The sequence below is a fragment of the Homo sapiens genome, chromosome 9, assembly GCF_000001405.40.
Source record: "Homo sapiens chromosome 9, GRCh38.p14 Primary Assembly".
NCBI classification, from domain to species: domain Eukaryota; kingdom Metazoa; phylum Chordata; class Mammalia; order Primates; family Hominidae; genus Homo; species Homo sapiens.
The window spans coordinates 63,968,485-64,112,663 of NC_000009.12; the positions used below are offsets into that span (position 1 = coordinate 63,968,485).

The following is a 144,179-nucleotide window of genomic DNA, read 5'->3' on the forward strand; positions in this document are numbered from 1 at the left end:
TTTGGATCCATTGCTGGTGAGCTAGTGTGATTTTTTGGGGGGTGTTAAAGAACCTTGTTTTGTCATACTACCAGGGTCGGTTTTCTGTTTCCTTCTCATTTGGGTAGGCTCTGTCAGAGAGAAGGTCTAGGGCTGAAGGTTGTTGTTCAGATTCTTTCATCCTATGGGGTGTTCCCTTGATGTAGTACTCTCTCCCTTTTCCTATGGATGTGGCTTCCTGAGAGCTGAGCTGTAGTGATTGCTATCTCTCTTCTGGATCTAGCCACCCAGCAGGTCTACCCGACTCCAGGCTGGTACTGGGGGGTAGTCTGCACAGAGTCGGGAGATGTGAACCATCTGTGGGTCTCTCAGCTGTGGATACCAGCACCTGTTCCAGTGGAGGTGGTAGGAGGGTGAAATGTACTCTTTGAGGGTTCTTAGCTTTGCTGGTTTAATGTACTATTTTTGTGCTGGTTGGCCTGCTGCAGGGAGGTGGCACTTTCCAGAGAGTGTCAGTTGTGGTAGTATGGAAAGGAACAGGTGATGTGTTGGGCTCTAGAACGCCCAAAAACATGAGATATTTAATCTCCACTGTTACTAGTAATAGAAAAAGCAGAAAAGTGCTTTCTTGCTTGATAAGAGAAGTGCAAGCAGACTAAAAAAAGGTTCAAATTGAACTTGCAAATGTGAGACTTTTAAAAGTACTTATTTTGTCACAGCAGTCAAGACACTAACAACCACCTAAATGTCCAGGACAGTTGAATGGATAAAATAAATGTGGTAATATACATACAACCAAATATTATGTATCCTTAAAAAAATCCTGTCATATACTACAACATGGATGAATCTTGAGGACATTACACTAAATGAAATAAGCCAGTCACAGAAGGACAAATATTGCATGAATCCACTAATATCAGGTGTCTAAAACAGTAAAACTCATCAAATCAGAAAGTAAAATGGTGGTTACCAGGGGTTAGAGGGAGACGAAAATTGGGAGGTGCTGTTCAATGGGTATAATTTTAGTCATGCAAGATGAAAAGTTCTAGAGATCTGCTATATAACAATGTACATACAGTTAACAATACTATATTGTACCCTTAAAAATTTGTGGAAGAAGGTAGGTCTCACGTTAAGTGTTTTTTACCACAATAAAAAATATACAGTCATGGATACATAAAGAGAAATGAGCTGTTGGGCAATTTTGTTGTTATACAAACATGATAGTGTACTTACACAAACCTAGATGGTATAACCTACTACACACCTAAGCTATGCTGTATAGCCTGTTGCTCCTAGGCTACAAACCTGTACAGCATATATGTTACTGTACTGAACAGTGTATGGAAATAATAACACAATGGTAAGTATTTGTGTGACAGTAATTTTTCAGCTCCATTGTAATCTTATGCAGTCTGACTAAAACGCTGTTATGCAGTGCATGACTATACTTATTTTTAAATCTTAATAAACATACTCTATTTTAAAACTATTTTTATAGCATAAGGTAATAATAATATGCATTTTTAAATGACAATTATTTTATTTCTTCATTAAAGGAATCACTACAATACCTAAAAGTCCACATAAAATATACAGCAAAAGGTTGTCAAATGAAACATAAATGTCAGTTAAAAAATTAATTTAGTCTTCAAAAATGTTTAAAATGTATTTTAATGCAAGTTGGAAAACTATATTGAGAATGTCACAAAATACGACTCAAAATTGCTTTATTGTTAAAGATTTTAACTGAATAAATTTTTTTGAGATGGGGTCTCACTCTGTTGCCCAGGCTGGAGTAGAGTGGCACAATCATGGCTTACTGTAGCTTTGAACTCCCAAGCTAAAGCAATCCTCCCACTTCAGCCTCTCGAGTAGCTGGGATTACAGGTACATGCCACCATACCTGGCTAAATTTTTGTATTTTTTTTGCAGAAATGGGGTTTCACCATGTTGCCCAGGCTGGTCTACAACTCCTGGGTTTTAAGCAATCCACCCACCTTGGCCTGTCAAAGCGCTAGGATTACAAGCATAAGCCACCACACCCAGCCTAAAGATTTTTATAATGATTTTTGCTTTTATCAGGTTAAATATGTGACTTAATATTTTTAAGGGGTACAATAAACTCCAGTATGAGACACAAAAGGCTTTAAAAATTAAGATAACGCATCATGGGGCTCAAGAAGGATGATCTATATTTTGGAACCAGATGTTTTCCTACACCAATAAACTCTTTTCACGTTAGAAAAACCCTGAAAAAATCTGTAATTCCCAGTGCAGAAGATAAGGGTCACAACTCATAGTTGGTTCTAATAATAAACTAAACATTATTTGTCACTTGGGTTTTCTCATCTACCTTCCCATTCTCCAAACCCAGGTGTTCCTTATGGGGAATAAACAAAGAATCCATGAAAAATAGATAACTACATTAAAAATTCAGGGATAGAGCCTTAATAACACATATATACTAGGTCCTAGGTATTACCCATTTCAGACTTTTTTTTTCCAGTTTTTGTTTTGAATCTAAAATTAACTCCTTTTTCCATGTATGCTGACACAGAAAGAAACAGAAAAGTGAGGCAATAATTGAGAAAACTGAAGCAAAATGAGGAATTGCCTCTAAAATAAAATTTAGGAACAACTTACTCAGGTTTGTTTATTTAGTCTGTTTCTTCTTTAACCCACTGGGTTATTTCTCCATTTTCTACTCTTTTGCAAACAATACCTAACATACAATAACTTTTATATGTTTTCTTCATCCAGAACACTAAGCCCCCTAATGTGCTTAAACTCAAAATCTGTACCTTCACACTCTATCCCTCTGTTCTTCTTTGCCTGTATAATATCTATACTATAATATCTGGCCACCAGGGACAACTGAATATATGGCATTATCATCCAAATCACTTTGCCTTCCCGATTTTTCTATGTCTAGGTTTCTCTAGTCAATCTAGGCTTGTTTCCCATCACCCCTTCTTTTCTTTCTGATCCATAATCAGTCAGACAGGATATTCAGGCAAGTCTACTGGTGAAACAGCTCTGGATTTATCCCATTTCTAGTCTCACTGTAACCAACATGTTTCAGGCCCTTATCACACAGTATCTTCCCGCATGGTCTCCTGACTCTAAAGTCCAATCTAGCTTACATAACACTCCTAGACAGCACTGCTTGAGTTCTCTTTGTCTAGCAAATTAAAACCTAATACCTTAGACCAGGATTCCAGTACCAACTCTCCACTAAGACTTCTGTACCAGAGACCTACTCATCTATAAGATTCTCACCTTCTCATTTTTAAACATCAGTATTGCTCTTTTCCTTACTTCTTCCCGTCAAAAAAAATCCTACCGTCAAAAAAAATCCTACCAGTTCAAGGTTATTTTTTGTTAAGTAAGTCAGAATAGCACTTACCCCTTCTTTGACTAGGAAGGGGCAAAAAGGAACTCTTTACAATTTTGGATATCTTTTGTATCTTGACCTGAGTGGGAGTTAGAAGGATATGTGTTTGAATGTGCATATAGACAGATATATAGGTACAAATATATGTAAAAATACATTGAGGCCGGGCACAGTGGCTCACGCCTGTAATCCCAGCACTTTGGGAGGCCGAAGCAGGTGGATCACCTGAAGTCAGGAGTTTGAGACCAGCTTGGCCAACATGGTGAAACCCCATCTCTACTAAAAAAAAAAAAAAAAAAAAATTAGCTAGGCATGGTGGTACATGCCTGTAATCCCAGCTACTCAGGAGGCTGAGGCATGAGAATCACTTGAATCTAGAAGGAGGAAGTTGCAGTGAGCCAAGGTCACACCACTGCACTCCAGCCTGGGTGAGACTCTAGCCGGAGCGAGACTCCGTCTCAAAAAAAAACAAAAAAACCAAAACAAAAACAAAACCCAAACATTGAATTGTACACTAAAATTACACATTTGCATGCTTTACTGTATGCAAATAAATAAACCAAAACCAAAAGAAACAAATGAAAAACTATCCTCATGAAGCATTTGATGGGGTTCAGGACATGCTATCCCAAAATATGGCAACTCAATATTTGAGAAAATGGCAGAATCAGGAAGGTCACTCTCACCTTCTCTCCTGAAGCAGGTCATAAAACCTAGGAAAGATTTTCTGACCTTCCGCTGATGCAGGTCATAAGACCCTCATTTAAGAGGTGCCCTCTCTATACACAGAGGAAAAGAACATCCTTAAGTCTGAATATGAAGGGTCACAGAGAAAAATCTGAGCAAACAGGCCTTGCTAAGTTCTTCCCAGTTTATTATTAGATCATACTGTTTTATCTAATTATGCTTCTCCATTACTATCCTCTTCCATATCATAACTAACAGAAAACATACACAGGTATGTTTTATGAAGGCTCCTGTGTCAAGTAAAACTTACTAAATAAATTTCTATGTTGAAATTTCTCTTGATAGTTGGTCTTCTGTTAGAGAGACCTCAGCCATGAATCTAGAGATAGGCGAGGAAAAGATAAATTTCCTCCCATACACCTCAGATCCACTAAACCAAATGAAATTGTTCATGCCTCTGAATCCCATAGCCCTTTGGCTGTGATACTATTTTTCCCTATGTTTATATTATCTAAAGCAGGACAGTGCATCAGAATCTCCTACAGAGGCTACAAAAATATAGATATGCCCTATTTAGTAGTAAAGTGACATAATGTCTGGAATTTGCTTTAATACACTACACCAAGGGCAATAGGTACATACAGGCTCATTATACTATTCTACTCTTATGCACGTTTGAAATTTCCTATTAAAATACATTTTTTTTTAAATACTCCAGGCAAAAGAAATGTTGGGAGGATAGGTGAAATAAAATCAGCTAAATGTTGACGCCATTTAAACTGGGTGATGCATACAAGGAGTTTACTTTACTATTCTGTTTATTCTTTTATATCTTTGAAATCTTCCATAATAAAATGTTAAAAATATACATTAATATACACATACCCAAGTCCCAATCTTGGAGACTGAGGGGTGAGAACTACTGAGTTATCGAATTTTTTTTAAAAAAGCTCCACATGTGATTCTGATTTATACCCCATTTGAGAAACACAGCTTTTCATTCTTTTAACAAATATTCACTGAGTATCCACCAAGCCCTGTACTAAGCAATAAAGATTTTATATTTAAGGAATTTATAGACTAATGCAAGGCAAAAGCATTTCAACCAAACTACAAGGCATCATAACTGCCACAATAGGGGTTCATTCGAGATTCTATGGATGGAGACACTGGCTGCTCCAAATGTTCATGGTAAGTGAGTACTGCGTTTTCTTCATCTTTTCATCCCTATGATTCTTGGCATCACGTTCTTTACCCAGAAGCTCAAATGTGCTTCATGTTCAACTATATGACAGATACTGACTATCATAAAGAACTGGGTTTTTTTTTTTACCATAAATTCTATCTCCAAGGACTTGTATTTCTCTCATTTATTCATTTTAAAGATAAGTGAAGAGGAATATCCTATTAACAAAAGTTTCACAGGGAAAGGTGCCACAAACATAGTAGCAAACCTGCTCATAAATATGAACCAAAATGAATACAAATGCAAGTAGCTGTTATCTTGGCCCTATTACAACCAATAGCAATTCAAAAATTGAGTGATCACTTGAGAGAGAGGAAGGAAGATTAGGCACACTGCTCACTTACACATCCCCCACTCCACCCCTCAGGGTTTTAAGAGGAACAAAGAAGTTATCCTAAAGCTCTACGATCTATGATCTGCTTAACAGAAATGCAGGTACAGTAAAATTATATTTAAATTGTTCCTAGCATCTTAGATATTTACCTTAGGGATTAGAATTTTAGAGCATGAAAAACATCTTAAGGAGTTCAAATTTATAGTGCTACCTGAAGGTGAAACTCCAAGTCAATTTTTATTTAAATAAGCCATGCTTATATCAGACCTTTCCTTAAACAATTCAACATACTTAAAAACAGACTGCCTATAGAACCCCCAGGCTGCTTTTAAGGAGTAATCCCTATCAGAACTAACCAATATGCTAAGCAATCTACAGAATGGAAAAGCTAGAAAGCATGATTTCCTCAGATTCTAAAACAAATCTGGTTTGATGAATTCCTATTATGTGTTAAGAAATAGAATTAGACTATGTCAAAAGCATTTAAGATTCCAAAAATTATCAACACAGTTCAAAAATACCATTTTAGAAAAAGTTTATAATAAAATAGTCCTAAACATAGCCTATCTAGTTAAAGAGGTCCTTTAAAAACATTGATTAGGAATTTTAGATTTAGATTTTTTTTCTTTACCTGATCAAGGTGAGGTTGTGTTCCTGGCACATGCTGAAGTTTTTTCTGCAAACTAAAAACAACTGATTAGAAATTCAGAGATGAATACACTTCTGATTTAACTTTATACGTTATTTAGTGACACAAGGATAATGAAGTGACTTTCCATAACTGACTATTCTAATATTCTGTAATTCCAATTTTACAAGTTGTTCGCAAATTCCAATAGAGAAAAGCTGGCAGATTAAGTTTTTTTAAAATTTCTTAAAAAAAACACACACATTCATATATATACATATGCACAGAATAAAGAGAAAAACTAGTCTTTTAGCAACACTATTTTGTATGGTTAAATATGTCAGTAAATTTCTTTACCATTCCAACAGGTTTAATACAAACTTAAATATATATATAACCATTCTAGTATTGCTTAGAGTTCCTTAACTTTCTCCTGCTTCCTAATATGAAAATAATGCTGGCACCTAAAGAAAGTTGAAAGGATAAATTTTCCTTTATCAATGTTTTCCCTTGAACTTATTAAAAAAGAAATAGTATCCATAAATATAAATTTTCTATATAGTCAGTTACCAATTGAGAGAAAAAGAAAGTCAGAATGTTAAAAATGCATTGTTCTGATATGAAAAGCACAAGAAGATCAACATGGCATAACAAATTACAACCATAATAACTGTAGCATACATTTCAACACTGATGGGGACAGGACGGGAGGGGGAAAGGACTTAAAACCTTGCAGATGCTTTGCCTTGAAAACAGTGAGGGATAAATTAGTAACAGCAAGTTTAGGAAAGAGAAAGAACTTGTAGGAACTATTGGAGGGAATGAGTCTCTTTGGGGGGGTCCTAGTAGGGAGAATGTCAAATTAAATCCTTCCCAGCTGGTTGCTCAGGAAAAGATTCTCCTGTTTAGCAGTTAAGCACACACAAAAAAGTCATGCAACGGCCTTCCCTATAGTGGTGAGATCACATTAAAAAGCTACTTCAAGTGTCACTAAAGCATTATAACTGCTCTTAAGTGTATGTAGAATGAGATTACTTTAGAAAAACATTTCGAAAAATCATATGCTTTTCCCATATGTTCAGTATTTAATGTTGTTGGACAATGACTGCCTAAAACTTCATATGCAGCAAAAAAAAAAAAAAAAAAAAAAAAAAAAAATCTAACAACGAACATTTAAGTTTAGTTCCCATAAGTCTCAGAATTTCATGCCCTCGATTTTTTCCCTATCATACACATTTTTAAAAGACTAATCTAGTGGATAAGGATATGCTATCAAAACCTGAAACTCATGAATCGGAAATCATCTTGCACATTAACTTGTAATCTTATAACAATTTTTGTCTCTGCACACATAAAATGTAAATTCTGCACGCATAAAATGTAAAAAATCTCAAACAGTTTAGTGTTTTGTATATTTAAATCATTATGTTCTTTTTTTTTTTTTTTTTTTTTTTTTTGAGACGGAGTCTCGCTCTGTCGCCCAGGCTGGAGTGCAGTGGCGGGATCTCGGCTCACTGCAAGCTCCGCCTCCCGGGTTCACGCCATTCTCCTGCCTCAGCCTCCCAAGTAGCTGGGACTACAGGCGCCCGCCACTACGCCCGGCTAATTTTTTTGTATTTTTAGTAGAGACGGGGTTTCAGCGTTTTAGCCGGGATGGTCTCGATCTCCTGACCTCGTGATCTGCCTGCCTCGGCCTCCCAAAGTGCTGGGATTACAGGCGTGAGCCACAGCGCCCGGCCAATCATTATGTTCTATAACAAACAATAATTTAGGTATTGTCAGTAAGATGGAATTAGCAACATTTCTATTTCTCCCAAGTAAAAATATAGAATGATATAAAGAACTGGATGACTTGATGAAAGTACCTGTATTACAGCAAATTATAGCAAAAGACAGAAGCAGAAAGGAAAAACAAAAATTGATATACTGAATATAGAGGTGGGAAATGATTGCATACTATAATTCTTATTAGTGAAATAAAGCACTAAAGGATACAATATGTAATGGGAAAAAATAAAATTTCAACTAAAAAATATTCTAGTGTTTAACATATTAAATGACAACCAACTTGTAAGCTCTTGGACCCAACAGAGATAAATTAGTTTAAGAAAGGCAAATTTTGCTGGGTTCAGTGGCTCAGGCTTATAATCCCAGCACTTTGAGAGACCAAGTAGGAGAATCACTTGAGGCCAGGAGTTCAAGATGAGCCTGAGCAACGTAGCGAGAGCCTGTCACTACAAAAAAGTAAAAATAAAAAAATTAGCCAGGCATGGGTGCAAGCCTGTAGTCCCAGCTACTCAGGAGGCTGAGATGGGAGGATCACTTGAGTCCAGGAGTTCACGACTGCAGAGAGCCATGATAGCCACTGCATTCCAGCCCAGGTGTCAGAGTGAGACTCTGTCTCAATAAAATAAAATAATTAAATAAATATAAAAAAAGAAAAAGCCAAGTGTGGTGGCTCATGCCTATAATCCCATTACTTTGGGAGGCTGAGGTGGGCAGATCACTTAAGCCCAGGAGTTTAAGATCAGCTTCGGCAACATGGCAAAACCTCATCTTCTACCAAAATAAAAAATTAGCCAGGCATGGTAGTGCGTGCCTATAGTCCCAGCTACTCATGAGTCTGAGGTGGGAAGATGGCTTAAGCCCAGGACACAGAGGTTATAGGGAGCTGACATTGCACCACTGCACTCTAGCCTGGGCAATAGACCCAGACCCTGTCTCCAAGGGGAAAAAAAAAAAAAAGAAAGGCAAATTTCATGCAGCATTGTTTCATTTGTTCCCCTTGTAAACACATTTAAATGTATCACAGGATCTGTAACTATCAAAACTGCCCACAGCATCAAATTAAAAATACAGTTCTAATCCAGACACAGAGGATGAAAGGGATCATGGCTAACTAGTGAAACAGCACTGATAGTCAAATGAAGGGCTGGAACCTTGAAGTAAAAAGAAGAAAAGGATCATCGAGAGAAAAGTTAGGATGGGCTAGACTTCTGGTTATTTCAGAAATGGGTAGCAAAAGACAAAGGCTCTTAACCTCCCAGAATTAGGTGACAACCTCAGCCAATCTATCTCCCTAGTAAAGCCAGAACTAAGATGGGAAAAAAGACCATTTTTAAATGAACAAACCAAATTTATGCTTAGGGCTGTATTCGCTTAATGGAGGAACAGTTATTTCAAAATTAGTAAAACAAAAGCTTTATATGAAAAAACATAGTATAATTCTGAATGATTTTCATACAATCATTATCAAGCATAAGTGATACTGGATACCTGAAGCTGACATGAGGGAAAAAGGCTCAGGGAGATTTCACAACTTTGTACAGCAGTGGCTTGAAAGGATATAACTATATTTACCATAAAACAAGAAGTAGTCATTTTTACCTTATACAATTTATAAGAATTTTTAGAAAAATAGAAATAACTCACATGTAATTCAGGTATACCAAACTTTCCTGCCTTCCTACTAAATGGAACTAGAAAAGCAAAATGCTGATTTTTTCCAGGTACTCCAAAAATACCTTTATAATTTTAACTGTAATTTGTTTAGTCTAAAAAGGTACTGCTCCAATACCAGAAGCTACAGGTGAAAAACATATCTCTCAACTGAAGACAACTTCTTGAATAACTGTGTCACTGACAAGTTTACTCTCTGAGCTTCAGTTTCCAAACTGAGAAGGAGGAATAACTGCCCTGCCTGTCCCACACTTCTGGCTGCTGAAATAGTCTCAATCAATTTCTTTTTTCTTTATTTTTTTTTACAAACTACATGCAAATTTAATTTTTCCAATTCATAAAGTAAAAGGGGTCCAATAAAACACTATCATGTCCTACCTCACAGGTTACTGTAGGTATTGTTTTCAAAATGTGAACAATACCACAGACTGAAGGTGGAAAAAAAAACTAGTTGAAAGTATAATTAGTTTTTAAGGGCATGGCTAAGGCAAAATTAGAAATACATATATAAGACTGGGTGTGGTGGCTTACACATGTAATCCCAGCACTTTGGGAGGCTGAGGCATGAGGATCACTTGAGCCCAGGAGTTTGAGACCAGCCTAGGCAACATAGCAAGACCCCATGCTTACAGAAAATTAAAAAAAAAATTAGTCAGGCATGGTGACACATGCCTGTGGTCCCAGCTTCTTGGGAGGCTGAGATGGGAGGATCACTTGAGCCCAGGAGGCTGAGGCTGCAGTAAGCCATGTTTGTGCCACTGCACTCCAGCCTGAGTGACAGAGAACCCCATCTCAAAAAATAAATAAATAAAAAGAAAAGAAATATATATAGGAATGGGAATTAGAACTCTCAAATGTAGAGCCACCCACTAAGCCTACCCTTAAGCAAAATTGTCCCACCAATTCAAAATACCCAGAGACATGTCCATTTTCATGATCTTGTATGGACATATACAAGACTTATGAGATATTCATTGCAGCATTATTTGCAATAGCCAAGCTGTGAGAACAAGTTAAATGTCCACTAACAGAAAAAGGGATAAAGTAAATGTGGTATATGTAGAAAATGGAATATTATTCAGATTTAAAAAGGAAACCTTGCCATATGCAAAAACATGGATGAACCTTGATGACTTTATGCTACATGAAATAAACCAGTCACAGAAAGACAAATAATGCATGATTCCACTTGTGTCAGGTAATTAAAATAGTCAACCCCATAGAAAGAGTGTAGAATGGTGGATGCCAGGGGCTATGAAGACAGGGAAATGGGAAACTGCGATTCAAGGGGTATAAAGCTTCAGTTATGAAGAGTGAAACGTTCCAGAGATCTGCTGCACATCCTCATGCCTATAGTTAGCAATACTGTATTGTACACTTAAAAAATTGTTAAGAGGGTAGATCTCATGTTAGATGTTCTTACTACAATAAAAAAAGAAAAAGATACCGATGCACAAGAATAACTAATCTTTCTTCCCTCCCTTACCAAAAGGATTCCCCACAGGAGAAGGCAGAAAACTAATCCATTATTAAAGTGAAGAGAGGAGAGAGGAGCCAAGATGGCCGAATAGGAACAGCTCCGGTATACAGCTCCCAGCGTTAGAGACGCAGAAGACAGGCGATTTCTCCATTTCCATCTGAGGTACCGGGTTCATCTCACTAGGGAGTGCCAGACAGTGGGCGCAGGTCAGTGGGTGCGTGCTCCATCCGCGAGCCGAAGCAGGGCGAGGCATTGTCTCACTTGGGAAGCACGGGGGTCAGGGAGTTCCCTTTCCTAGTCAAAGAAAGGGGTGACAGACGGCACCTGGAAGATTGGGTCACTCCCACCAGAATGCTGCGCTTTTCCGACGGGCTTGAAAAACGGCGCACCAGGAGATTGTGTCCCACACCTGGCTCGGAGGGTCCCACGCCCACGGAGTCTCGCTGATTGCTAGCAAAGCAGCCTGAGATCAAACTGCAAGGTGGCAGCGAGGCTGGGGGAGGGGTGCCCGCCATTGCCCAGGCTTGCTTAGGTAAACAAAGCAGCCAGGAAGCTCCAACTGGGTGGAGCCCACCACAGCTCAAGGAAGCCTGCCTGCCTCTGTAGGCTCCACCTCTGGGGGCAGGGCACAGACACACAAAAAGACAGCAGTAACCTCCGCAGACTTAAGTGTCCCTGTCTGACAGTTTGAAGAGAGCAGTGGTTCTCCCAGCACACAGCTGGAGATCTGAGAACGGGCAGACTGCCTCCTCAAGTGGGTCCCTGACCCCTGACCCCCTGGGAGGTCACCCCCTGGGAGGTAACTGGGAGGCACCCCCTAGCAGAGGCAGGCTGACACCTCACACGGCCGGGTAACCCAACAGACCTGCAGCTGAAGGTCCTGTCTGTTAGAAGGAAAACTAACAAACAGAAAGGACATCCACACCAAAAACCCATCTGTACATCACCATCATCAAAGACCAAAAGTAGATAAAAACTGCAAAGATGGGGAAAAAACAGAGCAGAAAACCTGGAAACTCTAAAAAGCAGAGCGCCTCTCCTCCTCCAAAGGAACGCAGTGCCTCTCCTCCTCCAAAGAAACGCAGCTCCTCACCAACAACAGAACAAAGCTGGACGGAGAATGACTTTGACGAGCTGAGAAAATAAGGCTTCAGACGATCAAATTACTCCAAGCTACGGGAGGACATTCAAACCAAAGGCAAAGAAGTTGAAAACTTTGAAAAAAATTTTGAAGAATGTATTACTAGAATAACCAATACAGAGAAGTGCTTAAAGGAGCTGATGGAGCTGAAAACCAAGGCTCGAGAACTACGTGAAGAATGCAGAAGCCTCAGGAGCCGATGCGATCAACTGGAAGAAAGGGTATCAGCGATGGAAGATGAAATGAATGAAATGAAGCAAGAAGGGAAGTTTAGAGAAAAAAGAATAAAAAGAAACAAACAAAGCCTCCAAGAAATACGGGACTATGTGAAAAGACCAAATCTACGTCTGATTGGTGTACCTGAAACTGACGGGGAGAATGGAACCAAGTTGGAAAACACTCTGCAGGATATCATCCAGGAGAACTTCCCCAATCTAGCAAGGCAGGCCAACATTCAGATTCAGGAAATACAGAGAATGCCACAAAGATACTCCTCGAGAAGAGCAACTCTAAGACACATAATTGTCAGATTCACCAAAGTTGAAATGAAGGGAAAAATGTTAAGCGCAGCCAGAGAGAAAGGTCGGGTTACCCTCAAAGGGAAGCCCATCAGACTAACAGCAGATCTCTTGGCAGAAACTCTACAAGCCAGAAGAGAGTGGGGGCCAATATTCAACATTCTTAAAGAAAAGAATTTTCGACCCAGAATTTCATATCCAGCCAAACTAAGCTTCAAAAGTGAAGGAGAAATAAAATACTTTACAGACAAGCAAATGCTGAGAGATTTTGTCACCACCAGGCTTGCCCTAAAAGAGCTCCTGAAGGAAGCGCTAAACATGGAAAGGAACAACCGGTACCAGCTGCTGCAAAATCATGCCAAAATGTAAAGACCATCGAGACTAGGAAGAAACTGCATCAACTAACGAGCAAAATAACCAGCTAACATCATAATGACAGGATCAAATTCACACATAACGATATTAACTTTAAATGTAAATGGACTAAATGCTCCAATTAAAAGACACAGACTGGCAAATTGGATAAAGAGTCAAGACCCATCAGTGTGCTGTATTCAGGAAACCCATCCACGTGCAGAGACACACATAGGCTCAAAATAAAGGGATGGAGGAAAATCTACCAAGCAAATGGAAAACAAAAAAAGGCAGGGGTTGCAATCCTAGTCTCTGATAAAACAGACTTTCAACCAACAAAGATCAAAAGAGACAAAGAAGGCCATTACATAATGGTAAAGGGATCAATTCAACAAGAAGAGCTAACTATCCTAAATATATATGCACCCAATACAGGAACACCCAGATTCATAAAGCAAGTCCTGAGTGACCTACAAAGAGACTTAGACTCCCACACAATAATAATGGGAGACTTTAACACCCCACTGTCAACATTAGACAGATCAAGGAGACAGCAAGTCAACAAGGATACCCAGGAATTGAACTCAGCTCTGCACCAAGCAGACCTAATAGACATCTACAGAACTCTCCACCCCAAATCAACAGAATATACATTTTTTTCAGCACCACACCACACCTATTCCAAAATTGACCACATACTTGGAAGTAAAGCTCTCCTCAGCAAATGTAAAAGAACAGAAATTATAACAAACTATCTCTCAGACCACAGTACAATCAAACTAGAACTCAGGATTAAGAATCTCACTCAAAACCACTCAACTACATGGAAACTGAACAACCTGCTCCTGAATGACTACTGGGTACATAACGAAATGAAGGCAGAAATAAAGACGTTCTTTGAAACCAACGAGAACAAAGACACAACATACCAGAATCTCTGGGACACATTCAAAGCAGTGTGTAGAGGGAAATTTATAGCACTAAATGCCCACAAGAGAAAGCAGGAAAGATCCAAAATTGACACCCTAACATCACAATTAAAAGAACTAGAAAAGCAAGAGCAAACACATTCAAAAGCTAGCAGAAGGCAAGAAATAACTAAAATCAGAGCAGAACTGAAGGAAATAGAGACACAAAAAACCCTTCAAAAAATTAATGAATCCAGGAGCTGGTTTTTTGAAAGGATCAACAAAATTGATAGACTGCTAGCAAGACTAATAAAGAAAAAAAGAGAGAAGAATCAAATAGACGCAATAAAAAATGATAAAGGGGATATCACCACCGATCCCACAGAAATACAAACTACCATCAGAGAATACTAAAAACACCTCTATGCAAATAAACTAGAAAATCTAGAAGAAATGGATAAATTCCTTGACACATACACCCTCCAAAGACTAAACCAGGAAGAAGTTGAATCTCTGAATAGACCAATAACAGGATCTGAAATTGTGGCAATAATCAATAGCTTACCAACCAAAAAGAGTCCAGGACCAGATAGATTCACAGCCGAATTCTACCAGAGGTACAAGGAGGAACTGGTACCATTCCTTCTGAAACTATTCCAATCAATAGAAAAAGAGGGAGTCCTCCCTAACTCATTTGATGAGGCCAGCATCATCCTGATACCAAAGCCGGGCAGAGACACAACCAAAAAAGAGAATTTTAGACCAATATCCTTGATGAACATTGATGCAAAAATCCTCAATAAAATACTGGCAAACCGAATCCAGCAGCACATCAAAAAGCTTATCCACCATGATCAAGTGGGCTTCATCCCTGGGACGCAAGGCTGGTTCAATATATGCAAATCAATACATGTAATCCAGCATATAAACAGAACCAAAGACAAAAACCACATGATTATCTCAATAGATGCAGAAAAGGCCTTTGACAAAATTCAACAACCCGTCATGCTAAAAACTCTCAATAAATTAGGTATTGATGGGACGTATTTCAAAATAATAAGAGCTATCTATGACAAACCCACAGCCAATATCATACTAAATGGGCAAAAACTGGAAGCATTCCCTTTGAAAACTGGCACAAGACAGGGATGCCCTCTCTCACCACTCCTATTCAACATAGTGTTGGAAGTTCTGGCCAGGGCAATTAGGCAGGAGAAGGAAATAAAGGGTATTCAATTAGGAAAAGAGGAAGTCAAATTGTCCCTGTTTGCAGATGACATGATTGTATATCTAGAAAACCCCATCATCTCATCCCAAAATCTCCTTAAGCTGATAAGCAACTTCAGCAAAGTCTCAGGATACAAAATCAATGTACAAAAATCACAAGCATTCTTATACACCAACAACAGACAAACAGAGAGCCAAATCATGAGTGAACTCCCATTCACAATTGCTTCAAAGAGAATAAAATACCTAGGAATCCAACTTACAAGGGATGTGAAGGACCTCTTCAAGGAGAACTACAAACCACTTCTCAAGGAAATAAAAGAGGATACAAACAAATGGAAGAACATTCCATGCTCATGGGTAGGAAGAATCAATATCGTGAAAATGGCCATACTACCCAAGGTAATTTACAGATTCAATGCCATCCCCATCAAGCTACCAATGACTTTCTTCACGCAATTGGAAAAAACTACTTTAAAGTTCATATGGAACCAAAAAAGAGCCCGCATCGCCAAGTCAATCCTAAGCCAAAAGAACAAAGCTGGAGGCATCACGCTACCTGACTTCAAACTATGCTACAAGGCTACAGTCACCAAAACAGCATGGTACTGGTACCAAAACAGAGATAGAGACCAATGGAACAGAACAGAGCCCTCAGAAATAACGCCGCATATCTACAACTATCTGATCTTTGACAAACCTGAGAAAAACAAGCAGTGGGGAAAGGATTCTGTATTTAATAAATGGTTCTGGGAAAACTGGCTAGCCATATGTAGAAAGCTGAAACCGGATCCCTTCCTTACACCTTATACAAAAATCAATTCAAGATGGATTAAAGACTTAAACGTTCGACCTAAAACCATAAAAACCCTAGAAGAAAACCTAGGCATTACCATTCAGGACATAGGCATGGGCAAGGACTTCATGTCTAAAACACCAAAAGCAATGGCAACAAAAGCCAAAATTGACAGATGGGATCTAATTAAACTAAACAGCTTCTGCACAGCAAAAGAAACTACCATCAGAGTGAACAGGCAACCTACAAAATGGGAGAAAATTTTCGCAACCTACTCATCTGACAAAGGGCTAATATCCAGAATCTACAATGAACTCAAACAAATTTACAAGAAAAAACCAAACAACCCCATCAAAAAGTGGGCGAAGGACATGAACAGACATTTCTCAAAAGAAGACATTTATGCAGCCAAAAAACACATGAAAAAATGCTCACCATCACTGGCCATCAGAGAAATGCACATCAAAACCACAATGAGATACTATCTCACACCAGTTAGAATGGCAATCATTAAAAAGTCAGGAAACAACAGGTGCTGGAGAGGATGTGGAGAAATAGGAACACTTTTACACTGTTGGCGGGACTGTAAACTAGTTCAACCATTGTGGAAGTCAGTGTGGCGATTCCTCAGGGATCTAGAACTAGAAATACCATTTGACCCAGCCATCCCATTACTGGGTATATAACCTAAAGGACTATAAATCATGCTGCTATAAAGACACATGCACACGTATGTTTATTGCGGCATTATTCACAATAGCAAAGACTTGGAACCAACCCAAATGTCCAACAATGATAGACTGGATTAAGAAAATGTGGCACATATACACCATGGAATACTATGCAGCCATAAAAAATGATGAGTTCATGTCCTTTGTAGTGACATGGATGAAATTGGAAATCATCATTCTCAGTAAACTATCGCAAGAACAAAAAACCAAACACCGCATATTCTCACTCATAGGTGGGAATTAAACAATGAGAACACATGGACACAGGAAGGGGAACATCACACTCTGGGGACTGTGGTGGGTTTGGGGGAGGGGGGAGGGATAGCATTGGGAGATATAACTAATGCTAGATGACGAGTTAGTGGGTGCAGCCCACCAGCATGGCACATGTATACATATGTAACTAACCTGCACATTGTGCACATGTACCCTAAACCTTAAAGTATAATAATAATAAATAAATAAATTAAAAAAAAAACTCAAGAAAAAATAAAAAATAAAAAAATAAAGTGAAGAGAGTTATTTGTGTGATAACGCTAAGCTAAAATTTTCCATGTATTTCATGCATTTTCTCATAGAAAGAGTATTAGACATAGTGTTTGGTGTAGAAGTGTTAACGATTAGCCTCTAAAGTTAACTATCATTTACACTATAATTTCTACAGGAAAATGCAATATGTTTTCCAAACAACCAATTAGTAAAACTTCCAAGAATATACCTCATTGAGAATGGTCTTGTATGCCAAAGGAATGGCAGGAAGCTTAAATCATGAATGCAATTGTGCAAATCATTCCTGTTAACTATGGGGAAAAAAGGTACATAACAATAAAATAACCAAATTATACAAAACATACCTTATTCCAGAGAGACTATCAAAGGCATGAAGATCTAATACATTAGAGAGATCAACTCTAAAAGGAAGAAAACTAACGTGAGCAGTTGGAAATTCTGTGAAATACATCCAATTAATCAAGAAAAAAAAACTCTGACTCTTAAAAATTTTATACATAAAATTCATAGAAGTGGGCAAATGGTGTAAGATTTGAATCACAGTTGAATCAAGATTGAAAATTATTTGGTTATTACTTCAATGAATTAGGTTTTTTTTAAACTTTCAATTATCTTTTCAATCCTGAAATTTATGAGCTTTTCAAATACATTTTTATAGCTAAAAAATCAGCTAAAGAACAGAAACTTTTCCAAGCAGCTTATTACTCAAAAGATGAAACAAAAGAAATGACAAATAGAATTAACAAATAGGTACATTCCAGATACCTCTGCAATTTTTGTATTTTTTATACCCCCTCCCTTGATATAACATGTAATATAAAAATGAGGAGTCAAATAACCAATGTACAAAATATTAGGTTACTCTAGGACCCTGATCTTCACGTGATTTGATTTCATTCATTCAGAATGGGGCTGCATGTAGAAAGAAAATTCCCACCATCCGAATAGACATTATTTCTCTTAGAATTATTTAATGATAATTAAACTCATTTAATTGAATCCAATGATTCAAATCAGGTGAGAATAAATAACATATCACAATTAGCATTAGGTTTGGTTTAAATATAAAAAAGCAAATTTATAAAGACTGGTGATTGAGTTATAATTTTAACATAAGCCCAGAAAACCACAGAGGACAGGCCGGGCACGGTGGCTCATGCCTGCAATCCCAGCACTTTGGGAGGCCGAGGCGGGCGGATCACAAGGTCAAGATCAAGACCATCCTGGCCATGGACAATGTGGTGAAACCCTGTCTCTATCAAAAATACAAAAATTAGCTGGGTGTGGTGGCATGCACCTGTAGTCCCAGCTACTCGGGAGGCTGCGGCAGGAGAATCATTTGAACCCAGGAAGTGGAGGTTGCAGTGAGCCGAGATTGCACCACTGCACTCCAGCCTGGCACAGAGTGAGACTCCGCCTCAAAAGAAAAAAAAAAAAAAGAACAGCAGAGGACAGTGATTTCTCATAATCAAAGCTAAGGTGAAGAAATATTTAAAGAAAATGACAAATGTATAATTTCAAATTTAGATTCCAGAAGCTTGCCAAACATTTGTTAAATTTTATTACAAGGAAAAAAAACATCATTGGTCAGATTCAAGATTTTTTTTTTCTTTAATGCACAAACATATAAGAAAAAACATCTCCTTTATCTTAGGACTGACCAACTGTGCCTGCTTTCTTTATTATCAACAGTCTATCACATACTCGTACTCGTGGCAACAATACTGTGTTAGATTACGAATACTTGTCTTGGCAAAAGAGAGACAAATTCCCATCTTATTACTCCAAAGTTCTATGTTAGTAGACTATAACAGCAACTCAAATTCTGGGCATTTTAGATGTACAGAATTAGAAAAATGATCAAGCAAAGAAGCAAATGTTCTATGAAGAAATTTTTGAATATCAGTTTACACTAAAAGGCCAAAGTCTTAATATTAAACATATTTCCTTTTTCACCCCCCACCCCTCCCCCCACTACTGAGCATATTTATATTGACAGGTCACAAACAAGGGGCACGGGGGCTCCACTTTGGGAGGCCAAGGTGGGCGGATCACTTTGAGGCCAGGAGTTTGACACCAACCTGGCCAATGTGGCGAAACCGTCTCTACTAAAAATACAAAAATTAGCTGGGTGTGGTGGTGCACACCTGTAATCCCAGCTACTCGGAGGGTGAAGCAGGAGAATCGCTTGAACCCAGGAGGCAGAGGTTTCAGTGAGCCGAGATCGCACCACCGCACTCCAACTTGGGGGACACAGTGAGATTCTGTCTCAAACCAGAGTGAGATTCTGTCTCAAAAAGATAAAAATAAATAAAAATAAAAATAAAAATAAACCAAATGAATGAAGTTTCCCTCCAAGTTTGTCATCTTCATCTTAGGAAATAGCTTAAAGTTTACACATGCCAATTTTGTGAATATCAAATTCAACAGTTTGGAAACACAAGCTTCTAAATAAACTGTTTCCCTATGACAGTGTCCTTGAGAATACATGCCATCCAGAGGTAATTCTGCTTTATACTCAGATTCTTTCCATACTTCCAAAAAAGGATCAATATTAGACCTGTACAACAAATTACACTCTTTTACAGAAAATAATAAAATATCCAAGTCTCTCACCAAATTTTCAAAAAAGAGGAAAAGTGTAAGCTTCCAGATGAAAGTTTCTATAGCTTTCCCCAATTTTAGTACCACCATGAAAAAGAAATTCTTCACTCATTCAAGGCATACGACTAGAAAACTAATTTCCATGGCATCAAATTAATTTCCTCCTTTGGAGATAAAAGCATGAGATCTTTTCCAAAGCATTAAAATCGCCAAGAAAAAAAAAAAAAGAAAAAAAAGACCATTACCAGCATTTTAAAACTAAGAGAATGAAGTAAACAAAAAAGGGAAAGAAAAAGCTTCAAAAGTTCATTTTTCTCCTAATTTCTTGAACTCTCTATTCCAGAAGTACCTAATGTTTTTCTTAAAAGAGAGGCTTTCAATTTTTCCCTATGTCTAAAGGCTGCTTTAAGTAGCTTAAGACCAAGGACAGGAGAGTGAAAACGAAGAGGGTTTTGGCTCTCCAAGGTGGGGGTGGAATTGCAGCTACTGCTTAGGGATATTTTCCAGTGGTCATCTCTTCAAACTCCAGTGAGTCTCACAAACAGGGTGCACCAGCCAATCCAAGTATCCAGTATCTACAATGCAAACTGTAGATACTATCCAAATTGACAGTAGATAGCTCAGTAAATAGCTGAGCAAACTGCAATGATAGCTCAGTCTTGAACTCTGGAAATAAATTTCCAAAAGCCTTCCCCAGTGGCAATTCAAACTCAAAAACGTTTACAAAACTATTCATATTTTCCAAACCTGCTTCCACCACTACCCGACCTGTTGCTCCTCCTTCCTGTATTTCCTATACCTCGGAGATTAGCCTCACATTGAATCTACCTCCCAAGAGTCATGTTGCCTTTAAAATCCTTCACTAACTCCTTGCTCCCTACAGAAGAAAATCCAAACTATGTATCATGGCATTCAAGACCCTTTGTGGTAAGTTCTCTATCTCTTCAGTCATACCACTTTTTCTGTGCTACATAATACCAAGTTTTCTAGCCATTCTAAAATATTCAAAGGTCCCTGGAATACAAAATCTTCCTTATACCTGGAAAGTTATCCCTACCCTACTCCATCTGTAAAAACCTTATTCATTCTTTAAGACTCAGGTCAATGACTGCCTTCTCGGTCAATATTTTCCTGACTCTTTTTCAAGAAAAGTTGAGCAATCATTCCCTCTATTTTCCTATTATTATAGAACTCTGTGCTTTTAAAATTCTTGTATTAATATTAATATCTATTATGTTGCCTTTTTGTTTGTTTGCTTCTGTTTCCCCCCAATGACTGATCTCCTTAAAGGCAGAGTTTTCGCCTTATCCATTGCTTATATAGTCCTTAAATTGCTATGAAATGCATAGCAGGCAGTTTGTCAAATTAATTTAACTTATTATTGACCAGCTGTGTTTTGGTTTTCCTCTGTTCAGTCCACTTACATTTCTAAAAATTAAGAAAAAGTCTAGAGAAGATTAAAATGACACATCTTCTAACCTTTTACTCCTACTTCTGAAATCTATGTGGTTCACTAGTACTTCCATTTGCTACTAAATCAACTTAAGTCTTACCACTAAGACGATGCTACACACTATTCCTTTTCCTTACTCTTAACTACTCAAGGTGAGCCTTTTTCTACACATGCTTATAGCAGTTTATTGTCAGTACTTGTCAGCTACAAAATGGTAAAAAATTTTAAAAAACAAAAAATAAAACAAAACTTCTATAAGAGAGACTTTGACTATTTTGTTAACCAAATCTCCGTTTTTTTTTTTTTTTTTTTTTGAGACAGAGTCTCGCTCTGTCACCCAGGCTGGAGTGCAGTGGTGCGATCTCAGCTCACTGCAAGCTCCGCCTCCCGGGTTCACGCCATTCTCCTGCCTCAGCCTCCTGAGTAGCTGGGACTACAGGCGCCCACCACCAGGCTCAGCTAATTTTTTGTATTTTTAGTAGAGATGGGGTTTCACAGTGTTAGCCAGGATGGTCTCCATCTCCTGACCTCGTGATCCGCCCACCTTGGCCTCCCAAAGTGCTGGGATTACAGGCGTGAGCCACCGCGCCCAGCCCAAATCTCCAGTTTCTAAACTGGTAAGCTCAAGTTGCTATGCCTCAAGGAATTTGAGAGAATATTTAATGTAAGATTCAGGACCCAATAGTAAGAATTCTACTCAGGACATCTGATCTTCATTGAAATGGATTCTAATCCAACTTCAGTCCTCATAGCAAGGAAGTACTATTTCAGAAAGTCCCTAGATTCTCAGATGCATTGGCAAGAACCATACACTGAAGAATTCACAGAAGATTTTAGTCACTTGCTCACTCATCCACTTGAAGTAAGAAAAATCAATCACTGCATGTTTATTGTTCTATAATAAAGCAAATGTTAGAAATAAAAGTTAGAAATGTCAAACACACTAAATTGTTACATAATAAACTAATCAAGACACAACTTTTATTCAGGACATGGATATTTCTGAAATGAAAACAAAAGAAGAGAATTGACTTAAAATGTTTATAAATACAAATATTATGACAGAACCAAAGCTATTTATGAGCATTATTTTTAAAAGCTTGTTTAAGTATTATGCACTTGTCTGTGTGACATTTTGTAAAGCGGAGAAAAATTAAGGAGAAAGGAATTGTAGAACACTAACAGGAAGAGGACAGATACTGAGGAATGGCTCATGGTATAAGTGAGATTATCAGAGACTTTCTACAATGGAATTTGAAATGCAGGGAGCACATTTGGTGTATGGTTGTAGAGGACTTACACTAAGGGCATTCTTCGGCTACCTCTGCCAGCAGATGAGTGGCTCCTGAGAATGCATACCAAATTAATTCCCCAGCTGTTCACATGCATATAAGCAGCTGCTGCTGTTACTGCCTAACACTTATGGCAGTCTGGCAGCACCTCTAATCTCTGCCATAGCAGACAAGCCACTCACCTAAGGCCTCTGCTGTACCTCCAAAGAAAGAATTTCTCAAGTAGAGACTGAGTGGAACTAGACTGCCAGCTGTGAGCCTCAGAGCTCCTGGCTGCCTGTTGCTGAGTCTATCAGCTGCTGAGCCTTTCTCCCCAAAAAAAAAAAAAAAAAAAAAAAAAAATGAGCTTAATAAAATAACCCTGCACAGAAATTTTCTGAAATTAAGATAACATTCAATGGAAAACAGAATTTAATCTACAGAAATACACTTCACAGATGTTTTAGGAACAGAACCTAGAGAAAATGAAAGTCAAAATTTAATAAAAGAATTTGTCAGGAACTTCAAGGTAAAGACTCCATGTATTTTTTGGCAACTATAAAACACTAAGAAGGCTTTTTAAATATTAAAAAGCCATTTAAACACTTCAAATTAAGATTCCTCAATATACTTCAGATTTCTGTACTGAGTTACCCTCTCGAGTGTTTGGAAGTCTTTTCTTCCTCATTAAGCAAACACTTACACAGTGTTACCATGGCTTTGTAATCTTAGTTTTGAAGACAGGCAAATGTACTAGTCAAATATGCCAAACTAACTTATTAAGAGCATTCCAAACAACATTTTGGATCCAATTCTTTTTAAATGCACTTAGATCTTTCTTATATCAGAATCAAGCATATTTGTCAATTACTTAATGTTTATTATTAATAACTAAAATGATTTGTTATTAATAGGAATAGCTTTTTTAAAGTACCTTGATCTTTGTGTTTCTAAGATTTGTCCTAGTCCATTTATGGATCTGAAATAAATAATAAATGAGGAAGACAAAGTTTAAAAGTAAAAATTAACTTTTTAAAAAAGTATACAAAGTATATTGTTTCTAAAACAGGAAATAAGCATACCCAAATACATCTGGAACCAGAAAAAAATTAAAAACAGAAAAACAAAACTTGCTTTAAAAAATAATTATGATTTTCCTTCAAACAATAAATCACATATATTCCACTCATACATCAATAAAACATATATGCAAAAATTCGCACAACTGTCAGATTAAGGGCTACTTTGTGGTTAATAAAAAGACGCTTCACTTTAGAAAAAATCATTCATAAATAGTCAGTTATCCTAGTGATCTTAAAAATGAGTAGATACTCAAAATTTTTACGGTGGTCACTTTTTTCCTCAGGCATACATGGTAGAAATGGCTATATACACACTAAAAATAAAAACCTAGTTGTAAGTTGCTTTGCCCCCAGCCTGTCCTTAGTATTCACAGTAATTCTAAGTCACACATCCCAGGTTCCTTTATAGAATAACCTCCTCAGTTCCCTAATTAGGCTCTCTACCTGTTATGCCTATTCTCCCTCTTTTGATACTATAGAATATGGCTTGGTATTGCACCAAAAAGTACCTGTTAAATTCTTTTCAGCACACTGTACACCTCATCTATTTATCTTTTCCATTGCCTATCATCAATCATCAATTCTCTATCATGAATTCAATTGTCTTTAGGGTTACTTACCCAAGATTCTTGCTACTTGTTCAAGGTTGTTCTCATGCGTAAGGCTTCCCACATATAATGATTCTGAGGCAAGTCTCTCCACTATTTTACAAAATTCTTAAATCTTCTTTTTTGAATACACTCTAGTCTGATGGCTAATTCCTCTCAAACATGTTTACCTTTTTTCACCTCCCCAAATATCATTCTGAGTCAGTCACAAGTCTGATATAAAGGGAGGGTAAAAGCCAAAAGGGTGTGTAATTTATCAAACTGCTTCTTCCAAATTCATTTCTAGTACTGTTAACAAGCTGGCTAATAGTCAATATTGTCAGTGTCAGAGATTTAGCTTAGGTCTCTATAAGGATATAAAAGTCAAGTAATAATTATCATTCCTTTTATGCCAAAAACGTTTGCTAAATAGATTGTGTTCTTCTTAGCAATCACAATGGTGCACAAGATTTATGAAGGAAACAAGATTAGAAGACCAGTGTCAAAAAATGTAAAAGCAATCTTCATTCATCACTTTCTCCTTTTCAAAATCAGCCATCTTTTTCTTTCTTCCCTTTTTTACTATACCTTGAACTTACTATGTAAGCTAAGAAAAAAATTACATAATAATAGCTAACAGAGCACTTAATATGTGTCAGCACTGTGCAAAGTTTACCAACATTGTCTCATGTAATACTCAAAGCAAACTTATGATAGGCATTATGCCTTTTACAGAGGAGGCTTTAAAAGGGTAAATAAGCTCCCTAAGAAGACAATGAGAAACAGACCAAGGATTAGAACCCAAGCAGATTCCAAGGTCTGTGATCTTCAACACTACGCAACAATACCTACCCTCCACATGGAGACATTATATTTTTTTATAGTAAAGTTTAAGGACATTACTATTAAAATAAGATGAAATATGTGGAAAAAATGTGAATTTCTTTCTTCCACAATCATTAATCATGGCAAATAATCTCCTAATGAGCCTTACCTTTATTGATTCAATTTATAATATATACTATAAGAACTGAGATGACAGATTCAAAATCTAATGTCAGTAGAACTTATAAATACTAAGAATAGTAATTTTGAGCCATCACACTCAAAGCATTGTACACATTAAAGATAACCAATAATAATAGCTACCGAATGTCTCTCTGTATAGGGCTTTTATTAGTTCAGGTCTTACAAAATAATTCAAAACAAAGTCCCTGAACTATAACTTCATTTGAAAAGTCCATCTTTGTTTTCAAAAGGAATGGGAGTCTCCAGAACAGTCAGCAAAATGACTGTTAGCACATATTTGAGCATCATTCATATCGTCCTGATTGTCCTATGCTGATCAGCCTTGGCTATGGACAAAGAAGATATTAAAGCAAGCTGGAAGACAAGGCATGGTTGACAGTTAAGGAAGATGAAGTCAACAAGAGTTCAGGGAAAACTGAGACCACTTGAGTCAGGGAAGACTTCACATAGGAAGGGGGGAGAGACAGAATAGGCTCTATAGAATAAATTAAAAAAAAACAGAACAAGAAAGAACTGAGGGATTGGCAGAGTGAGAATACATTATGAGTAAAGACAGGAACTGAGAGGATGCATCCATGGGAAAGTGAATTAACCATCCTGGGTAAAGTTAGGGAAGACTGACATTAGGAAAGAGTCAAAGAGAAGACAGGAAAAGAAAGATGGAGTGCGAAGACCCTGAATATCAGTCTATTAACTGTGAACTATATTCTGCAAGCACTGAGGACTAATTTTATGTATTACCATTTATATAACAATTAGCCATCAACAATATATGTGATTCTCTAATGTTCTTGAAGCAGTTCAACCTTATACCTTAAGTTTCTACAGGGCAACAATCAGAGTAAAAAATATTCTGTGTATACAATATGGATCTGTAGGCACTTAACACACTTATCATTTTGTACCTAATTGTTGTTCTTAATTTCTTTACATCTTCTTCTGGAACCAAGTCTGTTTTATTAATGAGAACGATATCTGCCAAAGCAACTTGCCTAAAATAGCAAACAAAAAGAAATGTTAAGAAATTTTAAATAATATACATGCATGCAGATTAATACATCAAAAGAGAAATGTTAACAAATTAAAAATAAATAAAAACACCTCATGTAAATCAATATATCAGTTAAGAATTATATAGTGCTCTATAGGAGTGATTCAGTTTACTCCTAATCCGCTAATTTTTCAATGTGAATGAATTGTATTCATTACTATGCAAGTTCAGATTTCACATTACCCATTTGCAAAGTATTTACTAAGTTCTGTTACTTGCTACTCTTGTGCTACAAAGATAAGTCTCAAAAAGTTTACAATCAAAAGGATGATTTTAAACTCATAATTTTCTTTGTGAAGAAAAGCATAAAATTCAGATATCCAATATGGTAAAAAGAAGAGTTTACCTACTAAAATACTGTAATATTTACCAAAATTTTCAAAGAAATAGAATAACTTCACTTAATACTAAAAACTGTATTAAACAGGGTTTTTTTAAAACTATACTTCAGAGCTGGGCATGGTAGAGCACACCTGTAGTCCTGGCTACTTAGGAGGCTGAGGAGGGAGGATCCCTTAGGCCCAGGAGTTCAAGTCCAACTTGGGCAACATAGCAAGACTCCATTTCTTAAAAAAAATAAGCTATACTTCAGAAGATATATCAGGATATTGCACAAATGTCTTCTTTATCACTATAAATATACTGTATATTATCTCTGTAAAGAATCCAGTTGACTGAATGCTAGATAACAAAGTAGATGATAATAATCAGAAGCTCTATTTTCTATTAACAGGATAGTAAAACTGGAAATTCTTTCAATTTTCCTCAATTATTCAGGGTCTTATGCTTTATCTCAAAGAATACAACTAAATTCTCAAAACTAAATTAACTTTAGTTCACTGAAAGAGCAGGTTTCAACAGTATGTACATCACAAATCCAATTTGGCTATTTTCTATTTGGCTTATTTATATTTTCTATAATAACCATATTTTCATAAGGAAAAAAGTTACAAAAATACTTAAGTTCAGCCAGACGCAGTGGATTCATGCCTGTAATCCCAGCACTTTGGGAGGCCGAGGCGGGTGGATCACCTGAGGTCAGGAGCTCGAGACCAGCCTGGCCAACATGGTGAAACCCCATCTCTACTAAAAAAAAATAAAATTAAATTAAAAAAATTAAAAAAAAATGCAAAAATTAGCTGGGCATGGTGGCAGGTGCCTGTAATCCCAGCTACTTGGGAGGCTGAGGCAGGAGAATCGCTTGAACCTGGGAGGCGGAGGTTGCAGTGAGCCTGCACTTCAGCCTGGGTGACAGAGTGAGATTCTGTCTCAAAAAATAATAATAATTATTATTATTATACATATATATATATATAAAATCTTCAATCCCAAAGAAATTGTATAACAAGAAAATATTTTTAAATGTTAATATTTCCCGAGTTCCTCAAAATTACAGAACTCCTGTGTTCAGCATTCACTTTATGCTATGACAAAAATGACTTTAAGTAAAAGTTTAGTTATGAGAACATTATAAATAGATAGCAATAATTCAACTAAGGGAAAAAAAGAAAATAAATTTTCCTTGACTATGTTTTAAAATTTCTTAGTTTGTTTTTGGTTTTCATCTTAGTGATTTTTCTCTTTACAATTAGCCAGCAATCAATATATACTTTAAATATGAATACCTAGTAGCTTCATTGATAAGGCCATCAGGTTTCTCTTCTGTTAAATGCTAAACAAAAAAAAGTTTGAATAAAGTTACTATAATACAATAAAAAATCTAATGTCAACACAAAGGATTTTACTTTAGAGACATTTTCTTGCATCTAATGAAAACTTCAACATGTTCTGTTACTGAATACACAAATCCAAAACTAACTTTTCTAGCTGAAAGCATTTTTCTTCCCCATTTGCAATTTTTTTCTACAAGTGAACCTGTGGGGTTTTATAGGGGGAGGAAGAGGGCTTAGGACTTCATACTCCTGACCTTTTCTTTTACTTAAAAGGAAAACCCCTTTGATTCACATAATGTCATAAAAACATAGAAGATTACAGTTCAGATTTTAGGTATTTTCCTTCTTACAAAACTGTTCTGGTTCTAAATATTCATTATTACTTATTTTAAAAAAAAGATAACCACTGAAATATAGTTTCTTAGAATCTAATATACTTCCCTTCACACCAAACCCTCATATTAGAATCTAAAATACTTCCCTATACCCCAGCCCACAATCATGCACCACGTGAACTCAGTACTAGGCCTTTCAAACACCCTAGAAACAAATAAGTGGTGGGAAGGCTGATTCAGCCCTGATTCTAGCCTAAAAGCAGTTTATCATTTAGAAACCCATACTTGCTAATCTGGCCTCTCAGTGCAACTATTTATTTTACTGACCTCTCCAGAGTCAGGCTAACTCCAAAAAATATTTTGACACTGACTTAGAGCCCAAGTGGTAGTTTCCATCTCTCTGGAGGCAAGTTTTGTTGTCTGTTTTTTTTTCCCCCCCTCATAATCCTGTTTACATCCCTAACGTCATCAACATCACAAGCTTCTTCTCTGGGAAATTACACTTTTACCCTCATTACCTCAAACCTCAATAGAGGTTCCCTGTCACAATAAAAAGCTGGCTACTGAGGTTTAGAGGCAACTAGATTATAGTAATACTCTATATTTGAAGCCAACTTTACAAATGAATTAAATCCTTGAATCTAACTTTATAAATTATATACATTTTTCTCATTTAGCTTTCATAATAATTATGGGAGATGGCTATTTTCATTTATAAAGGAAGAAACTAAATCTAACACCCTCATCATCACAGGATACTATATTTTATATACAATCACAGGGACTTTTTTTTTTAATTGAACACACACCCATCAAGTAAAATGAACATAATTTTAAAGTCTTTGTGAAATCTTTTATGCCACATAAAATCAGTCTGTGTACAATGCTACACAAATGTCAATAACCATATATCAGAGCCAAACCAGTTTCATAATTCATGGGGAGATGATCATTAGGGGTATCTGAAAAGTTTGGAACCTCAGAGCAAGCAGGTAATAATTTTATTTAACAAGCTTGATTAGGTCTATAGAAGAAACATTTTTTCCTTCTAAAAGTTCAGCAAATTCTATTTTGAGGAAAACAAAACTGAAATAAAATCATGGCAACGATACTTCTACTTCAGGCAAAATCTTGTTCAATTCAACTGCAGACCCACTCTGCAATTATGGAAGTCACAGAACTTGACAAGTATTGTATCAAAAATCATTCCATGCCAAAAGATCAAGTTTAATATTTTTTTCATAATTCATCTTGGCCTGAGGCTACAACAAGTCCTATTGTTATATACTCTGCCTCTAGAGAATGAGGCTGCTAACAGACCTTGGAATGGTGCCTGGCACAAAGGCTCAAGAAATATTTGTTGAATGAATTGTAATTAACACCTCCTGTTGTGGGGATACATAAAAGATGTTACATGAAAAATGCCATCTAACATGCAGCAACAAATCTCTTCCCATTAAGCAGTAAATCTACTTAACAATGATATATTTTTGGCAAGGCATCGGCCTCTGAATGATCCTATAGTACTGAAAATTCTTTTTAAACTGAAATATTTTTCAAGATATATTATTGACCTTATGAAAGCTTTTTTAACATATGAAATTGGGGTTATCTGGCTATGAGTTTGTGAGGCATAAAAATGATATGACAGAAGAATTACAGATTTGTTTTTGCATTTCCATGCCTAAATGTAACTAATACAATGTTAGTTTCACAAGGTAATGTGCAATGTTTTAAATGCATTTACCTCTCCAAAATATTAGAATTCTTCACTCAAAGCTAACAGTGGTAGACTAACGTTTTACTACTTCCAGGCAGTCAGAAAGTATCAAATATAAAAATAAATGAAAATCACCCCAAATGAGAGCCTGCCAATATTTACAGCTGTATTAAAATTATATGTAATCATATACAATTATAGCAGAAGAGATAAATGTCCTCTTCTATGCCCATAGGAAAGCTATACAAACATTTAAAAAAATAAGTGCATATTAACATTTATTTTCTTTAGACATCAGCCCTGCATTTCCCTCATGTGACTTCCTACCTTCCCAAGTCAAACTCTGCAAAAAGTATAAAATCAATGTCTTCTATTCAAAAGAACATTCTCCAATAATACATTATATACCATTTGGTCATTAAGTCAGATGACTTTCATTTATAAAATAAAACAAAATGGAAAGTTTGGCATTGTATTCCACCTGTATAAGTAAATGAAGAAAAAAAATTTGCAAAATATTTTTTAAATATTTTATATTACATAGATGTCCAAAGTATTCCTTATCTCTGCTTAACAACTATGGCTTTTGCTTATATATCAAAAAAGACAAAAATAATTTTGATACTAATTAATCCAACATATTCAAAAGGCTAAGGATCAAAACCCCAATTTAACTTACCACAAGAAACAAAGGAAATTAAAGGGGAGTGGTGTGAGATGTTGGTCAAAGAATACAAAGTTTGTTATACAAGATGCATAAGTCATGGAGAGCTAATTACAGCATGATGACTGTAGTTAATTCTATTGTATACTTGAATCTGCTAAAACATAGATCTTAATTGTTCTTACCACCCCCTCTCAAAAAAATAGCAATGTGAGGTGATGGATAGGTTAACTAGCTCGATTGTTTGATAATGTAATTCACACACTGTATACCTTAAATATATATAGTTTTTACTTGTCAATTATACCTCAATAAAGCTGGGGGGTTAGGGAGAGAAACAAAGGAACTCTCTGAAATAACACCACTGTAGACCTAACTTCATGAAGGGCTATAGGGTGTCCTTTTCTGCAGAAATAAAGAAAGAAGCCGGACCGAAAAAAGAGAAAGAAAGAAAAGAAAAAACTGTCTTAAAACCCACTGGCTATGAAAGAACACTGCTGTTGACCAGAGTGGAAATAAATCTAGTGTCAAAGATGTCTGGTGTCATTTTTAAAAAGCAGCAGCAGGAACTATTTCTTTCAAATGGATTGGTTACAGATGTAACACTATTTTAGTTTTTAAAAAATTATTGCATAATGTCAGTCTATTTATTGTTCTGGCCTTTTCCAAGCTAACTGTTTTCTGACTGAATTGTTTCAACAGATTGTGCAACATAACAGAGGAACCAAGAAGAAACCTCTCACTTGACCTTCTCTGGGTAACTTCATTCATTGCTTCTATTGCATTAAATGCTGTCACATTTGTAGAACTGAAAAGAACAATGTCAGTAGCCCGGGTGTCAAGTCCTCAGAATAGAGAGCTGTCATTTTAAGTTGTCCAATTCTTTGCCTATGATTAAAAAATGAATATTTCAGATCAATGGGTGACAATCCCATTAGAGTGATACCCCATGATATCAATTACCACTTCAGTTTCAATTTGGCTGGCTGGCCACAGGGTACCATTTCTCAGCTTTACTTGTCATGGGCTGGCTCTGTGAAGCATGACATTCTTAAATTGCTGCCCATTATCCAAGTGTCATTACTTGTACTGCCTCAGAATTCTCTGAATCACAAGCAGCTACTGAGGTCAAGCTTTGCAACCAGAGGAATTGGACAAGTTGGAAAATTCTTTATATCAAGGCAAAGTTATTTATCTGGCATCCGACTTAGAAAATTTAAAGTTTCCATTATCCTGACAGTGTGTCAGTTTTGTGTAGGTATATTGATTTAATAATTTAAGAGGTTTTATCAAGGTAGCAGAAGGTTAAACGTTTACTGTGTTTGCATTATTCAGAATGTTGCTTTGTTTTTTTGGCCTCCATCATGCTGATAATAGATTCTATTTAACTCTTCTCCATACCCAACTATACATATAAAATTTTTCCTATAATCATAAAATACATAAACAGTTTGACTTTTAGCATGGCATTTTCAGTTTATCAAAATAAAAAAAAAAACAAAATGTCTTAGCAGTTATCTGTCACATAGGTATATCAAATTTTGTAATTAATTTATGGAAGAGGTAGATTCAAACATGCCTATAATAAACATTCAAAATGAATAATTTGGGGCTTTTTTGCTACCTCCATAAGCATTTTGCAAGAAATATGATTTCCAACAGTCATTGGAATTTTTCTGCGTGAAACTGTAATACTGTATTTGGGATCATTCTTTGATTCTTAAATTATATTCATAAATTCATAAATTGAGATTTTAAACTCTAAAAAAGGAGTTTTCTTCCAAACTTTTCAAATTAGGGCACTCTATCAACGAGGGAGAGAAGGCCCAGTGAAGAGGTATTGGTAGCTATTTGACAAACCTGACATATCCCCTTAGAGCATAATTTCAGCAAAGATTTGGGAAAAAAAAGCAAACTTAAACATTAACAAGTTCAGGCCGGGCGTGGTGGCTCATGCCTGTAATCCCAGCACTTTGGGAGGCCGAGGCAAGTGGATCACTTGAGGTCAGGAGTTCATGACCAGGCTGGTCAACATGGTAAAATCCTGTCTCTACTAAAAATACAAAATTAGCTGGCCATGGTGGTGTGCACCTGTAATCCCAGATACTCAGGAGGCTGAGACAAGGGAATCGCTTGAACCTGGGAGGTGGAGGTTGCAGTGAGCCAAGATGGTGCCACTGCACTCCAGCCTGGGCAACAGAGTGAGACTCTGTCTCAAAAAAAAAAAAAAATTAACACGTTCAGATATGAGGTTGGATACAAAACAGACACTAATTTTTAAACACTGAATTTAAACTTCTAAGAACTTACTGCTTTGGGCCCTATCCATATGCTCAGATTGGGAACGGGTCAGTGGGTGGGATGATTTCATTCTCTTCTGCCTTTAGTGGTATTTCACCTGGGAAGTTGAGAAACATCATTTTACTGTATGTAACAACATACTTTTAAAGATCTTACTAAATGCATTTTATAAATTAAACCTCATTTAAATGCATTCTAGGACCTTAGAAGTTAACAAAAACATTCATAGCAGGATGTCTTTTACACTTGATCTTAGCCAAAAGACCAAGAAGTGATGCAAGATACCTTTTAATGGAGAGAGTCTTCTTACTAATCCTATGTGTATAACCTGATTTTCTTCAATATGTACTTTTTAAATTTTAAGTTCCAGGGTACATGCTCACGATGTGCAGGTTTGTTACATAGGTAAACGGGTGCCATGGTGGTTTCCTGCACCTATTAACCCATCACCTAGGTCTTCAATATTTTTTAAAAACTCATTTCCAGTGTGTGTTTAATAGTAATTTAACAAGAAAAATAAGATCTCAGATGCTTTATCAAGCTCAGCTTCTTCTATGGAACAGAAAAACTTACCAATATTGGGGTTGAATCCTTGTGAAGAGCTATACATACCAAACTCTATCCTAACCCCATATGCTTATTACAAATTATAATTCCAAATTTTATCACCAAATCAAACTCAGAGTAATAGAAAAGAAATATTTAACACAAACTAATAATTAAAACACAAATTTCACCTATTGTTCAGGATATCTTTTTGAGAAAGGTTTTTGTTAAAGAAAATTTCAGATACAAACATAAAGAAAATTAAACAATCAATCCCCATATTCCCAGCTCTCAATAATGAGCCACTCATAGCAATCTTTCAACTTACTTTTAATCCATATTTTGAATCCACAATAGTTATGATACCTACAAAGGAAAAAACATTTTAATCACTTTTTAAAAAGAATGCTTATTAATACTTGTGCAACCATACTTCAGAATGAAAATTAAAACTAACCTATTTCAGTTCACAAATACTACTCAATAAAACAATGTACTATTTTTTTCTCTTGCCAGTGCTGCCATTTAATTAAATTCCAGTAATAAGTCAATGCATTTCCTGAGTGGCTAGCACTATTTTAAGGCACTAGAGAAGATATAAAACAAATAAAAATTTTAAATTAAATAAATAAGAAAATAAGATTTCCTTGGCACTGAAAAAGCTTACAATCCAAAATATAAGTCAAATTTCATAACATAGTCAAATGTGATAAGTACATAAGACAGGTTATTTCTAGTTTATTTTCACATAATCAAAATCAAGACTTTTCTTAAGATTTAAATTATTGCCTAAAGAATGAGACATCTTAAGGTATCATTCCTAACATCTCTCACCAAATCCAAATCCAACTCATAAATGTTTTACATAACATATGCCTAAGTTTCCAAACTACCAATTCATTTTGCAATCTCTGAATATATGCTGATAACAAAAGAATGAGTTTATGCCTAAGGAATTCAACCAGTTACCCGCCACATATATTAGAGCTCAATGATGGGGCCCAGCTTAATAATTCTTAAATTTCTTAATGATTATTACTTTTGAAAAAGTAAGAAAATTTCGACTGGTTTTTAAAAAGGTGAAAAAGGGAAAGAGAAAGGGAGAAAACATAGTCGCTTAACTAAGAAAGTTTCTAATATATTTTAAATGAAGGCATATCATTGCCCAAAAGTGTTCAGGTAAATAAAGTAAGGGAGGAGTGTTTAATTCTTATCTTCAAGAGAAAATAAAAGCAAAAATATGATCCTCATATTGCCTGGAGGATTAAAATAAAAGGCTCTAACATTACATTAAGGGCATAAATCAAACAACAGAGGATACAGAATACCTACAAAGCATTTTTTTTTTTTAAAGAAAACCTTAGTGGAAGCACTAAATTGGAAGTTGAGTGACATCGAGTTCCACCACTGTCTGGGGTTTTTTAATCTATATGAACAAAGATTTCATCATTAAACTAAAGTGTGAAAAGAACCACAATGCAAGGAATTAAAGTTATAATATGAATGAACAACAATAAGCTTAACCATAAAGATTTTACTAAAAAACAAAAGAGGCAGGGTGTGGTGGCTCACGCCTGTAATCCCAGCACTTTGGGAGGCCGAGGCTGGCGGATCACCTGAAGTCAGGGGTTCAAGACCAGTCAGGCCAACATGGCGAAACCCCATCTCTACTAAAAATCCAAAAATTAGCCAGGTACGATGGTGCACGCCTGTATTCCCAGCTACTCGGGAGGCTGAGGCAGGAGAATCACTTGAACCCAGGAGGTAAAGGTTGCAGTGAGCCGAGATCTTGCCACTGCACTCCATGCACTCCAGTCTGGGCAACAAAGTGAGTCTCTGTCTCAGAAAAAAAAAAAAAAAAACAAGAAAGATAAAAGAAAACTGTTTTTTAACTTACCATCAAGGTAAATATCACTCCCTAATTCAGCATCAACCCAAAACATAGAAGCCACTGCACCTGAAAATATATAATATTCATCAAATAAAAATATTTCTTCACACTGAGAAACATGATTCTATCCATGTTTTAATTTGCCCTGATAAAATTAACAGGTAAACACATATATCTTCTTATGGAAATTATAGTGATAGAAGCTTTAACTATTTAGAGCAAAAGGGAATTATAGTGATAGAACCTTTTACTATTTATACCCATTCCATTTCCATCTCTCTTGTTATTTCCTTTAAAAAAGACCAATTCTAACCACATATAAACAAAACATCATTCTTCTACCGATGTCATAATAATTTAATTAACAGATATTATCAAACAATTTGAGCAGTATGGCTTTGTGCACATCAGACTTATTTTTATTTTCTCACCTCTTTAATATGATAATCATTCAATCATAAATAGTGAATTATCACTCTAAAGGAAAAGGAAAACAAAACATAGATAATTCCAAAATCACTTGCCCAAAAAAATTTTACTTGTAATCTGTGTAGAACTAGAAGTAAAATTATATACTCTATGACATTACTAATTATTCCTCACACTATTTATTTAGGACTGTATAAAACCTGGGTCTTAGGAAAAATTTTTCCTAAATAATAAATTAAAACTTGCTTTTGACAGAAATTGGTTCAGTACCAAACCACATACCCTGATTAGTATGCCACAACGCAAGAAAAAGAAAACTGACAGCAAGGAAAGTATTTGATTTTTGAAAGCATCACAGGCCCAGTTAGTGACAGGGCTGTCTAAAAGAATGAGTGTAGGAGAAAAACAAGGATAATCAAACTCATTCCAACGTCTAAAGCTGTCCACCTGCTCTGACAAGATGTGGTCCCCCAAGCATCACTCAGTGTCAACAATGAAATACCTGTCAGCTGTTTACAGTGATTACTCATGCAAGATATAGCAAGGGCCACAAGATCTAATGGTTTCCTGATACCTATTGATTTTTTTCCCAAAAACTTAATAGTTTTCCAATTTGACTCAAATAGCATTTGTGAGTAACAGGGGCTGAATCAATGTCCGTTCTTTTCAAGGAAATTACTTTACCATGACAATTATTTAACTTAGAACTGGAGAGTGTCAGTCTCCAAAACGGGAAACAACTGAATTGCCAATAAGAATTTTGTTCACTTTCTTGGCTAAAACATGATTTTAATTAATGAGGGGGAAAATTAAATCTACTGTATCACTACTCCAAACAATAAGTCATTTAAAAAAGCATGAATTTTTTCACTCAGTAAAATATCTAACATACATAAATCATTTTGTAATTTTTAAAAATTCATTGATTTTTAGTCTAATAAATAGTTTACAAATCCTACTGTTAATATTTGCCTCTTAAGTTGAAATGTAAGAGTATATTAATGCTTTATTCTAAAACTGGTATTTATCTTTGATATAATACTTGCCAGACTACATGAGAAAGATCTATTTAAAATTTGGATGTAGGTATTTAGGAGGAGTAAAGATGAATGAACAAAATTGATCAGTGGCTCTCAAACCAGGGTGCTTTTCTCCCCAGGGAATATTTGGCAATGTCTGAAGATGTTTTTGGTTGTCTTAACTAGGGGAATGCTACTGGCATCTAGTGGGTAGAAGCCAGGGATGTTGTTAAATATCCTACTCTGCACAGGGCAACCCCCTCACAACAAATAATTATCCAACCCAAAATGTTATTTGTGCTGACACTGAGAAAACCTGAACTACATTTTAGAATCTCCCTTCTTCAAAATCTAATAAAACAAAAAATAAAAATAAAAAATAAAACAAAAAGGCCAACATTTTACTAGCAGCAACCAAATATAAAAGGGCCTGCCATAAATTTTGAAGACTGATAGTCAAAATAAGAAACAAAGTTATATGTGATTGATGGTCATTCCCAACTCTACCCCTACCTCCAATAAGAGGTTGTAGGGAAATAGTTTACAAAATCCTAAACACTTACCAGAAATACACTCCAAAATGGCAAAAAGTAGAGCCGAGGAATGAATAAGCAACACAGGGAAAAGTCAACAAAAAAATTTCAAGAGTGAGTTTTAACCATCTCCATGCTTTGGGAAGGAGAAGGTCAGGTCACATTCTAGGGCTCAGAACAAAGAGAAATGAGAGGTCTGAGGTCGAATGATGTCCCCATACAAGGCAAAGGAATTTTATTCATAAGCAGTTGGGCAGACCCAAGAGTGAAATACTTGGTACTTCAAGAGAGCAGAGCCTAAAAGCCACATTGCCCCATTTGGCTCTCTGAATCACCACTTTTCCCTTCTCTTTCCCTCCACTCCAACAATATACAGCTTTCAAACTAGGGCTCAGGAGAAAAACAAACTTGGGTAAGGAGAGTGGAGTATTAAAAATATTTCCCATCAGCACCACATAGAAGTTCTCCCATATCAAGAAGAAACATGTATGCATATGTATTACAGCCTGACAAAAAGAAACACACACATACAGGGAATAAAAAGCAAGAAAGAACACAAAATGAAGAAATGAATAGGGCATACAAATGGCAAAGAACCAACCCATTCTGGAAGGATACATAACCCAATAAAAACTAAAGAAAATTCTCAACAACTTCATCATAATGAAGAACTTGAAAACAATACAACCTTATAATAAACAAGCTCAAAAGCAAGAAGAAGCAGAATAAGATGAAAATGCAGTTTGTAGTGCTAAAGAAACTTAGAGCCTATATGACTTAACCAATTAATTATTTTTAATTATTGACTTAACCAATTAATTAATAATTATTAATAATTTAATTATTGACTTAACCAATTAATTAATAATTAATGACTTAACCAATTAATTCATTTAAAATATCAAAAACAGGACAGACACTGGAGAAAACAGAATTACTGACAAAAAGAAAGGCTTCAGATGATCACAGTAAATGCAAAGGTAAAAGACAAATCAAAGCAATTAGAATACATACGAAGAACAAAAGAAAATTCAGTATTAAAAAAACTGGTGTCATGAAGTAGAGGATCTAATAATTTGACCAAAAAAAAGTATTCATGGTAATAAACAAGGAAAATGTTCTTAGAAGAACTAAGGGCATATTATAATTTAGGCAAAAATGATTATAAGTGACACTTAGATATACCTTGTTTATAATACTGAATTTCAAAAATAAAGAAGAAAACTCTCAGGCATTTTAGATTAAAAAAAAAAAGTGCCTTCAAGGAGGGAGGGAGAAAAATCACTTTTCTACAGTAACACTAGATGTCCCAAAATAATAAAACAGTGACTACAAAGTTCTAATGAAAGTGTTCCCAAACAAGTTATTTTTCAGGAATGAAAGCAATAGACAGACATTCTCAAGCATTAAAGAAAACAGCAAGCATTGAAACTCAGAGACTATAATACTCACAAATTCTTCCTAATAAAAGGAGAAAACATTGGACAAAGAAATCCAGCCAATCAAACACTAGGAGATTATGGAACAACATTTACAAAGTTGAGGGGGAAAAAAGTGTGACTGATAAATTTTATACCTAGCCAAGTAATCCTTCAAGTAATATAAAAACAAAAGACAAATATTTTGAATCAATGAAGTGTATAAGAACCCAAAGAATGCATGCAGTACCTGTATCTTGAAAAGACTGCCTGACAATGAAATTCAATCAGGAGATGGACTAACTCGGGAATGGAGAAGCAACAGTACTGGTAATGAGCACCAAAACTATTAAAACATAGAACTAAAAGAATTACGACAGAACCATGACAACATAAAGAATATGATCAACATGAAACTAGGCCAATTAATATCCTACAATGGCCTCTAAGTGTTCAAGTGAAAGGAACAGTCACCTGTTTCTCACTTTAAATCAAGAGCTAGAAATGATTATGCTTAGTGAGGAAGTTATGTTGAAAGCCAAGATACGCCAAAAGCTAGGTCTCTTGAGCCAGTTAGCTAAGTTGTGAATGCAAAGGAAAAGTTCTTGAAGGAAATTAAAAGTGCTACTCCAGTAAACACACAAATGATAATAAAACAGCCTTATTGCTGATACGAAGTGATCTGGATAGATGATCAAACAAGCCACAATGTTCCCTTAAGCCAAAGCCTAATTCAGAGCAACCCTAACTCTCTTCAGTTCTATGAAGGCTGAGAGAGGTGAGGAAGCTAGAGAAGAAAAGTTGGAAGGTAGCAGAGGTTGGTTCACAAGATTTAAAGAAAGAATCCATCTCCATAACATAAAAGTGCAAGGGAAAGCAGCAAATGCTGATATAGAAGCTGTAGTAAACTACCTAGAAGATGTAGCTAACATCATTCATGAAAGTAGCTACACTAAGCAACAGACTTATTTTTTATTTATTTATTTATTTATTTATTTATTTATTTATTTATTTATTTTGAGATGGAGTCTCGCTCTGTCACCCAGGCTGGAGTGCAATGTGCAATCTCAGCTCACTGCCACCTCCGCCTCCCAGGTTCAAGCCATTCTCCTGCCTCAGCCTCCCAAGTAACTGGGATTACAGGCTCCCACCACAAAGCCAGGCTAATTTTTGGTATTTTTAGTCGAGATGGGGTTTCACTATGTTGGCCAGGCTGGTCTTGAACTCCTGAACTCGTGATCTGCCCATCTCGGCCTCCCAAAGTGCTGAAATTACAGGCATGAGCCACCGAGCCCGGCCAGCAACAGATTTCTAATGGAGATGAAATGGCCTCCTTTTGGAAGAAGATGCCATTTAGGACTTTCATAGCTATAGAGAAGTCAATGCCTGGCTTCAAAGATTCAAAGGACAGGCTGACTCTCTTGTTAGAGGCTAAAGCAGCTGGTGACTTCAAGTTGAAGCCAATAATCATTTACCATCCTGAAAATTCTAGGGCCATTAAGAATTATGCTAAATCTCCTCTGCCTGTTTTCTATAAATAATAAAGCCTAGATGACAGCACATCTGTTTACAGCATGGTTTATTTTAAGCCCACCATTGAGATCTACTGCTTAGAAAAAAAAAGATTCCTTCAAAATATTATTGCTCATTGACAACGCACCTGATCACCCAAGAGCTGTGATGGAGATGTACAAGGAGATTAATGTTGTTTTCATGCCTGCTAACACAACATCCATTCTGCAGCCCACTGATCAAGGAGTAACTTTGACTTTTAAGTCTTATTTAAGAAATATATTTCATAAGGCTATAGCTACCATAGATAGTGATTCCTCTGATGGATCTAGGCAAAGTAAATTCATCATTCTAGATGTCATTAAGAACATTCGTGATTCATGGGAGATCAAAGTATCAACATGAATAGGAGTTTGAAAGATGATTCCAGCCCTCACAGATGACTTTGAGGGATTTCAGACTTCAATGGAGGAAATAACTGCAGATATGGTGGAAACAGTAAGAGAACTAGAATTAGAAGGGGAGTCTGAAGATGTGACTCAATTCCTGCAATCTCATAAGAAAACTTTAACTAATGAGAAGTTGTTTCTTATGGACGGGAAAAGAACGTGGTTTCTTGAGATGGAATCTACTCCTGGTGAAGATGCTATGAACACTGTCAAAATGACAACAAAGGATTTAAAATATGACAGAAGCTTAATTGATAAAGCAGGGTTTGAGAGGACTGACTCCAATTTTGAAAGAAGTCATACTGTGAGTAAAATGCTATCAAATAGCATCATGTGCTATAGAGACATCTTTTATGAAAGGGAGAGTCAACTAATGCAGCAAACTTCATTATTATCTTATGAAATTGCGATAGCCACCCCAACCTTCAGTAACTACTACCCTGATTGGTCAGCACCCATCAACATTGTGGCAAGACCCTCTACCAGCAAAAAGATTACGACTTGCTGAAAGCTGAGATGATCGTTAGCATTTTTAGCAATAAATAATTTTAATTAAGGTATGTATGTTTTTTAGACAATTCTATTACACATTTTATAGACTACAGTATAGTATAAACACAGCTTTTTTTTTTTTTTTTTTTTTTTTAAGAAATGGGGTCTCATGCTGTCATCCAGGCTGGAGTGCAATCATGACTCACTGCAGCCTCAAACTCCTGAGCTCAAGTGATCCTCCCAAGTAGCTGGGACTACAGGCCTGTCACATCACACCCGGCCAAAACGCATAACTTTTATATGCAATGGGAAACAAAAAAATGTGTGTGACTCACTCTATTGTGATATTCAGTTTACTGCAGTGATATGGAACTAAGCCCACAATATCCCTGCGGTATGGCTGTACAGTATAAGAATCACCTGAAGGGCTTATTAAAAACAGCTTGCTTGACCCCCTCCCTTAGAGATTCTGATTCAGTAGATCTGGGTTGGTCAAGAATTTGCATTTCTAACAAGCTCCCAGCTGAGGCTGAGGCTGCCATTCAACATACTACCAAGTAGCACTGGCATAGAGAGATCCCTGGAATAAAATTTACCTACTTGTGTGTGTGCGTGTGTGTGTGTGCGTGTGCATGTGCGTGTGTGTGTGTATACAGTCTTGCTCTGTTGCCTGGGCTGGAGTGCAGTGGTGTGATCTCGGCTCACCGCAACCTCCGCCTCCCAGCTTTCAAGCGATTCTCATGCCTTAGCCTCCTGAGTAGCTGGGATTATGGGGTGCGCCACAACGCCTGGCTAGTTTTTGAATTTTCAGTAGAGACTGGATTTCACCATGTTGGCTAGGCTGGTTTTGAACTCCTGGCCTCAAGGGATCCACCTGCCTCAGCCTCCCAAAGTGCTGGGATTACAGGCATGAGCCACCATGCCCAGCCCCTACTTGTATATCACAATAGTGAGATGATAACTTTTCAACTTTCTTCTTTGTATTTTTTAGGTATTTAAATTTTTTTACAATGAATGTTCTATCTTTACCCAAACAATAAAATCTTTATTGTAAAGAAAGTTAGAAGCAAGAAACATTAACATTTTTTATAACTACAATTTGTATAAAAGCTTTCTCTGTGATCTTTAGTTTTTCTTTCTTCCTCTGAAAAGCTGAATCGTGTTTAATTAAACTCTCAAAAGTATCAAGTTTTTGTCTATAAAATGGCAAAACTGGCTATGATGAAATAAACTGATATTTGCTATTTCTAATAAAAGCATACAATATATTTTTCTTTCTTACCAGATTCAAATAATATTTAATGCCAACATATTAGTCCAAGTCCTATCATCAGTCAGATTTATCAGAAAGGTATGAAAACCCATGCCTACTATAAGGACCCAAATAGCCTAATTCAATACTACTTTGAAAACATGGGGATGATGTTATTATGTAATTGTTTTAAGTACAATAACCACTGATCACATTTGAACTCTCAGGATACTTCAATATTTCTTTTGGACAACTATGACCTGTTTAGTAAATCACCCCCAAATACTTTAATATAGTTTTACAAATCGCCCCAATGCCAGAGACCCAGATCAAAAAGAAAATAATGGTATGGGTCAGATTCACAGAATAAGCACTAACTTTTATGCAAACTGAAAATAAAGATTTTATCTAAAAGTCATTTGGGGAAAATAAGCAGACTTTATCAAGAATTAGAGCTTGGTAAGAAGGTAACAGAAACCCATTGTTAGAAACAGGTTGACTCTGTGTAGCTTTCCATAGTAGAGTTTAGAGTTTCTTGTCATGATTACCTTATCAATGCAGTATAATAACTACTTACACAGCACTTACATTGTATTAGGTATTATAAGTAATCTACAGATGATTTAAAGTATATGGGAGGATGTACATAAGTTATAGGCACATACTACACTATTTTATGTAAGGGACTTGAACATTAATAGATTTTGGTATCCTCAGAGGTTCCGGAACTAAGTAATCTAGTAAACCTCAGATTCTAGGTTGACATTCAGGCCCCCAGTAGTCACTTGGCCCCATGTGGACACTCAGGCGCCACATTCACATGATGTCTTAACTGGACACCAAGGGGCCAGTTTGATACCCAAGTCCTGTGTGGGTGCCAGGTCCAAGGTTACACTCAAGCCCCAAGTGGACACCAGACCCTAGGTGAATAATACAACCCAGGGGGTCATTAGGACCCAGAATGACACCAGTCCCCAGGTTAACAGGAAGCCCCCAGTGGGTACCCAGGCCCCAGCTGGACATCAGGCCTAATGTGGACACCCAGGATCAAGATGGACATCAGGACTCAGGTGGACATCTGGTGACAGGTGGACATCAAGCCTGATGTGTACCTTGTCCCCGCGTGGTCATCAGGCCCCAGTTCAACACCAGTCCCTGGGTGGATTCCTCGGCTCCAGGTGGACATCCATGCTGCAGGTGGACACCAAGGGCCCAGATGGGCATCAGGCCCCATTTGGACATTGAGGCCCCAGGTGGATATCAGGCCTCAGGTGAACCCAAGGTCCAACATAGACATCAGGCCTTAGGTTGACACTCAAGCACCAGATGGACTGCTGCACCTAAGCAGAAAATAGACCCCTATCTGGATATCTAAGATACAGGTATACAACAAGCCCCAGGCTGACATCCAGACCCCAGGAGGACACCATACCCCAGGTGAACAGCAGGCAACAGTTTGGCACCAAGGACCTAAGTGAAACAAAGCCTTAGGTGATTACCAGGCCATAGGTAGTCATTAGTCTCCAGCTGGACAATAGTCCCTAGGTGGATACCTAGGCCCCAGGTGGACACTAGACCCCAAATTAACACAAAAACCAAGTAAAAAATCAAGCCCCAAGTGGACAACCAGGCCCTAGGTAAATACACAAATCTCAAGCTGACACCAGGCCCTATTTGGACACCCAAGCCCTATGTGGACTTCGGACCCCAGGTGAACACTGAACTCTAGAAGGTCTTCAGACCCCGTGTTGACTACCTGGCCCCAGGGGGACACCAGGCATAGATGAACTTCAGGCACCAGCTGTACATCAGGTTTCAGGCAAATGTCCAGGTCCCAGGTGGAAATCAAACCTCAGATGAACACCAGGCCCCAGGTAGACATCACAAACCAAGTGGACACTCAGATCCCTACTGAATATCCATCCCCAGGTGGACATCCATCCCAAGGTGGACATGAGGCCACAGATGTACACTTAAGCCTAAGGCAGACCCCAGGCCCCAGGAAAACTCCAGGCTCCATGAGGGCACTCAGACCCCAGGTGGATGCATTGGTCCTAGGTAAATACAAGGCCCCAGGTAGACATCAGGCTCCAGTGAACACCGGAGCCCAGGTGGGTACCTAGTCCCCAGGTATGCAACAAGCAGAAGGTTGACCCAGTCCCCAGCTGAACTCTGGGCCCCAGCTGAACATCATAACCCAGATGGTCACCCAGGCTCCAGGTGAACACATGGTCTTAGGTAGACATCAGGCCCCACATGAACACCCAAGCCCCAGGTAGATATCAGGCCTTAGGTGTACACCAGACCTCAGGTGGGCATCTGGCTCCAGATGGCCATAGGTGGATAACTAAGCCTCTCCTGGATATCAGGCCCCAGGTGGGCACCAGGCTCCAGGCGAACATCTAGCCCCAGGGGGACATCCAGCCCCTGGTGGACATCAGGGCTCACATGGATAAACAGTTTACAGATGGACACCTGCCACAGGTGCCTCACCTCTACTTCCTGAAACCTCACTTCCCCTCATGGGCCTTCTGTCCGACTTGGGGTACCCCTAGCCGCCCTAGGCACACACTGGACTCGAACCAAGGGTGCCAGAGTCCCTGGGGCTCAGCGCAAGGGTTCATGGGAATACACTTTCGTCCGTCGGGACCCAGTCCTCACTTCTTGGCGGCGCAGTTTTTTTTTTTCTCTGCCCCAGGTGCCTCACCTTCCCCTCATGGGCCTTCTGTCCACCTTGGGGTACCCCTAGCGGCCCGAGGCATACCCTGGGCTCGAACCAGGGATGCCAGGGTCCCCGGGGCTCAGCGCAAGGGCTGATGGGGAGACACTTTCTTCCGTGGGGGACCCAGGCCCCGTTTCTCTGAGGCGTGTTTTTTTTTTTTCTCTGCCCCAGGTGGGTCACCTTCCCCTCATGGGACTTCTGCCCGCTTTGGGGCACCCCTAGCGGCCCCAGGCACACGCTGGGCTCGAACCAGGGACGCCAGGGTCCCTGGGGCCCAGTGCAGGGGCTGATGGGAAGACACTTTCATCCGTGGGGGACCCAGGGCCCGCTTCTCGGCGGCGCGGTTTTTTTTCTCTGCCCCAGGTGCCTCACCTTCTCCTCAGGGGCCTTCTGCCTACGTTGGGATACCCTAGCAGTCCCGAGGTGCACCCTGTGTTCACACCAGGGACGCCAGTGTCCCCAGGGCCCAGCACAGGGGCTCATCGGAAGGCACTTTCTTCCGTGGGGGACCCAGGCCCCGCTTCTAGGCGGAGCGGTTTTTAATTTTTTTCTCTGCCCCAGGTGTCTCACCTTCCCGTCATGGGCCTTCTGCCCGCCTTGGGGTACCCCTAGCAAGCTGAGGCGCACCCTGGGCTCTAACCAGGGATGCCAGGTTCCACAGGGCCCAGCTCAGGGGCTGATGGGAAGACACTTTCGTCTGTGGGGGACCCAAGCTCTGCTCCTCTGCAGGGTTTTTTTTTTTCTCTTCCCCAGGTGCCTCACCTTCCCTTCATGGGCTTTCTGACCTCCTTTGGGTACCCCTAGCGGGCCCGAGGCTCACCCTGGTTTCGAGTCAGGGATGCTAGTGTCCCCGGGGCCCAGCGCAGCGCTGATGGGAAGGGACTTTTGTCCGTGGGGGACCCAGGGCCCGCTTCTCCGAGGTGAGCTTTTTTTTTTTTCTGCCGCAGGTGCCTCACCTCTCCTCCCTCAAACCTCACCTTCCCCTCATGGGCCCTCTGCCCGCCTAGAGGTACCGCTAGCGGCCCAAGGCACACCCTGTGGCTGAACCAGGGACGCCAGGGTCCGTGCGGCCCAGCACAGGCGCTGATGGGAAGACACTTTCGTTCGTGGAGGACCCAGGCCCCGTTTCTCAGTGGCGCGGTTTTTTTTCTCTGCCCGGGTGCCTCACCTTCCTCTAATAGGCCTTTTGCCCGCTTTGGGGCACCCCTAGCGGGCCCTATTCGCACCCTGGTCTCGAACCAGGGTCGCAGTGTCCACGAGGTCCAGCGCAAGCCCTGATGGGAAGGCACTTTCCTCAGTGGGGGACCCAGGCCCCGCTTCACTGCGGCGCGTTTTTTTTTTCCTGCCACAGGTGCCTCACCTTCCCCTCATGGGCTTTCTGTCCACCTTTGGGTAACCCCAGCGGCCCGAGGCGCACCCTGGGCTCAAACCAGGGATGCCAGGGTCCCTGGGGCCCAGCGCAGGGTCTGATGGGAAGACACTTTCTTCCATGGGGAACCCAGGCCTCCCTTCTCCGTGGCGAGGTTTTTTTTTCTTTTCTGCCACAAGTGCCTCACCTCTCCTCCCTCACAGCTCACTTTCCTGTCATGGGCTTTCCACCGCGTTGGGGTACCCCTAGTGGCCCGAGGCTCTCCCTGAGCTCGAACCAGGGACCCCAGGTTCCCCGGGGCCCAGCGCAGGGGCTGATGGGAAGGCACTTTCATCCGTGGGGGACCCAGGCCCCACCTCTCCACGGCGCGGGTTTTTTTTTTCTTTTTCTATGACAGTTGCCTCACCTCTCCTCCCTCAAATTTCACCTTCCCCTCATGGGCTTTGTGCGCCCAAAGCCCCCCTTGGGGTGCAATTAGCGGCCAAAGCACACCCTGAGCTCGAACCAGGGACACCAGGGTCCCTGGTCCCAGTGCAGGGACTGATGGGAACACACTTTCGTCCGTGGGGCACCCAGGCCGTGCTTCTCTGTGGCGAAGTTTTTTTTTTTTTCTCTGCCCCAGGTGCCTCACCTTCCCCTTAGGGGCTTTCTGCCCACCTTGGGGTACCCATACTGGCCCGAGGCGTACCCTGGGGTCAAACCAGGGACGCCAGGGTCCCCAGGGCCCAGCGAAGGGGCTGATGGGATGGCACTTTCATCCGTGGGGGACCCAGGCACTGCTTCTCGGTGGCGCGTTTTTTTTTCTCTGCCTCAGGTGCCTCACCTTCCCCTCATGGACCTTTTGTTCGCTTTGTGGTACCCCAAGCGGTCCCGAGGCGCACCCTGGGCTCAAACCAGGGTCGCCAGGGTCCACCGGGCACAGCATAGGGCCTGATGGGAAGGCACTTTCATCCGTGGTGGACCCAGGCCCCGCTTCTCTGAAGCGCGGTCCTCTTTTTTTTTTTTTCTGCCCATGGTGCCTCACCTCTCTTCCCACAAACTTCAACTTCCACTCATGGGGCTTCTGTCCGAGTTGGGGTACCCCTAGTCGCCCGAGGCGCACCATGGGCGCGAACCAGGGATGCCAGGGTCCCTGGGGCCCAGCGCAAGGGCTGATGGGAAAAAAACTTTCGTCCGTGGATGACCCAGACACTGCTTCGCGGCGCATTTTTTTTTTTCTTTGCCCCAGGTGTCTCACCTTCCCCTCATGGGCCTTCTGCCTCTCTGCGCCTGCGCCGGCGCTGTGGGCCTCTCTGCGCCTGCGCCGGCGCTGTGGGCCGCTCTGCGCCTGCGCCGGCGCTGTGGGCCGCTCTGCGCCTGCGCCGGCGCTGTGGGCCGCTCTGCGCCTGCGCCGGCGCTGTGGGCCGCTCTGCGCCTGCGCCGGCGCTGTGGGCCGCTCTGCGCCTGCGCCGGCGCTGTGGGCCGCTCTGCGCCTGCGCCGGCGCTCTGGGCCGCTCTGCGCCTGCGCCGGCGCTGTGGGCCTCTCTGCGCCTGCGCCGGCGCTGTGGGCCTCTCTGCGCCTGCGCCGGCGCTGTGGGCCTCTCTGCGCCTGCGCCGGCGCTGTGGGCCTCTCTGCGCCTGCGCCGGCGCTGTGGGCCTCTCTGCGCCTGCGCCGGCGCTGTGGGCCTCTCTGCGCCTGCGCCGGCGCTGTGAGCCCTTGCGAGGGCGGAGCTGCATTCTTACCAGCACAGACATCGCCAGGAGAGCATCGCCAGGTCTGAGCTGAGTTCTCCTCTGCACAGACTTCGGAGATACAGCGAAGGCGGAGCAGTGTTCTCCTCAGCACAGACCCAGGCGGGCCGGGGGCACCGCGAGGGCGGAGCTGCGTTCTGCTCAGCACAGACCCCGGGGACACCGCGAAGGCAGAGTAGCGTTCTCCTCACAACAGACCTTGGGGGCAGTGCCTCGCTTTGGGACAACTCGGGGCCGCATAGACGGTGAATAAAATCCTTCCCGTTTGCAGCCCTGAATAATCAGGGTCAGAGACCAGTTAGAAGGGTTCAGTGTGGAAAACGGGAAACCAAAAGCCACTCTGAATCCTGCCCACCGAGGTTCTCCCCAGCCAAGGCGAGGCGGCCGCAGTGCGAGATCCACACCGCAGCCTTGGAAGACAAATGCAGCACTCCTAATGCAGAGATGACACCCAAAATATGACACCCCCATTGCTCATGTAACAAGCACCTGTAATGCTAATGCATTGCCTCAATACAAAAATATTAATATAAGATCCGCAATCCCCTTGCTGCCATGCAGTCCTAAGACAGAGATCATAATAATCAACATTGACATAGTCAATACAAACGTAGTAATGAACCTAGGGTTAAGGTTGGTGTTAGGGTTAGGGGTTAGGGGTTAAGTTTAGGGTTAGGGGTTGGAGATAGGGGTTGGGGTCAGAGTTAGGAGTTAAGAGTCAACGTTTAGAGTTAGGGGTTAAGAGAAGTTAGGGGTTAGGGATAAGGGGTTAGGGTTGCATTAGTGTGAGGGTGAGGGTTGTGGTTAGGGGTTAGGCTTAGGGGTTACGGTTAAGGGTTAGGGTCAGGGGTTAGGGGTCAGGGTCAGGGGTTGGGGTCTGGGGTCAGGGTCAGGTTCAGGAGTCCTACTCTGTGAGTTGTCTGTTTACTCTGCTGACTGTTCCCTTTGCCATGCAAAAGCTGTTTAGTTTAATTAAGTCCCAGCTATTTATCTTTGTTTTTATTGCATTTGCATTTGGGTTCTTGGTCATGAAATCCTTGCATATGTCAATGTCTAGAAGGGTTTATCCAGTGTTATCTTCTAGAATTTTTATACTTCAGGAATTAGATTTAAGTTCTTAATCCATCTTGAGTAGATTTTTGTATAAGATGAGAGATGCGAATCCAGTTTTATTCCCCTACACGTGGCTGACCAATTATCCCAACATCATGTATTGAAAAGGGGGTCCTTTCCCCACTTTATGTTTTTGTTTACTTTGTCGAAGATCAGTTGGCTGTAAGTATTTGGGTTAATTTCTGGGTTCTCTCTTCTGTTCCATTGGTCTATGTTCCTATTTTTAAACCAGTACGTTGGTGTTTTGGTAACTATGGCCTTATTGTACAGTTTGAAATAAAGTAGTGTGATACCTCCAAGTTCTTTTTGCTTAGGCTTTGTTTGGCTATATGGCTCTCTTTTGGTTCCATATTAATTTTAGAATTGTTTTTGTAATTCTGTGAAGAATGATGGTGGCATTCAGATGGGGATTGCATTGAATTTGTAGATTGCCTTTAACAGAATGGTAATTTTCACAATATTGGTTTTACCCATCCATGAGCATGGGGATGCGTTTCCATTTGTTTGTGTCATCTATGACTTCTTTTCTTTCTTTTTTTTTTTTCAGAGGGAGTTTCGCTCTTGTCGCTGAGGTGGGAGTGCAATGGTGTGATCTCAGCTCACTACAACTTCTGCCTCCCGAGTTCAAGCGATTCTCCTGCCTCAGCTTCCCGAGTAGCTCGGATTATAGGCATGTGCCACCGTGCTTGGCTCCATCTATGATTTCTTTCAGCAGTGTTTTGTAATTTTCATTGTACAGGTCTTTTGATTCCTTTGCTAGGTATATTCCTAAGTTTTGTTTTTTGTTGTTGTTTTTCACAGCTATTGTAAAAGGGGTTGAGTTCTTGATGTGATTCTCTGTTTGGTAGCTGTTGATGTATAGAAGAGCTACTGATTTGTGTCCATTAATCTTGTATCTGGAAACTTTGCTGAATTCTTTTATCAGTTCTAGGAGCTTTCTAGAGGAGTCCATAGGATTTTCTAGGCAAAAGATCATATCATCAGCAACAAGTGACAATTTGACTTCCTCTTTACCGATTTGGATTTCCTCTATTTCCTTCTTTTGTCTGATTACTCTGGCTAGGACTTCCAGTACTATGTTGAAGAGGAGTGGTGAGAGTAGGTTCCTCGTCTTGTTCCAGTTCTCAAAGGGAATGCTTTCACCATTTCCCCATTCAGTATTATGTTGGCTGTGGGTTTGTCATAGATGGCTTTTATTACATTAAGGTATGTCACTTTTATGCCTATTTTGCCGAGAGCTTTAATCATAAAGCAATGCTAGATTTTGTCAAATGTTTTTTCTGCACCTGTTGATATAATCATATTAGATTTTTTAATTCTGTTTATTTGATGTATCACATTTATTGACTTGCATATGTGAAACCACTCCTATATCATTGGTATGAAACCCACTTGATCATGGTGGATTATTTTTTGATATGTTGTCGGATTCAGTTAGATAGTATTTTGTTAAGGATTTTGGCATCTGCGTTCATCAAGGATATTGGTCTGTGGTTTTCTTTTTTGGTTATGTCCTTTCATGGTTTTGGTATTAGGGTGATGCTGGCTTCATAGAATGAATAACGGAGGGTTTCTTCTTTCTCTGTCTTGTGGAATAGTATGAAAAGATTGGTATCATTTCTTCTTTGAATGAAAGAAGACATTCTTTGAATGTCTGGTAGAATTCTGCTGTGAATCTGTCTGGCCCTCGGCTTTTTTTGCTGGTAATTTTAAAATTACCATTTCAGTCTTGCTGCTTGCTTTATTGGTCTGCTTGGGGTATCTAATTCTTCCTGATTTAAGCTAGGAGAGTTGTATTTTTCCAGGAATTTATCCAACTCGTCTAGGTTTTGTAGTTTATGTGCCAAAAGGTGTTCATAGTATCCTTGAATAATCTTTAATATTTTAGTGGTGTCAGTTGTAATATCCCCTGTTTTATTTCTTAGTGAGGTTATTTGGATTTTCTCTCTTCTTTTCTTGGTTAATCTTGCTAATGGTCTATCAATTTTATTTATCTTTTCAAATAACCAACTTTTTGTTTTATTTATGTTTTGTATTTTTTTGTTGTTGTTGTGTCAATTTCATTTAGTTCTGCTCTGATCTTGGTTATTTCCTGTGTTTGCTGGGATTGGGTTTGTCTTGTTCCTGCTTCTCTAGTTCCTTGAGATGTGAACTTAGATTGTCTCTTTGTGCTGTTTCAGACTTTTTGACGTAGGTTTTTAGGACTACAAACTTTGCTCTTAGCAGTGCCTTTGCTGTATCCTAGAGGTCTTGATAGGTTGTGTCATCCAGTTTGAAGAAATTTTTTACATTTCCATCTTGATTTCATTTTTCACCCAATGCTCATTCTGTGAGGAACAATCAAATTGTTTTCCTCAGCAAGGGCATCATTTTCTATTCCTAGCAGCCAGTTCATGAGGGCTCCAACTTCTCCACCTCCTTAGCAACATTTGTTTTCTGTGTCATTGTTATGAAAGCCTTACTTGTGGGTGCAGAGTGGCATGAATGAAGTGAATTAACATGTTTATTACCTCACAGAATAGTTACCTTTTTGTGTGTATGCGTGGGATAAGAAAACTTAACTCTATCCCCTGTGACTGAATAGTGGCCATTCCAGCTGCTCCAGGCTCCAGCAGCGGAAGACCAAGGTAGGTGGCTCCACCAGGGTGACCCTCAGGTCTGGCGCACACGCATTCCAGAGGCCACCCAGACCATGCTCTGCCGCCTGGGCGCCCAAGCTTCAGTCGCCCTCTGTGTGCAGGCAGCAGCTGCCTGGCAACCCCCGAGCCCGCTCGCGCTCCCACCATCGCAGAACCAGGGCCAGGTGTCCCAGTGGCTGCGGCCAAGCCAGGCATTCTGCCCTGCAGCAGAAGCTGCACAGGAGCGAGAACTGAGAACCCACCGCTCAACCCCACATGGGGTGACTGCCGAGTGCCCATACAAACGGCTCCGATCTCCCTAAAGTGGAGGAGTGGGCAGGAGGCACGGCCTGGGGGCCCTCAGCCTGGGCATGCTGGCGATCTCGAGGCCGACCAGGCCATGCCCCTCCAGCCCGCCTGGGCACCCGAGTTGCAGCCGCCTTCTGCATGCAGGCAGCAGCCTCCAGGCAACTCCCGAGCCCGCCCGCACTCCGCACATCTCGGAAGCAGGGCCAAATGTCCCTGTGGTTGTGGCCAAGCCAGGTGGTCTGTCCTGCAGCAGCTGCACGGGGGCGGGAACCGACCCTCAGCCCCATCCCCGGTGGCTGCAGAGGGCCCCTGGAGCGGCCCCGATCTCTCTTTGGAGGAGAAGAGGGGTGGGAGTCACGGCCAGGCGGGCCCTCAGGCGGGAAGGGATGCGCGCCTGCGATTCCGGGACGTCCCGCGCCAGCCCAGGAGAACCCGCAAGCCAGCGGCACCTGTTTCTCTGTGTGATTCTTTAAGGAACCACCAAATTGTTCCCCAGCAACTGCATCATTTTCTATTTCTAGCAGCCAGTTCATGAGGGCTCCAGTTTCTCCACCTCTTTAGCAACATTGATTTTCTGTGTCGTTGTTATGCAAGCCTTACTAGTGGATGCAAAGTGGCATCTCATTTGGGTTTTGTCTTACATTTTATTAATGAATAACGGTGTTTAGCATCTTTTCTTGTCCTTCTTAGACATTTGTGTATCTTCTTTGCAGAAATGTCTATTCATGTCCTTTGCCTATTTTTTAATTGGGATCTTAGAAATTCTGTTGTTGAGTTGTGGGATATTAAACTTTTATCAGATACACACTTTGATTTTATCAGACACATATTTTCTCACATATTATGGGTTGTCTTTTCACTCCCTTGATAGTATCCTTTGATGCATAAAGGGTTTTTATTTTGATTAAATCTAATTTTCATGTATTTTCTTTTGTTATCTGTGCTTTTCTGTCATATTTCAAAATACACTTAAAACTCAAAGGTCATAAAGGTTTACCGTGTGTTTTCTTCTAAGAGTTACATATTTTTAGTCCTTACATTTAAGTCTTTTATTAATTTAGAATTAATTTTTGTATATACTGCAAGGTAGGGGTCTAACTTCTCTCTTGTGCACTGACATCCAGCTGTTGAAGAGAATGTTCTTTCCTCCCTTGACTTGGCCACCTTGTTGAACAGTCATTGAGCATATATGTGAGGACTAACTTGTAGGATCTCAAATCTGTTCTATTGTATTGGTCTGAAAGTCTATTGGTCTTATGCCAGTACCACACTCTCTTGATTACTGTAGATTTGTAGTAGGCTGTGAAACTGAAAAATGTGAGTTTTCCAATGTTCTTTTTCAAGACTGTTTTGTCTGTCAGATCCTTTGAATTTTTGTATGACTTTAGAATGAGTTTCTTTGTTTCTGCAAAAATGCTTTTGGGATTTTGATGGTATTGCATTGAATCTGTAGATTATTTTAGATGGTATTGTCATCTTAACAATATTGTCTTACAACCTGTGAACACAGAATGTCTTTCCACTTATTTCCACTCTCTTTAGTTTTTTTCAGCAAAGTTTTGTGTATACCACCATGGTTAGATTTATGCCCGAATAACGTATTCTTTGATGTTATTATAAATGGAATTTTTAAAATGTTTTCATAGTTCTTTACAACTATATAGAAATATAGCCCATTTGCCTTATGTTTGTTTGCATCCTGCCTCTTTTATTAGTTATAATCGGTTTTGTGTTTTGTTTGGAGCTTTATACCCATAAGATCATGTGTAGATATAATTTTACCTATTTTTTATTTCTAATGTAGATGCCTTTTATTTCTTTGTCTTGCCTAATTGCTCTGGCTAGAACTGCCAGTGCTACATTGAACACAAGTGGCAAATGCACCATCCTCATCTTGTTCTAGATGTTAGGAAAACAGCTTTCAGTGCTTCATCATTGATCATGATATTAAGTGTTGGGTTTTTGTACATCCCATTGTCATGTTGCAGAAGATCCCTTCTATACCTAGTTTATTGAGTATATTTATTACAGAAGGGTGTTGTATTTCATCAATGTTTTCTCTGCATCAATTGAAATAATCACATCCTTATTCATTTTATTGTTAGAGTATATTACACTGATTGATTTTTTATATGTTGAGCCACCCTTGCATTTTGGGGATAAATCTCAAAGGGTGATAGTTTACAATCCTTTGATTATACAGTATTGCTGCTAGTATTTTGCTAGGATTGTTAGTATTTTGCTGAGATTTTTGCTTATATATTCATAAGGGATATAGTGCTGTATTTCTCTCTTTTGTGCTTTCTTTGTCTTTGGTATAAGGATAATGCTGTTATCAAAAAATGAATTAGTAAGTATTCCTTCTTCATATATTTTGTCAGAAGAGTTTGAGAATAAATGGTATTAATTCTTCTTTAAATGTTAGGTTGACTCACCAGTTAATGCAGCTATTTGGTCATAAATGTTTCTTTGTTAATCGCTTTCGATTACTAATTCAATCTCCTAGGTTATAGGTCTATTCAGATTTTCTCTTTCTTCATGAGCCACTTTGGTAGTTTTTGTCTTTCTAGCGATTCATCCATTTCATCCAGGGCACCTAATTTGTTGCTAGACAGTTGTTCACAGTGTACTCCTGTAAACCTTTTGTATTTCTGTAAAGTTGGTAGTAATGGCTCTGCTTTCATGTATTATTTTAGTAATTAGTCTTCCATCTTTTGCTCAGTCAATATAGTGAAATGCTTGATCTTTCAAAGAATCTATGTTTTTTCATTCTACTGCTCTCCAACCTTCTATTTTATTGATTTATGCTCTAATTATACTCTTTATTATTTCTTTCCTTCTGCTAGCTTTGGATTTAGTCTTCCACCTGGATTTATTTTGGGAGTGATGTTGATGTAACTTCATGGAAATAATACTAGATAGAAAGTTAGTGGATGGATTCTCTATCTGATGAGAGTTTTGGGCAAATCAAATACCAAGTTACCAAGTTTTATTTTTTTCTCTGATTCAGAAAACAATTTGGCAGCCGGTGAGAAACTCTCACAGCTCTGGATGTGAGTTTAGGACACTGGATTTCTACCATTCAATTTCTTACTACTTTTTTGCACAGGGATCATGGCACAAGTTGCAGTTTCCACCCTGCCCATTGAAGATGAGGAGTCCATGGAAGATGAGGAGTCATTGAAGATGATTCTGCGGAGAGCAGGATGGTGGTGACATTGCTCATATCAGCTCTCGAGTCCACAGTGAGATCTTGTGTTCTAACATTATATAATTGGGTAGGACTGGGTGGTAGATAAGGTTGACTTGTTTTTGTAGAACTTATAATTTTATGATTTGTAGTTCTAACGAGTAGATCTTTTTCTTGAATAGTAGTTATGGTCAAACACTTCTAACCAAATGTGCCATGTTGTCCAGCCTGGTCTCAAAATATGGGGCTCAAGAGACCTGCCCACCTTGGCCTCCCAAAATACTGGGATTAGAGGTGTAAGCCCCTGAATCTGGCCAGATATTTTTCTTTTTATGGCTGAATAATACTCTGTGTATGTATATATTACATTTTCTTTATCTATTCACCTATTGATGGGCATTAGGTTTGGGCTACATTTTGGCCACTGTGAATAATGCTGCTGTTAAATGGGTGTACAAATACCTGTTTGAGTCCCTGCTCTCAGTTCTTTTGGGTATATACGCTTAAAGGGTGTTGATGGATCATATAAATCTGTGCTTAATATTTTTAAGGAGCTTCTAAACCGTTTTCCACAGTGGGCTGTACCGTTTTACATTCCAAAAAGCAATGCATACAGCTTCCAATTTCTCTATAGCATTGCTGACAGTTAATATTTTCTGTTTATGTATTGTATTTTTATAGGGTTTGAAATTAATCTGAGGCTTTTTGCTGATACCGAAATATTAGGAAAGGTTTTCCAAAAATAATACTACTTATTATAAAGAATTTTACGTGTTACTTGATGCCCTGTGATCTGTTTTCTAAGTAAGAAGAGGAACTTCTCGGCTGGGCACAGCGGTTCATGCCTGTAATCCCAGCACTTTGGTAGGCTGAGGCAGGTGGATCACAAGGTCAGGAGTTCAAGACCAGCCTGCCAACATAGTGAAACCCAGTCTCCACTAAAAAAAAAAAAAATTAGCTGGGTGTGTTGGGGGGGGGGGCGCCTCTAATCCCAGGAATTCTGAAGGCTGAGGCAGAGAATTGGTTGAACCCATGAAGCAGAGGTTACAGTGACCGAGATTGTGCCACTGCACCCCAGCCTGTGTGACAGAGTGAGAATCCATCTCAAAAAAAAAAAAAGGAAAGAAAGAAGAGGAACTTCTCTCCATCCAGCCTCATTCCACTGCACCAACTCTTCTGTGTCGGGTTGTGCAGGGGAGAAAGGGAGCTTGGCACCTCTTTGCTGTGTTGAGTTGTGGTAGCCCATCACTGGGTTGTAAAGTGCCTTGCCTCCTTTCCTCCCCCTATTTTTTTTTGAGACAGAGTCTCACTCTGTTGCCCAGGCTCAGGTGCAGTGGTGTGATCTCTGCTCACGCAACCTTAGCCTCCTGGGTTCAAGTGATTCTTCTGCCTCAGCCTCCCAAGAAGCTGGGACTACAGGCACATGCCATCACACCTGGCTAACTTTTTTTATTTTTAGTAGAGACAGGGTATCACCATGTTGGCCAGGCTGGTCTTGAACTCCTGACTTCAGGTGATCCACCCACCTTGGCCTCCCAAAGTGCTGGGGTTACAGGCATGAGACACTGTGCCTGTCCACCTCCTCTTTTACTTGGGAGAAATGCACAGATTCTGCGTGCCATGTGCGTTTGTTTTGGGAGTGATAATTGATCTAACTTATGGAAATAATACTAGATAGTTAGCGGATGGATTCTCTATCTGATGAGAGTTTTGGGCAAAACGAATTCCTAGTTTCTGAGTCTTATTTTTCCCCTGATTCAAGAAAACTGTGAATTATCCAGCCGGTGAAAAACTCTCACAGCTCTGGATGTGAGTTTAGGACACTGGATTTCTACCACTCACTTTCTTACTACTTTTCTTGTGCAAGGATCATGGCACAAGTTGCAGTTTCCACCCTGCCCATTGAAGATGAGGAGTCTGTTGAAGATGATGAGTCCTTGGAGAGCAGGATGGTGGTGACATTCCTGCCAGCTCTCGAGTCCACGGTCAGAACTTCTGTTCTCACATTCTGTAGATTGGTAGGACTGGGTGGTAGATAAGGTTGATTTGTTTTTGTAGAACGTACAATTTTGTGATTTTTAGTTCTAATGAGTAGATCTTTTTCGTGAATAATAGTCACGGTCAAACACCTCTAACCAAATGTGCGTGTGGAGTTTCTACACTGATTTTCGGACAATCTGGATCCCAACTGGGTATCCCACAATTCCATCCTGACACTCCCTGGAGTTAGTGCAGACCCCGCAGGATGGAGGCTCAGTCCCAGGAGTCTACCCTCACTCCACATGCCAATTGCAAGTCTTGGGTTGTTACATGTAGTTTTGACCAACAAGTTAGAAAATAGGGTTTCATGACCCCATTGGTGGGTGGAATCATTTGCTCGGACAGCTTGCAGAACTCAGAAAAACAGATTGTTTTCTTATTTTTTCTGAGATACAGGGTCTCAGTCTGTTGCCAGGCTGGAATGCAGTGGTGTGATCAAAGCTCACTGTAGCATGGGACTCCTGGGCTCAAGTGATCCTCCCACCTCAGCCTCCCAAATAGCTGAGATTATAGGCCCGCACCAGCATATCTGGCTGTGTTCTTTTACTTTTTGTAGAGATGTTATGTTGCCCAGGCTGGTCTCAAATTTCTGGGCTCACATGATACTCCCACCTCAACTTCACAAAATGCTGGGATTATGGACGTGGGCCACTTCATCTCACCAATTTACTTTCTTTTATTGGTTCATTTTAAAGGCTATATCTCAGAAACAGCCAGTGAAAGAGATGTACATGCTGGGCACAGTGGCTCATGCCTGTAATTTCAGCACTTTGGGAGACTGAAGTGGGAGCATCACTTAAGTGCTCAGGAGATTAAGACCAGCCTGGGTAACATGGTGAAAACGCATCTCTACAAAAAGATTTTTCTAAAAATTAGCCAGGTGCAGTTATCTATAGTTCTAGCTACTCAGTGCCTATAATTCTAGCTACTCAGGAGGCCGAGGTGAGAGGATGAGAGGATGGGGCTTGAGCTAGGGAGGCATAGGTCGCAGTGAGCCACGATTGTGCCATGGCACTCTAGGCTGGGAGACAGAGCCAGACACTGTCTCAAAAAAAAAAAAAAAAAAAAAAAAAGACACACACACAGGGCAAGGTATGTCGGGAGGGGTACAGAACTTCCGTGTCCTCTATTGTGCATGTTACTTTCCTGGTATCTCCCTTGTGTTCAGCAACCCAGACATTCTCCAACTCCCGTTGTTGAGGGCGCTTATGAAAGCTTCATTATGCAGGCATGATTGATGAAGTCATTGACCACTGGTGATTAAGTCAGTCTTCGGCCACTGTTTCTTCCTGGAGCCCAGTGGGTGAGGCTGACAGTTCCAATCCTCTAATCACATGGTTTGTTCTTCTGGCAACAACCAGCCCTTTTTCTGAAGCTGTCTAGGAGCTTTCAGTCACCCAGTCATCTCAATAACATCACCAAATGCATTCTTACTATGGTGATCCCAAAGGTCTTAGAGGCTCTTATGTTAGAAACCTGGTACTAAGACCAAATATTGAAACAGAAGATGCCCCATCACCTTCATCACCAAGGCCTTTATAAGAACTTGAGAAGCTCTTTGCCAGGATGAGGGGCAGAAACCAAATGTGTATTTCTTTTCCTTTTCTTTTGAACACAGATTCTCTGTTTCACCGAATCTGGAGTGCAATGATGGAGTTTTAGCTAACTGCAGCCTCAACCACCTGGGCTCAAGCAATTCCCCCGCCTCCGCCTTCCAAGCATCTGGGACTACAGGTGCACACCATCCATGCCCAGCTAATTTTTGTGTTTTTTTTTTTTTGTAGAGATGGGATCTTGTTATATTGCTGAGGCTGGTCTTGAACTCTGGGGCTAAAGCGATTCTTTCACCGCAGCCTCTCAAGTAGCTGAAACTACAGATGCATACCACCATGCCCAGCTAATTTTTTCTTATTTCTTTTTGTTGTTTAATTGAGGGGGTCTCACTGTGTTTCCCAGGCTGGTCCCGAACTTTTGGCCTCAAGCGTTTCTCCTGCTTTGACCTCCTAAATTGTTGGGATTGTGGTTGTGAGCCACGGCCTCTGTGTCCAGCAATCACAAGAGGTCTTTATAAGTGAAAGAGGGAGATAAGAGAGTCAGAATTGAAGGAGATTTGATGATGGAAGCACAGGTCACAGAGGGAGATTCGAATATGCTTTGCTTCTGACTTTGAAGATGCAGTTAGGGGCCATGAGCCAAAGAATACGGGTGGCTTTAGCAACTGGGAAAGGCAAGGGAAAACATTCGCTCCAGAACCTCCAGAAGGGATGCAGTCCTGCTGACACCTTGACTTTAGCCTTAATAGACCTATTTTGGACTTCTGGCCCCCAGACCTGTTAGGTAGTAGATTTGTGGTGTATTAAGCCACTCAATGTAGGGTAGTTTGTAACAGCAGCAAGAAGAAATGAACATGAAGCCAGGGGTGGTGGCCCACACCTATAATTCCAGCTATTTAGGAGGCTGAAGCAGGATGGTTGCTTTGGCCCAGGGGTTCAAGATAAGCCTGGGCAACAAAGTGATACCCTGTCTACATGGAAAAAAAATTAGTGGGTATGGTGGCATGCACTTGTAGTCTTAGCTACTAGAGGCCCTGAGGCAGGACGATTTCTTGACCTAGGAGTTCCAGGTCTCAGTGCGTTGTGATCGTGCCATGGCACCCCAGTCTTAGTGACACAGCGAGATTTTTATCTTAAAAAAAAAAGAAAAAAGAAATGAGTGAGCATGGCAGGAATAGGAACAGATAGCAATATTAAATAGAGTGGTCAGGGTTGGCCTCCTAAGTGAAAATTGAGCAAAGACTTGAAGGAGGGGAAGGAGCTGGCCAAGGTACTGAGGGAAGAGCATTGTAGACAGAAACAACATAATAAAGATGCGAAGAGGGAACTCCGTGGTGTGTCTGAAGCTCAGGAAAGAGGCCTGTGGAGCAGAGAGAGGGAGAGAAGTAGGGAAGAAGGCCAGGGAGTTGTTGGGCTCAGATCAGTACAGATTGTGTAAGCCCTGGGAGGCTATTGCTGGGGCTTTGGCTTTTATTCTGTCTGAGATGGGAGATGCGGAAGGGTTCTGAGCAGAGAGGTGACACAAATTGTCTACTGATTTAAAAGCATCCCATGGTGGCTGAGTTGAGAAAGATTGTGGGAAGATTTGGGTAGAAGCAGGGAGGCCATGCTGTGGCAACCTCCAGGTGGGAGATGATAGTGGTTCTGACCAGGGTCCTGGCAATGGTGAGAGATGGTTGATTCTTGTTGAAATAGTAAGTAATTAAAAAAAAAACCCTATGGCTTTTCCCAATTATAGGAAGTATGGGATGCTAGATTAAAGAAATTTTAAGTCGGGCCAGGTGCAGTGGCTTATGCCTGTAGCATCAGCACTTTGGGAGGCAGCAATGGGAGAATTATTTGAGTCGAGGAGTTTGAGACCACCCTGTGCAGCAGAGCAAGACCTCCTCTCTATGCAAATAAAAATTAATAAAATATAATTATCCAAGCATAGTGGTATTTTTCTGTACAACCAGTTACTCAGGTTGTTGAGGTGGGCAGATCTCTTGAGGGTGGGAGTTTGAGGCCAGGTTGGGCAACATAGCAAGGCTCCTCTTTCTACAAATAAATAAATAAATAAATAAAAATTAGCTGGGTGTTTTGGTGGTCATCTGTAGTCATAGCTATGGTGAGGCTGAGGCAGGAGGATCCCCGGAGCCCAGGAGGTCAAGGCTGCAGTTAGCTGTGAGTGCACCACTGCATTGCAGCCAGAGTGACAGAGTGAGACCCTGTCTCAGAATACAGATACAAGTAAAGAAATCTCAACTCAGAGCAGTCTGTTTGTGACTATGCAGCCTTTGCAACCCCATAGCTGCGCGATTGAGTTTGTGTTGCTGGAGGTGAGGAGACCCGTGCCCAGGTGTTGTTGCCTGTCTAATCAGTTTATTTTAAAATATATTAATGAAATTTATTTCATCATACTTTATGGCTTCATACCTGAGTGGTTTTTTGAATCCTCCTTTGAATAGCTTGTAACTATTCAAACCTCTTATTGGTTCTATAATTAATTCTTTTTCTAATTAGCTTTTTAAAAATCAGAATTGATATTAGACTACCTAATCAGTTATTAATGAGGAGATGAAATTGAGTTGTTTGTACACTTTATCTAAGATAGTGTCATATTGGCTAACTCAAATCAATAGTTGAGCAAATGCAGAATTAGAGCTTCTTCAGCATGGAACTCTCTTGTGGTTGTTGAAGATGCCATTTCTTTTTTTTTTTTTTTTTTTGAGATGGCATCTTCCTCTGTCACCAGGCTGGAGTGCAGTGGCACAATCTCAATTCACAGCAACTTCTGCCTCCTGGGTTCAAGCATTTCTCTTGCCTCAGCCTCTGAAGTAGCTGGGACTACAGGCACATGCCACCATGCCCGGCTAAGTTTTGTATTTTTGGTAGATATGGGGTTTCAGCATGTTGGCCAGGCTGGTCTTGAACTCCTGACCTTGCAATCCACCGGCCCTGGACTCCTGCAGTGCTGGGATTACAGGCATGAGCCACCGCACCCGGCCTCTTTTTTCAGTCTTTAATAAACTGCTGCCATCATTTCAGACCACTTGCTATTTTAGGCACTTAGAAATTTTTCACTGGAATTCATGTAAAGAAAGACCATGGGCGTTTGTACTGGATTTAGTATTCATCATTCGACTGCATGACTCACCCCTAGTGCCATAATTTTACTAATAAATTTTTCAGATACTAGTCAACTGGCCACTGAACCTAACCAGCAACCCACCCTCAACCATTCAGTGGTCTTTTGTTCTCTGTTCCTCCTGAACATTGATTACTCTCAGAAGGTGATAAAAACTTGGATTTCTTTTTTTTTTTCTTCCTAGAAACAGGGTCTTGTTCTGTCACCCAGGCTGCAGTGCGGTGGCATGATCATGGTTCACTGCAGCCCGAAACCCCGGACTCCAACTGTCCTCCCACCTCAGCCTCCCAAGTAGCTGGGACTACATACATTTGCCCCTATTCCCAGCTAACTTCTTTATTTTTTATTGTACAGATGGGATCTTGCTGCGTTGCCCACGATGGTGTCAGACTCCTGGCCTCAAGTGATCATTCTGCCTCACCTTCCCAAAGTGCTTGGATTATACATAGGTGGGAGCCACCTGTGTTCAATGCCCATTTTCTTTTTCTTTCTTTTTGAGACGGACTCTCACTCTGTCACGCAGGCTGGAGTGCAGTGGCGTGATCTCGGCTGCCTGCAACCTCCACCTCCCTGGTTCAAACAATTCCCCTGCCTCAGCCTCCCAACTAGCTGGCATTACAGGCACATGTCACCACTGTCAGCTAATATTTTTGTACTTTTAGTAGAGACAGGGTTTCAGTATGTTGGCCAGACTGGCCTCGAACTCCTGAAATCAGGCAATCCACCCGCCTTGGCCTCCCAATGTGCTGAGATTACAGGCGTGAGTCACCACGCCACACCCAGCCCTTTTTAAAATAATAATGTTATTGAAATATGATTAACATATCATGCAATTCATTTATCAAAGTATGCAATTCTGGCCGGGTGCAGTGGCTAAGTCCTATAATGCTAAGACTTTGGGTGGCTGAGGCAGGTGGATCGCTTGAGTTCGGGAGTTTGCGACTAGCCTGGGCAACATGACAAAGCAGCATCTCTAGCAAAAATACAAAAATTAGCTGGGTGTGGTGGCTCATGCCTGTAGTCCCAACTACTTAGGGACATGAGACTGGAAGATCACTTGAGCCTAGAAGGCATAGGTTGCAGTGAGACCAGATGGCACCACTGCACTACAGCATGGACGACAGAAGGAGACCCTGTCTGTAAATAACTAAAGAAAAAAAGAAAGTATACAATTGAGTGGTTTTTAGAATATTCAAGGAGCTGTGCATCCATCACCACAGTCTCTCTTAGAAGTGATTACCCACTTATGAGTTACCCACCTGTGAGTGAGAAACCCTCACCTCTTAGCCGCTACCTCCTAATTCCCCCATGTTCATAGGCAACCACTGATTTATTTTCTGTCCTTGTAGTTTTGCCTAATCTGGACCTTTTATAGAAATAGAATTGTACAATGTGTGATCTTTTGTAGTTTGCTTTTTTTTTTCTCTTAGCACAATGTTTTCAAATTTCTTTCATGTTATAGTGTGTATCAGTATTTCTTTCCTTTTATAGCTGAGTAATAGTTTATGTTTATCCATTCATTAGTTGATGGACATTTGTGTTGTTTTTGTGTATTCACCATCATGAGTCAGGCTGCTATGAACACTCGTATGTAAGTTTTAGTTTGAACATATATTTTTATTTCTCTTGGATTTACACTCAGGAGTGAAATTGTTGCATTATGTGATTACTATACATTTAGTCTTTGAGAAACTGCCACGTTGATTTTCAAAGTGGTTACACTGGTCAGGCGCAGTGGCTCACACCTTTAATCTCAGGTATTTGAGATGCTGAGTTTGGAGGATTTTCTTAGCCCGGGAATTCAGGACAAGCCTGGGCAATATAGGGAAACAATATCTTGATTTTTTAAAAAAATCAAATGCCAATAAAACACCCAAATTGATTACACCATTTTATATTCCCACCAGTAATGTATGTGAGTTCCAATTATTCCACATTGTCACCAACTTTTTTTTTTTTTTTGAGACAAAATCTTGCTCTGTTGCCCAGGCTGATGTGCAGTGGCATGAACATGGCCAGTGCAGCTGTGACCTTCCAGGCACAAGTGACCCTCTCACCTCAGCCTCCTAAGTAGCTGGGACTTACAGTTGCATGCTATCATGTGCAGCTGATTTTTACAGTTTTTGGTAGAAATGTGGTGTTGTCATGTAGCCCAGGTTTGTGTCAAACTCCTGAGCTCAAGTGATCTGCCTGCTTCACCTTCCGGAAGTGCTGAGATTACAGGTGTGTGCCACCATGCCCGACTGATGTAACCATTTGGAAAGCAGCCACTGAGCCCAGCCTTCACCAGTATACCAATATTTGTTAATATCGTTTTATTTTTTACAATTTTCCCATTTTTAAAAACTTATTCTTTTACCTGTATTATTGATTATAATAAACAACAAATAATTTTGTAGTAGAGTCCCCCCAAAAAGTATTTATTGTTTAATTGAAGTAGTTTTTTTTTTTAACCTGGATATATATTTTTTCATTTTCACTTTATTTTTAGTGTTTATTTTTAAAAATTATTTACATATATTTTTATTTTAATAGGTGTTTGAGAAACAGGTGGTGTTTGGTTCCATGAATAAGTTCTTCAGTGTTGATTTCTGAAATGTAGTACCCCTCATTACTCATTAAATTATATATTAAGTCATTATAAAATCATTAATAAACCAAAGACTTTAATAAAATGGGAATTTTATTTTAACTTGCAACCTGGGACGTAAATGTCAAAAAAATTAGAAAAATTACCACATTAAGGTTTTAAAATCTTGAACTGAAAAATGAAAGCCTTGGTGCACCTAAGAACCACCAACCCACTGGTCAAGGTGAACAAAACTAAATGAAAAAATAAAACCAAGAAAACCAAACTCAGGATTATTAGGTATTCTGTAATGCTATTTTATCTTGGGACTCACAGAAAATAGTCATTATTATTATTATTATTATTATTATTATTATTATTATTTTGATACGGAGTCTCACTCTGTCACCCAGGCTGGAGTGCAGTGGTGCAATCTCGGCTCACTGCAACCTCTGCCTCCTGGGTTCAAGTGATTCTCCTGCCTCAGCCTTCAGAGTAGTTGGCATTACAGGCAGGTTCCACCATGCCTGGCTAACTTGTATTTTTGGTAGAGACAGGGTTTCACCATCTTGACCAGGCTGTTCTGAAACTCCTGATCTCAAGCAATCTGCCTACCTCAGCCTCCCAAAGTGCTGGAATTACAGGCATGAGCCACTGTGCTCAGCTGAAAATAGTTAATTTTATGTATATTCCAAGTCAGAATACATTCTATTTTTGAATATTTGATGACTTTAGGATACTATATTAACTCTTAATTGAATTAATACAAGTTTAGGTGTAAAGATGATGTTTATGTTGACAAAAATTATTAATGTTTTACATATATGAAATTAATAATATATTTTTTGTATTTGTAGAATACTTTGAAATCTATTATTAGCTAATATTTTATATTCATTTTGAGTTTTCACATTATTGTTAGATCCAGAGAAAAGTAATATTTTGTGAATACTCAAATCATAAACATTTTGCTGGATGCATTCATAGATATTTTATTTAAAATGTACACTAATTGAAGTTTTATACCATTTTATGATTCATCAAACACAGCAACTGAATACTGGCGTATAGCAACATTACAGATGTTAGTCTAACATAAAACTCATAACACATTTTAAAAAGGGTAAAAGGAAGGAAAGGAAAAGGGATACGAGGCTGTAGAAAGATTTTAAAAACAAACGTCATATGTCTGAACCTTTACCTGGAGTTTCATATTTTGTGAAAAGCAGTTTGTAAGTAGAGGACTCGTAAGTGCACCTAGTACACTGCAATGGCACAGACACGGCAGATAGTCAATAAAATGATCTTTAACTTCTGATCTAGGTTATTTTTGTTGTTCATGTATTAACCTAGTGAAACTCAGCCAATAGATGGAGTGGCATTGACCTGTAAAACTTCCAAGATCCCATCCAACCTTAGTGTCCTCTGAAGTTCTCCATAATTTATTGTCCGTTCCAACCAACATTTAGCATAAGCTACAGCTTATATTGTTAATAATCCTTCTATGTTTATGTGCTGATTTGCAAATAAATGGGCCTATATAGTCTTTATCTAGTGTTGTATTGGGATCAAAAGTTTTATGAAATCATTGTTTTTAGTATACATACAGATGGATAATTGTATAAATAAGTACAGATGTGTATAAATGTGTGAGTATACATACATATATTTTCCAACTCCTCTAACAAAAGGGCCTAGAAACAACATCATCCCAGTAACAATGAGAACACCATTCTCCAATTAAAGGAACCAAGGCTCCTTGGGGACATATTTGATATCAGGATTGGGCAGGGAAAATACAAGATTAGTTTGAAATATTTTGTCATGTTAGAAAGTAAGGAAATGCTCACAAAATGGAGAAAATGTGAAAAGGAAACAGAATCCACTTTGAATAATCTTCCGTAGCCAAATTTGAGAAAATTGGGGCACTAAAATAAATAACAATAGTAATATATTACAATCTACAGAAGAAAATTTTCAATTAATCCAGGCTGGGTGCGGTGGCTCATGCCTGTATTCCCAGCCCTTTGGGAGGCCGAGGCGGGCAGATCACTTGAGGTCAGGAGTTCGAGACCAGCCTGACCAATGTGGTGAATCCCTGCCTCTACTAAAAATACAAAAATTAGCTGGGCATGGTGGCACATGCCTGTAGTCCCAGCTACTCAGGAGGCTGAGGCAGGAGAATGGCTTGAATCCCGGAAGGTGGAAGTGCAGTGAGTGGAAATCCCACCAATGCATTCCAGCCTGGATGACAAAGCAAGACTCCATCTCAAAAAAAAAATTAATCCATATTGACATAAATAATAAACCAAAGGTTGAGAATGGGCAGTATTTTATTACAGTAAGATTTCATTAAATGTAGGAGACATAAAATATAAGAATCATCACTTTGCAAATATCTTAGTAATAATTGTTGCAAGAAAGAACCTTGGAGGGATGCTAAGATTAGTGGTGAATATATGTTGGGAAAGAACATATTTGCATAATATGAAAGTATCTTCCCACAAGATAATTATAGAATAGTAACTTCAAAATGGAGATGTCAACTTAGCCAAGTGATCAAAGTTAACATTACTAATAATAAGATAAATGAACTTCATGTAACTTCTTATATGATGCACTGAATAGGACAAAACATCAATTCTATGGTATTCTTAGACAAAATGTATAACTTTAGTCCTAATCGTGAGAAAACATCAGACTAACTGAAATTGAGGAGGGACATTCTACAAAATAACTGCCAGTATTCTTCAAAAGCATTTTAGAAAGACTGAGGAATTCTCCAGACACATGGAGACATGTCAACTAAGTGCAATGGAGAACATGCATTGTATCATGAACCAGAGATGGACAACAGTAGGATATATACAATAACACCCCAACATTTGAACATTAAACAAAATACTTCAGAAAAACCCATTGGCCAAGAAAAGTTTCACACACACAAAAAAATAGTTTAAACTGAAAGAAAAATTTTTAAAAACTTAATAAAATGTGGGATGCAGATAAATCATTTCTTAAAGGTACATTTATAGATATAATATATTGAAAATAAAAGGCTTCAATCAATGACCTTTAGGTTCTTTTTTAAGAGGCTAAAAAAATCAGCAAAGTATATTCGAATTAAGAAGAAGGAAGATGATAAAGATAAAAATGTAAACCAACAACATAGCAAATAACAAAAGGTGGAGCTAATTAATATACCCACAAATTGGTTGTTTGAAAAAATTTTTTTTAATAAACAATGGCTAGCAAGATTTATCTCAAAAAAAATTAGAGAAGCTACATAATGTAGATAATGATAATTAAATAGAGGATGTAACTACAGAACCTACAGACATCAATATAATTATGAAAACTTTAGGCCAATACATTTGACAAATAAAATAACATGGGAAATTATTTGTAAAACTAATTCTTAAAACTGATGCAAAATGAAATAGAAAAAGTAATAGCTTCTCTATGTATTGAAGAATTTTTTTAATTTAAAAAGATTTCTATAATTACAGGCTGCATGGTTTCTTAGGTGAATTCTATCAAATATTTAAGAAAGTACAGAGAGTCCTCAACTTATGGTGGTTTGACTTGTGCTCTTCTGACTTGACAATGGTGCTTTCATCTGTGTACATTAATGATGAGCATCAACGTGACCAGTTTTTCACTATCAGTATAGTTTTCAATAAATTTCATGAGATACTCAATATTTTAAAATAGGTCTTATGGTAGATGATTTTGACCAATTGTAGGCTAATGTAAGTGTTCTGAGCAAGTTTAAGGTAGGCGAGGCTAAGTCATGATATTCAGTAGGTTAAATATATTAAATGTGTTTTAGACTTACAATATTTTCAATTTAGGATGAGTTCATGAAGACATAAGCCCATTGTAAGTTGAGGAGTATCTATAATATCAATCTTGAACAGACCCTTTTTAAGAAATAGAACTTAAGGGCTGGGCACAGTGGCTCACACCTGTAATCCCAGCACTTTGGGAGGCCAAGACGGGCAGATCACCTGGGGTCAGGAGTTTGAGACCAACCTGACCAGCATGGAGAAACCCCCGTCTCTACTAAAAGTACAAAATTAGCAGGGCATGGTGGCGCTTGCCTGTAATCCCAGCTCCTCGGGAGCCAGAGGCAGGAGAATAGCTTGAATCTGGGAGGTAGAGGTTGCGGAGAGCCGAAATTGTGCCATTGCACTCCAGCCTGGGCAACAAGAGTGAATCTCCATCTCAAAAAAAAAAAAAAAAAAAAGAATTTAAAGGGACACTTCCTATCTTATTTTATTAACCCAGTATTGCCCTGATTCCAAATCGAGACAAAGGCATTATACAACTTTGATGTTTATCCCTCATAAACATAGACTCAAAAGTCCTTAAAACATAATAACCAATTGAATGTAGCAGTACATAGAATGGATAATAAACTGAACAAATTAAGTTTCTAGCAAGATTGCAAGGTTAATTTATTATTTGAAAGATCAGTTTAATCAATTTTATTCACCTGGATGGTTACATCTGGCAAAACTCAGCAAACTGTGCACTTTAAAATAGGAGTATTTATTTTATGTAAATTATGTTTCAATACAATTGATTTTTTAAAAAAACGTTTCCCAGAGTGATCAAAGTGGAGGGCAGGGAACAGTAAACATCAGTGCTTATGTTATAGCTACTAGAAGCCTCCCAATTCCAAGGACATGCTTTCAAGCAGATCTGATCCTTCCCTGGAGGATACCTCTGACCCAGGTGTGCTACAAATGCATTGCCCCTAGTTGCTTCTGTCCCCTTAGTGATGGAAGTGACAAGAGGGTACTGGAGAAAGAAAAGGTGTACAGGGTTCCAAATGTACTTTCTCTTTCCAAAGGACATTTGTGAAGCCAGTGGAAAGCGAACAAACAAGCTGCTAAATAAGTCACAATTGTGTTCTCGTACAGTTTTGCGATTAACTAAATAGGACATTCAACAGATAAAATTTGTTTTACATAGTTCCTCCTCTAATAGGATGAACTTGTGGATTGTGAGATAGGGCTGATATAACCTGTTTTCTCTCTGCCTCTTTTTTTTTTCCCCAAGTTTTGTTTGCAATACATTAGGAAAAATATAATTGGGCTATAAAGCTACAAAAATGGCTTCCTGGCAGTTCCATGCTTGTTTCCATGTGGTGCCTATGTTTGGCACTGTGTTCTCATTTGCACTTTCCTACTTGATTAGTTAATGTATGAAGGACAAGCCTGATCTCTACTGTGAATTTCTACCGAGGTGTTTTAGTAGAAAAATGAGTATGTTATGGTGCTGTGGAATGCTAAAGTGTGTAAAACATTAAGAATCTAAAAATATGCTCATTTCCAAGTTTTGTCCCAGAGCAACTGTGCACTCTGATTATATCGCTACTGCTATTTAAAGTTATCCATTTGCATGTCTAAAAAATAGATTCATACTGATTGTCCCATTTTGATCTCAAAAAACTCCTGAATATGAGAGTCGTGATCAAGGGACGCTTCATGAAATATTCCAAAGTTAAAGTGTGCAATGAAACCAGATTTATCATAGCCTTATTTAAAATAATTATTTCTAAAATTGTTATTGTTTAATTATAAACTGCATCCTTTCAGGATACTTGGAAGATCCATAACAGTGTTTTTATTTTCACAGAACAAGCATAAATTATTTATGAAATAATAACTCAGATACAGAGATTACTTCCTATTGGCCTTACATATGCATATAAATAAATAAATGTTATGAACATGAGCATACTTATTTTATAATTATGTAAATGTGTGTGTAATGTTATATATAAGTTCAATAAAGTCAGCTTATACATGGTTTCAATTCATGCTTCTAAAAACCACTCAATGTAGTCATTATCATATGTTAATAAATAATCTCTGAAAATGTGCTTCTAGTAGTTGCACAATATCCCATCATAAAGATTGTCATGCTGTTTTTAAGTCATACTTTTGGGTATATAAGTTATATCTGATATTTTTCTACTACATAGATACTATTATAAATCTATTAGTAGTTGATTTTTTGTCAACACATATGATTGTTTCCTCACAATAGTACAAGAGTTGGTTGTAACTATTTCCTTCCAACATTTATTTTAGGTTCAGCGGGTACATGTGCAGGTTTATTATATGGGTAAAATGTGTGTCAATGGGATTCGGTATACAGATTACGTAGTCATCCAGGTAGTGAGCGTAGTATCTAATAGGGAGTTTTTTGATCCTCACTCTCCCCCCGACCCTCCACCCACAGTAGACCTTGTGTCTATTGTTCCCTTCTTTGTGTCCATGTGGACTCAATGTTTAACCCCCACTTATAAGTGAGAACATGCAGTGTTTGTTTGGTTTTCTGTTCCTGCATTAATTCACTTAGAATAATGGTATCCAGCTCCATTCATGTTGCTGCAAAAGACATTATTTCATCCTATTTTATAGGTGTGTAGTATTCCATGGTGTATGTACGCTGCATTTTTTAATCCAGTCTTCTGTTAACAGGCATCTAAGTTGATTCTGTGTCTTTGCTATTGTGAATAGTGTTATAATGAAAATATGCGTGCATATGTCTATGACAGAATGATTTATATTCCTCTGGGTATATACCCAGTAATGGGATTGCTGGGTTGAATGGTAGTTCTGTTTTAAGTTATTTCAGAAATCTCCAAACTGCTTTCCACAGTGGCTGAACAAATTTACATTCCTGATGAAACTGGAGAGTTCCCTGACTCCCCTTGGCAGGATGTGCAACAGGGGTGTGGTTTGTCTGGCCATGGTGTGTGCTGTCAAACACCTTACTGGGCAGGGGAGCATGCAGACAGGCAGGTGCAATAGGCAGGGCAAGTGGCCATGGTACTGTCTAGGGGTGGGTGCCTGTGACTCCCACAGCCCAAGTGGGCGTGTGTTACAGTGCACTCTTTTAGCTTTGCCATCCACAGACGGCTTAAGTGTTAACCCGTTCAGTGCCCTCTTGGTACCCAGTTCCTTGTCCAGCATCCAGAAAGAATTAAGTTGCACACAGACTTAAGGATGGTGAATGTGGCGGTTTTATTGAGTGGTGGAGGTGGCACTCAATGGGATGGATGGGGAGCTGGAAAGGGGATGGAATGGGAAGATGATCTTCCCCGGGAGCTTTGCCATCCAGAGGCTGATCTCTCCAACCACTGCCAGCCAAACTCCTCTTGGCATTCAGATGCTCCTTCTCTTCTTTCTGCCACATCATTCTGCAATTCTGCTCTTCTGTTTATCTCTTCATCTGCTTGTCTGCTTCTGGAGCCTGGGGTCTGGGGCATATATGGGTACAGGACAGGGGGTGCATGGTGAACTGAAAGACAACTTTTGGGTGCAAAAGCAGGAATGCCTGTTCCCATTTAGGGCCATGGGTTTCCAGGCTTGTGGGCAGGGCTTTGCCAGGGAACCACTCTCTTCTACCCAGTATTTCCCTGTCTCTTTTCTATATCACCACCAGCAGTGTATAAGCATTCCCTTTTTTCCACAAACTCAGCACTGTCTGTTATGTTTTGATTTTTTAATAATAGCCATTCTGACCAGTGTGATATGGTATCTCATGGTTCTGATTTTCTGATGATTAGTGATGTTGAGTATTTTTTCATATGGTTGTTTGCCACACATACATTGTCTTTTGAAAAAAGAATCCACAGACAGCTTAAGTGTTAACCCATTCAGTGCCCTCTTGGTACCCAAGTCCTTGTCCAGCATCCAGAAAGAAGTTGCACATGGACTTGAGGATGGTGAATGTGGGGGTTCATGTTCTTTGCCTATTTGTAGTGGGTTTGTTTTTTGCTTATTGATTCTTTATACATGCTGAGTATTAGACATTTTTCAGATATGTAATTTGAAAATATTTTCTTCTGTTCTGTAGGGTGTTCTCTGTTGATAGTTTCTTTTGCTGTGCTGAAGCTCTTTAGTTTCATGAGGTCCCACTCGTCAATTCTTCTTGTTGCAATTGCTTTTGGAGTCTTCATCGTGAAATCTTTGCCAGCGTCTATGTCCAGAATTATATTTCCTAAGTTTTCTTCTAGGGTTTATATAGTTTTGGGTCTTACATAAGTCCTTCATCCATCTTGAGTTGATTTTTGTATATGGTGAAAGGAAGGGAGTGTACCTGCCACTGTGATATTGTTCCTAATATCCAGGTTGGGAGAGGATATTATACTCAATATTGCAGGAGGTGTCGACCACCCTGAATATTGCTTTTAATATCTGGGGAGAGAGGGTGATATTACTCCCAATATCATCCTCTCCCCCCACACCCTGCATAGTACAAACAATATCAAAGGGGGTCTGTGCAACACGTGCAATATTGGGAGTAATATCCTCCCCCAACATGGATATTAGAAACAGTATCACAAGGGGTTGTACACCACCTGCGATATTGGGGAGTACTATCATTTTCTTTCCCCATGTATATTTAGAACAATATCACAAAGGCGGTGTACAACCCCTGCTATATTGGGAGTAATACTGTACTTTCCCCACCTAGATATTAGGAACAATATCACGGGGGGGTTATACACCACTGCAACATTGGGAGTAATATCATCCTTTCCCTCCCTGGATATTAGGAACAATACCTCATGGGTGTGTACACCCTGTTCCATATTGGGATTAATATTTTCTCCCTTGCTGGACATAAGGAACAATATAACGGGGGGTATACACTCCTTATGATATTGCCAGTGATATTATAGACTCCCCCCAGGGATATTAGAAACAGTATCAGAGAGGGGTGTACATCCCCTGTGATATTGGGAATAATATTCTTTCTTTCCCTGGATATTAGGAATAATATCACAAAGGGGTTGTATACCCCCATGACATTTTAATTAATATCATCTTCCCCACCGAATATTAGGAACAAATTCCCAGGGGATTGTACACCACCTGCAATACGGACAGCTATATCATTGTCTCTCCCCCGAATATTAGGAACAATATCACAAGGGAGTTGTACATCCCCTGTGATATTGGGAGTAACTTTATACCCTTTCCACATGGGTATTAGGAACAATATCACAGGGTGGGTGTACACTCACTGCGATATTGGGAGTAATATCATCCTCTACCCCCTGGGTATTACGAACAATATCACGGGGAGGGGTGTATGCCCTCTGCGATATTGGGAATAATATCATCCACTCCCCTGTGGATATTGGGAATGATATCACAGCGGGGCTGTACCTTTTCTGCACTATTGGGAGTGGTATCACCCTCTCCCCCTATGGATATTAGGAACAATACCACAAAGGGTGTGTACACATCCTGCGATATTGGGAGTAATATTGTTCACTCTTCCCTGGGATATTAGGAACAATATCACAGGCGGAGTGTACACCCCCTGCGATTTTATCTGTAATATTATTCTCTCCCAAACTGGATATTAGGAATAATATAACAGGAGGGGTGTACACCACCTGTGATATTGGGAGTAATATCATTCTCTCCCCCCATGGATATTGAGAACAATATCACAGGGGCAGTTTACACCTCCTGCGACATTTAGAGTAATATCATCCTTTTCCCCCATGGATATTAGGAACAATATCGCATGGGAAGTGTACACCCCCGCCATATTGGGAGTAATATTTTCTCCCTTGCTGGACATTAGGAACAATATCACTGGAATGCACACACCCTGCGATATTGCCAGTAATATCGTAGTCTCCTCCCAGGATATTAGGAACAATATCACAAGGGGAGTGTACATACCCTGTGATATTGGAAGTAATATCATCGACTCCCCCCACGGATATTAGTAACAATATCAGAAGGGGTGTACACCCTTTGCAATATTTATAGTACTATCATCCTATCCCCCCTGGATATTAGGAACAATACCACGGGGAGCTGTATACCCACTGTGATATTGGGAGTAATTTCATCCTCTACCCCTTGGATGTTAGGAGCAGTATCACAAGGGGGGTGTGCACTCTCTGTGATATTAAAAATAATACCATTCTCTCCTCCTCTGGATACTAGGAATAATATCACAGGGCTGGTGTGCACCCTTTGCACTATTGGGAGTAATATCACCCTCTCCCCAACTTAATATTAGAAACAATATCATGGGGGGTGGCGTGTAACACCCTGTACTGTTGGGAGTATTATCATCTAGTCTTCCCCTGGATATAAGAAACAGTATCACAGAAGGGGTCTACAACTCCTGAGATTTTGGGAGTAATATCATCCTCTCCAAATCTGGTTATTAAGAACAGTATAATGGGGTGTGGGGAGTAATATGTTGGGAGTAATACAATCCTCCCCCCAACTTGATATTAGGAACAATATCGCAAAACGTGTGTACACCCACTGCGATATTTGGAGTAATATCAACATTTCCCCACCTGGTATCACGGGGAGAGTGTACACTCCTTACGATATTGGAAGTATCATTGTCTCTCACTCTCGATATTAGGAAAAATAGCACAGGGTGTGTGTACACTCCCTGTGATTTTGGGAAGAACATCATACCCTTCCGTCTTTGATATTAGGAACAATATCACAGAGGGGGTGTACAACTTCTGCGATATTGTAATATTCTTTCTTCCCATGGATATTAGAAATGATATCCTGGGGGGCATGTTGTACACCCCCTGTGATATGGACAGTAATATCATTGTCCTTCCCCCTACATATTAGGAACAATATCACAAGGGGGGTGTACACCCCCTGGATATTAGAAACTATCACAGGGGGGCTGTACAACCTCTTTGATACTGTGAGTAATACCATTGTCTCCCCTCCTGGATATTAAGAACAATATCATAGGGTGGGTGTACACCCCCTGCAATATTGGGAATAATATCATCCTCTCTTCCCCGGGATATTAGGAACAGTATAACAGGTGGGGTTTACACCCCCTGCAATTTTGTCAGTAATATTACTTCTGGATGTTATTGAATATATCACAGTGGGGGTGTACACCCCGTGATATGGGGAGTAATAGCATCCTCTTTCCCACTGGATACTACAAACAATATTGCAGGTTGTGTACAACTTCCTGCGATATTGTTCACAATATTTAGGGGAGGAGAGGATGATATTACTCCACATATCGCAGGGAGTGTTACATCCCCTGTAATATTGTTCATAATATTTAGAAGAGGACAGGATGATATTACTCCCAATATAGTAGTAAGTATACACTCCCCTGTGATACTGTTCATAATTTTTAGGGGATTAGAGGATGATATTACTTCCAATATCACAGGGAGTGTACACTGGTGATATTGTTTATAATTTTCAGTGGATTAGAAGATATTTTTCCCAATATCACAGGGGTTGTACATCCCCGTGTGATATTGTTAATATCCAGTGGGAAAGAGGATGATATTACTCCCCATATCACGGGGGATGTAAACCCGTTTGTGGTATTGTCACTTACATCCGGGGGGGGTGAGGATGATATTACTCCGCATATCATAGAGGGTGTACACACGGCTGTAGTGTTGTCCATAACATCCAGAGGGGAAGAGAATATTATTCCCATGTTTCAGAAGGTGTACACACCCCTGTGATAGTCTCTGTAACATTTAGGGAAGAAGGGGATGATACTACTCCAGATATCGCAGGGGGTGTACACCCCCCTCTGATACTGTTCGTAACGTTTAGGGGGAGGAGGATGATATTACTTCGCATATCGAAGGGATTGTACATCTCCCTATATATTGTCCATAACATCCAGGGCAGGAGAGGATATTACTACTCCCCATATGACAGGGGGTGGACACCCCCCTGTAAATATGTCTAACATCCAGGCGGGGACAGGAGGATATTATTCCCCATATCGCAGAGAAAGTAAACCCCCTGTGATATTGTCCATAACATCCAGTGGGGAGAGGATGATGTCACTCCCCATATTGCAGGGGTGCACTCTCCACTCTGATATTGGCCATAATATCCGGGGGGAGGTGAAGTATGAAGTCACTACACATATCACAGGGATTATTAGTATCAGATTGTTTGAAGGGCTCACAGTAAGGGTAGTAGTAGGGCGAGTTCTAACTCAAATAGGGGAAATGTGATGACTACTAGAAAGAATTTTATGGAGAAGGGAATGTGGGCAGAGGATAGAGGGTCAAATCTGCATTCATAAGGGCTAGACTTTTCTATATATGTTTATTTTATACATATATATATTTTTCTCTGTCTCTCTCTCTCTATATATATGAAGTTGGAGCCAAAATGTAATAATTATTAGTAACAGGTCTAATAGGGTGTTGATTACTAGGGTTAATGTTAGGCGAATTACTGTTTTTCGGATGCTATCGAAACTTTGGAAATCATGGTACTATTTATACTAAAAGAGTAAGATCCTCATCAATAAATAGAAACATACAAGAATAGTCATACTACATCTACAAAGTGTCGATATCAGGCAGCGGCTTCAAAGGCAAAGTGATGACTAGATGTAAAGTGGTATTTTAATTGGCGGAGAAGGCAGACTGAGGAATGTTGATCCAATAATGACGTGAAGTCTGTGAAAGCCTGTAGCTATAAAAAATATTGAGCCATAAATACCATCAGAAATAGCAAAGGGAGCTTTGAAGTATTCTGAGACTTGTAGGAGGGTGAAGTAAATACCTAATATAATTGTAATAAGTAGTGCTTGGATTGTATGTTTTTGATTATTTTTTGTTAGGCTGTGATGGGCTCAAGTAATTGAAACTCCTGATGCAAGTAATACAGATGGATTCAGGAGAGGTACTTCCAGGTGGTCAAGGGGAGAAATACCTGTTGGGGGTCAATGTCCTCCTAATTCTGGAGTAGGGACTAGGCTAGAATGGTAGAATGCTCAAAAGAATCCAGCGAAGAGAAATATTTCTGAGATAATAAATAGGACTATCCCATATTGGAGGCCTTTTTGAACAGTTGTTGTATGGTGGCCCTGAAATGTACTTTCTCAGATACAGATCACCCTTGATCAATTGAATACAGATCAATCACTTTAAGTAAGCTAAGTCCTTACAAATTGATGAGACTTAAACCCACGAAAACTCAACAGCTGAACTCCCTAGTCAACTGGTTTGAATCTATTTCTCCAGCCGCTGGGGGAATAAAGGTGAGAGAAGCAGGATTGAAGCTGCTTCTTTGAATTTACAATTCAACATGAAAATCACCTCGGGACTGGTAAAAACAGGCCTTGACCTCTGTTTTTAGATGTACAGTCTAATGCCCTACTCAGTCATTTTACCCTTTTTTCTCACTTAATTTATGTTGGCTGACAGTTGACTATTCTCAACCAACCATAAAGATATCGGGACATTATATTTATTATTTGGCACATGAGCAGGGATAGTCAGAACAGCTTTAAGCCTTATTCGAGCTGAATTCTACTAGATGATCAAATTTGTCTTGTTATAGCCTATGCATTTGTCATAATTTTCTTTATAGTAATACTATAATTGTAGGTCTTGGCAACTGATTAGTCCCCCTGATAATTGGCGCCCCCGATATAGCATTTCTCTGCATAAATAATATGAGCTTCTGACTCCTCCCACCCTCCTTCCTATTATAACTTGCATCCACTATAGTAGAAGCCGGCACTGGAACCGGCTGAACAGTCTCTCCTCCCTTAGCAGGAAACCTAACACATGCAGGCGCCTCTGTAGATTTCACTGTCTTTTCACTCCACTTGGCAGGTGTTTCTTCTACTTCAGAGGCTATTAACTTTATTATCACAATTGTTAATATAAAACCCCCAGCCATGTCCCAATATCACACACCCCTCTTCATCTGATTAGTCCTAATTACAGCAGTTCTTCTACTCCTTTGTCTACGAGTCCTAGCCTCCGGCATCACTATATTGTTGACTGACTACAATCTGAATACTACTTTTTTCTACCTGGCTGGTGGAGGTGATCCTATCTTATGTCAGCATTTATTCAGATTCTTTGGTCACCCTGAAGTCTAAATCCTCATCCCACTGGGCTTTGGGATAATTTCCCACGCCGTAACATACTATTCTGAAAAAAAAAGAACCATTCAGCTATATGGGCCTAGTGTGCTATAGGATCAGTTGGGTTCTTACGGTTTATTGTATGGGCCCACCATATATTTACGGTACGGATAGATGTGGATACATGAGCCTGCTTAACCTCTGCTATTATAATTATTGCTATTCCTACTAGCGTCAAAGTTTATAGCTGACTAGCTAGCGACACTTCACAGTAGTAATATCAAATGATCCCCCGCAATGCTGTGAGCTTGGGGATTTATTTTCCTTTTTACAGTAGGAGGCCTAACCCGCATTGTATTGGCCAAGGCTTATATTATGGTTCATTCATATATTTAGAAACCTGAAAGTTTCTAAATAAATTGTAAAAAAGTTGTAAAAAAACCCCAGCTGAAATAACTACGAAAGTGCCTTTAATATTCTGAAGACAAAATAGCTAAGATCCAAACTGGGAGTAGATACCCCGCTATGCTTAACCCTAAACTCGAATAGTTAGATCAACAAAACTGTTCACCAGAACACTACAAGCAACAGCTTAAAACTCAAAGGACTTGGCGGTGCTTTATATCCCTCTAAAGGAGCCTGTTCTATAATCGATAAACCCCAATTTACCTCACCACCTCTTGCCCAGCCTATATACCTCCATCTTCAGCAAACCCTGGAAAGGCCACAGAGTAAGCACAAGTATCTACATAAAAACGTTAGGTCAAGGTGTAGCCCATGAGGTGGCAAGAAATAGGTATGTTTTCTACATCCAGAAAAATCTCGCGACAACCGTTATGAAATCTAAGGGCTCAAGGAGGATTTAGCAATAAATTGAGAGCAGAGTGTTTAATCGAATAAGGCCATGAAGCACGCACACACCGCCCTTCACCCTCCTCAAATATATTCTAGAAACTCATTGTACACTCCCCTGTGATATTGTCCACAATATCCAGGGAGGGAGAGAATGATTTTATTTATTTATTTTTTTTTTGAGACAGAGCCTTGCTCTGTCGCCCAGGCTGGAGTGCAGTGGCCTGATCTTGGCTCACTGCAAGCTCCACCTCCCAGGTTCACACCATTCTCCTGCCTCAACCTCCCTAGTAGCTGGGACTACAGGCGCCTGCCACCGCGCCCGGTTAATTTTTTGTATTTTTAGTAGAGACGGGGTTTCACCATGTTAGCCAGGATGGTCTCGATCTCCTGACCTCGTGATCCACCCGCCTCGGCTTCCCAAAGTGCTGGGATTACAGGTGTGAGCCACCGCGCCTGGCCAGAGAGAATGATTTTACTCCCCATATCGCAGGAGATTTACATTCCCCTGCGTTATTTTTCGTAATATCCAGGGGGAAGATGAAGATATTACTCCCCTTATAACATGGGAAAACAATTCCCTGCGATATTGTTCATAATATATCTGGGGGGAGAGAATGATATTTCTCCTTTTATTGCAGGAAGTGTACATCCCCTTTGCGATATTGTTTATAATATCTAGTAGGGGAGAGGATGATGTTACTCCCCATATTGCAGGGGGTGTACAACCCCCTAGAATATTGTTTGTAATATCCATGCGGGGAGGAGATGATGTTACTACCCATATCGCCAGGGTGTACTGCCCCCTGCCATATTGTTTGTAATATCCAGGCTGGGAAAGGATGATATTACTCCCTGTATCACAGGGGATGTACAACTCCCTGTGATGTAATATCCAGGGTGGGAGAGGAGTATATTACTCCCTATAAGGCAGAGTGTGTATACACCCCTCTGTGATATTGTTCATAATATCCACTGGGGGATATGATATTACTCCCAATATCGTAAACACCTCATGTGTACACCGTCTGTGATATTGTTTGTAATATCCAGTGGGGGAGAGGATGATACTACTTTCCACATCCCAGGGGGTTTACACCCCTCTGTGATAAGGTTTGTAATATCCAGAGGGGGAGAGGGTTATATTACTCCTCATATCGCAGGACGTGAACACCCTCCTGTGATATTGTTTGTAATATTGTTCCCAATATCCTTTTCCCCCATGGATATAGGAACAGTATCACATAGGACGTGTACACCCCCTGCCATATTGGGAGTAGTTGTGTTTACTCCCTTGCTGGACATTAGGAAGAATACCATGGGGGGGTGCACACCCCCTGCGATATTGACAGTGATATCATCCACTATCCCCTAAATATAGGAACAATATCACAAGGGAGATGTACACACTTGGCGATATTGAAAGTGATATGATCCTCTCCCCACCTGGATATTAGGAACAATATCACAGAAGGGGTGTACACCCCCTGTGATATTGACAGTAATATCCTCTCCCCCCCGGATATTAGGAGCAATATCGCAGAAGCGTTGTACACTCCCTGCGATATTGACAGTAATATCCTCTCCCCCCCGGATATTAGGAACAGTATCACAGAAGAGGTGTACACCCACTGTGATATTGACAGTAATTTCCTCTCCCCCCCCGGATATTAAGAACAATACCACGGGGGGGTGTACACCCCCTGCGATTTTGACAGTAATATCATCCTCTCCCCCCAGATATTAGTGACAATATCACCGAAGGGGTCTACACCCCCTGTGATATTGACAGTAATTTCCTCTCCCCCCCCCCAGATATTAAGAACAATACCACGGGAGGATGTACACCCTCTGTGACATTGACAGTAATATCAACCTCTCGCCTCCCTGGATATTAGGAAGAATACCACGGGGGGTGCACACCCCCTGTGATATTGGGAGTAATATCACCCACTATCCCCTAAATATTAGGAAAAATATCACAAGGCAGGGAGAACACTGTCTGCGATATTGGGAGTAATGTCATCCTTTCCCTGCCCCTGCATACTAGGAATAATATCACAGGGGATGTACACCCCCATGAGCTATTGGGAATAGCATCACCCTTTCTTCCCATGGATATTAGGAACAATATCACAGAAGTGGTGCACACACGCTGCACTGTATAGAACAAAGCAGGCAGAGGAAGGTGGGATAACCTTGCTAGCTGTAGCTTCTGGCTCTCTTTTTTTCTTCTTCCCGTGCAGGACACTTGCTTCCCTTCTTCCTGCCCTTGGACATGAAACTCCAGGTTCTTATGCCTTTGGACTCTGGGACTTGCACCAGCAGCTTCCCCGAGGCTCTCAGGCCCTCGGCCTCAGACTGAAGACTGCACTGCGGGCTTTCCTGGTTTTGAGGCTTTTGGACTTGGACTGAGCCACTACTAGCTTCTCTCTTTCCCTACCTGGCAGACAGCCTATTGTGGGACTGCCTTCTAACCGTGTGAACCAATTCTCTCTCGTAAACTCCCTTATACATATACGTGTATCTTGTTGGATCTGTCCCTCTGGAGAACCCTAACTAATACATTTTGTTTATTTTTTCTCCACTGCCCTTTCCTCTGCTTCTAGGCTTACCTAGACCACCACCATTCTTTCCCCCTTTCTAAATTAAAAGTTGTTTTTTTTCTCGCTAAATGCATGGTATTCTGCCCATTTTCCATGGCTTCCCTCAGCCTTGCTCTGTTTATTCTTGCTCTCTTAAGAGGAAATCCCTGCCTCTTCCGTGGCTTTTCCCACTTGGTCTACTTACTGATTTCTGTTGTTCTCAGAGACACACTGAGACCTTTCACATCTCACTCTCACTTCTTGGAATGGCTCTCTACCTCGTCTGCCTGCTGAGCAACCTCTTGGGGAGACGCGGGCACTCTTGAGTCACTGAACTTGAGCTATTTGGTGTTGGTATGTTAATTTATCTTCTTAGACCACTTACCACTTCCTTCAAAAGAGAAGAATAAGTATTATTTTCCATGGTCGATATGAAGAGTAGAAATAACTTATACAAAATGCATTGCAGTTAAGTGATAATAAATGGCCGTGAATGCCCTTATTAATGTTATTCTATCAGTCTCGGCTCAGATACCATCTGCTCTGTGAGCTCTGCTCTGAATCATATCTGCTTCTTCTCTGGGTTCCTTGTGCTCTGTTCTTAACTACTTTAGAGCAGTAATTGTTCTGATTCTAATTAGTGATCCTTCCCAATAAAATTTTAATTTTGTAGATCTCTTCCCCCCACCCCTGCCCCAGCCTAACTAGTGCTTTCTTACTTTTTTGTGTACAGGCTACATCACTGGTCTTCTTTTATTTGTGGCTAAATAAATGTTGTGTTAGAAGAGTAAAGAGTTCCCAGTTACATGGGATCTATAGTTCTACAAAATGAATGTATACATAAACCATGTAAATATTTCACTTATTTTAAGACAATTTTTTAATTTTTAAATTAAATTTAATTTGTGCATGTGTGTGAGACTAGAGTGAGAACAGAGATGGCGGTGGTGAGGGGCGGTGGTCTCACCATGTTGCCCAGGCTGGTCTTGAACTCCCCTTCAAGTTCCCCCTCCTCACCTGGCCCCCCTCACCTTGCCTCCTCCCCTGGCCCCCCTCACCTTGCCTCCTCCCCTCTCACTCTTATGCCAGCCCCTGCCATTCCCCACCCCCTGTGTAGACTGCAAGACTCAACAAGTGACTTGCTGAGCAAACCCTGCTGAGAAGAGGTCTGTTTAGGGACACAGGAGGCCAAGTACACAAAAAAGCAAAAGAACTAGCATGCCTTTTTCAATGGATGTCTATTTTACAGGGCTGGCTTCAGATTATTGTTATAGCTTTAAATAAAAGGACCGTTTTGTCATCTCGACCCATGGCCTACATTATTTCTTTACTGTCCATTGCCCTGGGCGCTTGACTAATAATTTAACAGCAGTTTTTTTTTTTAAATTTTAAATCATGATTCATTGCATTGCTGTAAGAGTAATTAGAGGTAAAGTAGGGCTTGAAACTGCCTGTAGTTGGTTACTTACTGAGATCTTAGCATAATTGTCAGGTGAGAGGGTGAAGTTTTAATTAGTGCTAAGTGGGATAGAAATTCAATGCACTGAAACTGCAGTGTCCAATTCAGTAGGTGCTAGCCACCTGTAACTGTTGAGCACTTGGAATCCTGGCTAGTCCTAATTGAGATGTGTTATGTTAAATACACTGGATTTTGTCATTGGAGTGGGAAGAACAGTGTAGAATATCTGCTTGATTTTTTTATATTGATTACATGTTAAAATTATTACTATGATTACTATTTGGGACATACTGAGTTAAGTATATTTAAAATTAATTTCACATTTTCTTTTAATGGGGCTTACTAGTACATTTAAAATTATGTACATGGCTCACATATTTATTGGACAACACGGCTCCACAAGTTTAGGAAGAAATAAGAAAAATATTGAGAATAGGTAGCGACAGTAGGAAGTTTGTCCTCCTGTAAGACTGATTCCAATATAACTAATAGGTGATAGTTTTAATTGGCTTTTTCCTACTAGAAAAAGTAAGTGTACTTTACATGCCTCTTTGTTCTCCCTCTTTCCCCTTCAATTTAGTGGTTAGCGTGTATTTACTATATCAGGCTTAATATTCACTAAGCAGTGTTAAGAAGACTTAGGTAAATGATTCCCTGATGAACACACTTGATTTTGAAAGCACTTTCCTAACCCATTTTTAATAGGAATAGAGTCAAAGGTAGATGGCTTATTAGTAGTCATCTCATTTAAATCTCATGGAATTTTCCTGCTAAATCTCAAAGTAAACAATTTGTTATAGGCTGTTTTGTCAAGTGTATGGAAGGGACAGCATAAGACATGTGGTACTTCATTTCCAAATTGCTTGAGATGGTTTTCATTATAATCATACATTATTTGCTTCTGGTTTTCCGGAAAAGCCAGCTAAACCTGAGGTTCATTTAGATATAAATGAAATATCCTCAAAGGATTGCTCAAAGTGACTTATGCAACTTGAATATATATTTTTTCTGTAGGGTGTTTATTCCAAATTACCTGGCCATTTGCTGCAATTTGCAGTTTTTTAGAAAACACCAAATATTTCTCAAGTTAGAGATGTTTTAATAAAAACAGTCATATTGAACTGGCAGCAGCCAAATAAAATGGCCCTTTATTTCACAGTTGAGAATTTGAAATTGGAAGGTAATTAACATATGTAAGGATGATGTATTTGCTGCCTGGCTTATAGGAATGAGCCAAGTTGTTTTTTGAGGGATGTTGTTGCTGTGTATGTCCCACCTATTTTGCTTCCTTAATGAACAATGCAAGTTTGAGACAGAAATATTTGAGAACATTTTTATCAGTTGCAACATTTTGATAGTGAACATTTTATATCTTCTGTCAACTTAAAATGTTTGCATCTTCTGTCAGCTTAAAATGTTTAATTTGTTATAGCCAAATAATTTGGCTATAATTGATAATTTAATTTATCAAATTAAATTGCTTTTTTTCCCTTTAGACTTTCTTCAGTCACATCTGAATAAATCACTTAGAAGTAAGCTAGATGTAATATAATGAAATGTTTAAAAGGGCTGTGTATCTACATATTACACTTACAGTGATTTTCTGTTGTACCCATTATATTCTACCTGCAGCTAGTTGAGGTAAAGAGAGGGCATTTAACTGTCAAGGGAACCTGTGAGGAGACTGTAGAAATCTAGAAAGTCTCTTGGGTCTTTGAGGGATTTTGGGATGCAGAGAGTGGGGCTGGGATCTCTGGCTAGGTTGGAGCCAGCCTGCATTTGTATCTTTATCTTGGAAGCAAACATAGAATGCAGAGATAGATGTGGCCTGGATGCTGCTAACTCTAGCCAACCACTAAATCTTAAGGTGGGAGAGATGCAGGCTTTGGCTGGGTGCTAAGCTGTTGTAGCTGGTTGAATGTAGAGGTCACTATCTTTTCTGAATACTTGTAAGTAAATTAAATCATTCTCTACTCCTGTATGCCTGCCAACCAAATGGGAAATCGCTATAGAAAAGATGGTTTAAATTTTAGTCTTTGAAGTGGTTTACGCACGTTTCTGGAATCAAGATTTAATGCAGACTTGGATTGGATATTGAATATTTTTTATTTGTCTACTTTTCTCTCCATAGGGAGTTTATAGCTTCATTGCACTGTGTGTGGCATTTGGGTCCTGTTTGGCAGCAATGACTGCCTTTCTGTTTAGTGTCTGTGTGCTATGAAGAGTGCACACAGGGGTCCAGATGCATCCTGTTTTGAGAATGTTAATGGATACACCAGCTGCTGCTTTGGATTTCACCCATTGGTGGTAGTTGACCCGCTGTTTGTTTGGAATGCAGACAATTTAAGTGAAGACATATCCATATATGTGGCTCTGTTACAGTGGTGAAATCTACAACCATAAGAAGGTAGGGAAAAAGAAGCAAGAGGTCTGGATGTGATTAAACTTCAGAGCTTGTTGGTTACGATGACATTATATATTCTGTATCATGCTTTTTACTTTGCAAAGCATTCTATGTTATCTCATTTGCTCTAAGTATGTAGATAGGGAACTGATGAATAAAATGGTGAGTGAAATCACTTGGTCACAAAAAAAAGTGATAAAAATGGGGATTACACAGTTTCTTTGACTCTTAGAATTTTTTCTCCTTCTCCCCAGCTTTTTGTTTTGAAAAAAATTCTAACATACAGAAAAGAACAGAATAGTGAGCACCTAGATTGAATAATCATTAATGTTTTGCCATATTTCCTTGATTTTTCTTTCTACACACACACACACACACACACACACACACACACACACAGTTTTTTGCCAACACATTTGAGAGTATGGTGCAGGTTTTGTGACACTCCTAAATATATAAGCATTTATGTCCTAAGAATAAGGACATTTTTCTACATAACATCAATACTATTATTAAACCTAAGAATCCATGATATCACCTGGCTGGGTGCGGTGGCTCACGTCTGTAATCCCAGCACTTTGGGAGGCTGAGGTGAGTGGATCACGAGGTCAGGAGGTCGAAACCATGCTGGCTAGCACGGTGAAACCCCGTCTCCACTAAAAATACAAAAATAAAAAAATCAGCCAGGCCTAGTGGTGGGCACCTGTAGTCCCAGCTACTCGGGAGGCTGAGGCAGGAGAATGGTGTGAACCTGGAAGGTGGAACTTGCAGTGTGCCAAGATTGAGCCACTGTACTCCAGCCTGGGAGACAGAGCAAGACTCTGTCTCAAAAAAGAAAAAAAAACATAATGCCACCTAATATCCAGTTAATACTTAAATTTCCCTAAGTGTCTGGAGAATTTTTTTTTTTTTTAGACAAGAGTCTCAACTTCATCACCCAGGCTGGAGTGCAGTGTTGCAATCTCAGCTCACTGCAACCTCTGCCTCCCGGTTTCAAGCGATTCTCCTTCTTCAGCCTCCTGAGTAGCTGGGATGACAGGCCCACCTGTCGCCATGGCTGGCTAATTTTTTGTATTTTAGTAAAGACTGGGCCCAGGGTGGTCTCTAACTCCTGAGCTCAGGCAATCTGCTCACCTTGGCCCCTCAAAGTGCTACCAAGAATATCTTTATAGCTGGTATTTGTTTGTTTAGAGCCAGATTTCATTCAAGATTCATGCATTTGGTTGTGATGTTTCTTGGTATTTTTTCTGAGACTTCTTGATAGATACCTGTCATGCAGTGATAGAGAGTTATACCCTAACCATGTTTTGGACATTTTTATCTCTGAATAATAGCTTTTGTCATTGTTTGTTGCCTGCTCACGGGAACACTCTTAATAACAGTCTTCTTGTTCAAAAAGTTTTAAAATAGTTATTCAAGAAATTCCTTTCACACATTTCTTTATTCCTTTATTAAGGGCCTAATATGCACCAGACATCATTTTTCTAGGTGATTGTAGATGAAATGGTGAAAAGGAAAGGCAAGAATGGAATTTCCTGCTAGTGGGAAGTAGAAGAGAGTATTAAAACTTTTTTCTTTCTAAGTCAAATCAGTGTCATATGCATGAGAAAGCTAGGCAGTATGATGGCATTATCAGCTTGACTTTCTCCTTAAATGAAATAGGAAGTGCCCTGTTTTACTCAGACAGTTTTTTTTTCTAAAAAGCTAAAAGAAGTTAAATATTTTGAAAATAATTAATTTCTGTTCTAAATTAGTCAAATGTTATATTTGTAAAACTAGAGAAGTTTGTTCCATTGCTTCTACCAAGCCTCTCAGTTTATGTAGTTGGGGCAGCTAGAAATCTAATGAACAGAATGTATATTTTAGGCTTATATAAAGTATTCTGCAACATAAGCTCAAAAATACCCCCTACCCTCTTTTTGATAAAAATAAAGTTTACTACTAATAATAAAATACAGCCAGAGGTGTGCTGGGAGTGGAGGGGGACTGAGTGAAAGAAAGTAGGAATGGGGTAAAGGCTGGGGCAAAGAGCAGACTCTCTCCCTGCAGGGGAGTATCAGGGGCCTGCAGTCAAGTTAAATGACAGCATGACTTCAGGAGGCCAGATTTGAGGGCTTTTATCTAAGATGCAGCATCGGAGTTTGGTTTAAGAGAGTAGGAAGTGATACATCTGTTACCCAAAGGACCCTTCTCTTTTTTGAATAAATTACCTGCAGAGTTTAGGCCAAAGAGGCGGGCAAGGTAGATTTGGGAAACTGTTGCTTGCTAATATCACCAAACGCTTTCTTTTTATACTTGCTGGAGGCTTTAATTGGGACAAGGACATTTTTATACAAAGATAGAGAAAACAATCACCTATGGAATTTGATTCCTTGCTCCATGCCCTCGCTAGCACCTCTCAACATGCTTGATGATATTTAAAATTTATTCATAGGGAAAAAACTTTTCATCCCACAATTAGAATCAGGCTTAACTTGCTTTTTGAAAAGTTAGTATGTAATTGGTGTTAAGATATAAATTACCAAGATTTTTATACTTGAAACAGATTTAGATGATAGAGTGAGGTAGGTGGTGGTAGTTGGTGGGAAGGGGTAGTTTTTTAGAGAGGGTATTAGGAGTTGTGATTTTCAATGTGAGAGAGGTGAAGGTTTGAAAATAAGTAAGAAAAGCACTAAAAGGGTGAAGTCAAGGGCCTCTGAGAGCCAGGATGATAGATTCTATTTCACAGTTTAACACAGGATCAGCATAGACCAAAGCAAGTTTGTAACTAAGGCAATGAAGATCATCTGTCTCCTCCCTTCCCCATTAATTGTGAACTTTAGTTTTATAAGCTCCTAAGAGGCAGAAAACAAGCTGGAGACCCGTCATCTATTTGAGAGTATATGGCATGTATCTATTGTCCTAGGTGCTGGGTTTATTTTTTTCAGCTAATGACAGTTTTCCATGCTTTATGGTCACTTACCCTTCAGGCAATTCAGCCCTGGACAGTCAGCAGAAGACTGTTTCCAGACCCCACCTGCTAGTTACAGATCATCCCTGATAGAGCAGAGACGGGTGACCAGGTTGTGGCTTTATAGTCACTGTAGGCAAAGCCCATTTTTGGACAGTTACATTGAGGGCTTACAGACAAAATGTTCACAAATTATGGAGTGAGCTGAATGGAGTGCGAAGCGTATTTATGGGTCACACACATACACAATAGGTTTACTTTTTGAGATTTGAAAACATGTTTTAAACTTAACCTAGGATTTCCACCTGATTTAAACCTCTTCTTTCTCTAATGTCAGCCAAAAATGTGAGTATGACATACAAAGAGCAATACATCAAGGACTTTTCATCCTCATAGTTTGCCAGTGATGGTGGAGAGTGTCAGAATTGGGGAGTATCCTAATCAAACTTTCTTACTCTGCATGCAGTGGCAGACAGTCCCTTTGCTGTTGCTTTGGGGCATGCAGACTAATAAAGTGCCACCATCATTTTATCTCTCAGTGAGGAGTAGTTTTAATGCTACTGCCGTGGTGGGAGCACTGGACATTGTCATCCACCCCTGAGGACAAGCAGCTTTGTTTTGGATCATGTATCTGTTATTGTGATGGAGCCATTTATTTTTCAGGGAATGATGCCAAATGATGTCTGTCTCTTTGCTTTACATTTTTATACCTAGGTCTTTGAAGCTGAACTGGAGGAACTTCTTAGCCAATACTGTCTTCTCAAACTTTACAGTTGCAGAAGACACATTTTTTAATGTCATGGCGACCAAGCAACCTATTACCTTAACTTAAATTTAGAGGTTGAGCATCCCTAATCTGAAAATCTGAAATTTGAAATGCTTCAAAATCTGAAACTTTTTGAGCACTGACATGACACTACATGTGGATTTTGATGTCCGAGTCAAAATGCAGGTGAACAACACACAGTTTATTTGATGTTCTCTAGTGAAAAAAGACCCTCTCAGCCCCCTTCAGCTGCAGTATAACTTTTGTACACATGCTCAGATTTCCCCATGTAAGTACACCCAAAAAGGGTCACAGAATGGCACATGTGCAAGCTGGACACGCCAAAGGCAGGATCCCCACAGACGGGACCTAAGTGCATTACCCATTGTGTATTTTTGCTTATTCTCTGCTCTGTGATGTTAACATACTGAAAATGTCAATAAGACCTGTAGATATCCCTACGAGCAGCAACGATAAGGAAAAGTAGAAATACTTATAACACAGAAAGTCAAGCTGTTGGAGAAATTGGACTGTAGTGTAAAGGTATAGATGACATGGTGAAAATGTGTGATAGAGATATTGAAGATATTGAAGGACTAAAGCTACCTGCATTCATAACAGAACAAGAGGTCATGTCAGTTTATAAAATTAAAGAGAGACTTCCAAGACAAAAGCCATTGATAATGAGACAGATGCCTCTGGAGAAACATTATAAAAAGCCATCTGGCAGAATGCCTCCTCAGCCTCAGAGGACTCACCTCCTAGTTGCTCAACTCTTCTGATATTTCTTCTCACCTAAAAAAAAGAAAAAAATACAATGCACAGTAACCTTTTAATCAAAACACAGCCTTGTAGGTGGAGCCTGAAAGCTTGCCATTGTTTGTACAGCTGTTTAACAGCTGATGCAGGTATTCTGGTGATGCTACTGTGTTGCTTATTATTTTTTACTGTATTAATGGCATGCCATATTTTTACTTATGTGTGAATAAGTGTGTGAAAATGATTGCTCATCAGTAGCATATAAATTCAGAGTCAAAAAGGATGGTCAGTGACATCAGACAGCCACAGATTTTCCACATGGAAGCTGAGATAGTGACACCTTTGCTTTCTGATGGTTCCATGTACACAAACTTTGTTTCATGCACAAAATTATTTGAAATATTATATAAAATTACTTTTAGGCTATGTGTATAAGATATATGAAACATAAGTGAATTTACATTTAGACTTGGATCTCATCCCCAAGATATCTCATGTAGATGCAAATATTCTAAAATCCAAAAAAAAATTCCGAAACCCAAAACACTTCTGGTTCCAAACATTTCAGATAAGGGATACTCAATCTGCATATATAAAAATATTTATGTATCACATACATAATATGTATATAATATGAATTTCCATTCTTCCACAGGTTACTATTCTGGTACACTCCCATTATATTCTGTTTATCAGACTGCAACTAAAGCTTTCATGGGTTCAGCTTTATATTGAACAGAATTTGCAGAATTATGAGTTGAAGCAAACCCTAGTTTGAAAATGCTATGATTCTCCTAAATCACCAAAGTGCATGAAATGATTTTAGAGCTCCAGAAATACTAAAGCAACTTTGTGATAAAAAATTATTAGTGAATGCACAAGGAGTCTATAACGTTTTGGTTTTGCTATTGCTTCCTAAGGTGCAGCACCGTTTTGAATTTGAATACCAGACCAAAGTGGATGGTGACATAATCCTTCATCTTTATGACAAAGGAGGAATTGAGCAAACAATTTGTATGTTGGATAGTGTGTTTACATTTGTTTTACTGGATTCTGCTAACAAGAAACTGTTCCTGGGCAGAGATACATAAGGAGTCAGACCTTTGTTTAAAGCAGTGACAGAAGATGGATTTTTGGCTGTGTGTTCAGAAGCTAAAGGTAATAGTAAATTTATCTATAGATTTCCATTATTGTCTTGGTCGTGTGTTTTCTTTTAAATTATATTTGAAAATCTCTTAGCTATCCAGAATTTTACAAGTGACTAATTAATTTGTGAGTTCTTACCTTTTTTAAAAAAACAGAGGAGTTGTACTCTCCTTTTCAGCACTTAAATTCTGTAATCCTTGAAGGATGGGTCTTTAGTGTAGTCAATTATTTTTGCTGTGCTAATATGCTCTGCATCTAGCTTGATCGTAAGTGCAGTTTTAAGTTTTCCTGTGTCATACTGTAACGGTAGGGCTGGCTCTGCAATTATTGCCCTGCGGTACTTTGCCGCAGTTATAGCACAGCAAATATTAGGATTTCTAAAACAGCTTTATTGGTAATTCACATGCCATGTAATTCACCCACTCAAAGTATATAGTTCAGTGGTTTTTAGTATATTCACAGATGTTGGGAACCAACACTCCAATCAATTTTAGAATTGTTTTTCCACCTCAAAAAAAATTACAAATGAAATCCTATGCCCTTTACCTTATTTTATTTCTATTTATTTATTTTTTTAAGAGATGGGGTTTTGCTCAGTCAACCAGCCCAGGCTGGAGTGCAGTGGTGTAATCATAGCTTAGTGCAGTCTTGAACTACTGGGCTCAAGCAATCCTCCCATCTCAGCCTCCCTAGTAGCTAGGAGTACAGGCATGGACCACAACATCCTGCCTCCTGTGCCTTTAGCTTTCAATTCCGTCTCTCCACATCCATCATCTGCATCCCCGCAGTTGTAGCGCTGGCAATCACCAATCTTTCTGCCTCTGGATTCCCTATTACATGTGTTTCATATAAATGGGATTATCTATCATATGGGATTTGTTACTGGATTCTGTCACTTGGCATAATGCTTGCAAGGTTTGTCTATGCCGTAACATGTATCAGTACTTACTTTTTATGGCCACATGATACTTTGTTACATGGATACACTGGATTTTGTTTATGCACTTGTCAGTTAATGGACACTTAGGACATTGTTTACCCCTTTTGGCTATTACGAATAATGCTGCTATAAACGTTGGTTTACAAGTTTTTGTGTAGACATTTCTCTTCGGTGTTTATCTAGGAGCAGAATTGCTCAGATGCATGATAACTGTCTAATTGAGGAACTGCCAAACTGCTTTTTGAAATGGCTGCATTATTTTTTATTCCCTCCAGCAGTATATTAAAATTTCAGTTGCTCCACATTTTCACAAACACTTACTGTGTGACTTTTTAATTGTAGCCATTCTAATATATGTGAAATTGTATCTCATTGTGGTTTTCATTTGTATTTTCCTATTGAAGGTAATGTCCAGTGTCTTATCTCATGCTTATTGGCCATGTGTATATCTTCTTTGGGGAAATATTTGTTGAGATCTTTTGCCATTTTTTTTTCCTGCTAGGGATCATTTTATTTTAAAAACATAATAGATTTTTTTTTGGCAGTTTTGGAAAAAATAGAAAAGTACAGAGGTTCACATATGCTCCCCTACAGTGCCCCCGCCCAGTTTTCCCAGCTCTGAACACCTTGTGTTACTGTGCTACATTTAAAAGATTTGATGAACTGATACTTATATCTGAATTTTGTAGTTTACATTAGGGTTCACTCTGTGTTTTACAGATTTTTGGATTTGACAAATGCATAATGTTGTGTACCCACCATTACAGTATTATGTAGAACATTTTATTTTATTTATTTATTTATTTATTTATTTTTTATTATTATACTTTAAGTTTTAGGGTACATGTGCACGTTATGCAGGTTAGTTACATATGTATACATGTGCCGTGCTGGTGCGCTGCACCCACTAACTCGTCATCTAGCATTAGGTGTATCTCCCAATGCTATCCCTCCTTCCTCCCCCTACCCCACAACAGTCCCCAGAGTGTGATATTCCCCTTCCTGTGTCCATGTGATCTCATTGTTCAATTCCCACCTATGAGTGAGAACATGCAGAGTTTGGTTTTTTGTTCTTGCGATAGTTTACTGAGAATGATGATTTCCAATTTCATCTATGTCCCTACAAAGGACATGAACTCATCATTTTTTATGGCTGCATAGTATTCCATGGTGAATATGTGCCACATTTTCTTAATCCAGTCTATCATGGTTGGACATTTGGGTTGGTTCCAAGTCTTTGCTATCGTGTATAATGCTGCAACAAACATACGTGTGCATGTGTCTTTATAGCAGCATGATTTATAGTCCTTTGGGTATATACCCAGTAATGGGATGGCTGGGTCAAGTGGTATTTCTAGTTCTAGATCCCTGAGGAATTGCCACACTGACTTCCACAATGGTTGAACTAGTTTACAATCCCACCAACAGTGTAAAAGTGTTCCTATTTCTCCACATCCTCTCCAGCACCTGTTGTTTCCTGACTTTTTAATGATTGCCATTCTAACTGGTGTGAGATGGTATCTCCTTGTGGTTTTGATTTGCATTTCTCTGATGGCCAGTGATGATGAGCATTTTTTCATGTGTTTTTTGGCTGCATAAATGTCTTCTTTTGAGAAGTGTTTATTCATGTCCTTTGACCACTTTTTGATGGGGTTGTTTGTTTTATTCTTGTAAATTTGTTTGAGTTCATTGTAGATTCTGGATATTAGCCCTTTGTCAGATGAGTAGGTTGCGAAAATTTTCTCCCATTTTGTAGGTTGCCTGTTCACTCTGGTGGTAGTTTCTTTTGCTGTGCAGAAGCTCTTTAGTTTAATTAGATCCCATTTGTCAATTTTGTCTTTTGTTGCCATTGCTTTTGGTGTTTTAGACATGAAGTCCTTGCCCATGCCTATGTCCTGAATGGTAATGCCTAGGTTTTCTTCTAGGATTTTTATGGTTTTAGGTTTAACGTTTAAGTCTTTAATCCATCTTGAATTGATTTTTGTATAAGGTGTAAGGAAGGGATCCAGTTTCAGCTTTCTACATATTGCTAGCCAGTTTTCCCAGCACCATTTATTAAATAGGGAATCCTTTCCCCATTGCTTGTTTTTCTCAGGTTTGTCAAAGATCAGATAGCTGTAGATATGCGGTGTTATTTCTGAGGGCTCTGTTCTGTTCCATTGATCTATATCTCTGTTTTGGTACCAGTACCATGCTGTTTTGGTTACTGTAGCCTTGTAGTATAGTTTCAAGTCAGGTAGTGTGATGCCTCCAGCTTTGTTCTTTTGGCTTAGGATTGACTTGGCAATGCAGGCTCTTTTTTGGTTCCATATGAACTTTAAAGTAGTTTTTTCCAATTCTGTGAAGAAAGTCATTGGTAGCTTGATGGGGATGGCATTGAATCTGTAAATTACCTTGGGCAGTATGGCCATTTTCACGATATTGATTCTTCCTACCCATGAGCATGGAATGTTCTTCCATTTGTTTGTATCATCTTTTATTTCTTTGAGCAGTGGTTTGTAGTTCTCCTTGAAGAGGTCCTTCACATCCCTTGTAAGTTGGATTCCTAGGTATTTTATTCTCTTTGAAGCAATTGTGAATGGGAGTTCACTCATGATTTGGCTCTCTGTTTGTCTGTAGTTGGTGTATAAGAATGCTTGTGATTTTTGTACATTGATTTTGTATCCTGAGACTTTGCTGAAGTTGCTTATCAGCTTAAGGAGATTTTGGGCTGAGACAATGGGGTTTTCTAGATATACAATCATGTCGTCTGCAAAGAGGGACAATTTGACTTCCTCTTTTCCTAATTGAATACCCTTTATTTCCTTCTCCTGCCTAATTGCCCTGGCCAGAACTTCCAACACTATGTTGAATAGGAGTGGTGAGAGAGGGCATCCCTGTCTTGTGCCAGTTTTCAAAGGGAATGCTTCCAGTTTTTGCCCATTCAGTATGATATTGGCTGTGGGTTTGTCATAGATAGCTCTTATTATTTTGAAATACGTCCCATCAATACCTAATTTAATGAGAGTTTTTAGCATGAAGGGTTGTTGAATTTTGTCAAAGGTCATTACTGATCTTTTTACTCTCTAATTTTGCCTCTCCCAGAATGTCGTATAATATCATGTAGTATGTATCCTTTTCAGACTGGCTTCTTTCACCCGGCAGTATACATTTAGGGTTCTTCTGTGTTTTTTCATGGCTTGATAGCTCACTTTTTAAATTGCTGAATAATATTCCATTTGTTTGCATGTATTGCAGTTTTTTTATCCATTCTTGAATTATCCATCTCTAATTGGGTTGTTTTGTCTTTTTATTACTGAATTGTAATTGTTCCTTATGTATGCCAGACACAAATCCCTTGTGTTCTTCAGGGTTGCAGGATACAAGATCAATATGCAAAAATCAATAGTATTTGACACACTTTAACTGAGTACTACATACTCACAATGAGCAATCAGAAAATGAAATTAAGAAAGCAACTTCATTTATCATAGCATCAACAAGAATAAAATACTAATAAATTTAAGAAGTGTAAAACTTGTACTCTGAAAACTATAGAATATTGTTGAAAGAAATGAAAGAAGATCTAAATAAATGTAAAAGTATCCCATGATCATGGACCGAAGGCTTAAGATTGTTAAGATGGCAGTCCTCCCTAAACTCGTCTACAGATTTAACTTCATTCCTGTCAGAATCCCAGATGAGTTCTCTGTAAAATCGACAAGCTGACTCTCAAACTCATATGGAATTGCAAAGGACTAAGAATAGCCAAAATACTCTTTTGAAAATGAGAACAAAGTAGGAGAACTCATACTTACTGACTTTAAAACTTACTACAAGACAATGGTAATCAGGACAATATAATACTGGCAGAAGGATAGATGTATAGACGAGTGGGATAGAATTGAGAGTCAGATATGAACCCATACATATATAAACACTGATTTTCGACAAGGGTGCCAAGATTATTCAGTGGGGAAAGATGTTTGAAAACTGGCACAGGGACAACTAGATATGTAAACATATGCAAAACCTGGAGTAGTACCTTTACCCAACACCATATTCAAAAACTATGGATGCAAAAACAATGGATCAAATGGACCCATTTTGAGCTAATCCACATAAACATAAGGACTAAAACTATAAAATCCTGAGAAGCAAACATAGGAGCAAATTATCATGACCTTGAATTTGGCAAAGTTTTCTTAAATATGAGACCATCAACAAGAATAAAAATTGATGAATTGGACTTCATCAAATTTAAACATTTTTGCACTTCAAAGGACACCATCAAGAAAGTGAAAAAACAACTCACAAGATGGAAGAAAATACTTGCAAATAGTGTGTAGCACTTTTTGATGGTAAACTTGAGGAAGACTTTTTTTGAAATTCCTTGATTGTTCTTTTCTATATCCTTGACACTGTCCTTTTACAGACCACATGATCTTATCTGGAATACTACAACAGTTTTCTTTTCTCAGTGCTTTTAGAATAACCTGTCAAAAACTCATCTGACTATAGTAGTACCTGCTTACAACCTTTTAATTGCTCCCCATTCCCTACCAGGCTGTGTAGCTCACTTGAGCTCTGCTAGGTGGTGAGGGAATCTGGGTCTTTTTTCTGGTATTTGAATTCAGTGCTACATAGGTTACTGGCTGGGTTGACAATCTCAGATTGTAAATCATGAGTATTCTATGTAGATAGTCTGTCACGATTTACAATAAAACATTGACATGTCAAAGGCCATTCCATCCTGGGCGACAGAGCGAGACTCCGTGCCCCCCCGCCAAAAAAAACAAAACAAAAAACAAACAAACAAAAAAGAAAACAACAAAAAAAACACTTTCCCCAGAATGCTAGCCTGATGGGAACTCCACCCCATCCATTCCAACCTAGTAAGGATAGTTTAGTTTGTCTTTTCTGGTCCCACTTCCTTACATCTAGTGTTCTTTTTTTGTTTCTGTTATTAAATTTCATAAGACAAACCTTAGCATTTTCTAAAAGAAATTATTTTTACCTAAATACATTGGACTTTGGTCTTAATTTGAAGGAATAGGATAAGTGGCCTTTAAGAGAGCGTTCCTACTCCTTCTCTTCCAGTGGCTGCTCTGGGTCCCTGAAAGAGGGTGTGATGTGAACCATCTGGGTTGTGAAGTGGATTTTGTTGAGCCTGTGTTTTTTAAGTCTATTAGTCCTGCCCGAGGCTGTGCGCCCTGGAATCCTTGGCTTCGCCTCTGAACCACCTTCAGCCAAGTGGTGATGGTGAAGAGGGTCCCCCCATCTTCCAGGACGTGTGAGAGTTTGTAGGTGATGAAATAGAGGGGGCACCTTTTAAATCTTTCAGTACCCACCCCCGCTGCTGGCGGTGCTCTCCCCGTCGTCCTCGTCCAGGACTCCCACCAGGGTCTCGATCTCTTCTATGATGCTCTGACTCACATACTGGGAGGCCCTTTTCCCAATGTAGTCCCTGATGTCCACATCGGCGTCCTAGGTCCTGACTAGCAGCTTCACCATCTCCAAGGTACATGGCTGCCAAGTGCAGGGCAGTGTAGCCCTGGCCTTGCTGTTCCCAGGCAGCGGAGGCTCATTGGGGAAGTTGACCAGCATGGCCAAAAGCTCCAGCCTGGGGTGCTAGGTGCCTGCGCAGGCAGGTGAGGCGGTAATGAAGCTCAGCGTGGCCAGCAGACCGGTTGGCACGGGGGCAACCCCCTAAGCTGTCCACTCCCCATCGGAGGCCGACAGCAGCCAGCCATGCTCCCTGGTCCAGCTCACCCAGCCCCGCAGCTCTCCTTCTCCTCGGACGGGAAAGCCAGCGCTGCGCCACCAGAGTCATTCGCCTCTGCCCTGTCCTCAGAGGAGGAGCTCCCAGGCTGCTGCCTCCAGGACACAGGTTCCTCTTCAGGGGTGGGGCGCTGCCCCTTCCCAAGTGGCTCAAGTTCTGGCGGAACGGCCTCGGGGCTGTAGCCCCCCCAGGAGCTGTCCCTGTCAGCCTCCTGGCAGCCGTGGGGCGGGGGTTCCAGGTCTTTTCTGGTCCCAGGTCCCACGTCTGGGGTAGGGGCTGGTGGAGCCGGTGAGCTCTTCTTACGTCCCCGCCGCTCAGGGCGGCCGGTGCAGGGCCTGGGCTCCCCCTCGCCCAGCTCGGCCCTGCCTGTGGAGCACCTCGGGGACCGCTGTTTCAGGGAGGGGATGGTGAATGCTGCGCTCCGCGTTCACGTGGACGCGGGACAGGTCCCAGGGGCGCGGCCTCAGGCAGAGGCCCCGCCAGAACCTCTTCCTGAGACGCAGGTACTGGGCGCCATCGGCGGGGTCGGTGCAGTGGCCACAGCGTTCACCTGGAGATACATTTTAAACAGTTTTATTCTCCTTTTTTTTTTTCCATTCCAGAAACCATTACTACTATGAAACAAAGTAAAAATATCTAGTTTAAATAATAATTTGATACGGTCAGATGGGGATGAGTGCACACGTGTGTGTACACACACACGCAGGCTCTAAATGGGATATTTTGGCGGAGCAGAGGGATAAGGCTTTTATTTCATTGATGTGTTGAGTTAGAATCGCCCTTCTCACAATTAAATAATTTAAATCAGGAGTTTTGTTAAGGCTAATTTGTACAACTAGGCAACATCTTTTCTCCATATATTTATACACATATACACAACTCTAATATTTGCATTTATTACTTCATCTAAAAGAGCTTGGAAAAAGGGTCCTAAGTCTTGGCTAGTTAAGGTAAAAATCTATATTTTAAAGTAATAAAAACATTTGCTATGGACAGAGACATGCAGACACTGTGGGTGAAGCTGATTGATGTTCCATTGAATGAAATGACATGGAGTTTTCTAAGGGAAAGCCTAGCACGCTGCAAGGAGAGGGGAGGTCCTGGGAGGGAATTGGAGTCAGCATTAGGATCTAAGTGTCACAGGGGAGTGTGTTCCCCAAAAAGACTGTGACTGTTTCTGTGTCCATCCTGAACTGGTTACCATGAGTGTACGTGTGTGTGTGTGTGTGTGTGTGTGTGTGAGAATTAAAAGAGGAGTTACATGCTGGGGCATTTCTGGTATCTCAACTCTCATCTCAGCTGCTGGTGTTGATGGCTATACATTTTCCTCAGTATTCAATGGTGCGTATTTTGAGTTAACAATCCACCCATTGGCTGAGGCAGGTGGATCATCTGAGGTGAAGTGTTTGAGACCAGCCTGGCCAATATGTGAAACTCTGTCTCTACTAAAAATACAAAAATTAGCAAGGCATGGTTGCAGCACCTGTAATCCCAGCTACTCAGGAGGCCAAGACAGGAGAATTGCTTGAATCTAGGAGGCAGAAGTTGCAGTGAGCTGAGATGGGCCACTGCACTCCAGCTTGGACAGCAGAGTGAGACTTGGTCTCAAAAAAAAAAAGTTATTGTGACATGCTGTACATATTCACAAATTCAGTGTTTCCCAGAAGTCTGAGATTCTTTTTTTTTTTTTTTTTTTGAGACGGAATTTCACTCTTGTTGCCCAGGCTGGAGTGCAATGGTGTGATCTCGGCTAACTACAACCCCCACTTCGTGGGTTCAAGTGATTCTCCTGCCTCAGCCCAAGTAGCTCCTGCCTCCCAAGTAGCTGGGATTACAGGCATGTGCCACCATGCCCAGCTAATTTTTTTTTATTTTTAGTAGAGTTGGGGTTTATCCACGTTGGTCAGGCTGGTCTCAAACTCCCGACTTCAGGTGATCCGCCCGCCTCGGCCTCTCGAAGTGCTGGGATTACAGCCATGAGCCACCATGCCCAGCCAGAAAGTTTTAAGACTATGATTATTAGACCATCATACACACAAAAAGTACTTAAAAAGTCTCAGGAATGCAGTCCCTCATTGGCCTGGTATGACAAAGATAAAAATAAGTTGGTCGTGAAAATTTCTGAATGTGGTTTAGGACCAGGAACCCCAGTAAGATTCAGAGACAACCTAGAAAATTGAAAGACAATTTTACTACCCAAATCACCCTTCTATAAAAAATAATAGAAGGTGTCAAATATGAAAATAAAACTGTCCTCTGGGCCCTCAATTTTCTGTGTTATTGGGAAGGCAGACAGCTACTCAGCAGTTATATCCCATAAGAATGGATAACACTAAAACAACTGACAGCATCAAGTGTTGGTTAGAAAGTGGAACTGATTCTCTCAAACATTTTCATTGTAGTTTAAGATGGCACAACCACTTAGGAAAATGTCTCCCCATTTCATACAATGCCAAATATATACTTATTTTGTAACCCAGAAAATCCACTCTTATGTACTTAAACTCAAGAAAAGTGAAAATATTATTACAGAAAAACGTGTATATCTGATTCATTCATAGCAGGTTTATTCATGATAGCCTCAAATCAGAAACTGCTTTTGTGTCTATCAATAGTGGAATGGATTAAAAACAAAACAAGCAAAGGCCTCAAACCTGTGGTATAGTCATAAAATTGAGTATTACAAAATAAAATTAATGAATAATCAATAGGAGCAAAATGATGTGTCACAAGCATGTTTAGTGAATGAACATAAAATTATATAATGTATAGTTTCACTTATGTAAATGGTGAAAACAGACAAAACTATCCTTTTGTGGAAAGAATCAAAACCATGGAAGCGTCTGTGTTCAAATACTGACTGGAAATGGGCATGAGAAAACGTGTTTCTGCCAGATCTTCTATATGCCTGATGTACATTCACTCGATGTATTTTGCATATACTATTTTTGCAAATAAAACTGAGATAGACGCAAAATAACTCAAGAGAAAATAGCTAGAAATAGCTAGAGTTGGGATAGAAGCCTTGGAAGCTCCCCCCTACCTTGCCCACATGGCACAGGCCAAGGAAGCCCTGGGACAATGCTGTGAGCAATCTGAGGGCCTTCCAGGGGAGCCCCGCCAGCCCATGCTGGTGCCCGAGCTGCCCGCGGCCATCTGAATATGTTGCAAAGACAGTGCTGGCCTGGCAACCGGTGACGCTCCACGCCCCACCCCGATCCCCACTTCTATCCAAGTAGCGGCAACCCTAGAGACAGATGCCTGGGCGGCAGAGGCTAAGTCTGGCAGTTGGCCAGGCTGCCAAAGGACGGGAACTGGCCGTTCACCCCATCCCAGTTTCCACGGAGAACTCAACCACCATGGCCCCTGAGTAGACCCTCAGGCCTGGTGGGCTGTGCTCTGTGCCTGCAAACCTGACGCCATCCAAGGGAGCTCCACTTTCCCGCGCCAGCACCTCAGCTGCTGCAGAAAACTGCAAAACTGCAAGTTGCACACAGGCAGAGATGACGAAGCAACCCCTGACCCTCCGTGCCACTCCCCCTACCCGCACACACAGCTGCCACGCGCACCCTGAGGCCGGTGCCTGGGCACCCAAGTCAGGCAGTCCGCACAGCAGTGGCACCAGGGTGAAAATCTGCTGCTCAATACCATCCCGGTTACCACGAAGAGCCAGCCCCGGCGGCCCCTGCGTTCTTGAAGGAGGCCAAGTCACAGCAACCCCTCAAGTGGGCGGGCGATGCACTTGACCCTGAGGACATCAGGTACCAGGCCCGCCAGCTCACACCATCATCGGAGCCGCAGCTGCAGTCTAGACGTGGTGCACCGGCAGTAAGTGACTGGACAGCCCAGACCAGGCCCACCCCCCAGCAGCGCGGATACTGAGGCCAGACCCCCAGGCAGTAAAATCAGGCGACGGGCCCCGCCAGCAGCCGCTCAGTTTCATCCGTGTGGATAGAGAGTGCCCAGCGCCAGGGCCCAGGATCCAGAGAGATGCCCAAGAGGAGCGGAACTTGAGGCCAGGTGGGCTGTGCGCTCTGCGACCCTGAGGCCATCCAAGGGAAGCTCCGCCATCCCACGCCAGTGCCAGATCTGCAGCTGCAAACCGCGCGTGGGGTACTGGCAGCAGTGAGGGCTGGTGGGGGAAGGAGCAGCCCCTGACTCTGCCTCCATGCCTCTCCAGCTACCTGACACTAGCCACACAGACTCCAGGGCCAGAGCCTCAGCGTGAAGCCGGGCCATCCGCGAAGCCACCCAGGTGGCCGCGGAGTGCTCTTGCCAGCACCCTATCTCCCTTCCGAGGAGGAGCGGGGCGGGCTGCAATGCCAGACAGGCCCTCCTTCTCAGGCCGGGCTGGCGGCGCTCCTGCGATCCTGGGGCCGCCCGGGCGATCCAAAGAGGACCGGCGAGCCCATCGGCGCCCGCCCAGAGCTGCAGCCCCACCTGCCAGCGCGCGCCGCCAGGGAGCGGCTTCCGGGAGCCGGGCAGCAACCGCCATGCAGGCGCGCGCCCAAGGCCTTTGCGAGGCTCACTCGGCCTGAGAGGTCGGAGGCTGCGAGTGTCGCTGCTGAAGGCTGTGGTGGACCGGGCCGGATCGCGGACTGTGGAGTAGATCACAGATTTGGGATCGCGGATTGGGGGTTGATCGCGGATTTGGGGTTGGATCAGGGATTTCGGGTTGGATAGGGGATTTGGGGCTGGGTCGGCCGGGTTCGGGGGAGGGGGTTGGTGAAAAGGTGACAGGGAGGTCGGCCGGGGTCGCGGGAGGGGGGTGGTGAAAAGGTGACAGGGAGCTGCCCCCGCTCAAGAGCCGGAGGTTGGGGGTCTGAGAAGTCACCACTGTGAAGTTATTCGGCTTTGGGAGCCGCAGGGGCCAGACGGCCCAGGGCTCCATAGAACATGTCTACACGGGTTCGGATACCGAATCCGGGACTCCGAACTGCAGAAGATCCACAGGGCAGCTGTCAAGGGCGACGCCGCGGGGGTGGAGCGCTGCCTGGCGCGCAGGAGTGGAGACCTAGACGCCCTGAACAAGCAGCACAGATAGCGGGGGCTCAGCCCAGGGTGGGAGGGGGTCCCCAGGCCCGGCTTCCCCGCAGCCCCTGGGACAGGGCCTTTCAGGGCTCCGGGCACCCTCAGAACGGCGGAGCCAAACGGACTCTCAGCTGTTTTCCATCCCTCATAATTCCCTGGCTGGAGCAGTTGGAGAATTTGAGTGATTTAACTCACAAAGTTAAGCATACACAGTGTTGTTATTTTTAACGTACACGTTGAAAACATGGTTTATATACATTATAGGAGGTGCCTAATGAGAGAACTCATTCCCCTATCAAAAATACCGTGAGTTATTTCAGTAGGCGAAAAGTTCTCAGATAAGAGAGCTTACTTGAAAAATATTTACTATATTATATATATATGTATTTTCAGATGAAAAGTATGTTTTCATTTTATAGGGAATTCATTATATTCTTTTTTTTTTTTTTTTTTTGAGTCAGAGTCTCGCTTCTTTGCCCAGGCTGGTGTCCAACGGCACAATCTTGGCTCACTTCAACCTCTGCCTGCCGGGTTCAAGCAATTCTCCTACCTCAGCCTCCCAAGTAGCTTGGATTACAGGCAGGTGCCAGCGTGCCTGGCTAATTTTTGTATATTTAGTAGAGAGGGGGTTTCACCACGTTGGCCAGGCTGGTCTCGAACTCCTGACCTCAAGTGATCTGCCCGCCTCCGCCTCCCAAAGTGCTGGGATTACAGGTGTGAGCCACCGCGCCCGGCCTATGTTGTTTATTATATATCATAAGTTTTATATATATATATATATATATATATATATATATATATATATATATATCTGATACATATACATATATACCAGATATAATATGTCATATATATCAGTTATATATACACATTAGATGAAAAGTACATTTTCATTTGACAGGGAATTCTTTCAAATCAAATCATCAAACACTCTAAAATTGGGCAAAGTACACTTTTCCAGATCTGCAAGTTACTTGTGTACATAGGAAAAAGTCCTTCGCATTTCTGGTATAAGAATTTAAATTAAAAGAGGAATGAAACAGTTTTCTATCCACAATATTTGTGAGGATGTTTTATACTCCTGCTTAAAGTTTAAGTTGCTGATTATTTTTCAAATAGATAATTTGGTGGTAAGTACTACAATTAAAAAATATGTATGCCCTTTACCCATCAATTCCATTATACTAAAACACCCTCAGGAAATAAAGATACATGCACTTTATTTTTCACCTCACTTATTTTAAAAAGAACCCAAAGAATGGATCCTATAAATAAATTTCAGTTGCATCAACAGGATGGAATAATATGTGACCATTGAAGGTGGCAATAGATACAGAAGTATATTGATGTGCGAAGAGGTATTTTGTTGTAGCTAGTGAGGAAAAAAATCAATTAATTTTAAGTAAAGTTCTTTTCCTTTTTCTTATCTGTGATTGCTGCAGTGAGCATGTACAAAACTTCTAGTAAAATTTATTAATAAAGGAATAATCCTTGGGAAGACAGGAATATGAATCTTACAATATTAAAAATAATTTCTTGCTTTCTATTTTTTATCATTATTGAGTGTATTGTTATCTTCTTTGAACTTTTAGCCTCTTCAGAAGTAAAAAGGGAATGTTTTTATCTGTTTCCAGATTTTATTATCTATATATTTTATTATGTACATATGTTTTTCTTATGTATTCATTCAATTTATGCAAACAATGATAGATTAATCATTTTATTTTAATTGTATTCTTTAAAAATAAAAATAACATTATAAATAATTACTATTGCAAAAATATTGCTTTATAGGAGTTTATTTAAAAATATTGAACTCCCCAACTGTATTTATCCATTCTTTCATTCTATTTATTCATCAAACATAACCTGAGTACCTGTTATGTAGCAGACATATTCTGCTATCTCTCAGGACCCTTCTATCCTTAAAAACTTCATGTTTACCTGCCCTGCCTGCAGAAGCTGAGAGATTTAAAATAGGAATATTGGGACTTAATCTCCTTGAAACTTTGTCTCCCAACTTTCAAACAAAAGCATTTCTGAAGTTAGAAAATAGTAGAAGATAAGCTTAAACTGCCCATTCAAAAGTTTATCAGTCTTAAATACTAATATTAATCATGGGAATGTCTTATTTGCATATATTCTGTAAGCATAAATATTGAATAAAATAAGCCATATGTATTCATTTGAATCATGAGTTTCCTTTGTCTTCAATTTGTTTGAAAATCAAGGAATTAATTTGTTTAAAAAATGCATTATTTCAGTGTTCTATCCCCATAGTACCTTTAAGAACTAAAATGTATTTACATGCCAGTTATATGCCTAGAACTGCCCTAGACCTGCTGCGTACACCATATTCTACTTAATGTAAGGTCTCATGGATTGTGAGATGCCCCGCTATTTTATATATCGATAAGATAATTTTTAAAATGCTACCAATTACAGTTATAATAATATAAGTGACATTCCAATGTCAGAAGTATTAAAATGTGACCTACTCTTTAAGCCATCCTGCAAAGTAGGTATAATTGTGTCTTTTACCTAATTAAAATGTTTTTTTAAGTAGTATTAATAGTAACAATTATAATATCTGGCTGGGTGCAGTGGCTCACACATGTAATCCCAGAACTTTGGGAGGCTGAGGTGAGAGGATTGCTTGGTGCCAGGAGATTGAGACCATCCTGGGCAACAAAGTGAGATTCTTACTCTACAAAAATTTTTAAATAAATAGCTGGGCATGCTGGTGCACATCTGTAGTCCCAGCTACTCAGGAGGCTGGGGAAGGAGGATCGCTTGAGCCCTGGGGTTCCAGGCTGCAGTGAGCTATAGTTACATCGTTGCACTCCAGCCTGGGCAAAAGAGTGAGACTTTGTCTCAAAAAACAAAAATCTTATAATTATTGAGTTATAGGAAGTATTCTAAATACATAACTTCTCATTTAAGCATCATGATGGTGTCCTATGAGATAGCTACTATTGTCATCTTTATTAATGAGGAAGTTGAAATACAGAAAGGCTAAGCAATAGTTGGTAAGTGACAGGGTTTAAAGTAGGACTCAAGCCCTAGTTGAACTGAATCCAAAGACTGAGCTCTTTCTATTCAAATAGGCTGCTGTTTTTATTAAGGCAGTGATCAATAAGAGCTAGTAAGTATTGTGCTTTCTTCAAAAAAATTAAGTATTTGTTTTGAAGGCAGAGGAAAAACATGCTATTCAATTTTTACAGTTACATGAATGATTGTATGTTTTGAGACGTTGCACTACAGTTTCCTAAAAAGTCCTCTTACTCTCATAGAACTGCTCTACATTTGGCCTGTGCCAGTGACCAGGTGAAAGTGGTCACTCTCCTGGTTAGCAGAAAATGCCAGATTGATATCTGTGACAAAGAAAATAGAACGCCTTTGATACAGGTATATTAGAGCCAACTCTTTTATCATGACATGGATTTGATTTGCATACATAGAATTAAAATAAATTGATCTCATTTAAATATAACTAGTTGGTGAAACCTGTGGAATGTTTATTTTGAATTTCTTAGAATTTACAATCTATTTCTTGGTCTAATACAGACAGGCTGTCCATTGCCAGGAAGAGGCTTGCACTGTTATTCTGCTGGAACATGGCACCAATCCAAACCTTAAGGATATCTACCGCAACACTGCTCTCCATTATGCTGTGTATAGTGAGAGCACCTCACTGGCAGAAAAACTGCATTTCCATGGTGCAAATATTGAAGCACTGGACAAGGTATAGATCAATCAACTTTCTTTCCAAAATATTTGTTTTAACATTGACACAGGTAAGGGTCAATTTTTTATATTTGGAAGCTCAACCATTCCCTGAATGCAAATGCAAATTATTTTGAAATAATTGTCTAAGATTTTATTTTAAATATTGATGCTTTTAAAGGTGCATTAAAGGGTACAGTTTTATAAAACGCACTTTGGAAAATACTTGTGAATTTGTTAAAGGTAAAACCTTTTCAACTTTTTTTCTACGCAGGGTTGTTCTTTCCTTTTTTTCCCCCCTAATTAGTACAAAACAACACAGGAAAGAAAATATGCCCTGGAAATAGGTTTTATTTTAAAACTCAAACAAAACTAAAGCAATTTACAATAAGTGGACATGTTGCTGCTGCTGATAATTTTCTAAAAAACTGATGTATCATCTCTCAGTGGCACAAGGCTTAAGAGGGAAAAATGGGAAGGGAAAAGGAGAGCAATCAGAAATTTGCAGGTCACTTGGAAATTAGGTAATGAGGGAAAATGTCAAGAAGAGTTTTTTTTTTTCTTCTCTTAGTTTGTTATTCTTCCAGTTTATGTGTTGAGACAAGGTGCTCCTTAGCTTTGGGTCTAATAATTTTTGGTTTGAAAATGAGAGTGAGTTGAAACTTGCCTAGAGATTAATTTTAAGAAGACTTTGAGGAAACCAGATTGGCAGTGAATAGGTGGTGATGAAGTGAGAAACACTTCAGCAGAAGGTGGAACAAATTATTAACTGACTTATTGCCCATCCTGGCAGAAACAGCCACTTAGATAAGAGTCTAAAGCCTCCTCTCAAACCTAGAATGTCTTGGTGGGAAGGTGGGAGATAAGGAGCTTATAAATAGCAAAATCAAGTTGGATTTTGAGTTTACTTGTCTGTGTTCTACCCATAGCCAGGAAATTTAACTGGAGCTTTAATAAATGACACTATCTCTTACTCTTTTCTCCTTTTGGTCACATGTCCAACTGATAAAGGGAATTAGCCATGCGGGTGAGAGATGAGACTGAAGTGATTGTCTGCTGCACTAATTCTCAGAATTGTGCATTACGGTGACCTGAGGACATTTTGTTAAAAATCTACAATTGTAGGCTTTCCCCTGAGGATTTTGATGTAATAGACCTAATAAGGACTGAACATTTTTAAAAACATTTTCTTGAAGGTGGGCACAGTGACATGTTCCTGTAGTCCCAGCTTGAACCTGAGTTTAAGTTCAGCTTGAGCAACATAGTGAGACTCTTGCCTCTAACAACAATAACAGCAAAAAAAAAAAAAAAAAAACCCTCAAGTTTCGGATACACTCCTGATTAAGAACCCCAGAATAGATAAGTGCAACATATAAATTTCTGTATCTCAAAAACGTAAGAAATGTCTAGAAGAATTGGTGTTTGATAGGTGCTACTTCATTCAAAGTTCTCCTTTTCAGTAATATTAGCCTGACTTATCTGTCTTTCTCTACATCTGTGACTGGGAAGTGAAAGGAAATATTACTGGCAATATCTCTCAGCTTACAGAATAACACCCTTTTCCTTCCCACCGTTAATCCTTCACTAACATTCAGGGAGTCTTTAGCAATTTGCTTATGGGTAATCTTTCAATAAGTAGAGGCTGACCCTTTCATGATTTCATGTCCCTTTGTCACCATGCACGTGATTATGTGTCAACAAATGTTCATTACAAGTTTGGCTTTCTCAATTAGAATAGTAGCAAATCCTAAACTATTTTTTTTAGTTGAAGTTGTATTATGAACTAGCTCAGTGTGTTTGTGAAGTTTATAGAGCTTTAGCATACCCAAAATGTCAGTTTTAAACACTGAAGTCCATGGAGTTAATAAAAATACAGATATGAATTCTTTTAATAATTTAGTTTTGGCAGTCCTATGAACCAGTTATCTATTTGGTTAACAATCTGGGAAAATTATATACAAATATATTTTAAATGAATAAATGTTGGAAAAATTCTTGAAGCAGGTATTATGAGTCTTTTGTAGCAATTTTTATTATATATGAGAGCCTGATTTTTTGGTAAAACATGATACTAGAGAAAGAAAATATTTTACATGCAAATACTTGGATTATACACAACCATTTAGTAACACATTAATGGCGAATATAAAAACACAAGGGCTATATTCTAATGTGGTACACAGATTTGTTTGTTTGCCTCTATAAGTTGAATCAACATGTAAAATTTAGAAGACTGGTGTAGAAATCTGGACTTCAGGCTTATTCTAAAAAATCAAATCTGCTGTCCCCTGAGTTTCTATCACTATTTGGTCTGCTGTGCAGAGGTTGCCCCTTTAGAGAATGCATGTATTCTCCAGTTTGCTACTGTGCCCACCTTAGTACTTCCTTTACTCAGGCAACCTTCCTTTGTCCTTGTAAGTATCTGAGTTTACAACTCCTATGTTATAGTATATTTTGATAGAGATTTCAAGGTTTTTAAGTCAGCACGTATTTGTTATAATATATAGTCTATATAGTATATAAATCCCTCAGTTATGGAGTTTAATTTTAGAATTTAGAAGTTTTGAAACTCTTTTCTTTATATATACCACAAATAATTATCTGCCCATAAGAATGCCTAGAAGCCTTTTTAGGTTATTCCTGGTTATAGTTGGATAATTTATGAATATTGCAGACATTACATCTTTCTCCTCAGGGCTCTTCCTTAGAAATGCCAGTGACTTACTGGCTTTTGTTATGCCGGAAATAATTCATATGGATCAGTATGAGAACTTTTATTGATAAGCCATTATGTTTTTATTTCTGATTTATATTTTCTCTAAAATAAAAAATAATTTTAAGTAGCCCTTTAAGTGGAAGCCAATAAAAATGGATTTAAAAAGTAGAGCTGCCCTGAGGTCCTGGGATTACCATTATAATTGAGAATGGTATTTCTTACTGAGCTTTGGTTTTTTAAATATTTGTTCTTAAGTTTTTTAAACCTATTTCTCTTACACAGAACATACTGAGCTTTCTAACAGTAAAGATAAAAATCTGTTCTCTTGTATTAGGGAAAAAACCCATGGACTATTTAATAATAAGGAAAATAAGTGCATTTGAAGCCAATCTCTCCTAATTCAGAGTTCATTTCCATAGTGACCCATTTGGAGCAGGAGTGCTTGACATTGGCATCTGTGATCCTGACAGCATTGATAGAAGTGAATCAAGCAAGTTTGTACCACCCAGAAGAAACCTCCACCTGCATTGGGAAACTCTGGCAACTGTACCCCTAAACCTCTTAATTCCTCAAATGTTAATGTTTGCCACAAATAATATTGTCAAATGGAGATTAGGTAAAATTCAATAGATTTCTTGATTATTGGACATAACATACAGTTTTATAATACTTCTCAAATGCAGATGGTCATGGAGTCTTTCTCTTGGGGTATAATACTTCTGGTAAAGCAAATATTCTTTGGAATATAGTTTAAGAAACACTGCTTTAGTGAGAATAATTTAGATCATTAATTTATGTAAAAAAACTTAAAATGTTTGCTACTATGTCTTCGGGTTTTGGGGCTATAGAGACAAAAGATACAGCCCTTGCCTCAAGAAGCTCTTGGTTTCAGTGGGAAACAGTGAAATTATTACAATGTACCATGCTAAGTACTGTGATCAAAGCAAGGATTCTTGGGACTGGTAAACCTTTAAAGTGAGTTTTGGCAATGACCACAGTTAATCCGGGGAGACGGAGGAGGATTGTTGCAAGGCAAAGCGCAGCACATCAGAAAGCACAGAGGAGTGAGAAGGAAGCGGCTGCTTTTCATTTACTTCCTTTCTATATTGTATGTTGAAGTTCAAATCATCCCAGAGAAGATTTTCTGTTCAGTTGAGAAATATGTAATTTTGTGAATTATTAATTTTTTTGTGCTGTTTCATGGGACAATAATATCCCACTTTTATTCACCATAATTTGCAAGAAAGAGAAAATGGTGGAATTTTTATTGAAAACCAAAGCAAGTACACATGCTGTGGATAGGCTGAGATGGTACAGTCGTTCTTTTTTTAAAAATAAAACCTGAGTATTCTAGAGTGGTAACAGTCACTCAAGTCAGAAATATTAATAAGAAGATTAACATAATTATTGGCATATAATGAAAAATATCACCACGAATAATCAGGTAGACCAGCAAATATTTGGACTGAGTAACATAAAGAATAGTATATAGTAGGATTCATCTTCTCTTATAATATAGAGTGTTTGGTATTTATGATCAGATGTTTTTGGTACTGTAATCTTTTATTAGCTAAAGGGTTTTGTATTAGTTTTATTATTTTTTTTTTTGAGATGGAGTCTTGCTCTGTTGCCAGGCTGGAGTGCAGTGGTGTAATCTTGGCTCACTGCATCCTCCACCTCCCAGGTTCAAGCGACTCTCCTGCCTCAGCCTCCCTAGTAGCTGGGACTACAGGTGCACGTCACCATGCCCAGTTAATTTTTGTATTTTTAGTAGAGATGGGATTTCACCATGTTGGCCAGGATTGTCTCGATCTCTTGACCTCGTGATCTGCTCTCCTTGGCTTCCCAAAGTGCTGGGATTACAGGCATGAGCCACTGCACCTGACCAGTTTTATTAATTTTTAAAGTGTGGACTTTTCATTTATGACTACTAGTATTGTCATTATTATTATTGTCATTGTTGTTGTTGTTGTTTTCAGCCTGCAGATAACTCTTATCTGACCCCTAGCTGATTGGACTGGGAAAGGAATGGGGAAATCTTCATCTAAGTCTTTGCCTACTTTACATAAGTGACCTCAGCACAGTTTCTTGGCCATCAAAGGACTATAAGTTAGCAACTTGTATTATGTCTTACCTCAGTGGGACAAGAGGCTTCCCTGTTGTCCCTTTCTTTTAGCCTTGGTGACAATTTTCAAAGATGAACACTTGAGCACCCTAGATGCTTATAGACCCAAGCTAGTACATGCAAATGGTTATTACATCTATACTGACAGGAGGATACTAAACTGGTAAAGTGTATCAAACTAGCTTTTGATATTAAAGTTCTTGAGTGGGGTTATTTCTTTGTTATTTTAGGTCAGCCCTCATGATTGCTATACACTATGACTCACCAGGTATTGTCAATATCCTTCTTAAGCAAAATATTGATGTCTTCACTAAAGACGTGTGGACGAGATGCAGAAGATTACACTATTTCTCATCATTTGACAAAGTAAGTGTTTATGTTAAAAGGCCAGTTGATACTAAATTGAAGTTTAAAATAATTGCAACTACTCCATCTTACACATTAGGTGAGAGTTCATAGTTTGGTTCAGATAGTTTGAAATAGCCATGAGTTAGTCTCCCTTTTAGCCAGAAATCAAGCAGAAGTCTAGATTAGTTAGAAGTAGAGTGCAAGATTTTTTCTGGATTTTTGAGACCTTTATCCCTAGGGATCTCAATGTTGTTCATTTTATTCTAAGTATAATCCCCATGCATTGGATAAAAAGAGCCACATCTTTGATTTCTTTTCCTTTCCTTTCTTTTTTTTTTTTTTTTTTTTTTTTTTTTTTAGAGACAAGGTCTCACTCTGTTGTCATGGCTGGTCTTGAACTCCTGAGCTCAAGTAATCCCCCTGGCTCGGCCTCTGAAAGTGCTAGCCACCATGCCTGGTCTAACTTTTCTAATTAGTTATTGAGTCTTGTAATGTCCAATTTAGCAGAAAATCTTGTATTTTCCCCTGGGGCTCTCTCCTGTGTCTTCCTTCTTTGAATTTTCCAAGAAGCTAAGGGGTTTCCTAAGTCCAAGGAAGGCAATCTTTCTTTGCAAGTCAGAAGAAAGGGAAAAAAAAAGGGGCATTCTAATCATTCTGTTGTTTCCATGGCATCACTTGCTGTATTATTGCCATTGTAACCGGACCTGCAATCTGATAATGATTGACCTTTGTCACCAGGATGCCTTCACTGATTCAGACCTCTCAGTTTTCATGGTGATTCATATATACAGGTCAAAGCTACGGTGTTTATTAGTTTATGTACTTGTGCTCAGTTATTTTTCCCAGCACCCTGCTCTGGTAGCTAGGCCTCCTAGCTTTATCCACACAAATATTGAGCAAATTGATGCTCATCCTACACTAAAAACCTTATTTGGAGTCCACCTCTTAGCTAGACTTTGCCTAGGCCTTCATGGGATGTTATCCTTTGAGAGCCATGCTTGTCTTTCCTTTAACCAATATTAGTTGGGATTGTTCTCAATAGTCAGGGATGTTCAAATAATGCTGCAGGAAGAGATCAGAGTTCCCTTTTCCTTTTGCTATCAGATCTGTACCTTGAGGCTTTTTTATATCCTGTGCAGCAGCTTTGGTTAGATAGCAGAATGTTCCATGTTATCTTTCCACTGAGTAGTGGGAACCAGCTTGCAGTTGGTGCCTCAAGTAATGTGTCTCTATAATCATGAAAATCTCCTGGGCTACTTGCAGCTCTTCCTCAAGTTTTCAATATATTTTAAAATTCTACCTCACAGGAAGCCATTCAATAAAATTCTCTGAATCTGAAGTAAGTGAGTTGGATTTAACAGAGCTAAGCCTCATCCATGACTCATGAGTATCCATGTATCAAACAGGGCTTTGTAATTATTTTAACAGCACATATTTTAAATTGGATCAATACAGAGCAGATAAGCATGGCTACTGCCTAGGGATGGCACACAAATTCAGAAAGCATTCCATATTTTGCATAGTCCCAGGAGGGCCATTTGACTATTTGTTGAGTAGCTCCAAGGAAGCAGTGTGAGGAAAACCAAAACAGGTGACATGCAATATTGAAATTGTGATTATCACTGTGAAACTATTGATGTACGGTGATCTCTGAAATGGGAACAGAGCTGAGTAATAAGGGGATGTTACATGTTGTTAGTACATGTCTTGGAAATGAGAAAATGTCAACTTGCATTTCCTTCATGGAACTGAAAAACAATCAAAACAGGGTTTTGTCTTGTCTGTTAGTTGGAGAGGACCATGGAGATCCAGCAGCCAAGCACAAATCTGCTGGCTCAGAGTTTGAGGAGGTAGAGAAGGAGTGGTAGTTGTCCAAGCCAGGTTTTGACACCTATTAGTTTTCTGCCCTTGGTGTGATTGATGAGTTCAATGATGAGCTCATTAAATTTATATATATATATATATATATATATATATATATATATATATATATATATATATATATAAATTTAGTAATAAGTTATGAAATAGGTAAAATGCCCTGAATTACAAGCCACAATGAATGCAAGTAATAACCAAAATTAGCACTTAATAACATTTTCTGAAAACTGCAACATTTGAATATTAGAACTTATAGAAAAACACACACGGAGCACTATTTGGGATTCCAAAATTATTTCAGCAATAAGGTTCAAGAATAAATTATTCCATTGCTTTACTATTTCTCTGAACATTTAAACATGTAATCTCATTAGATCTTCTAAACAACCTAGTGAAGTAAGGTAGCAGAATCCTTATTTTTTAGAAGAAACCATGGAGCCTAAGAGAAACAACTTGTCTGAAAACAAATTACCTACAGAGCGAGGTATTTTGGTTACAGAGTGAGGACTTACTCTGAGTGCAGGACAGTTTGCATGATATCCAGCTAACTAGAGTTAATTTACTGAGCTGTGCTTCCTCCATTTATGAGTACTTCACTTTCTTTTCTTCTTTAATTATAAGCTTAATAAGCTTGTAAGGTTTAAAAATTTGAAGTGTATGGGACATTAAAATTCTGATATTAGGTCTGATATTGCCTGAAATGGTTTTGGAATTTAATATGTTTGGTAAATATTTTTTATTTCAGTATTAAAATAGCAATTTTATTTATTACTTTTGTATATGTAGAATTCAACAACAAATTTTGGAACGTAAAAAGAAGATACTTAAAAAGGAGAAACGAGGTAAGGCTTCTGAGAGTGAATTTCTTAATTCTCTTGGTGGTCCTACTCTTGATAAGAAAATAAGAAGTAAGACATAAGATTAAGGTAGTGTCAGTCAAAAAAGACCAGTTTAAAAATATGTGTAAATTGAATGTGTATATATGTATATACGTATGTAAATTAATTTTTTAAATTTAACTTCTTTAGTTTGAAATTCAGATTTATTTAAGAAGGTAGTTGTAGCTAATTTATAATCTCAAACATTATGGTCTACAAACATTCATTTATTTAATTATCATCCCTAAAACCCTACATAATATTTTTGCATAAATAAGAACAAACATTTTTAAGTTAATATGTTGTATGTTTCCTCTATAGTCACATTATAACAAATTGGACTTGTTATACAAAGGGATCTCCTATTTCATTTTTATAATAAATTGTTTACATTTAGTAAACAATAACTACAGTTGACCCATGAATAATGTGGGGGTAAGGGACCCTGATCCCTGTGCAGTTGAAAATCCGAGTATAACTTTTGATTCCTTCACCTTAGCTACTAATAGCCCACCATTGACTGGAAGCCTTCCTGATAACATAAACAGTTAATGAACACCTATTTTATTTGTGCTGGATTATGATATACTGTGTTCGTACAATAAAATAAGCTAGAGAAATGAAGCTGTTAGAAAGGAAATCATCAGGAAAAACATATTGACTTTTCATAAAGCATTAGTAGATCCTGGCAAAGGTCTTTATGATCTTCAGGTTGATTAGGCTGAGGAGGAAGAGGAGAGGTGGATCTTGCTGTCTCTGCATTGCAGAGGCAGAAGAAAGTCTGCATATAGGTGAATCCCTGCAGTTGAAACCCTTGCTGTTCAAGGGTGAACTGTATTACATATTGATTTGTGTCACTAAGAAAGTAACTGTCTTTAGAACCAGGAACTCAGCAATCCCTTTCGGGTACCATAAATAAATGGCAATAAGAGCTGTAGAACTGAACCAGTGTGCACCCATACAAATAGGAGATTATTTTTTTAAGATAGCTACTGAGCACAGAAGATGGAAAAGCAATTCCTTCATGAGAAGCACAAGTTATATTACATATTCTTACAGAAGCAAAATGATTTTATCTGTCATAGTTTACATACGTACACATACACACACGCACATGTGCACACACGTGTGCACACAGGCACAAAGTTAAAAGTCCTGCTGATTCTTAATGACCAAATCCAACTGTTCATAGAGAGCGGTGGATAACACATCCTACTGTTTGGATGCAATTCTTTTGACTTTTTGACTTGTTTTGCCATGAACTGCCTTTAATGGGTCTAAATCATGTTTTTAGTTTTATGAGAAACAAAGAAAAAGATTAGAAGCAAGTAAACAGGAACTCTATGGTCAGTAGTAGACTATAATAGTATATTCAATAATCATATGTTTTTCTCCAGTTATACAATTTACTTGAATGATGCACAATTAATCAATTATTATTATCATAGGAGATGGGGTCTCTCTATGTTGCCTAGGCTAGAATACAGTGTCTGTTCATTGGTGCAATCATAGCTCACTGTAGCCTTGAACTCCTAGGCTCAAGCAGTCCTCCTACCTCATCCTCCTGAGTAGCTGAGACTACAGTTTTGTGTGGTTACATCTGGCTTGATACACAATTATTTATTTGTTTATTTATTTTTGATACAGGGTCTCCCTCTGTTTCCAGTACTGGCATGCAGTGGTGCCATCTTGGCTCACTGTAACTTCTGCTTCCTGGCCTTAAATGATCCTTTCACCTTAGCCTCCCAAGTAGCTGCGACTACAGGCATGCACTACCACACTTGGCTAAGTTTCTTTTTAAGGGTTTTTTTTGTTTTGTTTTGTTTTTGTTTGTTTGTTTAATAGATGAGGTCTCACTGTATTGCTGAGGCTGGTCTGGAACTTCTGGTCTCAAGTGATCCTCCTGCCTCAACCTCCCAAAATGCTTGGATTTACAAGTTTGAGCCACTGCACCTGGCCTGCACGATTATTATAATAAGGAATGAAGCCCAGTTGAGTTGCAGAAAATTGACTTTTTCATTTTTTTCTAAAAACATTCATATTGTAGAACATATTGTCAATCACCCAGATTCTCTATTTTTTATTCAGTTAAAAGAGGATTGCTGCTTATTTCACATTATTTTCTGACATTATTGTTTCATTTATTCGTTTTATGGTTTTGTTCAATTGGATAGATATATAAATACAAGAATCTCCAAGTCAAATATCAAGGGAAAAAAAGAAAAGAAAAACAGATTAGGGAAAGTTATTCTGTGAAATAACCATCTGATTACAGTTACATGTATCATATCGACTTAATACAAATCTTACACAATGCATCGTTTCAAGGTTTCCCAAGACCACCCCAGGTTTGGTGGTTCATTAGAAGGACTCATAGGACTCAGCAAATAGTCATACTCATATGTTTTATTTATTTATTTATTTATTTATTTATTTATTTATTTATTTATTTTTTATTATTATACTTTAAGTTTTAGGGTACATGTGCACATTGTGCAGGTTAGTTACATACGTATACTTGTGCCAGTCTGGTGCGCTGCACCCACTAACTCGTCATCTAGCATTAGGTATATCTCCCAATGCTATCCCTCCCCCCTCCCCCCACCCCACAACAGTCCCCAGAGTGTGATGCTCCCCTTCCTGTGTCCATGTTATCTCATTGTTCAGTTCCCACCTATGAGTGAGAATATGCGGTGTTTGGTTTTTTGTTCTTGCGATAGTTGACAAATGGGATCTAATTAAACTAAAGAGCTTCTGCACAACAAAAGAAACTACCATCAGAGTGAACAGATCTTTAATTGATAACAAGAAAGGGGACAAGCAAAATTAGTAGAGGAAAAAGTTGCATGTGGTCAATTCCGGAGGAAACGAGGCACAAGCTTCCAGGAGTTCTGTCCTGTGGAGTTCCCAGGATCTGCTTAATTCTCCCAGGCTCACATTTTGACAACATATGTGCAGCGATGTCTACCAGTACCAGAGTCTCGTTAGAGACTAAGTGTCTAAGTTTTTCTATGGAGGTTACTCTCCCTCACATGTACCCAAATTCCAGACTCTTATAAGGAAAGCAGCTGTTCAGAGTAAACACACGGTTTTTATAAACACTTTAGACACAGTGAGCCACTCTTCTCAGGGAATGCTGGAAACCCTCCCAATTCCAATTTCCTAAACAGCAGCCAAGGGCCAGCCTTTCATGCAAGCCTTTCTAAGTATGGCAGTCTCTTGCCTGTTACATGAAATCTTTTCTGCACACTTTGTATAGCCCCAACTTAATTTTTGGCGTTGTTTTAACATTTCATTTTAATAACATAATATTATAAGATAAGGTAACTTGGTACTAATTTCTGTTGTATGATCCATCTTAAGTTGCAGTGCTGGTTACTTTTTTGACTTTTGGTGATGAACAGCTATTTATATATAAGTTACCATAGCAATGTCAGGTAATTATTATCTGTCCTATTTATCTCATTTACCTTTCAGTAAAATTGTTAAATTAAATAAGCAAAATAATTTCTGAGTTAAAATTAGAATAAAAATTGTCTTTTATTTGGATTACATGAATAATCTAGTTTTCATATTGTGCTAAATCCCTGCTTAGAATTATGAAATAAGATAAAATGTTCAATCATTTTTATCAATATTTTCTTACCTAAGCATGCAATTACATTTATTTATTTTATATATTTTATATACTTTGATTTGAGAAATAATGACCACATGTTGTTACTTTGGTCTTCAATAATCTCTAATTTTTAGGGTCACCGTGTCTTGCTTAAATATATCATAGTAACAGGTTCAGTAAATATCTTTATGTTTTATTTTATTTACTTATTTTTTTTGAGACAGAGTTTTGCTCTTGTTGCCCAGGCTGCAGTGCAATGATACAATCTTGGCTCATTGCAACCTCCACCTCCCAGGTTCAAATGACGCCCCTGCCTCAGCCTCCCAGGTACCTGGAACTACAGGTATGCACCATCATGCCCTGCTAATTTTTTATATTCAGTAGAGATGGGGTTTCACCATGTTAGTCAGGCTGGTCTAGAACTCCTGACCTCAGGTGATCCACCCACCTCGACCTCTCAAAGTGCTGGGATTACAGGCATGAGCTACTGACTCCAGCCATCTTTTTTATTTATTTATTTTAATTGTTGTTCTGGAGATCCTGGGATGCATAGACAGTGAATATCTCTTTTTAATTTTTTTGAGATGGAGTCTCACTCTGTCTCCCAGGCTGCAGTGCAGTGGTGTGATCTCAGTTAACTGTGACCTCCGTCTTCTAGGCTCAAGCGATTCTCCTGCCTCAGTCTCCCGAGTAGCTGAAATTACAGGTGCCAGCCACCATGCCCAGCTAATTTTTGTACTTTTATTAGAGATGAGGTTTTGCCATGTTGGCCAGGCTGGTCTTGAACTCCTGACCTCAGGTGATCCACCCACCTTTGCCTCCCAAAGTGCTGAGATTACAGGCATGAGCCACTGAGCCCAGCTGAATATCTTTTTTAAATCAATATCCTTATTTCTTAGAGCAGTTTTAGGTTCACAGCAAAATTGAGAGGAAGGTACAGAGATTTCTCATATATCCCATGCCTCCCACACACGCATAGCCTCCCCCATTATTAGTATTTTCCACCACAGAGTGGTCCATTTGTTACAACTGATGAACTTACATTGACACGTTATAATCACTCAAAGTTCATAATTTACATCAGGCCTCACTCTTGATGCTGTACATTCTGTGAATTTGGACAAATATATAATGACGTGACATGTATCTATTACTGTAATATTATCGACAGAACAGTTTCACTGCCCTAAAAATTATACTATGCCTGTTCATCTCTCCCTTACTCCCTAGCAACTTGTGGCAACCATTGATGTTTAATCTGTCTTCATAGTTTTACTTTTTTCAGAAGAGTCATATAGTTGAAATAAGAAGAGTGGATATCTTTTTGAATAGTTAAAAAATTAAAGCTCCATGGCAGTTGAATGTAGTCATTTAAGATGTTCTTTGTCCTTTTGCTTTTCTTTTGCTTCTTTATCATTGTAAAGAATGGTGTATTCTGATGAGATACGATTTACATACTTAGAAAACATGATTTGTATAGATATGTGGCACATAATAGAAAGGGATGAGGAAAAGGACACCACACCGTACCACACAGCACAACCTGCAGCATCTTGCTCTGTGAGGTGGGTCCAGATAGACTCTCTAGCAATGGAAGGGGACAAGTGCAAAGGGTTGTACTTTATAAAACTGGAATCACAAAGTCTTTCATACTTACCTTCGGTTGGAAATAAGACCAGGCAGTGAATGCTATTAGGTAAATACATAAGTTCCTCACTGATCCTCTTCCTTTGAGGGATGAGGTTGACAACAGCCTGTATTATGATGACATGACTCACCTACAACTAGATTCTGTCATAAGGGATGACAAGGGAGTTTTGCTTTATGCGAGGTGAAAAAAATTTTTTTTCCTACTAGGGAGAAGGGCAAGCATTAGAACATTCTGGTAGTAAAAGGGCATTGATAGTTTTCTTTCTATATATTTTTTCACATCAGATAATACTGCCCGGCACCCTGCCATACCTCCCCAGTGTTTATTCAGCTTCTCTCTGAATGTGGATAAGCTCTTAAAGGAGTGATCTTTCCAGTGGTTCTTTCTGTGGGAGGTAAAATGGCAGGTGAATTTGGGCCTTGTTATACTTAGGCCAGAGCAAATATCTACAACTAAGGAAACCACCCAGCAACTTCCCCAGAAGAGTATTAGCCAGAGTAACACACTGATCTCCCTCGAGATCTTCTCCACTGGTGGCTGGAAAGTCTTTGCAAGGATTCCTGTTTCTGGTCTGATTCCTATGTTTTGTTGGTTTCTGGTGATAGCGCATTTTATTCTAAACTAAACAGTTTGAACTGAAGAACTAGAGAGGCTGTGTTATGTTATAACAAAATAAGTGCAGTAGCTATACCTTAACTGTGGGAGATACATTCCAAGACCCCCAGTGGAAGCATGAAACCATGAATAGTACTGAATCATAAGCTGTTTTTCCCTATACATACATATCTATGACAAAGTTTAATTTATAAATTAAATTAAATCTGATGTTATCTGTAGATAGGGTGTGAGAATTGAATTGTGTCATCAGCAGAAATGATTGCTTGTTTGTTGGTGGGGAAAAACTCTCCACACATTTGGTCACAGAAGCCTTCTTTGTTGATGATTGTTGCTGTGGTGTGACAGCAGAGAAAAACTTGTCAAGTATGTCTTTCTGTGCATATAGTGGATAAGGGGTACTACTGTATACTCTGCTGTAATGGCCCCTCATATTTTGGTCCAGAAATCATGCTCTTTGACACTGTTGACTCATCACACCTGTTCTGCTAACAATACCATTTTTACCCAATCTCATAGGGTTTGGCTAGGATGACTTCTATACTGCAGTTCACTTGTAGATACCAAATTTTAATAAATTTATTCTTCTTTGCATCTAATAAATACAAAGGGAAGAGTTCTTACTGCATTAATTACCTATCAATAAGTATGATGAATGTTAATTCTAATAAGTTCGCAGGCATGCTCCCAAAGGAATGCTTTGTAACAAAGCATCCGTCTTATGCTTTAAATAACCAAACCAAACCAAAACAAAAACAACAACAACAACAACAAAAAAAACAGGATCTAAAGCATACACACAATTGTGCACAATTTTTTTTATGAAGGTAGAGTTTTATTATGTTTCCCAAGCTGGTCTCAAACTTCTGGGCTCCTCAAGTGATCCTCCTGCCTCATCCTCTCAAGTAGTTTGGATTAGAGGCATGCATCACTGTGCATTCTTATGCTTTTAATATTCTGTACATTTATTATTGATTTAAAATGCATTTTACCTTCTTCTTTAATAGATGTTGAAATTTCTGATGAATCTGCAGTCAGGTAAGATTTCATAGATTTAAAAAATTATGTGAACTAAGAAAATATAGATGAAGGAAATAAAGGGTATTCAATTAGGAAAAGAGGAAGTCAAATTGTCCCTGTTTGCAGATGACATGATTGTATATCTAGAAAACCCCATTGTCTCAGCCCAAAATCTCCTTAAGCTGATAAGCACTTCAGCAAAGTCTCAGGATACAAAATCAATGTACAAAAATCACAAGCATTCTTATACACCAACAACAGACAAACAGAGAGCCAAATCATGAGTGAACTCCCATTCACAATTGCTTCAAAGAGAATAAAATACCTAGGAATCCAACTTAAAAGGGATGTGAAGGACCTCTTCAAGGAGAACTACAAACCACTGCTCAAGGAAATAAAAGAGGATACAAACAAATGGAAGAATTTCCATGCTCATGGGTAGGAAGAATCAATATTGTGAAAATGGCCATACTGCCCAAGGTAATTTACAGATTCAATGCCATCCCCATCAAGCTACCAATGACTTTCTTCACAGAATTGGAAAAAACTACTTTAAAGTTCATATGGAACCAAAAAAGAGCCCGCATCACCAAGTCAATCCTAAGCCAAAAGAACAAAGCTGGAGGCATCACACTACCTGACTTCAAACTTTACTACAAGGCTACAGTAACCAAAACAGCATGGTACTGGTACCAAAACAGAGATATAGATCAATGGAACAGAACAGAGCCCTCAGAAATAACGCCGCATACCTACAACTGTCTGATCCTTGACAAACCTGAGAAAAACAAGAAATGGGGAAAGGATTCCCTATTTAATAAATGGTGCTGGGAAAACTGGCTAGCCATATGTAGAAAGCTGAAACTGGATCCCTTCCTTACACCTTATACAAAAATCAATTCAAGATGGATTAAAGATTTAAACGTTAGACCTAAAACCATAAAAACCCTAGAAGAAAACCTAGGCATTACCATTCAGGACATAGGCATGGGCAAGGACTTCATGTCCAAAACACCAAAAGCAATGGCAACAAAAGCCAAAATTGACAAATGGGATCTAATTAAACTCAAGAGCTTCTGCACAGCAAAAGTAACTACCATCAGAGTGAACAGGCAACCTAGAACATAGGAGAAAATTTTCGCAACCTACTCATCTGACAAAGGGCTAATATCCAGAGTCTACAATGAACTCAAACAAATTTACAAGAAAAAAACAAACAACCCCATCAAAAAGTGGGCGAAGGACATGAAAAGACACTTCTCAAAAGAAGACATTTATGCAGCCAAAAAACACATGAAAAAATGCTCATCATCACTGGCCATCAGAGAAATGCAAATCAAAACCACAATGAGATACCATCTCACACCAGTTAGAATGGCAATCATTAAAAAGTCAGGAAACAACAGGTGCTGGAGAGGATGTGGAGAAATAGAAACACTTTTACATTGTTGGTGGGACTGTAAACTAGTTCAACCATTGTGGAAGTCAGTGTGGCGATTCCTCAGAGATCTAGAACTAGAAATACCATTTGACCCAGCCATCCCATTACTGGATATATACCCAAATGACTATAAATCATGCTGCTATAAAGACACATGCACTCGTATGTTTATTGCGGCATTATTCACAATAGCAAAGACTTGGAACCAACCCAAATGTCCAACAATGATAGACTGGATTAAGAAAATGTGGCACATATACACCATGGAATACTATGCAGCCATAAAAAATGATGAGTTCATGTCCTTTGTAGGGACATGGATGAAATTGGAAATCATCATTCTCAGTAAACTGTCGCAAGAACAAAAAACCAAACACCGCATAGTCTCACTCATAGGTGGGAATTGAACAATGAGATCACATGGACACAGGAAGGGGAACATCACACTCTGGGGACTGTGGTGGGGTTGGGGGAGGGGGGAGGGATAGCATTGGGAGATATACCTAGTGCTGGATGACGAGTTAGTGGGTGCAGTGCACCAGCATGGCACATGTATACATATGTAACTAACCTGCACAATGTGCACATGTACCCTAAAACTTAAAGTATAATAAAAGAAAAAAAAAAGAAAATATAGATGGAAGAAACTAATATCTGTTGAGTGTTGTATTCTGGGCTAGACATCCTAATATGTTCTATGCATTTATCATCTCATAAAGCCATCATAACATCTGTGTTCCTATAACCTACTTTTAAATAAACAACTATGGATTAGAGCTGATTAATTGCCTCATGATCCCATAGTTAACAAAGTAGCTGGCCTACAGTTTGACCATCAGCCTACCTGCCTTCCAAATCCTTTCTCTTGCTCCTCAGCATAGATTGATAGATATCTGTGCAGCCCTTGGATCAAGGTATAGGTCTGAATCAGATTAATCAGATTCATTAATTTGATGAATGTATAAGTTAATGAGAGTTTAAATACCTTGAACTCTCATTTAAGTTTATTGTTAGGATGTGGTTAGTCCTAATAAATTTGAAGATTTCAGTGGTAGCCAGTGTTTTGTTTTTACCATCAAAGGCTCTAGGGCAGATCTGACTTAGCTTTGACCACAGGACTGTAAGTTTTACCAAAGCAAGTTGAGGCAAGTCTTAGAGACAAATTATTTGACTACCCAGTTTGGTTTTCCATTTAGGCAAGTATTTCTGCTTACTTCCATAATACATTTTTTAGTCTTGTTGCTTTTTCCATGACTTTTCTATAATCTTGTCTTCATTTTATAAAACTTTCTTCTCTGCTTTTCTTGGTGTTTCTTTTGTTCTATTATTTTTTCAAACTCTGCTGGCTATGTATTCCAAGTTTTTCTATAGACAGAATCAAGAGGACATAGAATTACAGGATTTTAAGGAATCTTGGAATGAATTAAAATACCTTCTAGTATTTTTACCTGTGTTGAACATTCTGGTCAAGTGATTCTCTAGATACAGAATGTGAGGCTCAAAAAGATTAGGATGCTTTTTTTTTAGACATAGGAATTGGCAGAAATGAGATTTGAACTCATGGTAAAGCCCAGTACTCTTGCTTCTTTTTATGTCCTATTGGCGTGTGTTTTAATAATACAACCGGGAGTGAGTCTGCGGATAGAATGAGAATGGAATTAGCTGGTGAACCAAATGGAAGTAGATAAGAATGGAATGAGCAGGGGAAGTCCAAGTTTGAAGATAAACAACACTGGATTGGATAGGAGTATGGACTCTCCTATAAGAGATCAAAGTATTGGGGTTTATGACAAGTTTGATAAAGATGAATTATAAAAAGAAGGACACAAGATGTTGGGAATTATCTACAAAGGCACATTAAAATAGAAGGTTCAAGGGAGCTCGAAAAAGTTTGCTGATTTTTTTAAAATCAAGGACTGACAAACTTGAAGATTTTACTGAAAGATGCTAAAACATTTTGAGACACTGGAAGGAGTGTCTACAGCAGATAGAAATGTGGTGTCATCTACTTCCATCCTGACTTACAAAGGGGTGGCTTAGAGCCCCTGGAGTACTAAGGGGCTGGAGATTGCTGAACTACATAGACGTGTGGCACAGGGCAGTTGTCTCCTCACCTCTACCTCTTTTCCCAGTTCACTGATGTCCTTCCCATGTCCATGTGGGCTGGGTCAGGGGCATGATTAGGTGGCAAATCAGTCATGGAGTTCAGTTGGGTTGTTGGTAGTGTGTATAGCTGGGGGCAGGTGATGGAGACTCCAGTTAGCTTGTTTTTCAGGAGCAGGGATATAGAGAGCTCCTACTCCTGGTCATTTGAGGTCATCCTTTCAGGAATCTGTGCTTTCTTAGACTGAAGTTTTGAAGATTGGAGACTTCTGTGGAGCCCTGCAGAAGTGGAATCTGGAAGTGGGAGCCCATAGGAAGAAAGATACTTAGATAGTACTTAGGGAAATAGAGGTACAACTATGAGGACTCTGTTTTTTTCTGGCAGTCTCTCTCCTTGGGTGTCTGAGTGCCTATGAAAATTTTTAAGGGCTTGCTAGTTTATGTGGACCTCAATAAGGTAGGACCTATAGAGTGAAAATAATGGGATTTTATAATTGTTAATATTTTAATCTTTCTGGGAAAATTATTCTCAATAAGAACATACACCTGTGTTATTTGACTTCTGTACATTTAGCTTTCATACCTTTCATATATTGTAGGGGCTTTCCTGTACAAATTTAGGGCAAAGGAAATCAATAGAACCTTCCTAAGTTGGATCCATGCTGAGGAATCAAGACTGCCATTTTGAAGTGATGCAGATTAGACTTTTATCCAGAGACAGATCACGGAAAAGACACAGTGGATCTTTCTACCTTGTTTTAGGTCATCAGTTTTCTTCCAGTTTAGATGACAAAATTTATGTCATCCATTAATTGAATTTTAAGTTCATCTTCAGGACAGATAATTTATGAGGGCAAAGTATTGTCAGGCTCTGCCAATATATTGACTGTCACTATTTGTTATAAAGCTCAAGGTTAGTTTTCATTGAATATTTTATAGATTTAGACAGTTGGAGGCAGAAGTAGGTAAATAAAATCTATTTTTAGAACAGAGGACATATTTTAATTATATCAAGAATCATAATTTAATATATGGATCACTAACCTTTCTCCAGATTATGTTTTCCTTTTTTTGAGGGGGAAGCTGGATATAAAACGGCAGTTAAAAAAATTGTAAAGAAATCAACTTGCTCATTTTCATTGTGTATTTTTGCTCTCAAGCATTTTGCATGAACTGTGTGTGGATTCATTGCCTGCATTGGATGATGAAGTCTTGAGTGTTGCTACTAAGGTAAAGTGGTCTCTTGTAAAATTAATTTTCTCACTCTGAATGTAGTTTTGCATGTGTTTACTTTTCAAATTTAGCAGTGGTTTACCTATCATTGTTTTATGGTGTTAATGGAAAGTTGCTCAGAGAAAAACATACATATGACTAGTTGATTCAAAAAATGTGTTTAACTTTGGTAACTAACAGAGATTGAGAAGTACTGTGACAGGGTGGGAGCTGAAAAATAAATGAACTGGAAAATAAGTAGTCAAGGAAAATCACATTAGTAAATGCTTTCTCCAATAGAGGAAATATGAAATTTGGTTAAGATTTATTTGGATAAATACTAATACTTTGACTTTTAAATCGCACGAGTGTGACTTTCTTAATATTTATGCCTGTATAAATCTTCAGTGGATCAAATTATTTGCAGTAATCATGGAATCTTCCTGATAATTTTTAGTGGCAAAAATGTTCAGCACATAGCATATACCTTTTGTTCTTGGAAACTTATTATTTTTGTGTTATATAGTTTTTAGGAGAAATTGTTTCTCTATTATATTATTGGTTCTGTAGTGAGACTAAAAAATATTAAAAATTGTCGAAAAATAGCTGAGTTTGGTGGTGTACCCCTATAGTCCCCACTACTTGGGAGTTTGAGGCGGGAAGATTGCTTGAACCCAGGAGTTTGAGAATAGCCTGGGCAACATTGTGTCTGATTGAAAAATATAAACTGTGGAAATGTAGAAATTTAAATTTATGTTATCAAGATTTGTATTGCAAAGGGATTTTTGTGTGGTTTATGAGTTGTCCATGAAGAGTTTATATAAAACACTTCATCTAATTGAATAACATGTATTTTGCTGCAAATAACCAGTTCTAGAAGCAGAGATTCTTAATACCAGTATGGTAAGACTTTATCATCATAATTTTGTCATTGTAGTTTATTTAAAATATTTACTTTGCCAGGTATGGTGGCTCACACCTATAATCCCAGCACTTTTGGAGGCCAAGGTGGGTAGATCACCTGAGGTCAGGAGTTCAAGATCAGCCTGGCCAACATGGTGAAACCCTGTCTCTAAAATAAAATAAAAAGCACAAAAATTAACCAGGCATGATGGTGCATGCCTGTAATCCCAGCTGCTCAGGAGGCCAAGGCAGGAGAATTGCTTGAACCCAGGAGGTGGAGGTTGCAGTGAGCCAAGATCGCACCATTGCACTGCAGCCTGAGTGACAGAGCAAGACTACATCTTAAAAAATAAAATAAAATAAAATAAAATAAAATAAAATAAAATAAAATAACCACTCAAAGTCCTTATATCATATTCTGAAATTTTGAATGTCAGAAGGTTTTCTATTTAGTTGTTTAAATAATCATTGGAAGCTCCTGCATACCGTAAGCTACTGGAGGTCAGTAAACATATTTTTGTGTATGCTGGAGTACCTAGAATACAGTCTTCCATGTAAGAAGCATTTTACTTGTTGTTTTTTGAGATGGGGTTTCACTCTGTCACCCAGGCTGGAGGGCACTGGTGAGATCTTGGCTCACTCCGATCTCCATTTCCTGGGCTCAGGTGATCCTCACACCTCAGCAATCCAAGTAGTTGAAACAATAGAGCTATGTCACCATAGACCTGTGTCACCATGCTCGGCTGAGTTTCGTAGAGACAGGGTTTTGCCTTGTTGCCCAAGCTGGTCTTTAACTGTTGGGCTCAAGTGTTCTGCTCACCTCAGCCTCTCAAAGTGCTGGGGTTACAGGCATAAGACATTCAGCTTTAATAGTTGTTTAATCTGAATAAATAGACAAATAAATTTTTATGTAATGGAATGTTATGAGTAATATAATAAATCTAATGTATCTAATAATTAAATACTGTTTTTAAAATATTGCTTACATTGTATTATTTTTTAATATTAAAGGGTGTATAAGTTTTGATATGTTATGTTGAGAAATTGTGCCATAATTAAAAAGGAAATAAAATAGAATTAGGTCATCGGTAGCAAAGGGTTACAATATATTTTCTAATATCATTTAACTGGAATCTTAACATTGAGATTTTAGATTAACATTTCTTAAGTTTTTTATTAGACCCAACTCATGTTCTATTGAATATACCTTTTCAAGCCATACATTACTTATTATTATTATTATACTTTGAGTTCTAGGGTACATGTGCACAACGTGCAGGTTTCTTACATATGTATACATGTGTCATGTTGGTGTGCTGCACCCATTAACTCGTCATTTATATTAAGTATATCTCCTAATGCTATCCCTCCCCTCTCCCCCCACCCCATGAGAGGCCCTGGTGTGTGATGTTCCCCATCTTGTGTCCAAGTGTTCTCATAGTTCAGTTCCCACCTATGAGTGAGAACATGTGGTGTTTGCTTTTCTGTCCTTGCAACAGTTTGCTCAGAATGATGGTTTCCAGCTTCATCCATGTCCCTACAAAGGACATGAACTCATCCTTTTTTATGCTGCATAGTATTCCATGGTGTGTTAAGTGCCACATTTTCTTAATCCAGTCTATCATTGATGTACATTTGGGTTGATTCCAAGTCTTTGCTATTGTGAATAGTGCCACAATAAACATATGTGTGCATGTGTCTTTATAGCAGCATGATTTATAATCCTTTGGGTATATACCCAGTAATGGGATGGCTGGATCAAATGGTATTTCTAATTCTTGATCCTTGAGGAATCTCCACACTGTCTTCCACAATGGATGAACTAGTTTAGCTTCCCACCAACAGTGTAAAAGTGTTCCTATTTCTCCACATCCTCTCCAGCACCTGTTGTTTCCTGACTTTTCAATGATTGCCGTTCTAACTGGTGTGAAATGATTATCTCATTGTGGTTTCAATTTGCATTTCTCTGATGGCCAGTGATGACGAGCATTTTTTCATGTGTCTGCCATACATTACTCTTTAGAATTCTGGTGACCAATTCTTTTTCTGGGTGGAAAGTTGATGGAAAGTTCCAGTTTTCTCTCTCTGTTATAATAATGTTCTTTCAGGTAATGATAGATTACCATATTTAGCTAATTGAATGTCTTATAGTAAGAAACACTATCACAGAAGTACTTACAAAAAACTAATTAATTGCAGCATAAATATTAATTAGTATTATCACAGGTATGAAAGACCAAAGGCTCTGTTATAGATCTATTTCCCTATGTACTTTATTGTACTTCATGTTGTTTGTTTTCTTTCTTGGCTTAAGCTCATATTTCATTGACTAATTAGGCTTGTTTTTTGTTTGTATCCCTCTTTGTTCTCACATTTTAAATTGAAATTTTTGGGGAGTCAGGGTCTTGCTCTGTTGTCCATGCTGCAGTGTAGTGGCATGATCTTGGCTCACTGCAGTATCCACCTCTCAGGCTCAAGTGATCCTCCCACATCAGCTTCCCAAGCAGCTGGGACTGCAGGCACACACCATCATGCCTGATTCCTTTTGGTATTTTTTGTGTAGAGATGTGTTCTCATTATGTTGCCCAGGCTGGTCTCAAACTCCTGAACTTAAGCAATCCAGCCACCTTGGCCTTGCAAAGGGCTGAGATTACAGGTGTGAGCCACCATGCCTGGGCAACATCGAGTTTGATTTAAAGAAATTGATTAGGGCTGGGTGTGGTGGTGCACACTGCTTGTCTCAACACTTTGGGAGACAGAAGTGGAAGATTTACTTGAGCCCAGGAGCTTGAGACCAGCCTGGGCAGTATAATGAGACCTTGTCTCTACAAAGATAACAATAAAAACATTAGCATGGCATGATGGTATGCACCTGTAGTTCCAGCTATTCAGGAAGTTGAGGTGGGAAGATTGCTTGAGGTCAGCAGTTCGAGACCACAGTGAGCCATAATCAGGCCCCTGCATTCTAGCCCTGGGTTGACAGAGTGAGACTCAGTTTCATAAAAAGAGATTGATAAGAAACTCTTGATGCAACTCATCATAATTTTAAAATGGAAACTAATTCTTGATATTACCTTAGCAGTGTGTCCCCGAGAAAGTGTCAGAGCCTTTATGTAGACCTTCCCATGAAAAAGGAAACAGAATAGTCAATGGAAAAGGAGAAGGTGAGAACCGTATTTTATTTAAAAAGTCATTTGATGGAGGCCTGGCGCAGTGGCTCACACCTGTAATCCCAGCACTTTGGGAGGCCGAGGTGGGCGGATCATGAGGTCAGGAGATCGAGACCATCCTGGCTAACATGGTGAAACCCCATCTCTACGAAAAACACAAAAAATTAGCCGGGCATGGTGGCGGGTGCCTGTAGTACCAGCTACTTGGGAGGCTGAGGCAGGAGGATGGTGTGAACCTGGGAGGTGGAGCTTGCAGTGAGCAGAGATCCTGCCACTGCACTCCAGCCTGGGTGACAGAGTGAGACTCCATCTCAAAAAAAAAAGTCATTTGATGGAATGTTTCTTTGAAAATATGAGCACTAATAGAGTCTAATAGCTAAAGAAAATGTCCTATTAACTGTATAAAGAAAATGTCCTATTAACTGTATAATAAGTAAAGGAGAAATGAAATGGTGATAAGTTGTGTCTCTAACCAAGGGTCAGCAGTTGATTCTATTGGGAGTACCACTAAAGGAGCTGAGTTATGAGTTCCATTTTAAGATACTCTAAGACCTGAGGCAAGTCAGGAGAGAGGGAAGAGGAAATGAATAAAAGAGAAAGAAACAATGAGGAGGGCAGCGTGTATATGGAATAAATTAAAAAAACACGGATGTATGTAATGGAGGGTAGTAAAGTCAAATTGATCTGTAGAAGAAGGAAGAACAGGGTGTTAGAAATAGGAAGGAAGGCTCTCCCTCTGCCTCTGCCTCTCCCTCTCCCTCCTCCTCTCCCTCTCCCTCTCCCCATGGTCTCCCTCTCCCTCTCTTTCCACCTCTCCCCATGGTCTCCCTCTCCCTCTCCCCACGGTCTCCCTCTCCCTCTCTTTCCACGGTCTCCCTCTGATGCCGAGCCAAAGCTGGACTGTACTGCCGCCATCTCGGCTCACTGCAACCTCCCTGCCTGATTCTCCTGCCTCAGCCTGCTGAGTGCCTGCGATTGCAGGCGCGCCGCCACGCCTGACTGGTTTTCGTATTTTTTTGGTGGAGATGGGGTTTTGCTGTGTTGGCCGGGCTGGTCTCCAGCTCCTAACCACGAGTGATCCACCAGCCTGGGCCTCCCGAGGTGCCGGGATTGCAGACGGAGTTTCATTCACTCAGTGATCAATGTTGCCCAGGCTGGAGTGCAGTGGTGTGATCTCGGCTAGCTACAACCTCCACCTCCCAGCCACCTGCCTTGGCCTCCCAAAGTGCCGAGATTGCAGCCTTTGCCCGGCCGCCACCCTGTCTTGGAAGTGAGGAGCGTCTCTGTCTGGCCGCCCATCATCTGGGATGTGAGGAGCCCCTCTGCCCGGCTGCCCAGTCTGGGAAGTGAGGAGCGCCTCTTCCCGGCCGCCATCCTGTCTAGGAAGTGAGGAGTGTCTCTGCCCGGCTGCCCATCGTCTGAGATGCGGGGAGCGCCTCTACCTGCCGCCCCGTCTAGGATGTGAGCGCCTCTGCCTGGCCACGACCCCGTCTGAGAAGTGAGGAGCCCCTCCGCTGGGCAGCCGCCCCGTCTGAGAAGTGAGGAGCCCCTCCGCCCGGCAGCCGCCCCGTCTGAGAAGTGAGGAGCCCCTCCGCTGGGCAGCCGCCCCGTCTGAGAAGTGAGGAGCCCCTCCGCCCGGCAGCCGCCCCATCTGAGAAGTGAGGAGCCCTTCCGCCCGGCAGCCACCCCGTCTGGGAAGTGAGGAGCGTCTCCGCCTGGCAGCCACCCCATCCGGGAGGGAGGTGGGGGGTCAGCCCCCACCCGGCCAGCCGCCCCGTCCGGGAGGGAGGTGGGGGTCTCGCCTCCGCCCGGCCGCCGCCCCGTCCAGGAGGTGGGGGGCGCCTCTGCCCGGCCACCCCTTCTGGGAAGTGAGGAGCCCCTCTGCCCGGCCACCACCCCGTCTGGGAGGTGTAACCAACAGCTCATTGAGAACGGGCCATGATGACCATGGCGGTTTTGCGGAATAGAAAAGGGGGAAAGGTGGGGAAAGGATAGAGAAGTCAGATTGTTGCTGTGTCTGTGTGGAGAGAGGTAGACATGGGAGACCTCATTTTGTTCTGTACTAAGAAAAACTCTTCTGCCTTGGGATGCTGTTGATATATGACCTTACCCCCAACCCTGTGCTCTCTGAAACATGTGCTGTGTCCACTCAGGGTTAAATGGATTAAGGGCAGTGCAAGATGTGCTTTGTTAAACAGATACTTGAAGGCAGCAGACTCGTTAAGAGTCATCACCACTCCCTAATCTCAAGTACCCAGGGACACAAACACTGCGGAAGGCTGCAGGGTCCTCTGCCTAGGAAAACCAGAGACATTTGTTCACTTGTTTATCTGCTGACCTTCCCTCCACTATTGTCCTATGACCCTGCCAAATCCCCCTCTGCGAGAAACATCCAAGAATGATCAATAAAAAAAAAATTCCAAAAAAAAAAAAAAAAGAAATAGGAAGGAAGATAAAATGAGCTTCCAGTACCAAAATGTGTCATATAATTACAGTAACATTTTCCTTCTCTTGCTGTCATCCTCACTACTGGGGAGGCATTAAGGATTGAGGTAATTTACCACACAGACCTGTGTGTTTTCTACCATAGATGAACATCACTGTAAATGGTCAGCCATGGATGGCTATAATTTGTTATTATAGAAAATGTAACTGCATAGGATAGTATCATATTAACATAATTGAAAAGAATAGTTTTGGGTGATTTATGGAGAATAAATTAATTAAAGAAAGTATTGCCTGATTAAAAGTTCATTAGAAACATTATGGCTTATAATGTAGTATTAAATTCAGGTACATAATAGGGAAGAAATTGAGGCTAGGCCAAAAAGGCCAATAAGGGTAAACCAATATGGAAGCACATCAGTGTAGAACAGGGCATTCAAATTGTCATGAATTCGTTGAGGAACTTCTGGAAAGTGCACATTCTGACTCAGCAGGTATGGGAGTCTGCATTTCTCATGAGCACTCAGGTGATGTTGGTGCTGGTCCTTGGACACAGCTCTGAATAGCAGGGGAATAGCCTTCCTTTAGAGACATCTGGAAAAAGAACCACTGGAGAGCAATTTAAAAAATAACAGAATCCAGGGAAAGCTTTAATTTCCTTTTACTTCTGAGCATGATTCTAGCCACAGGGGAAGGAAAATGAGATGAAAAAAGAGAGATTACAAGTGCATACTACTGCTGAATGCAGATGAAAAAAGTGGTAACAATTATCCATAAAAAGCAGTTAGGAAGGGAAGCATCAGAAAGACAGTTCTAAAAATCGCTTTTTCAAAGGAAGAGGGATTGTGAAAGGACACAGAAGGAGGAAAGAAAGACATTTGCTGGGGTGTTGGAAGTTAAAGCCAAGTAAACTTGAGACAACTCACTTCCAGTTGCTTCAGCATATGCCCAGTCTCACAAAAGAGGTTATTGCTGTGGAGAGTACTGGAAGCAGGAGGGAGTGCTAGAGTTGGGGTCAACCACAGCAGCTCATTTCACTTGATAACTGTCAGGCCTCAGAGAGAGAAGTTTCACTGACATAAGTGAATAAGATGTGATTAAGTTGCATATAGATGTTTTGGCTAATTTTTTTTGAGACAGCCAGTTCTTTGATATGATAACTGTTTTATAAAAGTCCTTTACAGTGTAAGATAATATACCAAACTTAGTTAATTTTAGAAGCAATCATAAAATTCATTCTGTGAATACCAAAATTCTCATTTTCAATAAATACTGCACTGATTTTGAATTATAAATATGTATTCATATCCAGTAAGTCTGTGGTCATTCAGTGTTTTCTTTTTTGATAAATATTTTGATATTGGAAGCTTATTCAACATGGTTTATTTGATGTGTTTTATGGACCACCTTGCATGAGTGGATCAAGGAGCTCTAATTCAAGGCCAAATGAGGGGATAGGAGAAATGTAGGTTTTGCAGTAGCCCATGTGATCATGGGAAAAATGAGTAGTTTGATTAGCTGTTATTTCATAAGTGTGTATCCTAGCTGATCAATATAGAACACTTTCTTTGATGAGAGGTGAATCACATATTCACCTGAACTCTCATCCCAACTGTGTATTTCCTCAGTGACAAGACAAGGGGAATTTATTTGTGCTGTGCTGGCAGCAATGCCTCTGGTGTGCCGAGGTAAAATACTCTGTACATTCACCATCAGCTTTGACATTGATTCTGTCAGGTTTGATTTTCTCCTCTGTTTAATGGTCCCTTTTCTCCTCATCAGTCCATGTGTTCACAGTGATATCCATGCTTTTCTATTTTAGGTATAGGCATTTGAAACATAATCTCACTACTGAAATATAAACTGTGCATTTTAGGAATCCTATTTTCCTATTTTCCTCATTGTGTTTCTGTCATGTTGCTGTCCTAGGCAATGAAAAGAAGAAGCCAAGAAGAAAGCTCAAAACCTTAAGTAATTATTTTTATAGCCAGGCATTAGAATTCAGCTCGATAGTAACACTGCATGAATGTTTGGTTGGCCCTGTCATGCTTACATATAATTGATGACATATCCCCTTTGCTTTGTAAGGCCTCCTGCAAAACATCCTTCCTTGAAGGTAATTAATTAATTTTTGAATCACTAACTCCATGTTGTATAAAATATATATGATTTATGAATCATTTTCTTTTAAAACCCATTCAGCCTAGCACTGAAGTGGAAGATCCTGCTGTGAAAGGAGCAGTACAAAGAAAGAATGTACAGACATTGAGAGCAGGTACATTTAATGGAATACTGGAAATAAGTACATTCAATGATTGGATGTACTCATATTATTCTTATTCCTAATTCTATTTGTTCAAAATTGAATGGAAGGCATTGACATAAATGTTATTGTTGGTATCCATATTTGAATAAAAACAAATTTAGAAGCATAGAAAATATTTTAAAAATATAAGCTTTAACTCAGATGTTTCTGTTTTAATGTTTTGAATAGCATGAAGTTTTCAGTATAAAATTTTCATACTTGTCAGGGATTCAAAGCAGTGAATTTTGAGACTCTTAAGATATTTCCAGAGTTAACTGTTAGTTGGAGTTCTGATCTTTACCTAGAGGAAAGCTTTACTTATTAACATGTCAGTTTCTGTTTTAACTTCAGAGGCTTGCTGCTAGTGTTATTATACTGATGATCTGAAGCCAATCAGATGTTCTAATGAGCAAGACTGTGTGTGTAGGTGTATATATAGGTGCGTGTATGTGTGTGTTTGTGGCATCTTTGACTATTACAAATGACGAAAGTAATGATTCATTTATGACTGGTAGACACAGTCTTTTAAAATGGTGATTTTGAGCCTTTTTGGTGTTAAAGTTTTTAAAACATGATTGCATAGAAGCTACCAACACCATAAGTTGGTTGTTTTTCATTTCAATGCCCTTTCAAAATCTTTAACTATATTGTAATGCTCAGAAATAATATGCAGAATTTTTTGTGTCCTAAAATGATATGTGAGTGGTTATACACTTTACATACCATTCTGCCACTTTCTTTGGCGTATCTTGTATTATATTTTCCACATGTATCCACATTGATATGATTATCTCTGGTTTAATTCATTTTACACTGTTCATTGTATTCCCTTATACCACTTTACCACATTTAGTTAGACTCTCCTGTTGCTGATAAATGAAGAAAGATAAATAAAAATAATGTCAGATTAAGAGGGCTTTTCTTTAATCAGTTTGTATCTATTAGCATTTACTATATGAGAGTTTAAAGCTGAAAAGTTCAGAATACAAGCATGCACCACCATATTTTATAAATGCCCTTAGAACTATGACTCATGAGCCTTTAGCCTATGAAGTTAGGACAATTCATTTCTCTGAAGAAGAATGCTGTGCTGTTCTCAGAAAAGAAAACTGAAAGTAGCAATTGATATTGTCTTATTTGACCTCTTGGACATCCTTGAATGAAACTGCAACTCCATGGTTACTCGGATCAAAATTCAGAACTAATGTTTTGAACAATATAGTTTGTGAATGTCCAGTGATCATGAGCCCTTGATGGGGAAATGACCTTTCAAGTTTCACTTTTGCCTTTTTTGATCTTTTCCTTGACTTGTCTTAAAAGCTTAAATTCAACTGTTTTATTTTTACAGAAACCAGGAATATAACTTTTAAAATATATGTCTGTCCTGTCTCACGGTGTTGTGTACTCTTCAGATCTTGTGTGAACTTAGACTTATATGGGAACAATTACATTTTTTACTTGTTTGTTTGTGTTTTTGAGACAGAGTCTTGCTCTGTCACCAAGGCTGGAGTGCATTGGCTCAGTCTTGGCTCATTACCACCTCTGTCTCTCGGGTTCAAGCAATTCTCCTGCCTCAGCCCCTCGAGTAGCTTATACTACATGCACGTGCTACCATACCCTGTTAATTTTTCTATTTTTAGTAGAGATGGGGTTTCACCATGTTGGCCAGGCTGCTCTCGAACTCCTGACCTCAGGTGATCTGCCCACCTCGGCTTGCCAATGTGCTGGGATTACAGGTGAAAGCCACTGTGCCAGCTACAAATAAGATTTTTAAGGCTATTATATTTTATACAATTCTTTGGTCTATGTGAATTCTGAAGGTATTCATGCATTGAGGGAAGATTATCTCAGTTTAATGAAAGCAGTTTTTAATTTAACATATATTCATTAAAATTTTTTTTGAAGTTTTTGTCTCTAGTACACAGAAACAGACAATAATGTCATGGGTATTTTACCTTAATGTGTTTATGCACAAACTTAGTTATTCAAATATTTTCTTATCCCTGGAGAATCTTAATTACTAATAAAAAAATTTCTCATGGAAAACAACATATATAATAGAGATGGTTGAGTGATTGAAAGTAAATTGTAGTAGATAACAGAAGCTTAGAACAAGTTAAGTAAACTTGTCTGAGTTAATGGCAATTACAGGACTTTTAAAATATATTAGACTATGTGGGAGTAGTGCATTTGTGGGGTAGAGGACAACATGGTACTGCTTCAGTGAAGAAATAACTTTTACACCTTATTAAAATTTGTATTATTATTTACATTCTAATAAATAAAAACTTTATTTTCAGATATTTTACATTATGTTTCTACTAGTTGAACCATCAATAGTAAGACTTTTCAAAGATTTGGGAAGTTGTGAGTTGATGATAAATATCTGTATCACCATCAGTGATCAAAAATCAGACAGCAACTACTACAGATTTTGGACACGTGAACTTCATATTTAAAGAAAGGATTAATCTTGGAGCTGTGTTTTATCAGGGAATTATACTCTTCATTACCTGTGTGAATCGCAGTTATTAGAGTAGAAAGAGAGCAAAGAAGGGAAAGAAGCATAGAAAATTTTATTCTAGATTACCTTGTTTGGCTTCATGTTACCATAGTTCTGACTTTTAAAAAGTCATTTTGTGGTCAAAAGTACTTTGTGTTTACTCCCCTTATGCAGCCTACAACCAAACAGAATGCTTCTTAGCAAGGCATTTGTATTCTTTCCTTAAGGAAAGCAACATATAAATAACAAAGAGAATGAGGAGAAATAGTGATTTCATTGAGATTGGTATTTAACATAAATTTGAGTGTGGGTACCATGATTATATTTAGAATTTTGGGGCTGGATGGGAAAACCGGCTAGACATCTACAGATTTCCTACTCAAACACAATGTGTCTTTGCTTTATTTTTACATCTATAATTTTGCAATTATTAGGTACAACTGTATGCAGTGTCACTAAAAATACCTTCCAAAACCAAATATTAAATAATGCCTATGGCTTTCTGTTTTATAGTGTTGATTTTCCCAATATTAATGGGAACCATTGAGCATTTGCCTTGTGGTGCCTTCTCAGCTGTATTCACACATTCCATCACCTTGTCTTAATGGATAATCATGCGCTATGAGTATGCATTTTTAGAAAAGCTGTGTCATTTAAAGATAACACAGGAGCATCAAATTTAATTCTGCTAGGAAGCCTGGTCTACTGATCAACTGCAGCTAATATGGGGTCTACTTCACATCCAAGTTAAATTCAGTGCCCTTAATCAGTCATATGATGAGGTCAACAGTAATAAATTATGCAATATTTTTTCACCCACCCCTATAGTTTTAATTTCTTTTTCCCCTTATGTCTGTGTTTAACATTTTGTTTTGCAAAACATGATGATAATCTTCTAGAGTAGTGAGGACAAGCTATAAATCCAAAGTTTCTTATGTTTGCTATATTTTCTCATGAGCTTGGCAGATCCAGGAAACAGAACTTTTAAAACAAAATCCCCATATGTTGCTGGGTGCGGTGGCTAGTGCCTGTAATCCCAGCACTTTGGGAGGCTGAGGCGGGCAGATAACCTGAGGTTGGGAGTTTGAGACCAGCCTGACCAACATGGAGAAACCCATCTCTACTAAAAACACAAAATTAGCTGTTCATGGTGGCACATGCCTGTAATTCCAGCTACTTGGGAGGCTGAGGCAGTAGAATCGCTTGAACCCAGGAGGCAGAGGTTGCCATGAGCTGAGATCACACCACTGCACTTCAGACTGGGCAGGAAGAGTGAGACTCCATCTCAAACAACAACAACCACCACAACCACCACAACCACCACAAAACCCAAATGCATTTCCTTGGCACAGTAAAACTGAAACAGAAAAAGTGTAAAGTAAATACAAGTAACTGAAAGAGTTTATGTATATTATTTTACTTCTCATTTGATAAAATTTGTAAAGTAATGAGCAGAGTGTATTTCTCCAGGGACCCAGATATATACATTTATTCATTCAATAGAAATTCATTCTTATAATGGCCACTGATACCTATATCCTAAATATTTCTGAAAACATCTCTTCAGGCCTGCATCATCTTTGCAACATTGCCTTATATTTTATCTTTGTTCATTGATTTATATGCCTCAGAATTTTATGCTCCTCACAGTATTTAGAGTAAATTATCCTTAATGCAAATAGATCCGTGAACCACTCTTGAATACCTAATGTCTAAGCATCTTAAAGGTTTATATAAGGATTTCAGAAACTGACTTCTGGGTTGGGCATGGTGGCTCATGTCTGTGATCCCAGCACTTTGGGAGGCTGAGGCAAGTGGATCATTTGAGGTCAGGAGTTCAAGACCAGCCTGGCCAACAAGGTGAAACCCCAACTCTAATAAAATACAAAAATTAGCAGGCGGTAGTGGCACACGCTTGTAATCTCAGCTACTCAGGAGGCTGAGGCAGGAGAATTACTTGAACCTGGGAGGCTGGGTTGCAGTGAGCTGAGATCATGCCACTGCCCTCCAGTCTGGGAGACAGAGTATGACCTTGTCCCAAAAAAGAAAAGAAAAGAAAACTGATTTCTGCCCAAATCTCCATCTGTATCCCTTTCCCCATCTGCCTTTTTCTCTGGAATTACTGAGCTGCTGGTAATGGCCCCCTCACCATTCCTCTTCTGCAGAGAAATACATACTCTCTTGGAGGCTTCTCTTCCTCTCTTGTTGCTTCCTGGCATGTGCTCACCCTTTCCTGCCCTCTGCCTCGCTTAATCTGGCTAACCTCTCTCTCTAAGTCTCAGCTCATGCATGATCTTTAGGAAAGCCATCCCTGACAGCTTCTATTTTCCTTCCTTTTACCCCAGTGCCTAACACTTAGCAGGAACTCAATAACTAATTATTTAGCAAAATTAAGACTGTTTATACAAAGATGATTCAAAAGATTGTCCTCTACAGTCTAGCAGCAAAGGGGGTCAACATGTAAAGACATGATGTGCAGTTCAGGTGGTAAAGTGACACTAGAAAAATTGACAAGGTACTAAGGGACCCCAACGAAGCAGACACCTGTGTGTGTGGAGAAAGATAGCTAGAATCAAGGAAGATTTCACATAGCATTCTGAGCCTTTATTTTTTTCCTCTTTTTGGAGACAAGTTCTTACTCTATCACCCAGGATGGAGTGCAATGGCATGATTGAGACTCACTGAAACCTCAGACTCCTGGGCTTGAGGGATCTTCTCACCTAAGCTTCTTGAGTAGCTGGGACAACAGGAACATATCACCATACCTGTCTAATTTTTTGTAGAGTCAAGGTTACCTATGGTTCCCAGGCTTGTCTTAAACTCTTGGCCTTGAGCAATTCTCCCATTTTGGCCTTTCAAAGTGCTGGGATTACAGATGTGAGCTATTATGCCCAGCCTACTTTCTGAGTCTTAAAAGATGAAAATAAATTTTTCAGAAAGCAGGGGAAAACATTTGTGATGTAAAAAATGGGGTGCACACTAATTGAGGTATAAAGAACAATAATTTTGCAAATTATTAGTAACTGCCAACTCAGTGTCTTGTTAAAAAGATACTGTTATGAAGTATAGTAAAGCATTACATTGTATATTTTGACTGTATTTCAAATTTCTGTTTTGTTTCCAACAGTTTTGTTGACTTATGTTGGGTGGAACAATTTGTGAGTGACCCTGTGATTTTGCATGGCTTGAATCTGGTGATATCTAGTGTCTCCCCAAGTGGTTTGCTGAAGTTTTGGATAATTAGAAGTATTTCTTACAGAAGTAAATATTTCAGTAAACATTGTTTCATTCAAACTCTCAAAATATAAAATACAAAGAAATGTTATCTCTATTTATTTTTATAAAGATTATAGTCTTTATCTAACTCTTCTTAGTTCATTTGAACTAAATCAATGAATTTGTCAACAGAACAAACCTTACCAGTGGCTTTACAGGAAGAGCAAGAAAGGTGTGAAAGAAGTGAAAAGAAGCAACCACAGGTATATGAAAATTTAAGTTCTTGTTTAATATTATGTTTTTTTTTTTTGCTTTACTAACAAAGCATAGTCCAAATGACATCACCTTTTAGACTATAGCTTTAGAATCCAATAGATCATAATTTTATATTTAATTTTTAAAACATTTTAACAATTTATGAAACTTAAGATATTCTTACTATCTCTAGTAACTATTAGTTATTCTAGTAATTCTTAGTATCTCTAGTAACTCATAGCTATCTTTACCCTTGGAATTGAGGCAAGAAATTTTCAGAATTATCTTGCTGTTTTATTTGTATAAACTTACTCATAATACACAAGGTAACATGAAGTACTGGGTCATATTACTGAGGAATAGAAATTATGAACAGTTTAACCACAATGGCCACTGAGTTAAACTAGTGTTAAAGGAGTCATCATTGCCAGTGCTTCAAATGGTGCAGTTTTATATTGCTGTTCACCAGTGCCGAGGTTAAAGATTTATTCTCTTTCGTGGTCACCAGTTGACTTCTCTGTCTGTGTTCAGGCAGTGAATGGGGTCATAAAAGTCAATGCAGTTGCCTACTAAGAGAATCCTACCTTGCAGAATGGGACCTTTGGTGTCAGGGTGTGAACAATAACTGTATTTCCACATAAATACATAGTAAATATTACTAAAATTTAAAAAATCCAAACCCTGTCACTATTGGAACTTAAAATATATTAGAAGTGGATATAAGCAGAAATTCTATCTAGATACATAACACTATCATAGTATATCATTTGAATTAGAATTTAAAAGTTTGCTTCTCTTTCTTATTAGTGTTCAGTTTAGCTCTTAATAATTTAGTGTTTGCCGAGTGCTCTAGTTCATCTTCAGAAATAAACATGCACTGTAGGGGCTTACTCTTTCTGATATGCTGAGGTAAAGTCTTTGTAAGAGAGGAAGCTTTTATAATACTACCTATCATCTTTGAATTCATTTCTGGTAGATTTTACACAAATGCATTAAGTTTAGTCCAAACAGACACTGAGAGTTCAGCTTGCTGGTTCATGTTTCTGTCCTATGTTAAGCCAAGGCAAATTATTTTTCACTTTTTAGTTACAATCCCATAATTTAAGAGTAGCAACACATAGATTAAGTTTCGCAGTTAAATTTTAATTATTTTCTAATATTTCTTTGTTTATACTTGATTAAAGCTAATTTTAAAACATGCACTCTGACAGAAAAGATATCTGAGAAACAAAACAAGCAAATTTGTTTTCCATTTTGCACCTGCCAAAAAAAAAAAAAAAGTCTCAAGAACCAGAACAGGGTAAGAATTGTGATAAAGGGAATTTATCTATATATTCATGACTTTCTTTAAAATTCATTACAAACAAGTTCAAGCTGAATATTGGTAAAAGTTCTGAAAACTCCAAAATTACTGCTTGCCCTGAGGAAGAGCTCCTACATAGTAACTCTAAAGAAGGATGAACAAAAAAGGAGTGCCCTCTAATCTGATGAATCATGTCCCTGATTGTGAGGAGAAAAATGTGTCTGGAGGGTCTAGCTCTGTGGCAGTCCAGGCAGTGCCTGAACAGAGGAAGCCCATGTCAAATGCCTTTTTATTCCATTCACACTCCAGGTCCGTGAAATACACTTACCAGTCATCTTCTAAGCTTCATTTAAATTAAAATAAATCAGACTATAAAAATGATAACAAACCAGACACATAGCTTGTTTCTAACACAGATGATGAAAATTTTTGTTATGATATAGAAACTGAAAAAGTAAGGAACCCAGTAATTATGATTGAAATGAAAGGTGATTAAGAGTTTGACATGCACATGGAAAAATATATAAACCCAAATACCACTAATTGGAAATTAGACATTAGGCATTGGTCTCAGTCTAGAGATCCAGAAAGTCTTTTTGATTTGTGGTTTACCCACCCCAAAGAAATGAAGCATATGATTCAGATAGAAAGCCACAGTATTTCTGCTGCTACAGATACTTATAAAAACAGAAAACCAACACAGTGCTTATTCCAGAAGCCACTGTATGACAATCCCAGTGTTAATAACTACAAAAGCATGAATCTTGAATTATAAAATGCGGGTTATTCTTTGCCACATAGTGAGAGAACATCAAAAATATAGCTAGAAGACTTACAGCAAGATATTCCAAGGGCACTAACATAGCACATGTATACATATGTAACAAACCTGCACATTGTGCACATGTACCAGAACTTAAAGTATAATAATAGTAAAAAGAATGAGGTAGGCATGTTACAAGTAGAGTTCCTGGCTTTGGAGAAAGAGAAAATCCAACTTCAAAAAGACAGAGGTTCACTTGCTGCTTCTTTTTTCTCTTTATCAATTATTTGATTTAGTCAAATTTTCTATTCAAGAAAATCTCATGTGTACAGTTACAGCGGGGTTTTCTAAATGTGTAATTATG

General features: G+C 39.4%; 1 non-coding gene and 5 pseudogenes across 2 annotated transcripts; 4 read left to right on the forward strand and 2 right to left on the reverse strand.

Moving 5' to 3' along the window:
• On the reverse strand, positions 6,278-35,697 carry LOC728877 (Zn regulated GTPase metalloprotein activator 1C pseudogene; annotated as a pseudogene).
• On the forward strand, positions 48,466-93,128 carry FLJ43315 (asparagine synthetase pseudogene; annotated as a pseudogene). The gene is given in 7 exon segments (NR_033856.1): positions 48,466-48,776; positions 55,681-55,816; positions 57,629-57,746; positions 59,420-59,535; positions 62,836-62,930; positions 85,992-86,267; positions 91,660-93,128. The product of NR_033856.1 is annotated as an asparagine synthetase pseudogene (transcript).
• On the forward strand, positions 77,378-77,977 carry MTCO3P36 (MT-CO3 pseudogene 36; annotated as a pseudogene).
• MTCO1P36 (MT-CO1 pseudogene 36) lies at positions 78,281-79,333 on the forward strand (annotated as a pseudogene).
• Positions 93,129-98,049: 4,921 nt separating the features above from the next.
• On the reverse strand, positions 98,050-101,742 carry SOWAHCP4 (SOWAHC pseudogene 4; annotated as a pseudogene).
• A 12,202-nt stretch (positions 101,743-113,944) lies between these two features.
• Positions 113,945-114,050, forward strand: LOC124902333 (U6 spliceosomal RNA). Its single transcript, XR_007061909.1, has one exon. It is a non-coding gene; the product is annotated as a U6 spliceosomal RNA (small nuclear RNA).
• The last annotated feature ends 30,129 nt before the right edge of the window (positions 114,051-144,179 follow it).